The sequence below is a fragment of the Macaca mulatta genome, chromosome 1 (assembly GCF_049350105.2).
Source record: "Macaca mulatta isolate MMU2019108-1 chromosome 1, T2T-MMU8v2.0, whole genome shotgun sequence".
Classification (NCBI taxonomy): domain Eukaryota; kingdom Metazoa; phylum Chordata; class Mammalia; order Primates; family Cercopithecidae; genus Macaca; species Macaca mulatta.
In genome coordinates this window covers 34,836,252-34,980,430 of record NC_133406.1, presented here as the reverse complement: position 1 = coordinate 34,980,430, position 144,179 = coordinate 34,836,252, and the positions used below count along the sequence as shown (strand labels likewise).

At 39.1% G+C, this 144,179-nt stretch overlaps 1 long non-coding RNA gene across 1 annotated transcript; it reads left to right on the top strand.

Annotated features, from left to right (window-relative positions):
• Nucleotides 1-65,102: 65,102 nt before the first annotated feature.
• LOC144340475 (uncharacterized) lies at nt 65,103-140,077 on the top strand. Its single transcript, XR_013416634.1, has 2 exons — nt 65,103-65,281; nt 138,979-140,077. It is a non-coding gene; the product is annotated as an uncharacterized LOC144340475 (long non-coding RNA).
• The last annotated feature ends 4,102 nt before the right edge of the window (nt 140,078-144,179 follow it).

Genomic DNA, 144,179 nt, shown 5'->3' with positions numbered 1-144,179 from the left:
TAGTTTAATTAGATCCCATTTGTCAATTTTTGGTTTTGTCGCAATTCCTTTTGGTGTGTTTGTAATAAAATCTTTGCTGGGTCCTATATTGAGAATGGTACTTTGTGATTATGTTTCAGGATTTGGATAGTTTTATATTTTCCATATTAATTAAAGATTAAGTCTTTAATCCTTCTTGAGTTGATTTTTTATATGGTGTAAGGAAGGGGTCCAATTCCCAGCACCACTTATTGAATAGGAAGTCCTTTCCCCATTTCTCATTTTTGTCAGTTTTGTCAAAGATCAGATGGTTGTAGATGTGCAGCCTCATTTCTGGGCTCTCTATTCTGTTCGATTGGTCTGCGGTTCCATTTTTGTACCATACCATTCTGTTTTGGTTAGTGTAACCTTGTATAGTTTGAAGTCAGGTAATGTGATGCCTCCAACTTTATTCTTTTTGCTTAGGATTGCCTTGGCTATTCAGGTTCTTTCTTGGTTTCATATGAATTTTAAAATAGGTTTTTCTAATTCTGTAAAGAATGTCATTGGTAGTTTGATAGGAATAACATTGGATCTGTAAATTGCTTGGCAGTATGGCCATTTTAACAATATTTATTCTTCCTATCCATGAGAATGGCATGTTTTTCCATTTGTTTATGTCCTCTCTGATTTCTTGGATCTGTGTTTTTAAATTCTCATTATAGAGGTCTTTTGCCTCCTTTTAAAGCTTTATTTCTAGGCATTTTATTCTTTTTGTAGCTATTGTGAATGGCATTGCATTATTGACTTAGCTCTTAGCTTGGATGTTGCTGGTGTACAGAAATACTAGTGGTTTTTCCACATTTATTTTGTATCCTGAAACTTTGCTGGAGTTGTTTATCAGATCAAAGAGCTTTCAGGCAGAGATTATGGGGATTTCTAGGTATAGAATCATATCTTCTACCGAAAGGGATAGTTTGATTTCCTCTCTTCCCATTTGGAGGCCTTTTATTTCCTTCCCTTGCCTGATTGTTCTAGCTAGGCCTTTCAGTACTATGCTGAATAGGGGAGGTGGGAGTGGGAATCTTTATCTTGTTCTAATTTTCAAGGGGAATGCTTCCAGCTTTTGCCCATTCAATATGATGTTGGCTGTGTGTTTTTCACGGATGGCTCTTATTATTTTGAAGTATGTTCCTTCATTGCCCAGTTTTCTGAGGGTTTTGAACATGAAGAGATGCTGAATTTTATTGAAACCTTTCCTGCATCTACTGAGATTATATGTTTCTTTTTTTAGATCTGTTTATGTGGTAAATCACATTTGTTAATTTGCATGTATCAAACCTACCTTGTATCCCAGAGGTAAAACCTACTTGATCATATTGGATAAGGTTTTTGATGTCCTGCTGAATTTTGTTTGCTAGTATTTTGTTGAGGATTTTTTCCACCTATTTTCATCAAGGATATTGACCTAAAGTTTTCTTTTTGTTATTTCTCTACCAGATTTTATTATCAGGATGATTCTGGCCTCAAAGAATGAGTTAGGGAGGAGTCCCTTCTCCTCGGTTTTTTGGAATAGTTTCAGTAGGAATGGTACAAGCTCTTCCTTATGCATCTGGTAGAATTTGGCTGTCAATCCTTCTGGTCCTGGGTTTTTTCTGGTTGGTAGGCTTTTTATTGCAGATTCAATTTTGGAACTCTTTGATCTGTTCATGCATTCAATTTCTTCCTGGTACAATCTTGGGAGGTTGTTTGTTTCTAGGAATTTATCATTTTTTCGCCTAGATTGTCTAGCTTGTATACATAGAGATGTTAGATTCTGAGGGTTTTTGTATTTCTGTGGGGTCAGTGGTAACCTTCCTTTTGTCATTTCTGATGGTATTTATTTGGATATTCTCTCTCTCTCTCTTTTTTTTATTAGTCTAGCTAGCAGTCTATCAGTCATTAATTCTTGTAAAGAACCAACACCTGGATTCACTGATCTTTTTTATGGTTTGTTGTGTCTCAGTTTCCTTAAGTTCAGTTTTGATTTTGGTTATTTCTTGTCTTCTGCTAGCTTTGGGGTTGGTTTGCTCTTGTTTCTCTAGTTCCTTTAGTTATTGTGTTCTTAATTTGAGATCTTTCTAACTTTTTGATGTGGGCATTTAGTGTTATAAACTTTCTCTTAACAATGCTTTAGTTGTGTCCCAGAGATTCTGTATTGTATTTTCATTCTCATTAGTTTCATAGAATTTCTTGATTTCTGCCTTAATTTCATTATTAACCCAAAAGTCATTCAGGAGCAGGTTTTTAAATTTCCATGTAATTTTATGGTTTTTAGCAATTTTCTTAGCATTGATTTCTATTTTTGTTGTGCTGTTGTCTGAGAGTGTGATTGGTATGATTTTGTTTTTTATGAATTTGCTGAGGATTGTTTTATGCCCAATTGTGTGATTGATTTTAGAGTATGTGCCATGTGCAAATGAGAAGAAAGTATTTTGCGTGGAGAATTCTGTAGATGTCTATTAGGTCCACTTGGTCAAGTGTTAAGTTCAGGTCCTGAATAATTCTGCTAGTTTTCTTACTCGATGATCTGTCTAATATTGTCATTGGGGTGTTCAAGTCTCCCACTATTATTGTGTGGTTATGTAAATTTCATCATAGGTATCTAAGAACTTGCTTTATGAATATGGGTGCTCCTGTGTTGGGTGCATGTATGTTAAGGATAGTTAGGTCTTCTTGTTGAATTGAGCCCTTTACCATTATGTAATGTCCTTCTTTGTCTTATTTTTTTTTTTTTTTTAACTCTGTTGGTTTACAGTCTGTTTTGTCTGAAATTAGAATAGTAACCTCTGCTTTTTTTCTGTTTTCCTTTTGTTTGGTGGATTTTTCTCCACCCCTTTACTTGGAGACTGTGTGTGTCACTGCATGTAAGATGGGTCTCTGGAAGACAGCATACCCTTGGGTCTTGCTTCTTTATTCAACTTGCCAGTCTATGCCTTTTAATTGGGTTAGCCCATTTATATTCAAGGTTAGTGTTGATATGTGTGGATTTGATCTTGTCATCAAGTTTTTAGCTTTTTATTATGCAGATTTGTTTCTGTGATTGCTTTATAGTGTCACTAGTCTATGTAGTCAAGTGTGTTTTTGTAGTGGCTGGTAGTGATGTTTACTTTCCATATTTAACACTGCCTTCAAGATCTCTTTCTCTTGTAAGGTAGGTCTGATGATAACAAATTCCCTCAGCATTTGCTTGTCTGAAAAGGATCTTATTTCTCCTTTGTTTATGAAGCTTAGTTGGGCTGAATATTAAATTATTGACTGGAAATTCTTTTCTTTAAGGATGCTGAATATGAGCCCCCATCTCTTCTGGATTATAGGATCTGCTTAAAAATCTGCTGTTAGCCTAATAGGGTTCACTTTGTAGATGACCTGCCTCTTTTCTCTAGCTGCCTATAACATTTTTTTTTTTTTTTAAATCATTTTGACTTTGGGGAATCTGATGACTATTTGTCTTGAGAATGGTATTCTTATGTAGTATTTCACAGGGCTAGTATTTCACAGGGGTTCTCTGCATTTCCTTTGAATGTTGGCCTCTCTAGCGAGGTTGGGGAAATTTTCATTGACAATATTCTGAAATATATTTTCCAAGTTACTTGCTTTCTCTCCCTCTCTTTCAGGGATGCCAGTGAGTCATAGATTTGGTCTCTTCACATAATCCTATATTTCTCAGAGATTTTATTCAGTCTTCATTTATTTATTTTTGACTAATTTCAGAGACTATCTTCATACTCTGAGACTCTTTCCTCAGCTTGGCCTATTCTACTGTTAATACTTGGGATTGTATTCTGAAATTCTTTATGTGAGCTTTCCATTTCCAGATCTATCAGATTAGTTTGGTTCCTTTTTTATTTTTTATTTTTATTTTTTAGACAGAGTCTTACTCTGTCATCCAGGCTGGAGTATAGTGGCATGATCTTGGTTCACTGCAACCTCTGCCTCTTGGGTTCAAGTGCTTTTCCTGCCTCAGTCTCCCAAGTAGCTGGGATTACAGGTACATGCCATCATGTCTGGCTAATTTTTAGTATTTTTAGTGGAAATGGGGTTTTGCCATTTTGGCCAGGCTTGTCTCAAACTCCTGACCTCAAGTGATCTGCCCACCTTGGCCTCCCAAAGTACTGGGATTACAGGTGTGAGCCACCATTCCTGGCCTGGTTATTTCTTAAAATGGCCATATTTCATCTTTCATCTCCTGTATTATTTTATTATATTTCTTATAATCCTTGGATATGATTTTGATTTTCTATTGAATATCAATGATCTTTGATATGGTTTGGATTTGTGTTTCTGCCCAAATTGCATGTCAAATTGTAATCTCCAATGATGGAGACAGGGCCTGGTGGGATGTGATTGGATCATGGGGGCAGACCTCTCCCTTGCTGTTCTTGTTAGAGTGAGTGAGTTCTCATGAGATCTCTGGTTGTTTAAAAGGGTATAGCACCTCCCCCTTCACTCTCTTGTTTCTGTTCTGGCCATGAAAGATGTGCCAGCTTCTCCTTCACCTTCCACCATGATTGTTACTTTCTTGAGGTCTCCACAGAAGCAGAAGCCTGAACATTCTGCAAAATCATGAGCCAATTAAACCTGTTGTCATTATAAATTACCCAGTTTCTGGAATTTCTTTATAGCAGTGTGAGAACAGACTAATACAGCAAATTAGTACTGGGAAGTGAGGCATTGCTATAAAGATACCTGAAAATGTGGAAGCAGCTTTGGAACTGGGTAAGGGGCAGAGGTTTGAGGAGTTTGGAGGGCAGGAAGATAAGGGAAAGTTTGAAACTTGCTGGAGACTTTTGAAATTGTTCTGACCAAAATCCTGATAGTGATATGGACAATGAAGTCCAAGCTGAGGTGGTCTCATATGGAGATGAGGAACTTATTGGGAAATAAAGTAAAAGTCACGCCTTCTATGCTCTAGCAAAGAGGCTGGTGGCATTGTGCCCCTGCTCCAGGGATCTGTGGAACTTTGAACCTGAGAGAGATGATGTAGGTATCTGGTGGAAGAAATTTCTAAACAGCAAAACCTTCAAAAGTGACCTGGCTGCTTCTAACAGCTTATGCTCCTATGCATGAACAAATAGATGATCTGCAACTGGAAATTAAAAGGGAAGCAGAGCATAAAAATTTGGAAAATTTCCAGCCTGACCATGTGGTAGAAAATAAAATCTCATTTTATGGGGAGGAATGTAAAGAGGAGTGGAATGTTAATAGTCACAACAATGAGGAAAATGCCTCGAAGGCATTTCAGACACCTTCATGGCAGCCCCTCCAATCACAGGCCCAGAGGCCTAGGAGGAAAGAATAGTTTCATGGACCCAGCACAGGGCCCTGCTACCCTATGCACCTTGGGACACTGATTCTTGCATCCCAGCCATTCCAGCTCCAGCATGGCTAAAAGGGCCCCAGCTACATATCAGGACACAGCCTGTGGTATTCAGCCTGTGGGTGCACAGAGGGCAAGGACTGAGGCTTGGGAGCCTCCCTCTAGATTTCAGAGGAGGTTTTTCAAAGTAAGAAGAACATGAGATTTTGGAGAAGCTGGGGCAGAATGATATGGATTGGATTTGTGTCTCTGTCTAAATCTCATGTCAAATTGTAATCTGTAATGTTGGAGGTGGGGCCTAGTGGGATGTGATTGGATCATGGGGGCAGACTTCCCCTTTGCTGTTCATGTGATAGTGAGTGAGTTCTCACAAAATCTGGTTGTTTAAAAGTGTATAGCCCCTCCCCCTTTATTCTCTTTATCCTGCTTCAGCCATGTAACATGTGCCAGCTTCACCTTTACCTCCCACCATGATTATAAGTTTTCTGAGGCCTCCACAGAAGCAGAAGCCTGTGCAGCCTGTGGACCACGAGCCAATTAAACCTCTTTTCTTTGTAATTTACCCAGTTTCAGGTATTTCTTTATAGCAATGTGAGAACAGATTTGTACAATCTTCATTCCTATTCATATTCTGAATTATTTTTCTGTCATTTCAGCTATTTCAGCCTGGTTAAGAATCATTGCTGGGAAACTAGTGTGGTTGTTTGGAGGTAAGAAGACACTCTGGTTTTTTGAGTTGCCGGAGTTATTGTGCTGATTCTTTCTCATCTTTGTGGGCTGATGTTCCTTCAGTCTTTGAAGTTGGTGCCATTTGAATAGGCTTTCCACTCCCTCGTTTTATCCTTTTGGATGTCTTAGGGGCTTTGATTTTGGTCTAAGATGAGTGCAGTCAATTGGCTGAAGATTAGGGGGACAAATATCAGTTCAGGACTCCTATGCTGTGTGCTCTAATTCTGGGGGTCTGCCAGCTTTGTTTTCTGGACCCTTGAGGTTAGAAACCTGCTGTGCTGGAGTGGCCAAGATGTTTATAGACCTCTGGTAACAACACTATGATGGGTGGTGCCAGCCAAGGCACTTCATCAGGTGGTGGCAGCAGGATTCATGGTCATTTCCATGTTCTAGCAGCAGCAACAGCAGCAGCAGCAGCAGCACAGCACATGCTTATTGACTGAGGTGGGGCACTGACCAGTGCAAGCGTGCCATTCTCCATGCAGGCATACACTGCCTTTGGTTTTAAATGTGTTTCCTGGATTCTAGAATGTCCTGGAGCCCTCCCTGTAGATCTCCCAGTGCCTGTAAGTAACAAGACAACAGAAGCTATGGCTTAGCCATGTGGGCCTCATTAAACATAGGATATGGAACAGTGAAGATGTGCTTGAGCTTAGCAGGCAGAAGCAAGAATTCCCTTTTTATTAATGAGTTGTAGGAATTTTTTATATTAACTAGATAACAGTCTGTCAAATACCAGTTTTACAAATATTTTCTTCCACCTCATGGCTTGCCTATTTTTTTAATGTTTTCTGAATGAGCAGAAATTTTCAATTTTGATGAAGCCTAAGTTGTCATTTTCTTTCTTTTTATGGTTATTGATTACTGTGTCCAGTCTAAGAAAGCTTTTCTTACTCCCAAGTTACAATGATATTGTCTTATTAGTTTTAGTTTTCACTTTTGGGAGTAGGAGTTATTATAAATTAATGTTTATGTATTGTGTGAGGTCAGGGTCAAAGTTTTTTCATATATTCATATCTAGTGTTTCATCATTTGTTAAGTAGAGATTCCTTACCATGTTAGGATACTTTGATTTTTACCAAAAATTAAATGACCATGCAAGTGTGGGTATATTTCTGATTTATATTCTGCCCCATGATAAAATCATCAATTTACTGACTCTTATGGCAGGAACACCTTCCTTCATTACAAGAGCTTTATAATTCTGAAATCATGGTAAAAATTCTGTAACTTAATTTTTTTTTCAATATTGGCTTTGGATTTTCAGGTCTTGCATTTCCATATACATGTTAGGATGAGATTAATAGTTTCTACAAATAAGTCTGTTGGGATCACTATTGGAATTGCTTTCAAATAATTTGAGAAGAATTGTGGAGATTAGTTTGCCAATAATTGACATCTTAAAAATATTAGTTTTATAATCAATGAACATGGTATATCTTTTCTCTTACATTTAAATTTTTTCTACGATGTTTGCAATTTTCATTTTACAGGTATTATGTTAAACTTATTAAGTATTTTGTGATTTTTGATGACATTGGAAGTAGAGTTGTTTTTAATTAAATTTTATAATTTACTAAGTAAAATACAATTAATTTTGTATATTATTTTTGCATTCTACAATTTTACTAAGTGCAGTTATGAGTTATATTAAATGGTTTGCAAATGTATTAGAATTTTCTGTGTTAACAATCATATCTCTGGGCATAGTGGCTCATGCCTGTCATCCCAGTACTTCAGAAGGCCAAGGTAGGTGGATCTCTTTATGTCAGGAGTTCAAGACCAGCCTGGCCAACATGGCAAAACCTTGTCTCTATAAAAGTACAAAAATTAGCTGGGGGAGGTGGTGTGCACCTGTAATCTCAGCTACTTAGGTCTCTGAGGCAGGAGAATTGCCTGAATCTGGGAGGCAGAGGTTGCAGTGAGCTGAGATCATGCCTCTGCATTCCAGCCTGGGTGACAGAGTAACACTCTATCTCAAAACAACAACAACAGTCATGTCATTTGCAATAAGACAGCTTTACTTCTTTTTAAATTTTTGAGCCTTTTATTTATTTCTTTTTCTTCACCTGCCCTGGCCATGACCTAAGTAGAATGTTGAATAGGAATAGTGAGAGTGGGCATCCTTGCCTTGTTTGTATCTAATGGGAAGAGTGTTTAATCGTCATTAAGTATGATGACAATTTTTCATTTTTATCAAAACCATTGATCATCTTAATGAATTCTCTTCAATTCTTCATTTTATTAGATTCAAAAATACGACTTACCATTTAAAATTTGTCAAATGTTTTGGGGGGAGAATTGGAAGATATTTGCCAGAGGATACAAAGTTTCATTTAGAAAAGATGAATAAGTTCTGGAGATATGCTGTGCAGCATGGTGTCTATAATAATAATAATAATATATTGTATACTTGAAAATTCTGGCAGTAGTAAATCTTAAATATTCTTATTACACAAAACAAAGTATGTGAGATGATAAAGATATTAACTAGCTTGATTTAACCATTTCATAACGTATACACATCTCAAAACATCACATTGTACACCATAAAGATATACAATTTTTATTTATCAATTAACAGCTTTATAAAGTTGAGAAAAATAAAAACAGACAAGCCTGAAAGTGCGTGTACCCAAAAACAAATTAAAAAAACTCAAAAAAGAGAAATTTAGTCAAGTGTTTTCTGTGCATCTATTGATGTAATAAAATAGCTTTTCTCAACCATTTTGTTAATGTGTTGAATGACATTTATTTTTAAATGTTATACTTACATTGCACTCTTAGAATACATACCACTATATCATAATGCAATATCCTATTTACATACAACCGGACCCATTTTAGTTAACATTTTTGTTAAGAGTGTCTACATTTTGTTCTTGAAAGATGTTGTTCCCTCTTTCTATGTAATGTTTTATTCAGGTTTTGCTATTAGTTTTATTCTGGCCTCATAAAATTAATTGGAAAGTGATTTCTTTTTTTTCAAAGAGGTTGTGTACATTTGGTTTTATTTCCTCCTCAGATGTCTGATAGATTCATCAGTAGAACCACCTGAGCCTAGAGTTTTCTGTGTGAAGAAGTTTTTGATAATAAATTCAATTTGTTTACCAGCAGGTATATGGGTCTTCCAATTTTCTGTTTTATCTTGTGTCAGTTTAATAAGTGTATATTTTGAGAAGTTTATTTCATTTAAGCTGTAGAATTTTTTAGCATGAAGCTGCTTATAATATTACCCTCTTATATGTTTAAATGTTTGTACAACCTTTAATGAAAACCTCCTTTTTGTTCCTGATATTGGTAATTTGTGTTATCTCTCTCTCTCTCTCTCTTTTTTTTTTCCACGATGTAGTCAAGACCAGACAATTTTGCTGGTCTTTTCTAACACTAACTTTGACCTTGTCATTTTTTTCCTATTGTTAATTTTCTATTCTGTATTCTCATTTTTATTTCCTTCTATCATAAACTTATTAGCATGTGTCTTATCTTTACAGTGGTAAAGGTTAGGAATAGACCTCAATTTTTAAAGTAAGAATTAAATGATAACATGTTTTCTGGTGCACAGTAATAAATAGATGGTATTCATTGTAATTATTATGAACACTTTCCTGATACTTCCTGTGAGGGTTTCTATAAATTTCTAGTTAAAAGTAATTGATATAAAGTATTGTTATTGGTATTTATGTGGGGGAAATTTTAACCGGATAGAGATCAACAGGTTAATATTTTACAGTTTTTACTGGATAAAGTTAAAAATATTTGTAAGGCTGCATTCCCTTCAAAATGGAAAAAACAGGTACTGTTTTTACTTGGGTGAGGCAATCTTCTCCTAAAGTGTAGATCAGTTGCTTACCATCTGGTGAGGGCATTTTTGTAAACCTGTGCTGACCTCAGCATCCCAGTCCCATTTATTACATTGAGTGAGATCAGCCTAGGGTTGAAAAGAGGTAGGAGTGTATAGAACCTGGTATCTATGATGACCTTGAATAAGAGAAAAAAAAATTATAAAAATGAGAAAGTCAGGTATGGAAAGGTAGAATGAAATTATTTCTTGTTGAGATCTAGCAATATGACTTGACCATGTTAGGTACTTCATGTATTCTTTGCTATTCCTAACATTATGTGATATAGATTATTATATCCATTTTAGAGTTGAGTATATCCAAGGTTATAGTCAGCTGTACAATGAGATATGAAAGCCCATTTCTTAGCACTACATAAAGTCTGTACACAGCCCACAAAGTAGATAGCCATAGACCATTGCCAGCATTGGTATGGTGTCAAATGGTAGTGTCAACTGGAGTATGGATTAAGCAAACATGTTAACACTCATCTTCAATCCCAGGATTTAAAATATCCTCTGATGTGAAGTGGGATAAAAGCTCTTTAGAACTTCAAATAAGGTGGTTTTTTTTGTTTGTTTGTTTGCTTGTTTTGGTGGGGTAAGTTGGTAGCAGGAGGGTTGTATATAATAAAACAACTGTAGACTTTTCAGTTTGTGTTTTGTTGGAAGGTAATGAGGCCTACGGAATTGAAAACATCTCCAGAAAAGTAGACCTTGCTTTGTGCACTGGATGCATTAAGTTGAATATAAAGCTACTATTTGTATATAGGATCTCTTGACATAATTGTGAAGCTTTACTCCCATTAGGAAAACACAGGCACTGAAATTCAGGTTCTTGAATACAAGACCCAATAAAAACAACTCTTAAGCATCCTAACATGCACTTCAAAGGAGCATTTTGTCTCTGTCAATATGTAGTCTACAGTGCATTTAATTTTCTGAGGAAATCCCTGTGAGCATTTTGCTAAATGGGTAATCAATCTACCTGATCTTGCCCAGTTCAATTAAAGCACAGCTACAAGAGCACAGACAGTCCTTCCCACAGTGAAAGTGGCAAACAAGGTTAGCAAATGGAGGCTTGGGGCCCAGCTGGAACATGCCCCCTTATCCCATTGTCCTCAGGCGCATGAAGGGCAGGAAAATGGCAAAGGACAGCCAGTTGGCCACTTTCTCACATGCTGAGTCTTCTTTTGTTTTTCATTACATGCTGTTTTTTCTCGTTACAAGCTGACTCCTCCCTTGGCTTTGTCTATTTCTTTCCCTCATTCTTCTTTCTTCTCCTCTTCCTCCTCTTTCATCTCCTTTTTCTATTTCCTCTTCCTCTCTTTCTCTCTCTTTTCTTTATTTTATATGCTGCCTTTTGTTGCTTTGATGAGAGTTCTCAATAAACAAATTCAATATTTATTGGCTATGTTGCTTATAACACAGTAATAAGCATGGTAATCTAGAACCCATTACCAAAGATTTTGGAAGCCAGATATACTTCTGAGAGGGGCTTTTTCAGACTCCCTTTTTTGAGAGACAGAATGAGCCATAGCTATCATTCATTCTTTCAACAAATAATTTATTTACTATCAAGTACTGTTCCAGGTTATGAATATAGCAGTAAAAGAAAAGAAAAGAAATACATGCCTACAAAGGTTTCATACTTGGCAGGGAATGGAGAGACATATGTAATTTAAAAAGTAAATTATATAGTATATTGAAGGTGGTAAGCACTGGGGAGAAAAATAGAGGAGGGCAAGGAGGATGCGAATGCTGTAAGGTTGCAGTTTAAGAAGGGGTTTCAGGGTTGGCCTTGCTGAAGTGGTAACATTTGAGCAAAACCTAATGGAAGAGAAGATGAAGGAGTAAGTTGTATTTCTCTCTGGGAGGCTATCCAGAGGAAATAGCAAGTGCAAATGCCCCAAGGTGGGAGCACTCTTGGAGTATTTGAGAAACACAAGGAGTAGAGCATTTAGGGCTGAATTTTCCAGTAAAATTGCTATTTAACTTTCATGTGTAGTTTTTCAGGTATTTAATTATCATTTGTTGGTGTATACTAAAGACAGAGTAGTTGATTCCAAAGGGACTCCTAGAGGAATTCATACAAGATCAGAAGGTGCACAGATTGCTAGACCCAAAAGGAGAATTTAACAGGTTGTTGGAATATCATAAAAGGTTCAGGGAGGTGAAAATACCTGGCTGATATGAGCATTTTATCAAATGCATGCACATCAGCTCATTCAAAAGGCTGCTACAAGAACACATACCTCCAGTGAATAAAATGCAGGCACACCAGTAGACTTAGAATGAAGAACACATCTACTATATTTCAGCACTTATTTGTTCTCTTCCTTCTCAAGCTTTACTCTCAGCAAATGCCTCCAGCCTTACTGAGAACATCATGGCCATCTGATCTTAGCTTCCTCACCTTTGCCTCCACCCATGCTTGTCCCTAAGGCCTTTCTTTCTTCTCATAAGCTCCCTCTTTCTATCTAAGCCGCAGCCTTCTTTAGCATTCCTCCCAAACTTCTCTTCATAGAAGCTGTGAATTTTCCCATTTGATTACATCATTTTTTTCCTGCTTTCCAATGAGAGCAGGAGGGTTTTTGTTTGTTGCTTCTCTTACTCATTATTGGATACTCACAAAGCTGGTACTTCCTGGTACCAAGTAAGCATCTCATAAATATTTGTAAGTGGAATGAATGGTAGTTCTCTTTTACTTTCAGACAAAAATAATCCCCTTTACTGTGTTTCTAGAGGTAGTGAGAGATGCGTGGATGGGACGTTCTCCTTCATTTCTCCGCCTCTCTCCTAACCCCTCCTTTCCCATTTTCCTAAAGAGCAGGTCCTCCCAAAGCTCTAAACCTTAGAATTTTACATATGTCAAAGTTACCCATTTCTTCTCTTTCTCAATCAAAAGCCCCATTCCCTCAACAGAGAGCATTTCCCTGGGAAAGAAGGAGGTAAATAATCTAGTTGAAGTAATTGATTTTGATGTCCCAATAATTACATCAGAGCCCTCTTGGAGAGTATCGGAATCTTCAAAAGAGGGAGAAACCTTGTTCATCTCCATATTTTCATTTTGAAAACCTCAGAAAAAAAACTGTCAGTGAACTGTAAAAGAAATCATTTAGTTTGGGAAAATTATTACCTGTTTTTCTTTATGAGAGACAGTCCCTTGGGATTTTTTGTAAATCTGTCCTTTGTCCCTTCAAACCTTTTAAGTGCTCTGTCTCTGGGTCTCATTATGGTTATTTTCAAACACCAATTTTGAGCTGTCTCTCTTGCAGCTGAGGCATCTCTGAGTGACATTTCCTATCAGGCCTGGAAGTGCATCTGACCTAACTCTGATTGTCCCACATCAGTGCTATGAGGGTCCAGCCAGTTTCTGTGATTGTAGGGTAGAAGGCAATTCCAGCCAATGGGTTAGCTCTATTTCACTCAGCAGGCTCTTCAGCTAAAAATCGCTTATTTTAAAGGGCCACTCAAGGGGCAAAGACAATGAGGACAAAAGTGTAGTTTGGCAAATCAGCAATCCTATTGAAAACCATTTCCAGTGGTTTTGGAATCAGGGGAAGACATGCTGTGTGGCAGGGCTTGACATGCCTGAAGCAACTGTAGTGACTCTCTAAATAGTAAAAAAATTTAGAAAATAAGGCTGGGTGGGCAGGAAATGTAGACACTTTCAAGTTACTTTTACTTCTCTGGTTTTCTTGCCAGATTGATTTCTTTCATTAGGGGAAGTTACTTCCATCTACATACCATTCTAGCCTCAGGAGGTAAGAGACTGATTTAGTGGTCTTAATTTAGAAGTGTCCTGAATTTTCAGGAATTTATTCTTTAATATTTGAATGCCCATATGTGACACTTGGATTAATCGACTTGATTTGGGTGTAAGTCTTTTGTGAGTTAATGCCGAAAATTGAGTCGGAAACATAATTTTGAATTAGCAGTGCCGTCATCTTGGACATCAAGGCTAGAAGTAAGTGATTAGAAAACTCTTTTCAGCACAAGCCCCAGTTAAAGGCCCATAGTCACTTCTTGTTTCCTGTTTTCTCTGGCTTAACCTCTTTAGCTTCACATTCAGGACCCTGAACCAAAGGTTTCCTCCTCTTAATCTCTGGCCAGTGCCCTCAATAGAAGCGTTATTGCTCCTTCCCTACCCCCAGGAAGGAGGTATGGAAGAGTGCAGGAATTTTCATAGTCATAGTTACTTGGGAGCAGTACCAGCATTTAATGGGTAGAGTTTAGGCATGCTAAAAGTTCTGTAATGTGTGATAGTCCTACAAGTGAAGAATTGTCCCCCTGCTTCCAGTGCCAGAAAACATCCATTGATAAATACCATTCATCTGACTCTATCAGCTTTACAATTATCCCTCTGCCCTAGCTCACATTCTTTGTCCTCCTCCTCATTTGTATTATTGCGTACTGTCTCTTCTTTACACATCTGTCTATGTCTATCCCACCTGAGATATACACTCATATACTGTCTACCTCTCTGAATTTATCCCTAAAGACTCAGCTTTTTCTTCACATCTTTCTTAAAACCTTTCCCAACCATGCCACTCTGAGTAACCTTCTAATACCATGAACCTCCTTCCCATCTATTTTATGCATCACTCTCAGGAGAATGAATCACAGCCTTTTGTTTGTTTTTGAACTTTTTGTGTCTATTATTCTTTCCTAAGCTCGTAGAGAACAGTCTTGTGTCATATACTTCTCCATCATTTGTTTCATCTTCTATCTCTGTAACCTTCTGCTCTAGCTAAATTACTTTCTTTCCCCCAAACACATTATGACAGAGACTGCTATGTGTCCACCACAGCCTACTTCCTTGTCCTCTTAGACATTCAGTGAGGCCTCCCTTGCAATAGGTGTTAGGTCTGAGTTTTAGCCAAACGAATGTGGGCAAAAGTGAGGTATATCACTTCTAGGTCTGGTACGTAACAATTTTCTATGTATAATCCATTCTTACTCTTTGTCTTTCCCATCCACTAACTAAAGGGAGAAGATGTCAAAGACCCAAAGGAGAGCAGAGCCACAAGACAACAAGAGTTAGGTCCTTAAATGACTAGGTAGAAGGCCACTCACTCATTGGGAACTGGGAACATCTGTATTAAACTCTATATGAACAATAAATAAAGTTTAATCTTGTTTCACCACTAAGATTATTGCAATTTTGTGACCATAGCAAGCATTACTAACACACACCATATCCTTTCTCATCTATGTGCACTTATTTTCATTTGCTTTCATTGCTTGGAATGAGTTTCCTCTTCACATGTTTAAATTTTATGCTTCTTCTGATACCAGATTAATTCCTGCCTCCTCCAAGAAACTCCCTCCAGTTTCACCAATCCAGAGTGACTTCCTCTCCAAATGCTTGAAAATCACATAGACTACTTTTCCATTTGATTGGCAAATAATATAATACTGCATTGATTTTTATTTAGCTTTAATGTATATATTCTATCTTCTCTGGTAAATTTTAAGATCTGTCAAAGTAGTACCTTTGTCTTATGCTTCACAGTATTAGGAATGTTGTGGATGCTCAGGAAATAATTGTAAAATGAACAGATGGCCTTTTAAAAAATTTGCATATTATCTCTTCTTACTGGCTTAACTTGTGTTACAGTATTTTGCTCCTTCCATGGATGATTTTGGTGTCATTTCTTGTTTCTGTGTCTACTTCTCAGACATGTATCACAGAAATGCTGCTGCAAGAAAATTATATTTTCTTCATATCCATTCTCTTTCACTGTATTTACTTTTAAGTGTTTTTATTTACATGTGCTTAATATATGTTAGTTGAGTGAATGACTCCATTCTCTCCTCTGAATTTAGAAAAGAATATATGTCAATTAACCTAAACCTCCTGCTTTTGGAGATATCAAAACATTGTATTGGATTTCTTTATTTTCTTTGGTGTTATGAGAGTCATTGCATAGAGTTGGCTGACTTTTGTGAATGAGGTCAATCATTACTATATCGACTTTTTTTATCTAACAAAAGAAAAGATTCTTCAGTCTGTTACTGTTGTCTGATCATCACTTCTGCTGGTTTCATATTTGAGTTAATGTATCCTTATGCGTATGATATATTTTCCAAGTTAGTGGGGTAACCTGATGAGACTTTTCTTCCAAGAGATTTGTTTGAAGGAAAATCTACTACTGAGGCAAAGGCCTTGTCAAGAAATCAAAATTATTGACTCTGCTCTTCTTTTTTCCCTACTAAACCTTGAGACCCCATTCAGAAATCAATGGTGACCATAAAGAGGAGGTACACAGAATCAAGCTTCAGGAGACCTGACCTCTTTTCCCAACAGTTTGATCCTTAGAAATCCACCTCTTTCTGCATCATTCTATTCAGAGGAAAATGGGTCAATATATTTCTCACTTTCTTTTTCATGTCTTATTAGGATCAATGAGACAATGTTAATAACCATATAGGTAATTTCTGACTAATGGACAGATAATAGGCTCACATTTTCATAATATACTGGTGTTAAAAACCTTTGCAATCAATGTGAAACAGATGGCTTAAGTCTTTAACTAGTCCCAATTACTTGCATGTATCAGACAGATGTGGCACTAGCAACACTATCCTTTGGTTATATCCTTGAGTTTCTGTCAGCCTTGAAAGGGGCAGATGTTAGGCCAGAAATAACAAATTTCCCAGGCCAGTGCCTGGGAAATTCCTAAGTAGCAAAATGGGAAGATTCCTTCACTGAGGAAGTTAGCAAGGTGGTGAGCCAGGCCTCCAGTGGTTGGTGCTGTCAGGGAGAGCCATGAAGGAAGGACACATTTATGGCAGAAGTTAGGAGCTGTGATGGGTGTAGGAAAAATCCAGTGACTCAGAGCAAGGCAATACAAATTATGAACTAATTAGAGTTTTAATTTAAAGACTGCCAGTACTTTTCTATAAACTGTCTCTTCCACTAATTATTTAACGTGTCTATTCAGTTGAACTGCCTGCTTAATATGGGCATGGACCAGACTTCTTGTATGTCTGCCTTGTGTCTAACATGATGCTAGACACATTGGAAGTGTTTGGTACATATTTTCCAGAGGAATTATATCTGTGCTTAGTTTCTGTTTGGTTCATTCTTTTCTGTTTCAGGTTTTGCGACTGATTTTTTATAGCTGCATTTAGGTATTCATTTTCTTATTCACTCAACAATTGTGCATTAAATGCCAAAAACTGTGCTAAGAGTTAGAGATATGGACAAAGTTTATACCCTCATAGAGCTTATATTCTTCATTGATATAGAAATAGACATATCCACCATATATATGGATTGAAAGATGCAGAAATAGATATACCTATATCTATCTAATCTGTATCTGTCTATGAAATAGAAACAGAATACTAAATGAAGCATGAAGGATTTCATGCAAATTTCTACAGAGAGAGAATTCTAGGCAAAAGAATTGTCTAGTTCCTGAGGCAGACATGTGCTTGCTGTGTTGGAGGAGCAGCAAGGAGGTCCATGTGACCAAAGAGGAGTAGCAAGGGGGAGAATTATAGGAAATGAGTTCAAAGAGTTAGGCAGGGGCCAGATTATTTAGGGGTTTTACACAGTAGTAAAGACTAGAAGTTATTCCAGGTGAGATGGGAAGACATTGAATGGCTTTGAGCAAGGGGTAGACCTGATCTGATTTCCTTCTCAACAGGAACATTCTGGCTGTCGTGTGGCATATAGATGTAAGGGGGTGAGGGTGCAGAGAGTCTCTTGCTGTGGTCCAGAGAGAAATGGCAGTGGCCTGAAATAGGAAGCAGTAGTGAATATGGTCTTCTCAGATCACCCTGATTATTGACAATGTAGAAGGATGAGATTTCATTTTACAAGTTTGAGTGACTGGCCCTACAGTACTACTTTGACATTAAAGCACTGCTGATCTTGCTTTTGAAAACTGTGACTTTGTTATTCTAGGGCCTCGAGTCCTGATCAGAGCAGGCTCTAGAACCTAGGAGTACAAAAATCAGTGTAAAAAAAGTTGAAAGAGAAGCAGAAGATCTAGAAATAATAATGAGATATGGCTTCTGGTGTTACAACAACCCCTGACCATGCTGAAGGCCGTGCCCTCACTTCCTTTCATCCCATTTTTGTCTCAGTTCATTGGCTTCCGTGCCCAGCCCTTTAGTAGAAACCTGCTTTGCCCAGGCCATAGCTGACCTCTAGAGGGGCATGAGATGCCTGCATTTCAGTTATTGTCTTTCTTAACTCTCTGCACTGAGCAGCACTGGGCACCATGTCCTCTCTTGGTTTCCAGAACATCACACTCTGCTCTTTTGTCTTCCACCCTTCTGATAGTCCTTCTTCATCTCCTTTGCAAGTTCTTACTCTGTTCACTTTTTAAATATTAGTTTCCAGGGTTTTATTCTTTGCTCTCTTTTTTTTTTTTTTTTTTTTTTTTTGAGATGGAGTCTCGCTCTGTCGCCCAGGCTGGAGTGCAGTGGCCGGATCTCAGCTCACTGCACCCTCCGCCTCCCGGGTTCAGGCCATTCTCCTGCCTCAGCCTCCCGAGTAGCTGGGACTACAGGCACCCGCCGCCTCGCCCGGCTAGTTTTTTGTATTTTTTAGTAGAGACGGGGTTTCACCGTGTTAGCCAGGATGGTCTCGATCTCCTGACCTCATGATCCGCCTGTCTCGGCCTCCCAAAGTGCTGGGATTACAGGCTTGAGCCACTGCGCCCGGCCTATTCTTTTCTCTCTTATCTTCTTACTCTTTCCATTCTCCTTGGGGCTTCCATCCTGTACAGGGGCTTAAGCCATCATGGATATGCAGATGTCCCCTCTCCCAATATCTTAATCTCTAGTTTTAACCTGTGAGTTGAGCCTCAGACTGCTAGACCAGTTGCCAACTGGTCACTGCTACCTGGATGTCACATAGCCTTAAACTGAGTGGTTTCTAAACTGAATTTGCTGTCTCAACCTTCCCCAGGTTCATTCTACTTTTCTTTCTTTCTTCTGCATCCCAGTTTGTGGAGCAATCCTGCATTGATCCTTCTTTTTATCATATCTTCATCCTCTATCAATCGCTCACTCAATTCGATGATTTTACTTCCTAAGTATATTTTAACCCCTCCCTTCTACTAATTCCTATAAGCACTACTCCAATTGAGGCTTTCCTCATCTTTTACCTGGACTTCTAACTCATTTCTGTGCCTCCAGTTCATTGTCTTTACTTCCTCAGGGATCTACCTACCTAACCTATAATCTGGTCATGTCACTCTTTTGGAGTAAATTCTCCAAAAAGTCACTGACACATACAGTGTGCTCTCTGGCTCCTCAGAGACCAAGCAGGGCTGTTCACCATCTGGCCCTGGCTCACCTTCCATTGTGACACACCTGAAATCTGTCTCTGTCTTCACTATTGTTCACACTCCAGGTCATTAAATTCTGGTAATAGTTCCTTTTTTTTTTTTTTTTGAGACAGAGTCTCACTCTGTTGCGCAGGCTGGAGTGCAGTGGTGTGATCTTGGCTCACTGCACCCTCTACCTCCTGGGTTCAAGAGATTCTCCTGACTCAGTCTCCTGAGTAGCTGGGACTACAAGTGTGAGCCACTGCACCTGTCTAATTTTTGCATTTTTAGAAGAGATGGGGTTTCATCATGTTGGCTGGTAATATTTCTTATTCTCTAGTCACATCAGGTTTTAGACCTATGATCATGCCATTTCCTTGCCTGAGAAGGCCTTCTTTCTGATCTGGATTATTCTGAGTATTTAAAACTCAACTCAGTGATACATGGCCTCTGGGATGCCTTCTTTGCTATTCCCAAAATAGGTTCCATGCCCTTCCATGGTGTCTCTGGTGCCCTCATAACATCCTGCACTCATCACCATAGCATTATCAATGGTAATTATATGCTTATGTGTCTGTTTTCCCTCTCTGAGCCTTTGTGTCCTGATCTGTAAAATGGCAATAATAGTAACACTTATCTTAGAAGACCTTGGGGGGAATTAAATAAGAAAATTTATGTTATGAGTTCAGAACAGTGACTGGTACATAGAAAACACATTAATTGATAGCTACTTGGTAATGACAATATTATAATTTATTTTTTATAACATTATATAATAACATTACTGATAATTATAGTATAATAAGATTATGAATAATAGCTATTTCATACCATACTATTATTACATGGCTGAGAGCTCCTGAAGGGCAGGAGCTATTATAATAATATAACTACGATTATAATAAAAATATTAGTAATTAACATCTATAGTATAGCATAGTATAGTATAGTATAGAATATAATAGTATATGCCAGACACTGAGCAAAGCAAAGAACATCATCAGTTATCTCCCAAACACCCATGAGTTTTACAGATGAGTGAATGGGTACTTAAAGTGTAATTACTTAAACTCACAGAGACAGTAAAGGGCAGCCCTAGATCTTGGCCCTGATTCTAGTTTGACTTCACTCTAGGACCTCAGCTGCCACCCTGCAATATTGCTGAGAACCGGAAAAATGTGAGACATATAGTAGTTGGTCAAGTTTATTACCTCTCTGGTGGAAACTACTAAGTATTGCCCCAGATGGAAAATGCAAATGGCTTAGGAAGCTGGTGGTCCCAAAGGCTGCTAGGTCACCATTCATCCAGCTGAATTAACACACTATTGATGAAAAGGACTCCCCTAAACAGTGCCTCTCTAACTTTTTGACTAAATAGACAATTAGAGGGATATTGAAAACTGGACATGTCCAAAATAATCTGAGACTCTCTGCTTTCTAAAGTTAGTGATGCATGGTTTTTGTGTGTGTGTGTGTGTGTGTGTGTTTTTTTTTTTTTGAGACAGAGTCTTGTTCAGTCACCCAGGCTGGAGTGTGGTGGCGCGATCTCTGCTCACTGCAAGCTCTGCCTCCCGGGTTCATGCCATTCTCTTGCCTCAGCCTCCCGAGTAGCTGGGACTACATGATGCATAGTTTTAATCATGGGAAACACGGACAACAGCTTGAGCTGAAAATAGAGTGCACTCGGTCTCTGGCTGCAAGATAAACTCTTGGGTCAGTTATGTGAAAGGCCATAATTTTCAGATTATGTTGTTCAGCCCTTAACATTGCAACAAGTTAAACAAATATCAAAGCAGACTGAAATTACTGACCCTGAAGAGCTCATTTGCTTAAGATTAAAGACAAAGACACATAGCAAAAATGTGCTGGGGCCGAAAAAATGGGGAAAGAGAATACTTACTTATTGAGCAGTTATTACGCACTAAGTATTTTACATACACTGGTCCATTTAATACTCACCAGAATCCCATGCATTAAATAACATTATCCTGATTACTGATGAGGCAAAGGGAGGCTTGTAAGTTGCCTGCATCACAGAGCTGATGACTTTGCTTTAGTGGCCCGCCATTCTTTGCTTGCCTAGTTTGTTAAAATCCTTTAGGTCTTAGTTAGAGTCATTTCCTCAGAAAATTCTCATACCAGAGCATACTTATAATGGCATCCTGAGCTTTTAGCTCTCATCATGCTGCGGTGAAGGGTAACTCACATCATCCTGCTCAATTTGTAAACCCCATGAAGGTAGGGGCCGTATCTCTGGTTCATGTCTTTGTGACCAATAACTAGTGGCAGCACCTGGCTTGTGGTAGGTGCTCAGTAAATGTTTATTTAATTAGTACTCTTATCTTTACAAAGAAGTGTCTGAATGACGTGATCCCTAGGTTCCTGCCAATTCTGTGTTTCTAGTGGTAATGTTTAGACCAAGCAAAAGACTTCAGTAGGACTTAATGTTCCCAGTCACTGATGCTATGGGAAGGGCATGACTGCTGGTGATGTGGGTTTTGGTCTTTGTCATAAGTCCCTCTGAGGCCTTTCTACTTTCATGCAGGCCCAGGCAGGGGCCCTTTAACCTCCTATTTCCTTCCTGTAGGGCTTAGAGAATGTTTGTCACCCTTTCATCTTTAGCATGCATGCTGTTCACTTTGCCCTTGGGAATACTTCTCTCTCCAGAGCTGGATAGGAAATGGGGTATCGTCTTCCCACAGAGACATGCAGACAAGCCTATTTCATTACATAGAGTTTTGCCATGAATTGGCATAAAGACAGTTGGGGGAACTAAAATAGTAATTAGAGAGAAGTGATAAAGTTTAAAATACCCTTTATCCATTGTGAGGACAAAAATCAGTTTCCAGTTGCTGCCCATGATTCTGGAATTAGGCTTTCTGGACTTCAATCCTAACTTTTGGAACCTCAATTCATCATCCTGGAAATGGGGGGGGAGGTGGTGTCACAGTATCTATGAGGTTAAAACACATAAAATTGTCATTTTTGTAGGTCAAAAAGGGTCAAATATTGACAATTTCATATAGCTCAACTTAATACATCATACGTTTGCTGTGTAGATGAAATGAATAATGCATATAAGGCACTTATCATAATGCCTGTCCCAAAAGTACTCAATACATGCAAGCTATGATGATCCTAATGATTTTTATCTGAGACAGTGACTGACGTCTTATTGGACTTCTGCCATCAGCTCAATTTTTCTGAGTGGCACCAACCAAATGCCTAGCTTTTCCTGACCATTTTTTGAAAAGGGGCAAACAGGCAACCTTTGAAGACCACTTTTCCCACTATGTTGCCTTGAATATAATACTGGGGAAGAATGTTATGTATGGGTCCTCATGTTTCAAGTAGACGTGTTAAATCCCTCTATATGGAGAGAAGTCGGTTTCCCAAGCCTCTCTATACATGAAATGATTACCTGAGGGGCTTTTCCTCATATCACTCACTTAATATTGCTGTGGCTCTGAATGAGTCACTTAATATTTGAGTGTCAGATAATTCATTTTCATTTTCAAACTAACATGTATTGGGTATTTGCTAGGTTTTAGGCAATTACATGCTGTTTTCACAAAAATTTATCCTCCTAACAATAGTCATTCACTTTTCATTTATTCCACAGCTCTTTATTGAGCACCTGCCAGATGTCAAAGTTTACGTTAGACAATGGATAACAGGGTGACCAAGTCAGATATAGTACCTGGGAGCTTACAGTCTACTAGGAGAGAGAGGTCAAACACATAATCTATATAAAAAATGTAAAATTGCAGTTGTGGTATTATGAATGAGAATATATGGTGTATGGCAGCATGAAATACAAAGCTTTGATCAAGTTTCTGAATGTTGGGCATAGCTTCCAACTAGGCCACACTATGCTTTTGAGAAAGTTAGGTAAAAGGTGTCCTAGGATGTGCACTTCTGTGTTAGGATATAGGAATTGGTGAGTGGAGTGTGACTAGATTCTACCCATCATTTGACCCTCAGCCAGATGCTCTTGTGTAGAGTATAACCTGCACAAATGTACACAGCATCTTTCGGTCAGAGGAGGCTTCCTCAAGGAAATGATATTAGCAGTTATCATATGACAGACAGAGAAGCTAATTGTGATTATATGAAAATGTGTGCTTATATTCAGTAGAATTGAGAGAGTGTGCTCTAGAGAACTGTGTGTGCAAAGGCCCAGTGGCAGCAAGAATCAGGGCCCACTTAAAAACCATAAAATGTCTATTGAAACTAGAGGTCAGAGTAACGGAGAAGAAAGTATAAACTAAAGCTGGAGAAATAAGCAGAGATCAGAACTTGTGGGTCTTAGAAGGGATACTGATCTTCAACATGAGAGCAATGAAGAGTCACTTAACTGTTGTAAGAGGATGACTATAACAGGATTACGTTTTTGTTTGTCAAGATCACTTTGGATGTTAGAAGGGAAATGGATTGGAGAAATGTAGCAATTATGAATATGGAGACCTGTTAGGAGAATATTGTGGTTAGAAATGATGGTAGTCTGTCACAGTGTAGCATCCAAGGTATTGGAGAAAATAGTGCCTGTTCAATAAATGTTAGGAGGTAAATTGGGTAGAAGTTGCTGATGGATTGAGTGTTGGAGATGAGGTGAGAAAGTAATCAAAGATAATGCCAAAGATTTTGACTTGTGAAATGACATAGATGGTGAAGTGATTCCCTGAGATAGAGAATAGTGGAAGAGGACTATGTTGCCTAGTGGAGACACTGAATTAGGGTTTCATCTGTGGCATCTAAGTGGAGTTATCAGCTATATACCAGCAAATGAGAGGAGAGATCTCTGTCGAAGATAGAAATTTATTAGGCACCTGTGGAAATGGGAATTAAAGCCATAGGTATGGTTCAGATAATCAAAGAAGAAAATATAAATAAGAAAAGAAGGCTTAGCAATGAGCCTTTAGGAATTCCAAATTTATTGGAAAGATGGAAAGATAAACCTTCACATTTTTGAGATCCATCTTCCAGAAACTAAGACTCAGAGAAGTTGAGTAATTTGTCTAAGACACATGGCTGGCAAATGGTAAAGATGGAGTTGGTGCCTGGATATTTTATATTTCAGAGCTCTCACTCTTCCACTGTGTCACATATTGTAGCCTTTGAAAAATTAATTTTTGAAAACTTTGAAGAATATTTTCATTATATCATTTAACATTGACTAATTCCATTGAGTTTCTATTTTTTCCTGTTCTTAAAAAGGCAGCCTAAAAGATTCACATTGTTCAGGGTAATGAGAGAATGGCAAAATGAATGTTATAAGGAGGGATTAAAAACTAGAACTAGAAATTCTAACAGCCTCTGGGAGCCTGGAGTTCACTGACTTGACATAATTAGGTGTCCACTTAACACTCAGTAATTGAATGACTTTACGCTAACTTCTTTAAGATAGAGAAAACTAGTGAGGGATGCAGCAGACACCTCCAGGCTCTTTCACAAAAACCTTCATGGCAGCAATCTGCAACTCCTGCTGACTTATAACTGTGTTATCACACCTCCAGGGAGTATGCAGGCACTCCTTTCTCCTTGTCTTGGGTCAAAGAGCTGAAAACAGTCCCAGCAAGTCCTGAGAATGAGATACTGAGCTTCTGTGGGTCTGCTATATGCAGTTCCTTCTCTTTTCACTAAAGCAGATTCCCTGACAGTGAATGCCATGGGAATAAGTCCAAGAGTTCTGTGAAATAAACTGGAAATCAGAAAAAAGATGGGAAGAGTTTTCTAGGTCTACCCTGTCCTGGGATGACTGGTTGAAATTAGTTGTATCTTGTAGATTCTTTCAACTTCTCCTCTCTTCCTTATATTTAAAGGTCAGTAGAAAATTTCACTTTTAATTTAATTAGGGCAAGAAAGTGATTCAATAATTTATGTGCTGGGCCCATCTAAATAGGTTATACTCACCCACCTAGACAAGTAAACAACAAACAAGGTTTTAAAATACCTTATCTGGAAATAAAAATCATGAAAAGAACCCAAGTTAGGCAAAATTTGTGCTGTGCAGAAATTAGTTGCAGACAGAATTGACCCTTCTGGGATAGCCATTTAATATTCCTTTCTTTGCAGCAGTTCTAATTAATACTTAATCACCCTGGAACTAGCCTCTTCCTCAAGGAACTCATAGGGATCTTGAAGCTACCTCTGCTGATTGACCAACTTTCAACTGGTGATGGTGACTCTGGTTAGCTTGCCACAAAAACATTAAATTGAAGCAAGCAGAGATGAGAAGATACCTCAGTACATGAAAGTGACTAAGAACACTGTGCTGTTCATAGCTTTTAGCTTCTTGTGACCATTCAGTTTCTCCTAATATGATGGCATGGATGAGCTAGAGCAATGAAGGAAGCACTGAGCATGGAATCCAAGGACTTTGAATCCCTAAAAATAATGAGGTTTTCCAGGATATGTTAAGGAATTTAGACTATTTTCTTAGGGAAATGAGGAGTCAGAGGATAATCTTGAGCAGGAGAGTAACATGATTGTGTATAGTAGGAAAATCTCCCTGGTGTCAGTGTATAGGCTGGATTAAACAAGGGCAAGGATAGGGGTTGATCTACAATACCTCATTGGCTTTATGGTGGATGTTATGCACGCAAAGTCTTCTGCAGATAGTCTGTAGTCCTTGCCATCTTGTGATTCACAGGAAGAGGCCACTGACAATCCCCATGCTCCCTCATCAGTCCCAGGCCTGCCAGAGTGCCCACAGTGATTAGGGTCCCACCCCATTCCTAAACATGGTGGTTCTGCCTTCTCCGCATTGCATACGCTAGAACTCTGATGGAAGTTTAGGCAACTTTTTGCTTGAGGGCTGAGGAGGCATTCTGAGATAGTCCAGAGTAAGAGGGGGGAGAACTGGGACTCTGCCTCACAAAGCCATTCTCTTATACCACATAAGGGGTAGGGGAACTCTCCCTCATAGTTTAGGCATTCTTTGGAGGGAGATCCACATGAACACACCTCCTCTTTGGATCCCTCTCTATTTCCTCAATTCTCTATTGTCCTGCACCACTGTCAGGACTTTCTGCTCAAATGCAGGGTTTCCAATCTGCTCTTTCAGGAAACCCGTGAGAAAAGAGTCTGAAGCCTGTATGTCTATTTGTGTTCTGGAAACATTGGCATTCTAGATTTCAGGTGGGTTAAAAAAAGTAGATTCTTCCCTCTGCCTTGGGATTTGCTGCCTGTAAAGAGGAACAGGTTGGTTCTTTGAATGGGGTGATGGTGAAAAAGGTGGATGAAGCTTCAATTCCAGTTCTATCTCTCTGCTACTGAGGACTGAGATAAGTTTCTTTCTGAGTTACCTAAACACAAACATTTCTTGGTACAGGGAGTTGAAGAAATCAGTTTAGTCCCTGAAAAAAGGAAAGCATAATCGTTTCATTGAAATCTTGAAAAGCAAAAAGCTTGATAGTATTTTATAAGGAGCATTTGGCTCCTTTTTGAACCTTTCTTTATTCCAAAGGGTCATTATATTAGTGGAAAATGGTACCTGAGTCATATGTGATCAAAATGCCACTCCTAAGTAGATTATTTTCAATCTCTAAATTTCTCCTCTGATAGAAGAAAGCTTTTTTTCTGCCTCATTAAGATTCATTTTATTGGAATATCTTATTAAATACTTTTTCTGTATATGTATATTACTGTAATCAAATATCTCAACCTGCGTCCAACAGTGGAGTCTTCCTGTGCTGGGTCTGTGGCTTTTTACAATGTGGCTTTGTAGTACAAAAGGTAGAGCGGCCTCTGTGGCACCATTACCAGTCCTCATGAATGAAGTCATGACCAGATCTGGAACAAGCCTGATCCTCCAACATTACTCTAGATAATGTAGCTTCTCTCGTATTCTGTTTCTATTTCTCCTGTAGTTAAATAGAATAAATGTGCTCTATCTCAATAGTATCTGGAATAGCAAATCTCCCTCAGTCTGCTGCAGCAGTCTAATTTATGAGTACAAGAGATAAGGAGATAGGAAAGGAGAGAAAGATGAGGTAAGAAAAAGTTGCAGATCCCAGGATTTAAGCCAATTTGTCAATAGGAATTACATTAAAATTGAAAGACACCCAAGCCAGTTTAAAGTAATGAACCAAAAGAAAATTCACTTTAAAATACAATGATGACACTCTTCATCATGAAGAAAACGAAGTGTGTTTATTATTACCCAAACATTTTACGAGAAAGAAGTTATTTGATGAGGTTCAAGCTCCTGCCCACTGTCACTTTGAATAATACTGGGTTTAAAAAATAAAACAGGTAGTTCAGTTTTGGTCCTAAAAGAGTATAATTCTGGAGATCAGACTTATGAAGGAAACACAGAAAATAGCACAAGTGAGTCTTACTAGGCTTTTAAGCAGGGGCCAAAATGTGGAGTATAAACTATAGGGTGACAGGAGAGAACAACCGAGGTAGACGTGGCCCATCACTTTCTTTCTTAAAAAAGATCACTCATCAGTAAAAATACACCTCTTGATTCAGTTTGGGAGAAATGCTGCTGTGGATTCATTGATTCCCTCTTCTGTCAGCCACGTTTTGTTTTTGATGAGTCAACTACTGTTGCTGTTATGAGATGAAAGCCAAGACCCATTGGTAATTCTTCCTCAGTAAACTTCACCCTTGACAAGAATACTAGGTTTCTAACCCTTTTCTTTTTTAAACATGCTTCCTATATACCTTCAGCCATTTCTTTATTTTGTTTTATTTTACTTTAAGTTCTGGGATACATGTGCAGAACGTGCAGGTTTGTTACACAGGTGTATACATGTGCCATGGTGGCTTGCTCACCTATCAACTCCTCATCTAGCATGCCTTAGGTATTTGTCCTAATGCTCTCCCTCCCCTTGCCTCCAACCCCAGGACAGGCCCCAGTGTGTGATGTTCCCTTCCCTGTGTCCATGTGTTCTCATTGTTCAACTCCCACTTATGAGTGAAAACATGCAGTGTTTGGTTTTCTGTTCCTGTGTTAGTTTGCTGAGAATGATGGTTTCTAGCTTCATCCATGTCCCTGCAAAGGACATGAACTCATTCTTTTTTATGGCTGCATAGTATTCTGTGGTGTATATGTGCCACATTTTCTTTATCCAGTCTGTCATTGATGGGCATTTGGGTTGGTTCCAAGTCTGCCATTGTAAATAGTGTTGCGATAAACATATATGTGTATGTGTCTTTATAGCAGAATGATTTATAATCTTTTGGGTATATATCCAGTAATGGGATTGCTGGGTCAAATGGTATTTCTGGTTCTAGATCCTTGAGGAATCGCCACACTATCTTCCACAATGGTTGAACTAATTTACACTCCCATGAACAGTGTAAAAGCATTCCTATTTCTTCACAGCCTCGCTAGCATCTGTTGTTTCCTGACTTTTTAATAATTGCCATTCTAAATGACGTGAGATGGTATCTCATTGTGGTTTTGATTTGCATTAGTCTAATGACAAATGATGAATTTTTTATATGTATAGCCAAGACAATCCTAAGCAAAAAGAACAAAGCTGGAGGCATCATGTTACCCGACTTCAAACCATGCTACAAGGCTACGGTAACCAAAAACAGCATAGTACTGGTACCAAAACAGATATATAGACCAATGGAACAGAACAGAGACCTCAGAAATAACACAGCACATCTACAACCATGTGATCTTTGACAAACCTGACAAAAACAAACAAAACAATTAAATAGGGAATAAAAAGGATTCCCTATTTAATAAATGGTGCTGGGAAAACTGGCTAGCCATATGCAAAAAACTGAAACTGAACCTCTTCCTTATACCCTATACAAAAATTAACTCAAGATGGATTAAAGACTTAAATGTAAAACCTAAAACCATAAAAACCCTAGGAGAAAACCTAGGTAATACCTTTCAGGACATAGGTATGGGCTAAGACTTTATGACTAAAATACCAAAAGCAAGTGCAACAAAAGCCAGAATTGACAAATGGGATCTAATTCAACTAAAGAGCTTCTGCACAGCAAAAGACACTATCATCAAATTGAACAGGAAACCTACAGAAAAGGAGAAGATTTTTGCCATCTATCCATCTGATGAAGGTCTAATATCCAGAATCTACAAGGAACTTAAACAAATTTACAAGAAAAAACAACCCCATCAAAAACTAGGCAAAGGATATGAATAGACACTTCTCAAAAGAAGACATATGTGGCCAACCATCAGCCATTTCAACTTCTTGTTATTTTTTGTTCTTAAAGTATTCACTCCTGCGCTTATGATCAGCAAGATCATACTTGAAAGGGTGTGTGTGTGTGTGTGTGTGTGTGTGTGTGTGTGAGAGAGAGAGAGAGAGAGAGAAAAGAGAGCTAAAGTTCAATGCCCGTGCTTGTAAGCTCCTGAATAAAGTCCCAGGATACGTAGAATATTCTGAACAGTGTGTAATAGTGTAATGGTAATTGATAATGGTGAAACTGTAGTGTAGCTTTAAGTGGATGTCAATAGAATGAGAAGATACTATCTGCTTCCTATTTTTAATTCTCGATCAATCCTCACTCTCTTGATTGCTCCAAAGCTGTTGTCTCCTCCAGGTGATGTTTAAACCTGTCCCTCTTCTCCTTGCATGTGCCTTATGAAAAATGGCTTTGCCATCTGTAGCTGTCAGGAGGCTGTGAAGTTGGGAGTACAGCTCAATGAATATACAAATGTGCAGCTGGACCACAGCCCCTTCCAGAAGGTAGCTGGAGTATAAATCATAAGCTTGCATTACTCAGGTAACCACTGGGGGGCTGCCATGCATAAGGGGGCTTAAAGTAAGAGGACATGAGAAGGGTCTCAGTGGAAATAGGCCCTGCAATATGTGAATAGGTTGATGAAATAAGTGGAGCTGAGAGTAGCATGTTTCAAAAAAACTAATTTGTTAGGCTCTTGCAGATCATGGAACAAAACTAAGAACAACATAGGGTTTATTGAGCTTCAGTGGATTTGCTTCCTTTAGGACTGAAAAGGATATGAGGGCTCAGATGGAAAAAAGGAACAACTTATTTGAAACTAGAAGAAAGGGAATCCTTTAGTAGGTTTGCTTCCTTTTGGTCTCTCTCTCTCCCCTTCCCCCCACATTCTCCTTTCTCTCTTTCTTTCTTCCTACCCTTCCTTTCTTTCATTTATTCATACGATCTACTTCCCAGTATTTAATGCCAGGGACTATGCAAGTTGCTGCAGTCACAATTTTTGTTTCTGACTCAAACAAAATCTCTGCCTTAAGGTTTAGGAATGGTGAGGTGCGGGGTGTGTAGGTCGTGATGAAGAAACAGACTTTAATAACAAATACAAAGATACAAAATGGAATGTGATGAGTTATAATAGAAATGGGTATTAGAAGTTGTGAAATTTTAAGAGGCAGAGCATATAAGTCAGCTTGGGGATGGATTTTCAGGGGAGGTGACATTTGAACAGAATCTTCCAGTATGAGTAGGAGTTGCTTAGGAAGATCCGGATACAAGCAGGTGACAATGGATGCAAGGCTGGAGGCCTGAAAGCATGTTCGTTGGTTCTTTTTGATGGTAAAAATTTTAATCAGCCCATAATTCTTAATTATTTTTCTTGAAGCATTTTCTTATTAGAGTCAGTACAAAATCTACTTGTGGACTTGTTTCTCACACAGCTGGCTTCACCTGTAAACACATCTGGCCCACATACCCTTGTGACTCCCCTGGCTTCCCATGAAAACAAACTCAGCTGCTTTCCTTCTCTTTCTCTCCAACATAAAGTAAAACAGTTGATGAAACCTCAGGAACCCTTCACTGGATTTCAAGTCTCATTTTTTTCTGATAATAGTGTTAAAGCCCATAGTTTATTTTTTCATTGTCAAGAGCATACTCCCCGAGGATTTTTTTTTTTCTTTTCATTTTGTCGCAAGAGCTTTCAATGTGCTTGTGTATCTCATACACAGGAAAAGGGATTCCTGTTGCTGGTATTGCCTGGCAAAAGGACCTGGGTTAAGGCAGAGAGTCCCTGTATATTCTGGATGCAGTTTTCCATATTAACACCTTACATTAGTGTGGTACATTTGTTACAATTGATGAAATAATAGTGATACATTATTATTAACTAAAGGCCATCATTTATTCAGATTGCTTTAGTTTTTACCCAATGTCCTTTTTCTGTTCAAGGACAGTATCAGGATATCATAGTCTCCTTTAGCACCTCTTGGATGTGATGATTTCTTAGACTTTCCGTGTGTGTGTGTGTGTGTGTGTGTGTGCATGCACATGTGTGTGTTTAAATGACTGTAGCAGGTAGAATAATGGCCTCCCTCATATTTCCACATTATAATCCCTGGAACCTGTGACTATGTTATGTTACATAGAAACAGGGAATTGAAGTAGCAAATGAAATGAAGGTTTCTAGTCATCGACCTTAAGATGAAGTGATTATCCTGGATTATTTGGGCCCAATATAATGACAAGTGTCCTTAAATGTGTAAGAGGAAGAAGGATCTATGTCAGAGTAATGTGATATAAGAAGGACTTGACTGGCCATTGATGGTTTTAAAAATCATAGAAAACCTCCTGAAAGGAACACATCATTGCTGACATTAAAACCTTAATCTTAAACCCATTGAGACCCATTCTGAACTTCTGACCATTGGAACTGTAAGAAAATAAATTTGCTTGCTTTAAACCACTAAGTTTGTGGTAATTTGTTATAGCAACAATATAAAATTAATACAGATTTTATTGTCTACAAGTGGGGTGTTGCTGTAACAAATACCTAAAAATGGGGGAATGTGCTTGCAACTGGGCAATGGGCAGAGGCTGTAATAATTTAGATGATGATGGGAAAAGCTGAGATTGCTTTAAACAAACTGTTAGTAGAAATATGTATGTTAATGACTCTGCTAGTGAGAACTCAGAAAGAAGTGAGGAACATGGTAGAAAAAAGCATATGTAGTCTTAAAGAATACCTAAATCTTTATGAAAACACTGTTGCTAGAAATATGGGTGTTAATGTTCCTGCCAGTGAGGGCTCAGATGGAAAGGAAGAACAACTTATTTGAAACTTGAAGAAAGGGAATCCTAGTTATATAGTGGCAGAAAGCTTAGCTGAATCTTGTCTTGTAGTTATGTGAAAAGGCAAATTTGTAAATAATGAACTTAGATATTTCACTAAAGAGATTTCTAAGAAAAGTATTGAAAGTGTGTCTTGTCTCTTCCTGCTGCTAATCGTAAAATGTGAGAGGAAAATTATAGGTTGAGGGAAGAATTGCTCAGCAAGAAGGAGCCAGTGCTTGATGATTTGCGAAATTTCCAGCCTGTCAACATTTCAAATTACCCACAATTAGGTAATTCACTATATTTTGGAGAGAAAACCAAAGACATTGCTGGACAGCCTTTTGCTTGTGCCTCTAAAGATTAGTATCCAGTCACACAGAGGGCTCTTTGGAGAGGTCACGTGACACATGGATCTCCTCACTAGATACCAGAAATATAAATGAGAATATTCAGGAAAGATTTGTGAAAGATTCTCTTGTTTACTGGAGTAAATCTCCATGACATACACAGGAGACACACAAAGATTTTTAGAATTTTATACCAGTAGAAACACTGCTACCTTGACCTGAAAAGGACAGAGGGAATACAAATGAAAAAAAGCTGTTGAACCTCAAAAATTTACAGTGAAGAAACTGCTGATAAAGTCACTCAACTGTAAACACATGCCAACTTTCATGAAATTGAAATCTTGACTCATTAGGCGGATCCTGAAGTCCAGGAAGCTGAGCCAAGATCCTAGAGGGCAGAGCTGAAAATCACAAAAGGTTATTCCCAAGGCTTGAAACTAAATGGAGTTTTCCTGGATGGGTTTCAAAATTGCTTGGGAATGGTGACACCTTTTTTTTGCACGTTTCCGTTCTCATTATCTTTTGAGAGCAGATAGCTTTTCTTTTGTATTCCACGGGTTCACAGAAAAGGCACAGAAATGTGCCTCAAAATGGATTATACCTACATTCTGATGCATACCTAATTTAGATGAATTAGAACTGATTTTTAGTTTTATAATTTTTTTCTGTTTTCAATTTTATTGGTTTCTACTCTAATTTTTTTTATCATTTCTTTCCTTCTGCTTGCTTTGGCTTGAATTGCTCTCTTCTTTCTCTATTTTCCTAAGATAGAAGCTCAGGTTATTGATTTTTATATCTTTTTTCTTTTTAAGTACATATAATTAATGCCATAAATTTCCTCCAAGCACTGCTTTCTCTGCATCTCACAAAATTTTATAAGTTGTATTTTCATGTAGTTAAAAACATTTTAATTAATCTTGACTTTTTTTTTTTAACCTGTGTGCTATGTAGGAGTGTGCTGTTTAATTTCCTAATATTTGTGGATTTTCCAGATATTTTTCTGTTATGAGTTTCTAGTTTGTTTTCATTGTAATATGGGCACATACTTTGTGTGATTTCTATTAAGTTTGTTAAAGTATGTCTTATGATCCAAAATGTGCTCTATCTGGCTGAATGTTCCATTTTAGTGTGAGTAGAATGTATATTCTGCTGTTGTTAGATAAAATCGTCTAGAAAAAGCCAATTACCTGGTTGATTTATAGTGTTGTTTAATTTTACTGTAGCCTTACTGAGTACCGTCTTGTTTGATCTCTCAATTGCTTGAAGGTGAATGTGGGAAGTCTCCAACTATAGTAGTGGATTTGTCTACTTTTCTTTTATGTCAGTTTTTGGCACTCTGTTGTTAAGTGCATATACCTTTAGGATTGCTATGTCTTCTTGGGGAATGGACTCCTTTATCAGTATGGAATGATCCTTTTTATCTCTAATAATTTTGCTTGTTCTTAATACATTTCTGGTTTCACTAAATTTAAGATAATTACTTCAGCTTACTTTTACTTAATGTAATATATCTTTATTCATCCCCTTTAATCTATTTTAGTGTTTATATTTAAAGTGGGTTTATTGTAGCAATATATAGTTGGTTCTTTTAAAAAATTTCTTCTCACAATCTCTGTCTTTTAATTGGTACCTTTAGACCATTCATACTTAAAATGATTATTGACGTAGATGAATTATCATCTATTGTATTTGTAACCATTTTATTGGTTTCTTTTAAGTCTGTTTTCTCACTCTTAATTGAGCATGTAAAATGATTCTATGTTGTCTCTTAGCATATAATCATATTTATTTAAAAAAATTGGTGGTTACTCTGGACTTTGCAATATACATTTTCAATTAATCTAAGTCCACTTCCAAATAATACTTCTGCCATTTCAAATGCAATGTTGTTCTCTTACAGCAGAATATTCCCAATTCCTTATTTTCAACCATTATTGATGTTGTAGTAATTTATTTTACTTACTCATATGCTGTAACCACCTGTTTGTATCATTACTTAAGAGTTAACTTTTAGATAAAGAACAAAAATAAATAAAAACTTTTATTTTACCTTTATTTATTCTCCCCCGATCATGCTCACTGTGTTATGCAGATCTGTTTTTTTTTTTTTTTTTTTTCTTGAGACGGAGTCTCGCTCTGTTGCCCAGGCTGGAGTGCAGTGGCACAATCTCGGCTCACTGCAACCTCCGCCTCCTGGGTTCAAGCCATTCTCCTGCCTCAGCCTCCCGAGTAGCTGGGACTACAGGCACCTGCCACCATGCCCGGCTAATTTTTTTTTGTATTTTTAGCAGAGACGGGGTTTCACCGTGTTAGCCAGGATGGTCTCTATCTCCTGACCTCGTGATCCGCCTGCCTCGGCCTCCCAAAGTGCTGGGATTTCAGGCGTGAGCTACAGCGCCTGACCGTTTTTGGGTTTTTTTGTTTTTTTGGGTTTTTTTTTTAGCATTATCATTTTCCTTCTCCCTGAAGAACTTCTAAAGTTTTTTTTCAGGGCAGGTGTACTGAGAATATATTTCTTCCATTTTTGTTTGTTTAAGAAAGTTTTTATGTCTCCTTCATTTCTGAAGTATAATTTCAGTGAATACACAATTTTAAGTTGGTGTATTTTTTCTTTTAACACTTTAAATATTTCAATACACTATCTTGCTTGCTTGCATAATTTCTGATGAAAAATTGACTGTAACTTTTATCCTCGTTCATCTGTAGATAAGATACTTTCTTCTCTAACTTCTTTCAAGTTTTCTTATTGTCTGGTTTACAGAAGTCTGAATATAGTGCAATTTTTGTTTGTTTGTTATTTGTCCTGCCTAGTATCTTCTGAGATTGCCTCATCTTTTGTGTGGTGTCTTTATTTAATTTTGGAAAGTTCCCAGTGATGATTTGTCAAACATTTCTTCTGTTCTTTTTTCTCTTTATCCCCTTCTAATACTTACATTACACACATATATATCTTCTAAATTTTTCTACATTCTTTGGATGGTTTATTCTAGTTCATTCTTTTTTTCTCTCCCTTTCCTCTCCTCTTCTCCCTTCCTCCTCTCCTCTCCTCTCCACTCCTTTCTTCTTTTCTTTTCTTTGTTTCTTTCTTCTCTTTGAATGTCAGTTTGGGAGGTTTCTATTAGCCTATCTTCACCTTCACTGATTCTTTCTATGGCTGTGTATGACCTATAGATAAGCCCATTAAAGGTATTTTTAATTTATAATATATTTTCTATTTCTCACATTCCCTTTTGATTATCTTTTAGTGTTTTCATCTCTCTACTTATATTCCCCATCTGTTTGGGATACTATTTGTTTTTCCATTACAGCCTTTAACATATTAATTATATTTATTTTAAATTTCCTATCTGATAATTCTGACATCTGTGTCATAACTAGGTCTGCTTCTGATGCTTGCTTTGTCTCTTCAAGTTTTTTTTTTTTTTAAATCCTTTTTCATACCTTGCAATTTTTTGTTGAAACAGGACATGCTGTTTTGTGAGGATTTATGGGAATCTGGCTGTAATTTTTTCTGCGTTCAATGTTTGCCGTAGGCTCTAGATGCCAGAGGCTTCAAACTCCTCTAGTTTCCTTGTTATTGTCTCTCCTCTTGACTTTGGGATGCCTTAAGTACTCCTTTTCAGGCAGAGTCTGTATCTTGCAGCTCTTTCAGCTCTAATACACTGTATTTCTCAGGATCCCTGTTGGTGTGGTGGTCAGTTGAGGAAGAAAGAAAATATTCTATCATCTTGTGATTAAATCTCAGCCTTTTACTAGGCCTGTGGGTCTGGACTTCTGACCTTCATAAATGTTTTTCTGGTAGTTTAGGATAGCTTTTAAAAATACTTTACCTTAAAGTGTGACAGGAAGTAAAGTAGTAAAGTATATGCTAGAGTGAGAGTAATGCTCTTCCTCAACTTGGATTAACCTCTGGAAAAGTGTTTTTTTCCTAGAGGGTAGGTCTTTGTTATGGGGAAAGCTCTGGGTGCATTCCACAGTGATTCTTCTTTTCTTCCCATCCCAAACCCTCCCCACAAAGGGATCTTTTGTGGATCTTGACTGTGAGAATCTGGTGGGTTGCTTGGAGGTTAATCTATGAACATTTAATAAACCATTTAGACTGTGATCTTCAGATTTTCTCACTCTCATGCTAGTCCGCACTCAGCTGCCAATAATTCATCAAAATTATCATTTAAGTGTTTGTGCTGATTTATGGTTCTAGCAGCTTCTGCTCTAGGTAAATAGATCTTGAATGTTCGCTTCTGAATGAACTTACCAGTCCAGGTTTTGGAGTTAGAGTTTGCCCTGCAAACTCAGTTCTCTGCTGAGTTCAAAAAAGACAGTGATTTTTAGCATGTCTAGCTTTCTCTTGTAAGGACAAATGTACCAATTTCCCAGGTCTTTACATGCTGGGGCTGAAACTAGAAGTTGCCATTGCTAATTTTATTACTATTATTATCCCAGTTCTCAAAATAAGGTAGGTGTATTAGTTTAAGGGTGATGAGGCAGAAGCTGCTGATTTATATTTCTTGTGGTTGAATTGGTTCTTAATTTAGTGTGCCAAAAAGAAAAGAGCAGATTTTGACCATTCATTCCTCTCTAACCATAAATTTGAAGCTGATTTATCTTTAGAATGACTATACACCACACACACTTTCTCTCTCTCTCTCTCAAAAATAATTATAGTTTTGCCTTGTCTCTCTGGAAGTCAGCTATACAGCAAGCCCGTCTCTTTGAAGTGCAACTGATAACAAGAATATAAGCAAAATAATCCTCTGAACAGTTCACTTAAGTGTCACAAAATACTGGCACCAAGTTTCTTAGAATATAATTTTGATACAAGCAAACTATATGTTGTATGTCCATTATACATGATTACAAATATATATGATAATTATGAATATATATTATATACACACCCATATATATATATATATGTATGTGTGTGTGTGTCTATATATATAACTTGTGAAGCATACCAATATAATGGTCGACATTAAGTCTAGCATCTGTCAGAAGAGCTAGAATATTACCAATACTCTTGAAGCTACTTCCCATGTAAAGGTCTATTAAACAACCAGAGATAACTACTTCCCTAAATTTTGAGCATATATAGTCATATGTTCTTTGAAAAATGCTTTATTACATATGTAACCCTAAACATATAATTTTGAGGGCTTTTGTTTTTTGCTTTCTAGTTTATTTAAAATAGGGTATCATGCTATAAGCAGTCTTCTAGACTTAATTTTAAAAATTTAATTAGTTACATAGTCTTTCTGTACCCAATGTCCTCTTTTGCAAAATGAGGGTAATAATATTTACCTCACTGTGTTATTATAAGAATTAAATGAGTTAATATTTGTAAACAACTTAGAATAGTACCTGGTTGTGCAAATCATGCTTTATATATTTCGGTATATATATGTGTGTGTGTGTGTGTATTCATATAAATATATATATATATACACACATATATATGTATACACACATATATTTATGTTGATGTAGTTGGAGTTTATCATTTTCACTACTGTATAATATATTTTGCATATAGTATAAATATTAATCCATTCTCTTGTTAATTGGCATCTGGATGATACTCAGCTGTTTACTGTCATAAATAATACTGACAATTTAAAAAGTTTTATATTGCTTTTATTTGACACATAATAATTGTACATATTTATGGGGTATGGTGTGATGTTTTGATACATGCATGCAATGTGTAATGATTGAATTAGGGTAATTAGCATATCCATCACCTCAAACACATGTCATTTATTTGTGGTGAAAACATTCAAAATCCTCTCTTCAGATAATTTGAAATATATAATACATCATTGTTAACTATAGCCACTCTATTGTAAAATGGAACACCAGAACTTATTCCCCAAACTGTAGCTTTGTATTTGTTGACCAACTCCTCCCAATCCCGTGTTCCTCCTCCCCTCTCTAACTTTGGTAGACACTATTCTACTCTCTAATTCTATGAGAACAGTTTTTTTAGATTTCACATATGAGTAAGATCATGCAATATCTGTCTTTCTTTGCCTGGCTTATATCACTTAACATCATGACCTCCAGGCTCATTCATATTGCCACAAATGACAGGATTTCATTAATTTTTTAAGGCTGAAGGGTATTTTATTGTGTAAATAGACCATCTTTTAATACATTCATCCACTGCTGGACATTTAAGTTGATTCTGTATCTTGACTGTTGTAAATAAAGATGCAATAAACATGGGAGTGCAGAATATCTCTTTGAAACAGATTTCAATTCCTTTGGATATTTACCTAATAGTGTGATTGCTGGATCATTTGGTAGTTCTGTTTTTCATTTTTTGAGGAACATTCATACTAATTTCCATAATGGCTATAGTAATTTGCATCCCCCTGACAGTGTATGAGTTTGCCTTTCTCCGTATTCTCACCCGCATTTGTTATTTTTTTATCTTTTTGATAATAGCCATTCTCACTAGGGTGAGGTAATGTATTATTGTGATTTTGATTTGCATTTCCCTGATGATTAGTGAAGTTGAGCATTTAAAAAATATACCTGTTTTATGTCTTCTTCTGATAAATGTCTATTTGGAACTTTTGCCCATTTTTTAAATAAATTGTTTTCTATTGAGTTGTTTGACTTTCTTTTATATTCTGGATAGTAACCCCTTGTCAGAGACATAGTTTGCAAATATTTTATCCCATTCTTTAGGTTGTCTCTTCACTCTGTTAGTGGTTTCCTTTGTTATGCAGGAGCTTTTTAGTTTGATTTAATCCCATTTGTCTCTTCTTGCTTTTATTATCTGTGCTTTTGAGGTCTTATCTAAAAAAATCCTTGCCCAGGCCAATGTCATGAAGTATTTAACCTGTTCTAGTAGTTTTATATTTTTAAGTCTTACCTTTAAGTCTTTAATCCATTTTGAGTTAACTTTTTAAAAATAATGATACATAGGCATCCAGTTTTATTCTTGTGTATATGAATATCCAGTTTTCTCAGCACCATTAATTGAAGAGACTATCCTTTTCTAATGTATGTTCTGGGTGCCTTTTTAAAAAATCAGTTGGTTGTGATGTGTAAATTTATTTCTGGATTCCATCTTCTGTTTCACTGGTTTACGTGTCTGTTTCTATGCAGTACTGTGCTAATTTGGTTACTGTTGGTTTGTATTGTATTTTGAAGTTAAGTAGGGTGATGGCTCCAGCTTTGTTCTTTTTGCTGAAGATTGCTTTGCCTATATGGTACATTTTGTGATTCTATAAATTTTCTACTACTGTGAAAAATGTCATTGGTATTTTGATATGGATTGTATTGAATTTGTAGACTGCTTAGGGTAGTATGGACATTTTAACAGTATTCTTCTCATTCGTGAACACAGAATAACTTTATTTGGTTCCTCTTTAATTTTTATCTATTTTATAGTTTTTAGTGTAGATATTTTTACCTTTTTGATTAAATTTATTCCTACGTATTTTTTAGTAGCCATGGTAAATGAATTAATTTCTTTTTCAGACAGTTTGCTACTGGTGTACAGAAATGCTACTTATTTTTGTATGTTGACTTTGTGACCTGTGATCTTACTGAATTCATTACTACTAACAGTTTGTTTGGGTGGAATTTGTAGGGTTTTCACCCTACAGACTTTTATAATCTTTGACATAAGATTAAGTCATCTGGAAACAGGGACAATTTGACTTCCTTATTTCCAGTTTAGATGCCTCTTATTTTATTCTGTAGTCTAATTGCTCAGGCTAGGACTTCCAGTACTATGTTGAATAGAAGTGGTGAAAGTGGGTATCCTTGTCTTATTCCAGATCTTGGAGGAAAAAATTTTAACTTTCCCCCATTCAGTATTTAGCTGTGGGATTGTCATATATGCCTTTATTGTACTGAAGTATGTTTTTTCTGTGGTTAATTTGTTAAAAGTCTTTATCATGTACAGATGTTGAGTTTTATCAAATGCTTTTTCTGCATCTGTTGAAATGATATTTTTTTCTTCATTCTGTTAATGTGATGTATCATGCTTATTCATTTGCATATGTTGAACCATCCTTGCATCCCTGAGATGATTTCCATTTGATCATGATTATATTTCTGATGTGCTGTTGGATTCAGTTTGCTACAATTTTGCTGATAATTTTTGCATCTATGTTCATTAACGTTATTGGCATGTAGTTTTCTTTTTTTGTTATGTCCTTTTTTGGTTTTGGTATCTGAGTAATGCCAAACTCACCAAATAAGTTTGAAAGAATTTCCTCCACTTCAGTGTTTTGTAATAGTATGAGTAAAATTTGTATTTGTTCTTCTTTGTGTGTTTAGTAGAATTCAACAGTGAACCATTAGGTCCTGGGCTTTTCTTTGATGGAGGACATTTTAATTACTGTTCCAATATCATTACTCATTATTGGTCTGTTCAGATATTCTATATCTTTGTGATTCAATCTTAAGCAGTTGTATGTGTCCAGAAATTTATCTATTTCTTCTGAATTTTCCTATTTGTTGGTGTGTAGTTGCTCATAATAGACTCTAATGATTTTGTATTTCTGTGGTATCAGTTGTAATGTCTCCTTTTTCATCTCTGATTTTATTTATGAGTCATCTCTCTTTTAGTCTAAAGTTTGCCAATTTTGTCTTTTTAATAAACCAAGTTTTTATTTTGTTGTTCTTTTGTATTTTCTCTAATGTATTTATTTATTCTGTAATCCTTATTATTTCTTTCCTTTTACTAACTTCAAATTAGTTTGTTCCTGTTTTTTCTGTTTCTTTGAGTTGCAATGTTAGGTAGTTTGAGATTTTTATACTTTTTTGATGTTGGTGTTTGTTGCTATAAGCTTCCCTCTTAGAACTTATTTCGCTGTATGTCATAGGTTTTGGCATGTCGTATTTCCATTTTCAATGTCTTAAGAGTTAAAAACATTTCTTTAAAAAAATTTTCTTCATTAGGCCTTCAGTTGTTTAGAAGCATGTTGTTTAATTTCCATGTATCCTTACATTTTCCAAAGTTTCTTCTGTTATTGATTTCCAGTTTTATTTCACTATGGTCAGAAAGGATACCTGATATGATTTAGATTTATAAAATTTGTAAGACTGTTTTATGGCATAAAATGTCTATTTTGCAGAATGTTCTATACACCATTGAGAATAATGTATATTCTGTGGCTTTGCATGGAATGTTCTGTGAATGTCTGTTAGGTTCATTTGGCATAGAGTGTGGTTTAACTCTGATATTTCTTCGTTAATTTTCTGTCTGGGTCATCTGTTCATTGCTGAAAGTGGTGACCCCATATTACTGTATTGCAAGTTATTTCAAACAAATAACGCCTTAACTTTGATCACAAAGAAAGGAAACAAACAAAAACCCTGTAGACTTTAATTCAATTCTCTCCCTCCTATTTCAATTTTTGATGTGACTTTATATTTTGTATATTGCCTATGTCTTAACAAATTATTTTAGTTATTATTTTTAATAGTTTTGCCATTTAGTCTTTATACATCATATTTAGTTTATACACCACAATTGCAATATTAGAATACTAAATATTTTACCATCCTTTTCTTTTGGTTTGAAGAACTCCCTTTAGCATTTTTTGTAGGAAAGGCCTGGTAATCATAAGTTCCCTCAGCTTTTGTTTGGGAAAGTCTTTGTCTCTCCTTCATTACTGAAGGACAATTTGTCTGGGTATACTATTCTTAGTTGGCATTTTATTTTTTTCTTCAGCACTCTAAAAATATCCCATTCTTCCTGGTCTTCAAGATTTCTGCTGATAAGTCTGCTGCCAGGCATATCGGATTTCCATTACAGGTTATATGCTTTTTTTCCTCACTGCTTTCATAGTCCTTTGTTTTTGTCCTTTGAGAGTTTTATTATAGTATGTCTTGGAGTATTCTCATTTGTGTTGAACTTGATTGAGGACTTTTGACTTTCCTTTACCTACATATTAATGCCCTTTTCCAAGTTTAGAAACATTTGTTCGTTCTTTGAATAAGGCTTCTACCTTTTTTTTTTCTTTTTCAACTCCCTTTTTAACTCCAAACACCTGAAAATTTGCTCTTTTGATGTTTATTCATCAATTCCATATGCTGCTTTTTATTCTTTTCTTCTTTTCCCCCCTCTAACTGTGTGTTGTCAAATAGCCTATCTTTGAACTCATTGGTATTTTCTCCTGTTTGATCAGTTATGGTGCTGATTCTCCCTATTGCATTTTTCATTTTGTTCATTGTATTTTTATGCTTTAATACTTCTGTTTTTTTAAAAATTATTTCAAACTCTCTGTTAAATTTCTCTGATAAATTTCTAGATTTTTAAAATTAAAGTTTGTTGAGCTTCCTTAAAATGGCTAGTTTAAATTCATTGTCTGAGAGATTGCATGTCTCCATTACTTTAGGGTCAGTTTCTAGCATCTTATTTGTCCATTTGGTGAGGTCAAATTTCCCTGAATGTTCTGGATGATTGTGAATGTGTAACAATATCTGCACATTGAGAGACTTAAGATTTTTTTTCACTCAGTCTTCGCTGTCTGGTTTTGTGCCTGTTATTCCTCAGCGGGCCTTCCAGACATTTTAAGCAGACTGACTATTGTGTTTTTCAAGTCTGTGATCATTGCAGCTCTCTCTGCACTAGAGGGAGTTCACAAGTCCAGGTTTGCCATGAGTCTTGAGAAGTCTCTAATTTTGTCACAGCTCTTAGGCCCAACTGGATCTGGGAAAGACCCAAGGAGGGTGTTTGGGCTGTGTGGGAAGGCTGGGCAGAGACCTGAGCCTGGAAGACTGTCCTGGTAGCCCAGAGGAGATGCACATCCCAGCATGTTCCTTCATAGACAGGATAGTTTCCTGACTTTGGTAAGAAAGGTTGGAGTTGAGACTGGGCCCCTTAAGGATCTGTTGTGGGTTGGAGGTTAGCGAGCCTTTCTCATTGGCTCAGACAAGTGCCTGTCTCCTAGCAGGTTCTTGCACAGATGGGGTAATTTTTCAACTGTACCAGGAGAAGCTGGGCCAAGACTGGACCCCCTCAGGATCTGCTGTGGGATGGCAGCTGGCAAGCCCACCTCATTGGCCCAGATGGCCATGAGTCTCATAGCAGGTCCCTGCACAGAGGGAATATTTCTATTTCCCTGACTGCAGCAGGAGAGGTAGAGCTGAGATTGGATCTCTTTGAGTATGCTGTGGGATAGAGGTTCACAAGCCTCTCATGGGGGCGCAGACTTTTGTGCTGTGTAATATAAGGGAATCTCCCTCTGGGTCCTTGTGCAAGTAACTCTAAGCTGAGGCCTCAGCTGAGTATGGCTTGAGTTGAGTTACAGAATAATTTTCAGATTCACTGCTGGGACCTATGTCAATGCTGCCGAGGCACTAGTGTGTATGATCCCTTCTGGACCGCTTAGCAGATGGTTTTGGTTGCAGGCTCAAGGCCAAATGGGCCTGTAGCCCAGCCCCTTGGGGAATGGGCCATTTCCAGGCTTAAAATCAAGAACATAATTGGATTAGCCACATGAGTGCCAGTCTGCTCTCAAAATTATCTTCCTAGGTCTCAGGTGGCACTGGTGTTTCATAATCTCCTACCTGAATCCCAAGGCTCTCACAGATATACTTTTGTAGATGGATACCCAGTTCTTGCTGCTGTGGGGGGATATGAAGAGGTAACTTCCTATTCTGCCATCTTCCTGACATCCTCCCTTGAATATTTTTGTTCTTGTGTCATAATATACCTGTGTGAGAGCTTCCCTAGGGAATACGCCAAAGGTGGAATTGCCATATCAGTTTGAGCATACTCAGCTTGACAAAATAACAGCAAAGTGGTAAAATACATTTTCACTTCTATTAGTAGAACATAAGAGGTCTTATTATTTCACAACATTGCCATCAGTTGACATTATCAAATAAATAGTTTTTACAATCTAGATGGTGTACAATAGGCTTTATTAAGGAGCATTTACAAAGTTTCTAATGACAAGCATCTTTCATGTTTGTCCTTTAATTTCTAACTGTTTATGTCATTTGCCCACTTTTCTGCTTGGTTGTTGTTTCTTCATACAGGGCTTTTTGTTTTTTATATGTGAATACTATTATTTTGGCAGTTACACAAGTTGCAATAATTTTACAATTTTTCTTACTGCTTACTTTGTGATTTTTTTTGTAACAGAAGTTCTTAATTATAATAAGGTGTGTTAATATTTTTGATATGTTTAGTGCTCTTTGTGTCTTAGAAAAGTCTAAAATGCTCAAGTTACTAATATATTCTTCTTTATGCTAAAATGTTTAAAGTTTTGGGTTTCACGTTGAAGTCTTTGTAATTTATATACAATATGTGGTATGGATCAAATTTTAATTTCTATATGTAAATGTGCATTGTCCTGATATCCATAAACAATATAATCTATATCTGTTGAATCATGCATTCTTTCTACATTGATTTGCAGTGACATCTTGGTCATATATAAAATTTCCACATACGCATGGGTCTATTTCTGTGTTATCTGTCCTATTCCTTTGGTTAAATTATCAATTTCAACACTAATACTACGTAGATTTGACTTAATTTTACAGATTTTAAACACATTTTGATATTTATCTCTTATATAAGAGTGCTCTGGCTATTCTTCAACCATTGTTCTTTCACATATATTTTAGAATCAGCTTGCTAAGAACTTCAAAATGCTTTATTAGTCTTTAACTGGAATAGTACTGAATATAAAGATTAATTTGGAAAGAATTGATATCTTTATAATTTTGAGGCTCCTATCCATGGACATGGTGTGTGCGTGTGTGCGTGTCTGTGTGTACACAAACACATATGTATGTATTTACTTATTTAGGTCTTTTTTACTATCTTTCAGTAAAGCTTTAAAATGTTCTCCATAAATATCTTATAAATCCTTAATAGTTGCCTTCTTTTTGCTGCTGTATAGAATATCTTAAAAAGTGTTTTAAAAAGTAATTTTCACTGCTGTGCAGAAATCAAATTGTTTTTGTATATTAATTAGATGTTTAACAAGTTTGTTAAACTTTTAAAAATTTCTAACATTGTATCTCTAAATTATTGTGGGTTTCTTTGTAGACAACCATAACATCTATTAAAAAAAAGACAGCTTTGTTCCTTTTCCAATTCTAATATTATTTTCCTCATTTTATTGCATTAGCTAGAACATTTAGTAACATGTTGAATAAGTCAGGTATGGTTGTATCCTTTTTCTGGTTTAAAATGAAATTATTCTAACGTTTCACATTTAGGAATCATTTGTAGAGTTGGCGTGGCTGGGCTTTATCAGGTTATGAAAGTTTCTTTGTAGTTCTAGCTTGTTATTATGATTGGGTGCTGAATATTACCAAGTGCTTATTTTTGCATCTATTGGCCTAATGATGTGGTTTTACTACTTTAATATGTTAGTAAGTTGATTTGCTTTTAAATATTCTGAAGCATAACTACTGTTCCATTTCTGGTGTCACATTTTTTTATGTACTGCTGCATTAGTTTTTTCAATATTTTGCAGAAATATATTAACCACTTAATTTTCCTTAATGGTTCCTTAGTGTCAGTCTTAAGTCATATTTTTCTATGGTTTTAACCAATTCAGCTTATTTTTTCAAAGTTTTTATCATTACTTGCATCATTATGGTGCCCCCTCTTCTAGTACCTACTCTTAACCTACTCTTAATTTCCCTGAAATACAATGGAAAAGACATTGTAAATGTTGGAAATATGATAGAACATCAAATCAGCGATATCAGTTGTAAAAGACAAGTCATGATTTGTTTGAAATTGTTGAAGATCACAACATTTTTATAAATGTAAAAAGTAAAATAATAAAAAATCATAGATGACATCGTTGAGAACAAGTCGTACCACTCTGGCTTTCATAGACCTTGCTAGTGCTTTAAAGTCATTCTGTGCCGGCAGCACAGTGTGAACATTTTATCTCCATTTTATGGAAGCCCAAAGAACCTGAAGAAAGGTTAAATTGTGTTCTATTTCTTTTATTAAAAGAATTCTAAATGCCTTTAGAAAAATTTCTACCTAAGATGGTTAAAACAGAAAATTTATTAATCTTTTTTAGAAAATTCAGATTTTTTTTCCCTCTTGATGATGATACTCTTCCATAGGGATTCTAAATAACGTTTTTATTATGCATCGTTTCCAATTAGTTTTTTATCAGTTTTTGTAGTGTAACAAACCACTCTAAAATTTACTGGCTTTAAACAACAACTGCTTTACAGCTCACAATTTGAGTTAAGATCAGCTGGGGAATTTCTGCTGCTCTCACCTGGCCTCACTCCTGCATCTAGATTCCATTGGCAGTTAATGTCTCACTCACATTATCTGACAATCAGATGGCTGTTGGCTAAGGTGGGAGGCCATTTGTCTCTTGTCATCCAGCAGGTTAGCTGACCTTCTTAATGACCACAATGTGGCTACGCTCAGAACTCACACTGTAACACTTTTAGTCAAACCCAGTCACCAGGTTAGCCAGATTCAAGGGTTAGGGAGATAAACCTCTTCTTGTGGGAGAAGCAGTAAAGTACTGTGGCCAATTTTGCAACCTAGAAACCTAGCAGTGCCTTTGAGGGTATCAGAACAGAAGAATCTCCTCTGCAACTGCAGGCTCTGAATCTATCACGGGGTTTCTCATCAGGAATCCTTCAGTATGGCCTCTGCCACGACACTCCACCCTTATAAACATGGGGTCACGGTGACTCCTTGAGTTTAGCTTTGGGTATAGATCTAGGTGAGTAAGGGAGGAATTCAAACAATAGGACCTGACCTTGAAACCCAGCAAGATGCTGGCTCTTCAAAATTATCTCTTCATCTGGAAATGCTCTTTGATTTGGGACCACTTACTCCCTCTATAGGTTGTAAATGTTTTTGGTTACAGGGGACAGCTAAGAGGGTGTGCTCTCAGTTCATTTCTCTGAACAGGTGCAGCACTCCATATGGCATGGGTGAGGGGTGGTTGTGGGGGTAGTATGAGAACATAACCTCCACATTACTGGGCCCGCTTGCATTCTGCCTCTGTAGAGTGCTCCCCTTTCTTCCCCACTCTGGGTAGCACCACATGGTGGGAAATTGCAACTTGTCACTTCTTTGGGTGTGATAGCAGAGTCTTGGTTCCTTGAATAGAACAGTTTAATGTTAATTTTCAGTCAAAGAGGATCTGTGTATGTATGTGTGTATGTGTGTGTGTACATTTAAGTGAGACCAGAGCAAGTGAGACAGTGAGCAAGCGAGAGAGAGAGAGATTGATTTGTTATTTAGGATGCAGAGAGAGAGATGACCAGAGCTAGGAAAATTAATTCTATATATCCTGAGCCTGAAGAGTAAATTGAACAAAAAAACTATTATTTAAGAACAGGGAGATGTCGAGTTTCACAAATCAGTGATTGGATTTGTGGTGGGAATGTGTGTGGGGGGAGGGCAGAGTGTGGGGGTGTGTGTGTGTGTGTGTGCACGCATGTTCACATGTGTGGTGGGGGCTAATGTAACTGAGACTGGATTCAAACCAAGTCATGCTGCATCTGTGGTAGAAGAGTTATTTATATTCACCCCAAATCTTCCCAAGTCCTTTCCTCTCTCCATAAGCTCCATGCACGTGCCTTTCCTCTTTGCTCATCACTGGCTTTATTTTCCTTTCCGCTCTCCAGCTGGAATCCAGAGAGACTCTCTTTGAATTTCTTCAGGCTAGTCCACCCCTGCAAGGTAACTGTCCTCTTCTCTGGTTGTGGCCGGCAAACTCTGCCCTCAGTTTATTTCTCCCTTCTTCCTATCACCTTGGCTCTCACTTTCCTTTCTCTTTCCCATTCTACCTACATCATGATATTTTTCTTTCTTCTGTAACATGCTTCTAAATAAACAAACGACAAAGGGAAGCCAGAAGAAATAGCAAACTTCCAAGCAATATTTTTGACAGATGTTTTCCCCTTATCACAGCATTAAGAATCTAGCTATAGGCAATTCTGTTGTAGGTAATGTATAAAGCAAGTTACACAGATATGATCCTTGGTACTAGAAATTTAATTCTTCTAAGATGTGTGCTCCTTGTATCTCTCCTAAATGCAGAGTAGCTTATGGGCAGTCATTCTATATTAAACTGTACTATATGAAATTGCTGATGCTCAACTATTGTTGATATACAAAAATGACAATTTTGTGTGATTCAAACAATATTTTATGTTAGTCCACTGATAAATGTTTTAATCAGTTTTTGTGGGGTAGGGAAGGCATTCTCCTGGGTACAGATTAAACCAGAAAAAAAATTACAGTTCTTTTTTCCCATCTTGCCCTTACTATTGCAACAGCTTCCCTCCCAGATGGTCTCTTTCTGTCTGAGCCCCCTGTCATTCTTCTAATCAAGTCACTGCCCTGATTAAAGTCATTAATGACTCCACAGGATGAAAACCAGATTATTTGGCCTGGCACACAGACCTCTTCCTGTATGAGGCCCCTGTCTGCTTCTCTAGCATCTCATACTAGCACACTGCCCCATGTACCCTGGGCTTTAGCCAAAGTTTTCCAAACCATACCAAGATGTCACGTCTCCATGATTTTGTCTGTAGTTCCTTCTGCCAAGAATGTTTTTCTCCATTTACCTGCTGGAGACATTCCCACTGCCCCAAGAGGTCTTAGTTTTAGGGTTACCTACCTGTCTCTATTCTTCCTTGACACACCCCTAGGTGTATTAATTGCTCCTTTCCCTGGATTCCCATTGTATAATACTCTGACAACTGTTATACCATTTCCCCATTATATTATACACATTTGTGGGTATGCATCCTTTGATAGTTTTGAGTTCTCTGAATACTTGTCCTGTGTTTTGATCGTCTTTGTATCCCCAGCATTGCCTGGCCCATGATGAATGCCCCATTAATGTTGGTGAAATGCATTCTCTGACTGCAAAATTCATCAACCTTTTTTTTTCCTATTCAAGATGGAAAAAAAAAAAAAAAACAGAGGCAAGCAAGTTGCTAGTATTAAAGTTAATGAGCTTACAAACACTTTGTTTAAATTTGGATATAAAACATACAAGGCAGTCTTTGTTTTCCCTAAACCCTATACCTGTCCCAGCTGTGATTAGTTATTTTAGAAAAGATTGATATATCTTTAATTCAACTACACTACATATTTCTCACTTACTTTAAGCAGCAGAGAGCCTCTTTCAGGTTTAATGTTGAAACATGTAATAACTTCTATTTAAGTATTACAACCATGGATATTTTTCCAATTAATCAAATTTAGCTTGGTCTTCACTGTACCTCAAGGGAGTATAGCTGGTCAAGAGTATCCTGGAGTTTTTTGTTTGTTTGTTTGTTTTGGTGATGAAACTCCTGCTTAGGTTCTGGGAGAGTGTGATTCTTTACATTCAAATTCATAGGAAGGTATAGCCTCAAATGCCAAGCCCTAAGCTCTTTTGCTTTCATTGACTCCTCTGTCTTAGCAAATGCCTTGAGAAAGTCAAGTTTGTATTATAGTTGGAGGAGTAGCAGCAGGACAGATCTTATCCAATAAGACCCTAGATGAGCTTCCAGTGCCCCTGCAGAGAGTAGCTGAGAAGCCCTGGGACCTGGGATGCTGAAGAGGAGTGGTTTGACCAAGTGGGAGGGTACAGAATTCCTGATTCTGCAGCTTTTCCTGAGGAGGTTGGAAGATGGAGGAGGTGGGGGCAGAGGCACAGGGAGAAGGGAGCAGTTGCCACAGGCTGAGCTGCAACAGCAGCCACAGCAGTAGGACCAGGCAGGGGGAGGGAAGCACTACTGCCAGCAGTTCTGAGCTAAGGATGCCCTCTTCTCCCAACTCAGCAGCAGCTCCAAGGCAGAAAGCAGCAGAACAAGTATCCCTGAAGGGATATGTGTGATTGCTCATTCTGTGTAATTTTCCCATTCTGCCCAACAGTTTTGTTTTTGTTTTTCAAAGGTGTATAGATACTATAACATTCAGACTATGGCTCTAGGATCATTTGTGGATGTGGGAGACAGACTCTGCCCACCCTATCCAGTATTTACCCCCATTTCTCACCTTCTGTTCATCTGGAATATTTTCTGGGGAAAGAGAGTGGGGAGGAGAGTGGGATATTGAAAGTTATGCTAATATTAGGGCTTCTAAAGCTTGAAGATTTAGTCAGATTGACTGATGTGTTGGACTCGCCTGAGGGGTCTGGACATCATATAAGATTAGTCACAACCTTGATGGCTCTAATGTATATATTAAACATTCACGGAAGCAAAAACATATGTAGGGGTTTTGAATTCTAAGTCCACAAATTCAAGTGTGTCAAAATGTATATTCATCTACTTTTTCATAATCTAAATTTATTACATCATATTTTCATGGATAAGAAAATTTAATATAGAGCAATTCAGGATGCACCTGGTCAATTTACAGTGTTTCTTCTCATACCTTTCTCCTTGAAATTTCTTCTGAGTTTCCAGGAGTTAATGTAGCATCAGACCTCACGGTTGAGGTGGTGTCTGGTCTTCGGTCATTGCCCCATTTCCCCCTGGCATCTACTGAGAATTATGCATTTTTACATGGTCTGGAGAGAGTCCCACTTGGATCCTTCTACCCCCTCCTTGTGGAAACTGGAAGGCTGCTTTGGATGCACAAGTACTCTCTGGGCCACTTTCTTATATCTCTTGAGTATGTGGGAAAATTCTGTATATTTCCCTAAAGGCACTTTGAGGATAGAGAAATTCAGGGGTGCGAGCGACATCAGGACCTTCCTTTGTATGCATCCCCACTGCCTCATATGAGTGGGGATCTTGGTGCTTTCCTGGGCCCTATCTGACTCAGGGCCAAGATGATTGCTGATCTTAGATTCTCAAATAATTCTGGTATTTTTTTAACATCCCCTTTCTTAAAACTTGGCATAGGGTATAGGACAGGGCTTTATCTCAGATAACTCTTGGCCTCCACACTGTTTTCCTCCTCTCTTTGATGATCTTCCCTCAGCCCACCTGATGGAATTTTTACCTAGTTAGACAGAGTTGTCTAATGCTTCCTGTTTTCCCCAAGCCTGTGTTTGTACAGAGTAAACTTCAGTCTCAGAATCTTTTAAAACTTTTGTTTTTGATACTCAAAAGTCAAGATTTTGGAACAGAAAAACCTTTTTCTCAGACAGTTTTCTCCAGCAATCATATCAAGACACTATTGTGAGTCTCAAAAGCAATACTGTCCTTTCATATTTCTGTTGTAACAATCTTCTCTTGAGGTAAATGGATATTTCTACTGAATGAGAGAAGAAAGGACAAAAAAAAGTCATTGGAACTATAGAGGAACCATAGTTAAAATCTCAGATTGTTATCTTGCCACACTTGCATTAAGTTCTTTCTATGTGTTTATGATAGAGACCATGAAAATCATTCTTCCAGTTTTCACTTCTGAAGCGATGTAGTGAGCATTGTATGCTGTTGTAATCAGGTTCCTTACAAGAAGATTGAATCCCTGTTACAAGAGGTGGGATGTGGGGACTGCTTGTTTGGATGAGTTTCATGTTGCATTAGACTCCTTAACTTGCTCTTGAAGAAGACTCCGGGGTGTGATTCAAGAAGGACCATTCCCATTCTCCGTATCACTAGAGCTTCGCCAGGCCAGCATTTGGAACCTGACATTGGGAGTAGTTGTTTAAGACACTGCTTCTATTTTTACTTCACTATAGCCAATATATCCTTCAAATAATTGAATGCTAAAATAACTAAATTCATTAGGGAGAACTGGGAAAAGCCATCTCTTGTATATTTTTATTTGGCTTATAGGGCCAGAAAATAATAATAAGGTGATGATTGAAACGAATTACCAGGGAAGAATGTGCAGAATGAGAAGAGAATAGGAGCAAGAATAGAATGCTGGTGTTGATAATATTTAAAAGGAAGGAAGGGGCTGGCCACAGTGGCTTATGCCTGTAATCCCACCACTTTGGGAGGCTGAGGCAGGCAGATCACTTGAGGCCAGGAGTTTGAGGCCAGACTGGCCAATATGTTGAAACCTTGTCTCTACCAAAAAATACAAAAATTAGCCTGGTGTGGGGGCATGCATCTGTATTCCTAGCTACTCTGGATGCTGAGTCAAGAGAATCCCTTGAACCCGGGAGGTGGAGGTTACAGTGAGCTGAGATTGTTCCACCACACTCCAGCCTGGCTGATAGAGTGAGACTTTGTCTCAAAAACAAAAACAAAACGTAAAAGGAAGGACAGTACAGAAGGGTCTTGAGGGGAATCCAGAAATGGGAAAAAAAAATCCAGAACAGAATGTCTGCCACAAAAGTCAAAGATTACATTTCAAGGAGGAAGTGACCAACACTGTCAAATGCCCCCAAAATCACAGAGGACCAGAGTAAGTTCTAGTGTTCTCTACCATTGTTGAATGACTACAGTTAATAACATAGTATATAGTCTCAAATAGATAAAAGAGGGGGATATTGAATGTTCCCAACACAAAGGAATAATAAATGTTTGAGGTGATGGAGATGCTAATTATCATGATCTGATCACTGTACGTTATATGTATCACAACACCACTGTTGTGATATTTACCCCATAAATATATACAATTTTTATACGTTAATTAAAATTTTAAAAAAGAAGAAAGAAAAAAAAAGCAAGAGGGCTGCAGATATAACCAGTGACCTTAACAAGAGCAATGTCAAAGAATGGTGATGTAGGCAACAAGACTGTTGAGGCATGAAGGGCAGGAGAGGGGATGATGGGTGTAGGTCAGTATTTCCCAAAGTGTGTTCTTTTGTATAATTGTCCCAAGCAATATACCTTAAGAGGGGAATTTTATGGTTATATACAAAGATGGTGAGAAAGCAGCGAGTTTAAGTTCAAGTGGTTGTCTCTGGTTTTGAATGTCTTTGGTTTTAGCAGATATTCAGATGCTGGCTTTTGTGTGTGTGTGTGTGTGTGTGTGTGTGTGTGTGTGTGACATAGTTTTGCTCTTGTATCACCCAGGCTGGAGTGCAATGGCGTGATCTCCGCTCACTGCAACCTCCACCTCCTCCACCAAGGGATCTCCTGCCTCAGCATCCCCAGTAGCTGGGATTACAGGCGCCTGCCACCACACCCATCTAATTTTTGTATTTTCAATAGAGACGAGGTTTCACCATGTTGGCCAATCTGGTCTTGAACTCTTGACCTCAGGCGAGCCACCCACCTTGGCCTCCCAAAGCGCTGGGATTATAGGCATGAACCACCATGCCCGTCCGATGCTGGCTTTTTCCTTTAGCTGCTGGTGTGGTTCTGTAGGGCACACAGAGATCTCCCTTGCTGAGGAGATCTCTGTATAGTGCTGCTATAAATGGTGGCTCCTTTGGCTGGTCATTTTCCATTCTTTCTCAGTCTTGATGATGAATCTGAATTCTAATGATCCACTCCACATTAATTCTGTTTATTGGGGTCACCTCATTGTCTGAGGTTAACAGTGAACTCGTGGGTGAGGTCTCAAATTCAGTTCCTTTCCCCGGGTGCACATGTGGTCCATGCATGACATATACCTTTTCTCTGCTCTCTTGGAGGACTCTAACCTTGCTCCACAGTAAGGGCAAGTTCTAGCCAGCCTTTAGGCTTTTCCAGGAAAAATCTAACCAGGGTTAGGGCTGCATTCAAATGGGTTCTGCAATCAATCAGAATTCCAGTTTTAGTAGTTGATGGAGTGCTGGATGAAGAAACCTGAAGCAGGCTCTTAGTCAAATCCATTAAGCCTTCTGACAGGAGATGTATGTAGACATATATAGAGCTTGATCAAATTGTTAGCTAAGACATGACAGGAGATGTATATGTGTGTGTGTGTGGTATGTGTGCACTTATATAATTTTATCAAGCCATTAAATAAGACACGTGTGGTGCTGACATCTTTTGGGAAAGTTTTCTTTTCATTTGCAATTCGTCAGATAATTTATCCTACCCATCTACAAAAGATTGTGACCATTGTGATCATTTATTTTTCCAGAGTCAGAGAAGAGTCTCAGCCTAGAAGGTTTTTTTGTTGCTGATTTTTGGTTTCTTTTCTTTTCTTTCTTTTTTTTTTTTTTTTTTTTTTTTTGAGATAGGTTCTTGTTCTGTTGCCTAGGCTGGAGTGTGGTGGTGCAATCACAGCCCACCGCAGCCTCAAGCTCCTGTGCTCAAGTGATTCTCTCACCTCAGCCTCCTGAGTAGCTGGGACTACAGGTGTGCACTACCATACCTGGCTAATTAAATTTTTTTTATAGAGATGGGATCTTTCTATGTTGTCCAGACTGGTCTTGAACTCCATTGCTCAAGCAATCCTCCTGCTGTGGCCTCCCGAAGTGCTGAGATCACAGATGTGGGTCATCACACTGGCCTATTCGTGTTTATTGCATTGTTTTAGTACAAACATGCTTACTGGAATGTGCCTTTTATTGTTCACAAAGCATCAGAAAGGTGCTTAATGTTTTATCACTATACCCGAATCCCCTTTTAGCTCTTCTTTTAAAAACTCTGACATCTTCTTCCCCACACCTGTACATCAAATTTATGTGTATCACCCTCCTGTACTTTTGTTCTGTGTTTTGCCTTTCAGAGCGTTTTCTGGGTTCAAAAGTTTAAAAATTGTGGGAGAGTATTCATTTGCCTGCACCTGCAGTAGTCAGGGTGGTGTCTCCTACCAGTTCCTGTATGTCTGGTCCTTCCTCTGCCTCCCCAGGAGCCTGCCCATGCTGCAGTTGAAGCACTTCTCACCTGAACCTCAGCAATTTGCTAACGTGCTTACCCACCCCTCGCCTCCACTATAGGCTTCATGAAGGCAGCGAGGCCATCTTATTAATTTTTATATTCCCGAGTCAAGCATAATGCCTGACACATAGTAGGTGTTCATTGTATACTTGCCAAATAAATGAATTTCACTTTAGTGGCCCAGTTTCAGGGATTGGATTGGGAGCACTGCCATACCTAAGGACAGAGCAAGGGTATGGTGTGTGTGGGGGTGGGGGGTGGTAGTGATGGTGGTGTGCTTAAGAAGGGGTTGAGGAGAAATCTCAAAGGCAAAGAGGATGAAATTCCTTGACCTTCTTTATATTGAACTGAGAGGGACATGAACTTTCTCCCCACTCTGAACTCCCTTTGTGCTCGCTGCCTGTACCACTCATTTTAGTACTTAATTAGCACATTGCCTTAAATTAAAGTCGCCCAGGATCATAGAGGGGTCTAATCTGCATAGTTACCTCAGGAATTCTGTGATGCCAGAGCAGGTTACATGGGGTTCTATTTTCATGAAGTCTCCCAAGTCACTTGGGAAGAGCTGTGATGGGAACTTTGAAGAACCCTGAGAGAGGTGAGGACAGTCTGCCCTCGACTCCCTTTCAGAAGTGTCCGGAAGTCCCACATTCTAATATGAGAAAAGTGGGAGGACAGAAACCAGACCTCAGATCCCAGCATGAAGGGCAGACATGCTAGGTTTCTGGGCCATTACTTTAGGATTTCACCAACTCTATTTTGCCCAGCTCATCTCAGAGATCAATAGAGTTGCATACATTTAGCAATTGGCTCAGGCTTCAAGAGCCATTGCACTGGGCAGGAAGACCTCCTTTTCACTTGGGGCAGAAGGAGCAGGCATCCTCAGCAGAATGAATGAAGTCAGTAATTATAGAGGGGAAGAGGCAGGGGTCAGGGCCTCAGTAAAGGGAGGCTGGAGCTTGAAGATCACCACCCTTCTTTTACTACGTCATTTCAGGTGCTCTGACACACAGAGGGATGTAGATACAGTAAGGCCTTGTTTAGCATAAAGGCCACCAGTGGTGGATGCTAGTGTATTTTGAGTCAAGAGAATTCTTGATATAGGCTTGAGTCAACTCTCTCAGTCTGAACTAGACTGAAAAATTAAGGTGACAGTTCTTATTTAACCAATTCTTTTAATAAGTCTATAAACCATAAAATAGCAAGTGAAAAAATATTTTAGTGAAGTCACTATAGCCCAAATCCAAAGCCCCAGCTTTTATCTGTTGTTCTGTTGTTGCGATTGTTATCATCATCTCCCTCAGGCTTTCTCTGAACAAGTGACTCTACTCTCTGAATTTTTTAAAACCCCAATACAACTGATATATATTAAACAGCTATATCTTTTAACCAACACATATAATTAAACATACAAAACATTCGCTCACACCAGTTTGCCAAGACAGTTGCTGTGATGCAAATTATTGCCCGACGCATCGTTATTCTGCTTGTGCTGCCTGGTGCTTCTTTTTTACTCTTTCTCTTTGCTTCCCACAGCCATGGAGGGAGCAGGGCATGTGTAATTTTCAGATGATCTGCTGCTTTTGATTATCTGCATCATTGCTTTTCAACATTAGTGTGTATAATCAAGCGTTGATTTTATATTTGTCTATTGTGCATCCTCAATTAAGTTCACAAAGGGCAAAGGCGCTGTCTGATTCTGTTGGGTGCCTAGAACAGTGCTGAGCAAACTGGGTGCCCCTAAGCACTAATTGGATGCCAGACTGAATGCCAGATGGCAGCTCTTTGATTTGGCTCCTCTCAAGTCTATTTAACCACAATTCACATCCATTGGAATTTAGATTTCATTTTATAACCCAGATTCTTCTTATCTCAGTATAAAGAATGTGGTGGAACAGCTCTTAACTACAATTAACTACAATTTACATTAATATTAAAAGCCTCTAACAGTGGACAGAGACAAAGTTGAGCTACTATTTTTCCATCCCTAGCCTTGGGACAATTCAAGTGTATTGGTCAGTTTCTCTTCTCACCTGTGACTGTGATGCCTAAAGATCCCCCACCAGAGTGTCATTCCTGTATTCCCTTTATTTATTTTCCTCTCTCAATTTTTAAAAATGAAAATGCTTCTAGATAGGTAACATAGAAAGTAGTTATTAGCCCCTTGGTGTAAGTAAGCTGAAGGACCAAATTAAATTGGGATCCTAAAGATGGGAACTTAGGTAGAGATGAAATGTTTGCTGAAATATTTATATCCAAAGGACCCATTGCCATGAAGGGAGTCCAAGACAGATGAAGACCACTTAGTATGGTAGGTCCTCAGGGATGGACACAGTTCATGCTCTAACTAAAGGGTGGGCAATGTATGTGTGTTGGGGACAGAAGGGTTTAGTAGGCTCCAGTTTTAAAAATAAAAACAGGGAACAGAAATCAAATGTAGTTTTCAGTTACCATCTTGAAGGGAAGCCATAATTACAGCCTAGAGACCAATGCTGCAGAAACTTTGAAGGATTTTTTAAGATTTGTAACTTCACTGTATTTATTGTCACTGCTAGGTTTGGACTTTTTTTTTGTAGTTATTAACAGTAAACCCTTAAAACCAAAAGGGACTTTGCAGTTATCTTGGGGAAAACAAGGAAGAAGAGAACACTAGGCAGACGGACTCCCACACCACTGTCAGATTTTTGGGAGAAAAACCACATAGGCAATCAATAAAATGAAAATAAGAGTAAAGGGTGCAGAGGAGGCAGGCATAGCCTAAAAAAAGACTCAGAGTTTAACAATAGGAGGGCTCATTTGGTGGCAGGAACCAAAGCCTGTGACATTAAGCAGAAGATGGAACAAAGCCACCTCAGGGAGGAGGCCGAAAAAGACCGAAGTGAACAGCAGGGGACGTCCAGGCTAAGAAAGGATCAGAAAGGGGCGCTAGCCAGGAACGAAGGGAGGCGCCACCTCGCACACTGCACAGGCTATGGCTGACCTGCCACAAAGCTCAAAGGAGTCACCTTCCATGAGGTGCAACGGCCTCCAGGATGGAAAGAAAGCTCTTGGTTTCAATTCCCGGCATGTACTTTTCTTCTTGAAGTGAGTTTAGATCACGTTTCAGCAAACGTCCTCCTGCAGAGAAAGGTCTTCATATTAAAAATAAAGTTCACTGGAGACACACTTGATATTTCTAGTGGCATTTCTACCTGTCCAGCCCAGGGAGGATCTTAGTTTCATTGTCCATCACTGCCTCACCCCAATCCCTCATGCAATTCAAGTTGTTGGGTTTAATCTACAGAGCGTTAGCAGTGTGGAGCCTAATTGTTTCAGAGGTCATGCCTGATGCTGCACATCCCAGCTGGATGGAACTACATTTCCGGTGCTGATTTGAACTTGAGAAGAGCTGCAGTGTTTCACTGATATGGGGGTGAGAGGAGGTTTGGGGATGAGGGGTAAAAGAGAGATCTTCCAGCACCCTTTCCTGTCCCGTGTGTTCAAATCCCTGCTGTGCTGCAAACACATTGCTTGTTCTGGTGAGGTTAGAAGCCTGGTATCTCAATTTATCTGCTTTGCTATAGGATTTGAAAAGAAAAGTTCTCCTAAAGGAAAAAATGTTGTTTGGTTGCCTCTAATAAAATGTATATGGGACTGATTGGGTATGCATTTACTACATGAAATAAGGATATAGAGTGAGGTCTTTACCTCAAGTTAATCACTAGGCATCTTTCATTTATCTGTTGGTTGGCATGAGTGTTCTGTGGCAACTTTGACAAATGTAATCTCATTTTAACCTTGGTTGGGTGGGTGTTTCAGGCTTCCACACTGAAACAAAATGGCAGCCAAATCCTTTTAAATATGCCTCTGTCCACAATTTGCAATGGACTTTGGATTTTGGTGAAATGTGACATACTAGCAGAGATTGTACATACAGATGTGAGTGCCGTGAATGTCAGTCTATGAATGACACTTTTGGGTTTGAATGATGCTACAACATTCCACCTTACTTCTTCCTAGTGGTGTCTCATGAAAGTGGCTTGTAAATGGGTGCTCCTGGTGGGACCAAAGGCAGGTTTCAACACAGTATAGACCCCATGAAGGAGGCAAATGCTCACGACTCCACCCCTTAGGATGGGAACTGAAGCCTTGTAAGAACTGCCTAAAACGGTACCACACTAATTAAGGGGAGAGGCAGAGTTATAAAATAAATCCTGTCTGGTACAAAGCAGGCTATGTGTGGGAGGGAGCGGGGGAGATGGGCAGAGGGTGGAGAGACAGTCAGGCCAATTTAGCAGAGATGGAGCCATGGCACATTTGATGAAGACACTTTCAGAAGTAATTGTTACTGTCGCTTTTTAGCCCTCTGGAAAAATAACCTGAAGCACCAAGAGAAATGAATTTTCTCTCAAGTCACTAAGTAAAGAAATCCTCAAAATAATGATTTTATACTTCTCAGTGGAAGAGAGAGAGAGAAAGAGACAGAAAGAAAGTGGAAGAGAGAGACAAAGAGACAGAGGGAGAAAGAGGAAGAGAGAGAGGGAAGAAGAAAGAAGTAGTTTTGCTTTCTTCTGCTTGGAATTTTGAATAATGAGACTCACAGGCTGGAAGGGAGGGCTCCCAGATGAGTAAGTGAGTATAGGGGATGGACACAAGCAGGAACTCAGACAGGCTCGTATCTGGAGTGATCTCACTCTCATTTTCTACATGAGTGAGAGCACAGCACAGACCATCAATCACAGTCAAACCTCCTCAGAACGCCACCTTTTGCCGCGCTCCTCTCACCTCCTCTCTCCCAGCCCCCTCCTTCTCCAAAAAACAGATGTATTATGTGTGACCAGAATTTTGACCTGCTCCTTTGATGCTGTGTAATTTATGTCTTGTTGCAGTGGTGTTTTCTTTAAACTAGACCTGTGTTGTATCTCATCTGGGTATTACTGCTTCTTTCTGTCATTGGATTTTAACACACAGAATTCTTGCAGACTCACTTAGCAAACATTTACTGAGCAAGGACTATATTGCTATGTTAAAGCCTGCTTGTAAATCCTTCTTGCCAAGGTCTAAATGGCTGCTTGCTTGAAATGTCAACTCTTCTTGGAGATAGCTGCATTTTAAAATAATTTGAGGACCTAAGTTATGGATGGGAAATTACCTTACAGTTCTGGGATTAGGGGAGATGTCCAGGGGTGCTTCTTGTTGAGAAGGGCATTTGGGCGCCCTGAATTATGGCCACAGGACTGGTTGTAGACTGTTATCTCTTAGGGATAAATGGCTCAGAAGGACACAACAGACATCTTTTTGGACTCCTCATCTTGATTTTGGTCCCTAGATAGTAAGGTTCTTTGGGAATAGGAAAGCCTTAGAATATTAACAGCAAACACTTTCTCCAACCTCTTTCTTTATATGTCTCTAGGCATTTGGGATCAGAATGCTGCCCTCACTTCTGATAGTGGCAGAGGAACAAAGGTCCCCTTCCTTCAGACAGGTGACCTCTTCCCACAGCCTAGGGAAGGAGTGTGAGAATAATGGTCCTCACAGTGGCAGGAAAATCAAACTACTTGTCTAAGACTGGGGTTTGTCTTTTTAAATCATTGCTTCATTAGTGTATCATTCTCTGTCTCCCTGATTTTATATTTCAGTTTCTGGCAGGTTGATCAGAAGGCTGTAGCTAAATCTTCTACTGTCTGTGGGGCACTGGCTACCCTCAGATACACGGCTATGCATGAGGGTTCTTTGGCAACACCAGTTACTTTCTGCCCAGGTTGCTGTATCCCTGAGTCCTGCAGCCGCTGGTTACCATGTACGCCTCCCTTTGGTTTCATTCTCAGAATGTCACAGTGACCAGCTTGCAGGTGGCATCCTGCTGTAGATGCTGGCACAGATTTTCAACCAGTATGCTGCCTGTACTGATTTTTTCCATTATTTGCTGCCAATGATACTCACTTTGATCTTTCCCTCCTCCTCTTTTTCCCCATGTACTCTTTCTGAATCACTCAGGCTTAGGAACCAGAAAAAGAAGCCCTTCGTTGTAAGGCTAATCCTAGGATTTCTAGGTTTCTTTGGACTCAAATTCTGCCATGAGCAGCCTGGACCCCACAGGCCTTGTTGACGCCTTCCTCACTGTGTTCCCAAGCTCATGTCTTTTCTCCATACTTCCCATGCCAAATAGACATGATTTTTGATTCCTTCTCTTTTGTTGAATCTGCCAAATGTGAAATCCAGATGATTCCACTAATGTCAGACACCACCAACCTCTGAACAGTCCCATTATGCTTACCTTTCTTGCTGCACTGTGTCAGCAACAAGCTTATTTCATGTGAAAGTAAATGGGTTTCACAAGCGCTGGAAATAGCATTTGTTGTCTGTTAGTGAAAATATGAGTGTGGGTCACAGTTGAGAAGGATTGTTTAGATATTGGGGGTCTTGATGCTCTGTGAGGAATGAATACAACCCCTAGGTGAAATAACCCAACAAAATGAGCTCTTCCAATACCCAGGGAAGACCTTCTGGAGCCATGAGGAAAGGATGTTACTTCTGTTGCAGGGCAGTGCAACACTAATGAAAAGGTGAGAGGGAGGGATGCATATACCTGACAAAAGATTCCCTCCCAGAATTAATAGTTACGTTGACAGTTCACTCTGTGAACTGTCATTCTAGCACCCAAAGATAATGATTACAACCAGCTCTTACGGGGCACTTTTTATAACTGGTGATGTTCTAAGTATTATACATGATTTTTGTCATTTAATCCTCAGCGCCATGCTATAGAGGAATACTCGTATTATCTGTATTTTAAAAAATGAAGTCCCTTATCTAAAATTGTACAGCTGGTAAGTGTTGAAACTAAACTTTGAACCCAGACAGACTAGTTTCAGACTTTTACTTTTATCCTATATTAATTCCATTTAATGACAATACTTCTAAAATATCAGTGCCTTTCACAGTACTAGCAGACAATAGATGCTCAATGAATATGTGCTGAAAGAAAATATTTGCTAAAAAAAAAAAATCTTATCAGAGAAGGGAGTAAAGGATATGGGATATTGTCAGCAGTGACTTTGTCTTCCCAAGACTACAGTCTCAGCTAGGTAGGGCACTAGGTGCGGGCATTTTGTAGGACACCATGGAAGAGATCAAGATCTCCCCTCCTTGTCCCAAAGGTTCAAAATCTCGGAGTCAGAATACAGCTTCTCTGCTCCAGCCACCTTGAACTCTTTATTGTGACTCCTTAGCCATGCCATGTATATCATCCCTCCACACACTGGCTCTTGTCTCCATTGCCTGAAATGTGCTCTCCTCTTTTGTTCACAGGGAAAACTCTTCATCACTGTTTAAGGACCACTACTTCTCTATCATTTTATCTGACTTCTGCTTTACCTTTTTGAGTCAAAAGTAGCTGTCCTTTCACATTTCAGTTTATATCCAACTCTGCCATTTTGCATTCTTGGCTAACATTTACCACCTATTTTCCCCACTCAAAGGTGAGCTCTTTGCAGGAAGAGTCATGTATCCTCAGTGTATGTATCCACAATACCAAGCATATCCATAAGGTCAAGCATAGTTCCAGATGCATTCTGGGTACTCATTAGCACAACTGCACCAAATTGTAGTTCTTGCTTGCTACCCTTTGCTCTGTTGTTCCAAAGGCTCAGTGGGCCTGCTTGGGGAGCTCAGGGCCAGAACAATTACAAGGAATGGGCTGCCTATCCTTCTCAAGTTAACTGGCCACCAGCCACTTGCTCCAGGGGAGGGTCAACTTGATTTAAAGGTGCAAGATTGAGGAAGAGTATGTCATGAACTTGACTAAATGATTCTCTTAACCAGTGTCAGCCCATTGAACTGTCTCTTCAATTTTAACTGTTCCATCAGTCAAACAGCTTACTCAGCTTTTCAGAGGCCTATTACTTGTTCTGAAAACATTGGCAACATTTTGGCCTCCAAACTGACTTTAAGCCTGTTATAGATAATGTGTTCTCTCTGGATTAGGTGACACATCTTGGTCGTATTGGAGAAACATCAGTTATGTCCGTGCCTTGGCTGGTAACAGCCAGAATTGAGGGTGTGCCAGCTTGCACCTCATTGCTAACAGACTCCTTAATTAACCTGCTAAATCTAGTGCACAATTCACTGTTGTCTTAGAATTGAGATGCATAATATGCACACTTGTTCTTCCTCTACACTTTTTTATTTGCTCAGGTTATTAGATAGTCAAATTCTCTTGGGTTCTGCATTAAACCTTGTCAAAAGAAGCAAGAATTTGAGAAACACCCAATGGAGTTGATTTCTTTGACGAGACTTGCTATTGCTGCATTTACCCCTCGATAATTGAGTTTCTCTTCCTCCTAGTATTTAAACACATCAACTCACTTAATCTTAAGTGTCTCCTTTTCTTGTAATGTCTCCATTCTCATAAACTACTGTTTGTAAAATAAAAGGCTGAAGAAGCCCCTTTCGTTTTCCTTTTATGGAGGCCTGTGCAGTGAGAATGGAATCTCTGCCTTTTCATGCTTCTTGGGCTATGCATATGCATGCCTCCTGTTTGTCATGCCTGAAATAAATTTTCTACCTGTGTTTTTGCTTCATGCTTTGCACACAGTGCCCCAAATTGCTACTCCACGGGAAACTAAGCCAAGGACACGTTGTGTTCCATTTTCATGATGAAATGTAGATTTCCCATTGAACCTAATCAACCTTCATTTCAAAGGGTTGACAAAGCAGATACTTAAAGAATTCACTTGGTGTTAAATTTATGGTACTGAAAAAGAGTCCATTCCAAGAATATTCTCTGATTCTAAAGCTATAGAATTTTTATTTGATTGTTTATTGAATTACATTTTCATTCACTTCAAGTCCCTGCTTCTCAATTCTGTGTCCCGCATAGAGAGACAAACTTGTTGATAGTCACATTGATCTCCGTAACATTCTGTCCCAGACTGAAAACATCTAGTCTTTCAGTCATGCTTCCATCAGATAATTTTTATAGCCATTGATATATCTGAGATTTTGCATGAAAAAAATATGGTCTTTTTCTAGTCAAGAAGTAGAAATAATGTACTTTGAGTTAGTAACCAGGTGCCAGAGATGTGCTAGATTTTAACATCTGCTAAATCATTTTTTTTGCAACTCTGGGGGGTGGGTGCTGTTGTCTCTTTTTCACAAATAAAGGTGTCTGGACTTAAGCTTCTATGCTCTTCCCCCAAAACACAAATAGCAGAGGAAGCAAACTCAGGCTTGCCTTTCCCCAGAGCAATTGCTTTTTTACATTCTGTAAAATGTTTTTCCCTAAAAACATTGTTGGTGTGGGAAGGCCAACAGTATTTAGAATATCAAATGAGACAAAATTCTTCCTGCTTACCCTAGAAGTGACCCAAGAATCACTCTCAACACAGCATCTAAGTAGCCGCTATTGATTAATTAGTACTAGTATGCAGACTGAAAATTATTTGCCATTCTGTCTGCAAAGCAAGTGTGGACTTTATTACTAGACCATAAGGTTCATACCCTAACCCACTCTCTCAGCGAAGTAGCTCCAATGAAGAGGGGATGGTAATGCAGAGACCTAAGGCACAAAGACTCACAGACCTGAGGAAGCAAGGGTGGTGTCAGCAGGAGTCATGAGTGACACAAACAAACGACACACAAATAAGACATTTTGTGTGTCATTCAGCCAGTTGTGAATTCCTCTGGCAAAAAAAAAAAAAAAAAAAAAAAAAAAAAAAAAAAAAAAGTTTATTTACCTTGGAAGTATCCCATAAAGATATAGCAACCAGATTTCTCTCCCACTTGAATTCACTCTTTCACGTCACGCTATACATAATATATAATTATGTAACTTAATGATTCATACCCAATTACATGGTTGTTCTCACCCAGTTTGCACATGCTTCCTAACATCATTGTGTACTTGGCTACCCACTCAGCATCCATTTTCTTCTTTCTAGATCACATCAGCATTTGCTGCCCACTTTCTCCCTCCAGCATCTTCCGCAGCCTAGTCATACATTGTGTGCATCAGGCCTTCACCAGCATGCTAAGATTTGTCCAAGAGTCTTGATGTCCTAAACGCAAGTGACATGTAAAGCTTGGATCCCAAGGTCAAACAGCATGACTTGTGGATAACGTAAGTAGGTAAAAATATACACGCCTTTCTCCTTCACTCATATGCCATTTTAGAACACTTGATTAACTATATCTATAAAATGAGAAGTTTTTTTTTGCTCTCTAAAACTGAGCCTGCTTCTAAGCGGGGTTAATATGGACAACAGTAAAGCCCTGGTTGTTCTGAAGTCTAGTATGGATTTGGTTATGTGAAGTTGAAGGTACAGCCCTGGAACCAAGCAGAATTGCTTTGCATAATAGAGAAGAAAGTTGGCAAGGAAAGATCCAGGAGTAAATGACAGGCAAAAGGGCAGTTGTATAATTAGATGCAGAGAAACTCCAGTAGTGGCATGCCTGAGAAGTGAATTGGAGGTATAGACGTGTTTAGTGGGAATATTTAAGAGATTTTTTTGGTGTGAGATGTCACACATAAAACTCCTACTTCATCATTTGTTGATACCAGCCCCTATTTTGGCATGATTCCTTCGGTGGACTTGGAAGAGGTACTAAGCTCTCTGTATCCAGGGTAAGTGAGGCAAAAACAGAGGGAGCAAGTTTTTATGCAGGAGCTGCAGGGGTTGCAGAGGCGAGTCTCAAAGAACCTCAGAGAGACATTTTGGAGTCTGAATTGGAATTATCTGAATCAAAGTGTCTAGATTACTAGTACAGCATTTCCCAATCTAGGATTCCTTTTGTGAAACAGAACACACACAAAACTTCAGAAATTATTTTCTCAACCCTCTCAAGATTGCCAATATCTAGTATCATTCTAGGTATGTGGAAGAGAAGCAAAGTTACTATATAATATGGATGTTTTAGTGCAAGGGTCAAACTACTACTGGTGCCAAATCCAGCCTATTGTATGCTTTCGTAAGTAAAGGTTTGTTGTAACACAGATGCTCCCATGTGTTTATGTATTGCCTATGGCAGTTTTCATGTACGACCGACAATGCCTAAAACATGTTTTGTGTGGACCTTTCATTAAAAGTTTACCAACTCCTGTTTTAGGGCATTAGGTCTTTATTAAGCCTTAAATTTTTAGGAGACCCTAGTTGAGAAAGGCTGATTGGTGACATCTTAGATTAAGTAATCAACTTAGAATGGAGCCAGGAATGTGTCCTCACCTCAGATGAACACTAGCAGGAGATATTTACTGTACAGACCATTCTGGTCTTTGCCAAGACGACAGTTGAGACTTAGTCACATTTGAAAGAAAGTAGACTAAAAAGAGAAAAACGTTACAGTTGTAACTTTGCCAGAATTCCAGTCTATTTATGACATGGCCTAGGAAACTTAAACCCAGTTGGGAAACAACTCCCATGAAAGAGTCTATAATGGCCATAGATTTATCAGAACTGAAGGAGAATTCAAATATACACAGTCCCCTTTCTCAGAGAGACATGTTTCTTCTAAATTTAGATATGCAGTGGTGGCAGGCCCAAGCACCAGTTTGGGGATTTTTTTTTTTTTTTTTTTTTTTTTTTTTTTACCCATATTGCACATTCAAAACCTCTTTTTTGCCTTGGCCTATTTAGAGTCCTTGTACCTGGTGCCTGAGAACCAAATTGGATGTGGGCTCTGTTTAGAGATACAGCCTCTTTGAGCTTTGTATGCAGATACTTATCAATCTTGTGCCTCAGTGGCCCCACCATGTCTTTTCCTGTGGCATTGTTTAATCCTAAGACTTCTGTTCTTTAAGAAGGTTTGTACCCTTGCCTTGACATCCCTTTTAGCTGGGGCATTACCCTTGGAAGGCTCTAAAACAGAGGTTGCCATTGATGTTTCTGAAGTCTATGCCCCTAAGCACATCTGCCATGCAATTCTTATTTTTCCTCTGCTTTTAGATGATACAAGCCTTGAGTAACAATTTTTTCACTGTAATATTTTTCTCCAATAATGGGATATGTCTCTAATGCTTCATTTTCCTTGCTAGTTTCTCTATGCCTTTTAAGAAAAGCTCAGCTGAGATTTTGACAGTTTAACTTTCTTCTTTAGTTAGTTCCTTTCCTTCTCTACCATGACATGGTGGAAGGCTAGCAGTATTAGCTGGACTAAGCACTCTCTTTCCTCTCTCCTTTTTGATCTGTGCCCTAGACAGGGATGATACTCAAGTATTTGACAATTAGAAGGGCACAGTCACTAACAAATAGAAAGAAATGCTGACTGTAAAGAAGACATATGGCCATGCTGGTATACACTTGTGCTGAATATCAGCCCAGCCCTAGACATTGGCTTTTTAAAAATTTATGAGATATATATATATATAAAATAGTGGGAGGCTTCACAGTAAGACATGATAAGTCAGTGAGCTCTGGTCAATAAGGTAATCTGTTGTTCAAGCAAATCCACTTTGGCTTCCAAACCTGGAGTTGGTAAACCTAAGTGGTAGTATTGCAGCAGACCAACATCTAAACTGGAACAGGATTTCATCTTTTGTTATTTTCCCCAGGTCCCTGTTAGTATTTTTTCCGTATTCCTCATATTCTCTTAGAGGCCAAATTTCACAAATTTTGGCCTACTTCAATAGCTGCATCTGCACCATTGTGTGCTGGAGCTGACTTGCATTGACTCCTAGAGCTGGCTGTGCACATCTCTTCCAACTTTGTGTTCAGTAACTTTACACTGGATGCTTGAAATCAGTCATGGAGGGAGTATTCATATCTCAGAAATTGGCAAATGCTACAAATAAGGTTATTATTATTTTCCAGAGAGTGGGTTGTTAAACAATAACCAACACAATTCCACCTACAATAACTAGTCTCCTTGAAATTTACCCCCATAACGCTGCAAGTATTTTAAGTTGATCTTTACTAAAGTAGTCTAATTTTTTCTCCTGAAACCTTTTGTATAGCTATTCCAACTTTCAAGAAGTGGTCCCAGTTGCTCTTTCATAAATTACCTTCAGCTTTAAAAGGAGGGTTTTCTTGGATTCAGGCTTCCTTTAGGATTGGTTGAGCTCTTATTCCTTGCTCTGTGGGATTTCTTTGGACTAGAGCAACACTTTTGTACCTAAAACAAAACATTTCCTTTGCTTTTCTAATCTCTTCTCTTTGAGCCATTTGATGTAGAAACATCTCATTTTCCTTTTTATATTTGTCTATTGACATCCAAGATTTTATTTTCACATTCAGATGGGTATAGGCAGTTCTCTAAGAGTTCCTAAGGAATTTTTTATATTTCTTCTACAGCTTCTGATATGGTATTAAGATAATTCATATTTTTAAAGCAAAGTCCATTTCTTTTCTTAGCAAGCTTGATTCCTGGGGACTACTCCAGACAAAGACCTTTTTAGCTTTTAAATTCATAATCGTAATCACTGCAATTTTTAAAAATTACTTAACCTAAGAAGACACCCTATTTTTTTTTTTTTTTTTTTTTTGAGACAGAGTCTCAGTCTGTTGCCCAGACTGCTGGAGTGCAGTGGCACAATCTCGCGTCACTGCAGCCTCTGCCTCCCGGGTTTAAGCAATTCTCCTGCCTCAGCCTCCTGAGTAGCTGGGACTACAGGTGCATGCTGCCATGCCTGGCTAATTTTTTGTAATTTTTAGTAGAGACGGGGTTTTACCATGTTGCCCAGGCTGGCCTTGAACTCCTGAGCTCAGGCAATCCGCCTGCCTCAGCCTCCCAAAGTGCTAGAATTACAGGCATGAGACACCACGCCTAGCCACCCTATTCTTTATAAAATAAAGATTCCTATTCTTTAAAAAATGCTCATTAATAAAATCCACCATCCTTTTGTGGATGAGAAGACAAAGTCTGGGTGTTTAAAACCTGAGGTCTTGGACAAAACCTAGGTTAATTAGTAAATCTGGAGCCAACCCAGTATCATGACACCGAGGATAACCTTTGGCAACTCATGAACATGCTGCACAATCTAAGAAGTTAGCATCTCCCCACTTCTCAGGCTTTGAATGCAATTCAAAATAAATAATATAAAATGATAAAATAATATAGAAAAACTAACTTCTAGAATGTACCTCCTCTTCTTTGCAACTAATTTTCTTTCAAATGTCAGCTCTAATATCACCTCTATGAAGATTCTCTGACTCTCCAGTGTATTTGGTCTTCCCTCTGTACTTTTGTTGGTTCTGTTTTATTATACCTGTATTGCGTAATAATTCTTTCTTTCATTGTTCTATAACACTAGGAAGTAATCTTCCTTGACGAGAATATCTTTTATTCTTCTTCATAACCCCAGGACCTAGGGCAATGTCTGTTGCATTGTTGGAACTTTATAACATTTGGTTGATAATAGAATGCAGCATTTGTTCTAGGATTTGTCCAGTTTACATAAAAAAAATTAAGAGATATCATGGAAAATCAGTTATTTGATGCAGTGTCCTCCATTTGAAAGTTACTACTCCTTTAGTTTGACCTGGTAGTAGAGCAAATTAAAGGTAGTTATGCTGCCATTGAGAGGAATTGTTCCATTTTATTCTTCTTCTCCAATGAGTCCAAAATCTACTTGGAATTTTCCATTGGAGGGTGTGATAGTAGAAGGATACAGAGTAACATCTTGCTTGGGCGGTCCAATGACTTAGTCTAATTCACAAATACACCCATGTTTTTATGATCTAAGGAAATGGGTTCAGGGTTTGAAGTCAGACAATCTGGATTTCTACTGCTTGGTTGTACCAATTAACGGCTGTGTGCTCCTAAGCAGGTCATTTAATCTCAGTGAGCCTTTGCTTGCTTATTCATAAAATGGACGTAATATCTATTCCCAGGAGCTGATTTGAAGATTATATTCGATACTTTGTAAACATTTATTCTCTAGAAATCAGTATTTTTATGGGAGTGATGATTGCTAGAGTCAGCTAGAGTTAACTTGTGGGCTTGGACCCTATTAAGTAAAAGAGAAACCCAGTATAATTATGAATCAACTGCCGTTTCTCCTCTGACATTTAGAGATATTCATCTTTCTCATCACAAAAAGATTTAGCTTGGAAATAGCCCTGCTTCATGGCTCATCCTGAAGTGAGATTTTTTTTTTGTCTTTGTTGAAAGTTTGAACTGATACAATTCCACTGCTTCTCTGCCTCTAAATCAGACCACATAGGCTTCTTTTACCTTCAAGTCCCTCTCTCAAAAAAAAAAAAAAAATATATATATATATATATATATATATATATACTTCAATCTCTTTCTTGTGATTGTATAACTCAGAAATGTCTAAAGCTATAAGCTTCAAACTTGGCAGTGTACTTATCCTCACAAAGACAGAAAAATCAAGGAAAATTTGAAGGAGAAAAATTTCACTTTTTTTCTTTTAAGTTCTTTAAATTAAAAAAAAAATAACATGGAGTTGTTATTTATATGTTTTCATTCTCCTTGCTAATAACATCATATTATGGCCTAAGGAGATTTCAATATCACTAGACTATTGATATATAGGATACAGAAAATTCCTATTCTAATCAAAGATGGTGTATAAAGCTTGTTCTGGTCCCTGTAAGCAAAAAATGCTTTTCATCTTCTCTTGGAGTCTGTATCCAGGTCTAATAATGAAGTCATATTTTGGTAAATAAAGAGAAGATTTTCTTCAAGGTATTATCCCACCTCAAAATCCTCCCTAATTTTAGCACAAATTAAATTTTAATTTCAGGTCTTCCTTTACCTACAAAGCTTTATTTTTTGTGAAAAGACAAATGGTAGTTATTAACCATGAACTCTTCTGAATAAATAAAGAATCTGAAAAAGTTTTTGAAAAGATTTGGAGGAGATTGTATATATGGGCATGGTATGTAAAATTAGCAAGAAGAGGCTGGGGAAGTAAAATAAAGAGAATGAAGCAGTTACCATATAATTGACAATTTTATGTATGAAAGAAGGGACATACTTAACTGGAACTCATATACATGGAATGAGAATTCAAAGGTCACCCTATAAAGTATGGGAAAAAAGAAGCAGTAAGAGTCTTGGTCAGGAGAGGGAGTGGAGAGAACAAAGTGGGAATGTGAGATAAAGAACAGAGAGATGCCCAGAGGACTTACTTACATCTTGTTCCTTGTCCAAGAGTGACAGACATGTGTGGTGGGGCAGGCTTGGCTGGCTGAGTTTTCCTATAGAATAATTTATTGTGTCCTTTTGTAGGTTTTCAATCAGCCATCAGATTTCCATGTGCTGAACACAGAAGATACAAAAAGTCCACATAGGCAGCTAATCACCAGGTTCCTCTTTTTCTAGGTCTTCTCATCAGGAGTGATTCACAATTTTTAGTTGTGCATGCACACGCATACGAGCAAGAGAGAGAGAGATAGTGACTAAGGGCATAGGTTCTGGAGTTAAACTGTGTGATTGCAAACACTAACACTATTCCTTACTAGATGTGCAAGTTACTTAACCTCCATATGCTTCAATTGCTTCATCTGTAAAATAGAGATAATAATGGTACCTACCTCATTGGCTGTTTTGGTAACTAAAGAATTCATATATTTAAATATATAGTAATATATTCTATCAATTTTGCCCTGTTGTAACTCTGGAAAAAGATGTCATGCATAATTATACTACCTGATTGTATACAGCTTCTTAGTAGTCTATCAAATGATTGGTGACCAGCATATACATTGACTACACTTGGATCAGATTTGTTTATTGTCCAATCAGTGGTCAACCCTTTTTTATGAACAGCTGAGGGCTATTTCCTGCAGGAGAAGGCTGTGGGCAGATAGTTGTCCTTAGGTGGTTATGTGGTTTCGCTGTGTCGCCACCCAAATCTCATCTTGAATTGTAATTCCCATAATCCTCATGTGTTGTGGGAGGGACCCAGTGGGAGGTAATTGAATCATGGGGACAGCTACTCCCATGCTGCTGTTCTCATGATAGTGAGTGAGTTCTCACGAGAGCTGGTGGTTTTATAAGGGGCTTTTTCACCTTTTGCACTGTACTTCTCCTTTCTGCTATCATATGAAGAAGGAAATGTTTGTTTCCCCTTCTGCCATGATTGTAAGTTTCCTGAGGCCTCCCCAGCCCTGTGGAACTGTGAATTAATTAAACCTCTTTCCTTTATAAGTTACTCAATCTCAGGTATGTCTTTATTAGCAGTGTGAGAATGGACTAATACAGAAGGGATGGTGAATGTGTCAAGTTCCATGACTGACAAGCCCATGTTAGGAGGGATTAGTATAAAGAAGATGCCTTATCTAATTAACTAAATCCATCTATCATGCTGGTATTAAAATCTCTGACACTTCTTTCTTTCTCGTTTAACTCTGTAATTACTTCAATTACACATTTCTTCAATTATAATAATTATGTATTATTTGTATTGAAGACATTCTTAGGTGGTACAATATTGGCAACATAATCTCTAAGTTTCCTTCCTGTTTTGATATTGAATTTCAGTGTCTTTATAATAATACCTATTAGTTTTGTGGCCAGAATCTTGTCCCTCTTGTTTATTGCTATTTTTTCATCATTAGAATTGTGCTTGACTTGTGACAAGGGCTCAATAAACATTAGTTGAATGAATGAATAAAAAGGAGGCTTAGAAGGGCAAAGTAGTCAGGTGTTGGGTGATGATTGGCCATACATTTCATGGGTCTCCCTCTTATGTTAGTGTCTAATGTTCTTCTATTTTAAGATGGAAATGTACCCATTATTCATTTTTTTTTTACCGTTTTTTTTTTTTTTTTTTTTGTTACTGGACCACAGTAAAGCCTCTGGAGGTCATGCAGTGAGCACAGCCAAGCCCTGAATAGGCAGGAATAAGGGATGGAGGTGCTTACACTGGCAGTTGAACTGGCATATTGTTGTTTTTTGGAAAAAAACTATCCCCAAAGTCACTCTGCAGTTGCCATGGATACTATCTTGGGTGCTCTGAAGTGTCATTCCACAGTGAAAAGAATCATGCAGAGTTGGGCTTAAATCCCAGGTCTACTCTTTATTGCTGTATGTCCTTGAACAGGCTATTTAAACTTTCTAGAGCCTCGGTTTCCTCATTTTAAAAATGCATAGATAGCAGAGTTGGTTTGAGGGTGATAATAATAATGGTTGCCATATAGTAAACATTTCCCGTTTACTAGTCAAAGTGCTACCTGTCTAATCCTCCTCAATTATTCTGTGAAGTAGGTTTTATTACTCCTGCCTAAAAGATGAGAAAACTGAGGTGTGAAGAGGCTAGCTAACTTGTCAAAGATCATACAACTAGTAAGAGATGGAACTAAGATTTGGCTTGAATCTCATACCTTGGCCAGAGATAATTTATGGAAAAATGGCTGGCACATATCATGCATTTAGTAAATAGAACTATCTCATTCTCATCATTTCTTTCCTTGTCAGAGAGCTTTTAAGACCTTCCTTTCCACCCACCCCACTTCTTCATACATACTCACGAACTTTAGAGACCTTGTAAATGAAGTGAGACCACAGCCAACAAAACTGGCTGCTTTCTAGTCAATGTCAGGAAAGGCAAGTCTGTTTCCTTGATTTTAGGATCATTCAGGGGTTGATATGTATCTTATAGTGGCATGCTCAGATCCCAACATCTGGGTAACAATGGACAAGGGTAGGCTTCTCTGCCTAAGTAAACACAGAGAAATGGTGTGTTAGGGCCTTTTTCCTACTTACCATTGTGCATCGGCATGCCTTTTCAAGCCCCCTAAGCAAGATATGAGAGATTCTATATAAAACCAAATTTGATTCTGTCCTCTGGATCAAATAAATGATTACACCCTGGAGGGCTAAAACTATTATACAAGAAGAAAGGGAAGAAGAGGGTAAATGCTGAGTTCGGGAATAATTACTGCCAAAGGTGAAGGCGATTGACTGGGAGTATGATACCTGTGTAATTGAGGCAAAGCGAATATAAAAATCTGTGCGTGTTTCTAGAGTGTGCATTCAGAGGTCCTTGGCGACTGGTGTGTACCGCAGGTGGGTGCTTAAATGTCTGCTTCTCTTGGATCTTTGCTTTTATAATCTGCTTTTACAAGGCCTATTTAAGGAGTCCACTTTACTGCTGGCAGGGGAGTGGAGCACAATAAAGCTATATTTTAAAAATAATTCCAGTTATCTTAAATTTCTTATGGCATTCCAAGAGTATTAAATCTGCAGACAAAGGTAATGTGCAACTCTCTCCTGACCTTAAAAAGGACTTCTGGTAATGGTTGAGTTTCTCAACATAAGCTCTGATGGTGGAGTGAGTGGGAGGGAAGCCCAGCGAGCCTGACCTGGATCTGCCTGCGTAATCTCCTGGCTTGGGGGTGGTGGGATTCTATTCTTTGTTAGAAGCCGGACTTTTTTTCTGATTTTCTTTAGAAGCCTATTTCAGATTATCATTTTGGACTCTAGGGAGAATTACATCTCAGCCAACCAGTTATACTGAACAGATAAACAAGGGGCAAGGCAAGGTTATAATTGAAGAAATTCTGTCTAAGATCTTGGCTTCCTCGTCTCCCTGTCCACTTTCTAGGTTGCTGATATGGTTTGGCTCTGTGTCCCCACCCAAATCTCATTCTTGAATTGTAGTCCCAACATGTGATGTGGGAGGGACCTGGTGGGAGATAATTGAATCATGGGGTGGTTTCCTCCCTACTGTTCTCATGGTAGTGAATAAGTCTCACGAGATCTGATGGTTTGATCAGGGGTTTCTGCTTTTGCATCTTCCTCATCTCTCTTGGGCTACTGCCATCCATGTAAGACAGGACTTGCTCCTCCTTGCCTTAGCCATGATTGTGAGGCTCCCCACCCACATGGAACTGTAAGCCCAATTAAACTTCTTTCTTTTGTAAATCGCCCAGTCTTGGGTATGTCTTTATTAGCAGTGTGAAAATGGATTAATCCAGTTGCCAGTTTCATTTCCACGATGAGTTTGGGGCTCAGTCTGGATGTAATATGGTTTGCTAAAGGAAATGTGCTACTGTGTTGGAAGTTTGGAGCTCATACTGGTTTTCCCTGATTCCTTTTTCTCTTCCTCTTCCTCTCTCTCATCTTCCTCCTTTTCCTCCCTGTCCTCCTCCTCCTTCTTATCTGCTTCCCTGTCTTCCTCGTCTTCCTTTCTTTAATGTCCTTCTCAAATGGACAATAGGTTTCATACACTGTCCTTCCTCTACTGCATTTTTCACTTTACTTTGTTTTCTTTTCCTCATCTGTCAAACCGAACCCATCTCCTATAGTTTTGTTCTGAATATCTCTTCCTTCTCCCTCCACAATATTTTCCATTTCTTCAAAATAATATTACTTATTCACCACCTTTTTCAAAAGAACTCGTATCTTTAATGGTCATCAATCCCTCCACCCCCTGGGAGACAGAAGTGGGGGGTGAAAAGCTTTGTTCCTCAAGATACAGATGGACTGATAGGAGAGGGGAGAATGGAACAGGAAGACTTTCCCCAGGCCACCAGACAAATTAGCCTGGACTGAGTGCAGCCTACTTATTTCTGGATGACTCTGTTGATCCCACCCAACAGGAGACCATTTTGTCAACTGTCTGAACATTTGTATGAAGCCTCGAGTTTATTTATCTGTTGGTTTTCATTCCCATCCCCAATAAGGCTATAATTATTTGCTTTTTGAAAGCAAACACAAATATTGTTAAAAGCCTTCCATAGGTTTACTCATCCACCATGCTAAGAAACACAAAAGGAGCAGCAGGGCAGCAGAGACAACACTGGTGAGAGAATGGTCATGGCAGCACTGCAACCCAGCATTCAGGAAGGCTTTGATTCTGAGAGAAGCAGAAAGTCAGTGGTGAGAACCCAACAAAATACCTGAGCACCAGTCAGCAAAGGAAGAAGTGAGCATGGGGTGGCGGGCCTTGTGAAAGGTGTGGTGAAATGTACTGTGGGCTAGAATTGGTAAAGAGGCAGAAGCCACGCCAGTGTGGGTACAGAATCAACACAGATGGGTGAAGCAGGATGCAGTAAGAAGGCTAAGCTTAGAGGGCTGGGATGGCCTTAGAGCTGCACTACCTAGTCCCCCTTCAAAGAACTAGTTGTCTTAGCTATACAGAGGTCTAGTTGCAGACAGCCTTCAGTCCTCAGGCCACTTAAGGATTGCATCAGCTCTGAAAGTACCTGCCTAAGGTGACCTGAATCTACTGACTGGCAGAGATGGGAAGAAAAAGCCCTGGTCTCTTCAACCCAATGCAGAACCAGTTTGCTGGAGCATTAGAGCCCCAGAGCTTCCTGAGGGATTGGCTGACACTATTGTTTGGGTTTGTATTGCAACTCAGTTCCTCTCACTACCCACAGTTACTTCCCTGATGAGCATCCTCCACAGTAACCTCCATCTCAGTCTGCTTCCTGGAGAACTCAACAGTTGGTACCATGAGTAGTCCAAGAAAGCAGATGTGAAGATGGAATTTTGGAGCTAGGTGACTTACTACCCATCTGGCAATGAGGATCCCATTACCAGCATAGCACAGACAGTCCCTGGCACAAGGCAGAAGTTATTAAAACTTTCACCAGGGTTGAATGGTATACAGTGGAAGAGAATATACTAGCTGATAATGCTGTGCACAAAGTGTTTGAGAAATATGGGAGAAATTGTAACTAGGAGAACAATGGAATTGAGCAGCAATTGCTAAGCTCAATTGATGCACTAGACTGAATGTCAGGAAACCTTGGCCTATGAACCAAATTCTGCCCACTACTTGTTTTTATAAATAAAGTTTGATTGGAACAAAGCCATTTCTATTCATTTACATATTATTCATAGCTCTTTTGCACTACAAAGGCAAGTTGAAGAGTTATGATAGAGAGTTTATGGCCTTAAAGCCTAAAATGATTACTAGGGTCTTTATGAGCCTATAAGGAAAAAGTTTGCTGACCTCTGAACAAGAAGAAAGGACAGGGAAAGAGGAAAGAGAAAGATTATCAAGCAATTGCAAAACGAAGTGTGAAACCCAGAAGACTTTTTTGGCAAAGTACAAAGCGTCTCTCATCTCATGCAGTGGAGGGTAGAAAAAGCTACAGAGCTAAACCAGGACTTATTCAGTGAAGTAGCTGAGCTCCAAAAAAAGGTAAACTCTCAACCAAGGCAGGTCTGCTATGCTAAGGTGAGGACTCTGGTTAGAAAAGAAGAGAACACTGACACACAGGATAAGAGCATCTAGGCTGATGCCTCCAACAATCTTTTTTTTGTTTTTTGTTTTTTTTTTCATTTTTTTATTTTTATCTTTTAATCTTTTTTAAAAAAATTATTATTATACTTTAAGTTCTAGGGTACATGTGCATAACGTGCAGGTTTGTTACATATGTATACTTGTGCCATGTTGGTGTGCTGCCCCCATCAACTCATCATTTACATCAGGTATAACTCCCAATGCCATCCCTCCCGCTCCCCCTCCACATGATAGGCCCCAGTGTGTGATGTTCCCCTTCCTGAGTCCAAGTGATCTCATTGTTCAGTTCCCACCTATGAGTGAGAACATGTGGTGTTTGGTTTTCTGTTCTTGCGATAGTTTGCTAAGAATGATGGTTTCCAGCTGCATCCATGTCCCTACAAAGGACACAAACTCATCCTTTTTTATGGCTGCATAGTATTCCATGGTGTATATGTGCCACATTTTCTTAATCCAGTCTTTCACTGATGGACATTTGGGTTGATTCCAAGTCTTTGCTATTGTGAATAGTGCCGCAATAAACATACGTGTGCATGTGTCTTTATAGCAGCATGATTTATAATACCTCTGAACCTTTTGAGCCTATAAAAGTGCCCCCTATCCCTATTAAGAGCTAGCATACCCTCTTTATTACTTGAAAAAAATGCAGAGATCTCTCCTCTGAGAAACAACATGTGCTTCTCTCAATATCTGTGCTATCTTCTCTCCTGGTCATTAGAACTATGTGTAGCAGCCAGACGTGTGCTGGGCCTGGAAAGAAAGGAAAAAGACTTTGCCTAAGTGGAGCTGGAGGGTTTACACAGCATATACTGGCAGGAGATGGGGGAGTATGTGTGAGACTAGATTCTAAGTCACTTGATCAAGGGGACTAAAAATATGGTTGGTGTATTAGTCCATTTGCATGCTGCTGATAAAGACATACCCAAGATTGGGCAATTTACAAAAGAAAGAGGTTTAATTGGGCTTACAGTTCCACATGGCTGGGGAAGCCTCAAAATCATGGCGGAAGGCAATAAGGAGCAAGTCACATCTTACGTGGATGACAGCAGGCAAAGAGAGTGTGTGGAGGGGAGCTCCTCTTTTTAAAACCACCAGATCTTGAGAGACTCATTCACTGTTAGGAGAACAGTGCAGGAAAGACCTGCCCCCATAATTCAATCACCTCCCACTGGGTTCCTCCCATAACACATAGGAATTGTGGGAGTTACAATTCAAGATGAGGTTTGGATGGGGACATGACCAAACCATATGAGTTGGTTAAGAAAGATTTTATTGAATTAAGAGTATTCTTTTGAGTTACAGGGTTCAATACTATGGCAAGGACCCTAGAGATATGGCAAACTTGTTACAAAGATAGCTCTGGAAACATAAAAATGCAATAGCCCACACCTAGTCAGGATAAAATGTCATAGTTTTTATGGAAGAAGATGGAGGAAATTAATAAAAGAGGCAAGAAAGTAGGTATGCCAAAGTGGATATAATATCTAAAGCCCAAAAGCCCACCTGATATTGTGTTCTATGGGAAGACCCAGCAGGTATACAATTTACCAAGGCCATTAGGAAAGCTCTGATGAGAGGATCACTAACATCAAGAAGTTCAGCAATGGCTGTCGTTTATAGACCAGGGATAATGGTAGGAGAAACCATTACAGAACAAAGCTCACTGATAGCAATGGGATGATTGGATCAACTAAACAGTTGAACCCAGGTAACAGCATTTAACAGTCAGGTGGATGTAATTTTCATAAAAAGCAGCAGGGTTGGAATGGTAGCCAGGAAGATATGATCTGCAGAGAGTTATGAATTGTTAACAGACTGTGGCATCCCTCAGGGCTAAATAAGTGTGCATCTAACAAGGGTTCAACCTGTATCATTTAAAAAGATCATTTAAAAAGATCTCAAGATGGATCATCAGGAGGCTCAGGCAGTCTAAAAATCATGTTTCTTTGCCAACTTTCTTGTCCTGAGACAGTTTTTGGATTCTGAAGCCATTGATTGAAGAGGAGACTGGGCCTGTGGGAGGAAAGACTGCAACACCATGGCAAAAATACACAGTAATAATCTCTCCAGTCCTCCCACAAAGCGATATGTAGCAGTTTGCTCAGGGACATTGTAAAACAGAATACCTAAATATTTCAGGACTGTTGGACACAGTCTTAGAGTCAATATTGATACCTGGAGACATGAAATGTTTTTCTGGTTTGTTAAGATAATATTATATGGGGCTTAGGTTAAACATAAATGTGAAAAAATGCAGCTCATGGGTTCATTGGGTTTGCGATTACCCTGTGGTAATTTCCCCCGTACCCAAAAGTATAAATAAGCTAGAAATATCTGATAATTGTGGAACTTCCATATTTCGGTCCTTGGCCTGTGAGGTAAAAGCTATCTATCATAGTAGGGGGTGGTCAAATGCAAGTGCTTGAACTTCCCTACCCCTAGACAAGATATTAAATAAAAAACAATATTGTATTCCATGGGAGAATAGAAGTTAGTGCTGCCATTAAGGATCTAAAGAAATCAGGAGTGGTAGTCCCCATCATATCTTCATTTAAATCACCAGTCTGGTTCCTGTAGAGAAACCAGACTGATCCCATCACAAACTTAAACAAGTTGTAATCTGTACTGCATCTGCCATGCCAGACGGGGGATCTCTTGCCAAAAAAAGTTAACATGGCCTCAGGTACATGGAATGTGCCCATTGACTTGGCAAATGTGTGGTTCCTTATTCTGGTTAGAAAAGAGGATCAGAAACAGTTTGCTTTCCTATGGACTGGACAACAATATATACATTTATGCCCTCCACATCCCCAAATGCACTCAGGGCTAATTCTACTATCTTTTGTCATAATATAGTCTAAAGAGATTCAGGTCATGTGGACATCCCAAAGAATATCACATTGATATACTAAATCAAAGACATTATGCTAATCACGTTGGGCAAATGAGAAGTGACTAGCATGTTTGAGGTCTTGGTAGCATACAGACTCTCAAGAAGGTAGAAGATAAACTCTATGAAGATTCTAGGGGCCCACAACATCAGTAAAATCTGAAGTCCAGTGATCAGGGGCATTTCAGAACATCCTCTTCAAAATAAATGCAAATTATGCATCTCGTTCCTCCTGTCATAAAGAAGAAAGCAATAGGCCTTTCAGGCCTTGGAATCAGTATAATTCACACTTCTCATATATTACATGATACAAAAGGCTGCTAGCTTTGAATGGGACTAGAATAGAAAAGGGTTCTTCAGCATGTCCAGGATATGGAACAAGCAGCCTGCCACTGGGGTCATATAACATAGCACACCTTACAGTGTTAGAGATATAATTGGTGGGAAAAGATGCCATGTGGAGTTTATGGCACACTCCAATAGGGAATCACATGGTGTCTTGGAGTTCTGGAGCAGGGTCATGCTATCTACAGTGAAGAATTATACTCTTTGAAAAATAGCACTTGGAATGCTACTGGGCCCTAGTAGAGACAGAGTAAAGACAGATCATGGAGCATCAGGTGGTGATGCATCTAGAACTTCTCATCAGGATCTAGATTTGGTCAGGCCTACCAAATTCCATGGTTGAGCAGGCCCAAAAACAATTCGTTGTAAAATGTAGTTGTGCCTTGTACATCTGGGATCAAGTACAAAAAAGACAAGAGGGCATATGCAAGCAGGATGAACAGGTGGCCCAGATCCCATGTCATCCATCACTCTTGTACCAGCGCTTCCCTCTCAGTTCATACCAATGACCTGTGGGATTGCCTTATGACTGGCTAACGAAAGGAGAAAATTAACAGAGCTTTGTTTAAAGATGAGTTAGCTCTGTATGTGGGAGTTGGCTCTTTAAATGGATAATAGGTGCACTACATGGGCACTCAGGGGTGGACTTGAAAGATTGTGGCAAACAATCTTCCAGTAGGCAGAGCTTCAGGCTGAGCACAGTAATACACTTTGTGTTGAGGAAAATAAATGTCCCAGGGTTATAATTTACATAGACTCATGGGCAGTGGAGGATAACCCGGATGACTTATTAGGAATCTGAAGAAACAAGATTTGGAGATTGAGACCAAGAAATTATGGGGTTGAGGCATGTTGGTAAATATACAGAAGTGGAGAGAAAATGTGAAAATTTTTGTACCACATGTTAATATTCATCAGAGAATACCCATCATGAAAGAAACTCTAAATGACCAAGTAGACAAAGTAATTTGGCCAATGGATGTCAATTAGCCTCTTCCATTGGTCACCGCAGTGCTGATCCAATGGTCACATAATGAAGTTTTGCTCATGATCATACAGATGAAACCTACACATGGGCCCAAAAGATTATGCATGGGCTCCTACTTTTCAAGGCTGATCTAGCTACTGCCACTACTGCATACCCAAATTGCCCACAAAGAAGACCAATACTTAGCTTGTAACATGGCACCAACTCTTACGGAGACAAGTGGATACTTGGTGGCAAGCTAAATATATTGGTCCCATTTTATCCTGGAAAGGGGTATCATTTATCCAGAAAAGAATAGACATATGTTCTTAGAATAGACTTTCCTTTTCTTCCCCAGGCAATACCACTGTCTGAGGGCTTAGTATATGACCCTATATAACATCATGTAAGACCAGAAGACCAATTTTTCAGTAATTAGAATTTCGTATGGTATTCTATTCCTATTAGTGAGACTACCCGAGTCTATAAATTGGGTGAAAGCAAAAATGCTCCAGTTATCAATGATCTACTTGAGGAATTTGTGTTTCTGGCACCTACAGATTTAAAGATCTTTGTCCCCAAATGGAAAACACATTATAAAGCAAGCATACCATTGAAGTAAAAATTATAGTCACTGCCTGAGAATTTAGAGTTATTTGTGTCCAACTACCAATAGGCATGAAAAGGCATAATCTTGGCAGGGGAAACTGATCCTGATCCAAGAGGAAATATGATTGCTATTACCTAAGGAATCTATTTGGCATCCAGCTGATCTACTTGGGTACCTTTTGGTTCTTTGTTGCCTATTTTTAATAGTAAGTGGATGAGTGCAGAAAACTCAGCCTAATAAGGGCATTTGACCAGGAACTCAGACCACTCATGAGTTCCATTTCACACCATCAGGTGAGGTCACACCACCATATAAGATGAAAATCCATTTCACATCCATCAGGTAAGCCACTGGAGCAGAAGAACTAGGTGAGGATGAGGGAATCTACAATGGATAGTGTAACAGGAAGATGATTAGTATTAGTTGTGGCTCTGAGATCAACTCCAGTTTATCACAATAACTGGGGCCAGGACTAGAATGAGGGGACAAGGTGCAAAATTTAGGGAGACATTCAAGGTCATGCAAGTGCTGACCCTGCACCTGTATGATCCTGAGCATGAATGCTTCCTTAAGAATGAAGCATCTACAATCCATCAGAAAAACAAAACATTTATAACATATAGGAGCATAACAAAAATTTTAAGCATATATGAACCTAACAACAGAGCTCCAAAATACATGACATAACAACAGATAGGAGTGAAAGGAGAAACAGATAATTCAACAATAATAGTTTGAGACTTTAATACCTCATTTTAAATAATAAATAGAACAATTAGGCAAAAGGTTAACAAAGAAACAGAAGACATGAACAAGGCAATATTCTAAGTAGATCTGACATCTATGGAATACTTCACTTAACAACAGTATAATACGCAGTCCTCTAAATTACCCACCAAACATTCTCCAGAATATATCTTATGTTAGGCCATAAAACAAGCTTCAATAAATTAAAAAACATGGAAATTCAATAACTTATGTTCTCCAACTATAATAAAATAAAATTAGAATCAGTAACGGAAGAAATTTGGGGATATTAAAATATATAGATATATAAATTAAACGCATTCTCAAACAACCAATGAATCAAGCTAAGGAAATTAGAAAATACTTTGAGATAAATAAAGACAAGGACACAACATACTGAAACTTATGAGATACAGCTAAAACAGGAATTGGATGGAAATCTATAGTGTAAATGCGTATTTTTTTTTTTTTTAAAAAAAGATCTCAAGTCAGTAACCTAACTTCCCACCTTAAAAACTTAGAAAAGAAGAGCAGACTAAACCGAAAGCACACAGAAGAAAGGAAATGAAATTTAAAAAAAGACAAGAGTGGAAATAAATAGAGAATAGAAAAACAATAGAGAAAAATCAATAAAACAGAAAGCTGGAGAGCCAAATCAGGATCTCAATCCATTCACAACTGCCACAAAAAGAATAAAATACCTAGGAATATAGCTAACAAGGGAGGTAAAAGATCTCTGCAATGAGAATTACAAAACACTGCTCCAAAAAATCAGAGATGACACAAACAAATGGAAAATCATTCCGTGCTCATGGATAGAAAGAATCAGTATAGTTAAAATAGCCATACTCCCAAAAGCAATTTATAGATTCAAGGCTATTCCTATCAAACTACCAGTGATATTCTTCATACAAATAGAAAAAAAAACTATCTTAAAATTCATATGGAACTGAAAAACAGCCTGAATAGCCAAAACAAACCTAAGCAGAAAGAAAAAAGCAGGAAGTACTACATTACCTGACTTCAAACTATGCAACAGGTCTACAGTAACAAAAACAGCATGGTACTGGTACAAAAACAGACACATAGACCAATGGAACAGAATAGAGAACCCAGAAATAAGGCCTCCCACCTACAACAATCTGACCTTTTACAAAGCTGGCAAAAACAAGCAGTGGGGAAAGGATTTGCCACTCAATAAATGGTGCTGGGATAGCTGGGTGGCCAGATGCAGAACACTGAAACTGAAATCCTTCCTTACACTATACAAAAAAAATCAACTCAAGATGGATTAGCGACTTAAATGTAAAACATAAAACTATGAAAAGCCTGGGAGATAACCTAGGAAATATTGTTTTGGACATAGGACTTGGCAAAGATTTCATGACAAAGATGCCAAAAGCAATTGCAACACAAAAATTGACAAATGGGACATAATTAAACTAAAGAGCTTCTGCATAGCAAAAGAATATATCAACAAAGTAAACAGACAACCTACAGAATGGGAGAAAATAGTCACAAACTGTGCATCCAACAGAGGTCTAATATCCAGATCCATAAGGAATTTAAGCAAATTTACAAGAAAAAAAAATCTCATTATAAACTGGGCAGAGGACAGGAGCAGACACTTTTCAAAAGAAGACATATATGTGGTCAACAAGCATATGAAAAAATGCTCAACATCACTAATCAATAGAGAAATGCAAATCAAAACCACAGTGAGATACCATCTCACAGCAGTCAGAATGGCTATATTAAAAAGTAAAAAAAAATAACAGATGCTGGCAAAGTTGTGAAGAAAATGGAATGCTTATATAATACTGCTGGTGGGAGTATAAGTAAGTTCAGGCATTGCAGAAAGCAGTATGGCGATTCCTCAAAGAACAGAATTACTATTCAACCCAGCAATCCTATTACTGGGTATATACTCAAAGAACTATAAATTTTCCTGCCATAAAGACAGATACATGTATATGTTTATTGCGATATTATTCACAATAGCAAAGACATGGAATCAACCTAAATGTCCATCACGGGTAGACTGGATAAAGAAGATGTGGTACATATATAGCATGGAATACTATGCAGCCATAAAAAAAGAATGAGATCATGTCTTTTGCAGCAACATAGATAGAGCTATAGGCCATTATCCTAAGCAAACTGATGCAAGAACAGAAAAACATACCACATGTTGTCACTTAATGGTGAAAGCTAAACAATGAGAACACATGGATACTAGGAGAGAAACAACAGACACTGGGCCTACTTTAGGGTGGAGTGTGGAAGAAGGAAGATGATCAGGAAGAATGCCTAATGGGTACTATACTTATTACCTGGGTGATAAAATTATCTATACACCAGACCCCCATGACATGCAGTTTACCTATATAAACCTGCACGTGTACCCCTGAACCTAAAATAAAAGTTAAAAAAAGAAAGTTGATTTTTTTGAAAAGATTAACAACACTGACAAATCTTTATCTAGCATGACCAAGTGCAAAAGGGATAAGACTCGAGTTACTAAAATCAAGAATGATACACAGGACATCACTACCAACTTCACAGAACTAAAAAGGATAGCATGAACAATTGTACACCACCAAATTAAATAACCTAGATGAAATGGATAAATTCCTAGAAAGATACACCCTACTGAAACTGACTCAAGAAATAGAAAATATCAATAGACCTAAAACCGTTAAAGAGATTGAATTCGTTAAAAAAAAAAAAAAAAAAAAAGCCCACAATAAAAGCTCAGACTCACATGGCTTTACCAGTGAATTCTAACAAATGTGTAAAAGAAGAATGAATACCAAACCTTCCCAAACTCTTTCAAAAAGCAAATAGAAGAGGAGGGAACACCAATCAACTCATTCTATGGAGCTGGCATTACCCTGATACAAAAGTTATCTCAAAATCGAGGAGATACCTAAATACAAGAGCTAAAACTATAAAACTCTCAGAACAAAACATAGGTGTAAATCATTATGATCATGGATTGGACAATGGTTCCTTAAATTTAACACCAAAACAAAAGCTACAAAAGAAAAAAAGTAGATAAATTAGACTTCATCAAAATAAAAATTTTTGTGCTTCAAAGAACACCATAAAGTGAAAAGGCAACTCACAGAATGGGAGAAAATATTTGCAAATCATATATCTGATAAGAATGTAGTGCGCAGAATTTATAAAGAATGTTTGCAATTAAACAATAAAAAGACAACATGATTAAACAATGAACAAAGGATTTGAACTGAAATTTCTCCAAAGGCAAACAAATGGCCAGTAAGCACATGAAATGATGCTTAACATCAATTAGTCATTAGGGAAACACCAAATCAAAACCATGAAGAGATACCACTTTATACCCTGTAGGATGGCTATAATAATAATTACAATAAAAAGATAGGCAATAAGGAGGTTGACAGGGACATGAAAAAATCAAATCGCTTGTACATTGTTTTGGGGAATGTAAAATGGTAGTTCTTCAAAAAGTTAGAGTGACTTTACAAACCAGACATTCCACTCTTAGGTCAAAGAAAAGTTAAAAAATGTCCACACAAAAACTAAAAATGAAACACACAAAACTGAAAACCACTGGGCCATACACATTAAAAGGCTAGATTTTACAGTATGTAAATGATAAATCAGTAAATTGCCCAAAATGTAAAAGAGTGAGGCATCCACGGTGCAGAATTTAAGGAGGCATTTATTCTCATGCAAGCACCTCCTTAAATTTTGTGCCATAGTTGTTCCACATGCTTCACCCTAGTCCTGGACCAACCACCAAACTTCCCTTGTAAGTTTCTTTTTTTTTTTTTTTTTTTTGAGACGGAGTCTTGCTCTGTCGCCCAGGCTGGAGTGCAGTGGCCTGATCTCGGCTCACTACAAGCTCCGCCTCCCGGGTTCACGCCATTCTCCTGCCTCAGCCTCCCGAGTAGCTGGGACTACAGGCGCCCGCCACCTCGCCCGGCTAGTTTTTTGTATTTTTTAGTAGAGACGGGGTTTCACTGTGTTAGCCACGATGGTCTCGATCTCCCGACCTCATGATCCGCCCGTCTCGGCCTCCCAAAGTGCTGGGATTACAGGCTTGAGCCACCGCGCCCGGCCCCCTTGTAAGTTTCTCACAGGAAGAGAGTCCTACTGAAATCCTGGAGAAGCCGTGCTGCAAAGGCACATGTGAAAGCTGACCCAATTTATACAAGGCTGGGGGACTATACTGGACATCGTTATGTGCCCTTCAGCTTTCCTTTGAGGAATGACTTGATCCACTAAGTGTGGTGAGTACTGCGAGCAGATAGCCTTGATCTGTCAGCCGCTTTAGGGTTTCCCGAGCTGCACAAAGACACCTTGGTCAAGGCAGTGCTGTTTTTGAGTCAGTCTACCTCCAGCAATTGACAGAAGAAATAATCTAAAGGCTCAGCCATTTCATCCCAATGTGAGATAACTTTCAAGCATCACTTTTAGCTGCACTGCCCCCTGTAGTGTAGGCTGAGGCTGTTGTCAGACCACCAGCATAGCTCAAATTCTTCCCCTATCCAATCATGCGTGCTTCCTTCCTTTAAACTGGTGCTGTTAGGACTTTGACCTAAGAGTGAGATGTCTGGATCATAAAGTCAGTCTAAGTTTAGCTTTTGGAAGAACTGCCAAGGGCACTTCCTAATAAACATTCTGTACATTAAACTCAATCTCAAGGTTTGCTTCCCTGAGAACCTAATCTACCACAGGGTCTAGGGAAATTATAAGCAAACAAACACGTGAACAGAAAACACACGAAACCCATTAGAAGTAACTACAACCTTCTTCAGGGATGTGCTACTCACTTATAAAGGTACTGGATCCCAGAATGAAAAGATAATCCCACCTCCGTTTTTAGAAAAATCATTCATGTGAATGGCCTAAATTCCTTTTCAGAGTGAAATGGGATGTGGGGAGGGAGGCAATGAATAAGCAAATGATTATAAACACTGAGTCCAGCCACAGATGCTGGCAGTGGTGGTAGAGAATAGTGGGAGCAATGTGGTAAAGGCTGGCTGAGAAAGGGATCCATCACATTTTTCCCTCAAGGAGCTTACAGTCTTTTGATAGATGTGGAAGATAACCTATATAACCATATATCTTTGGGGCAAGGAAAATGGCTATAATCTGAAACTCTTTTTCTTAGAGTTTTTAGCTATCTTGTCCTGTTTCTTTTCTCCTTCTTCCTCCACTCCCTCCTTTACAATACAGCCCCTGGTTCTTGCTGCACATACTCTTGCCCTGAAAGTCGGGGCAGCCTCCCAGAAAGTCTGTAGGACAGGCCACTGTATCACGGACTAAGATGCAGGCTCAGTGGGAAATCTTGTGAGGAGAAGCTGTTTTTGATGAGCAGGTCATGGGCCTCAGGACATCAGTCAAGATCCTTGTCAACATATTACTGTGGTTTGACAAAGAATTTCCAACATCTCTTATTCCATGAACATTGCTTATAGAATAACTCACTAAATATGGAATCACAGAACTTAGAGTCTATTTCCATCTTACCCTGGTCAGCCATAGGGGTACATGGCATTGTTATTTGGTGGGTCTAGAGAGGTCCTTTTGCCTATGATCTCTCTTCGTGATTAGTAATGCTTTTCTTTTAGGTTGAAGGTTTTTCTTATCCATCCAAGCATAATCTTTTGAAAAATAAAATGGAAAAAATAAAAAACTATCTGAAGTATTAATACTTATGTTTATGATCCTGAAAAAGTTGCAAAATATCTGTGAGCTGGAGTTTACTTGGATATAAAATGAAATGAGAATGCCTGTGTGGCCCACCTATAGATTGTTAGAAAGATTAAAGTAATGAAGGTGAGAGTTTTAAAGCTACTATATAATTGTAAGGGATTACTATTTTCAGCTGTCTTTACTTCATTATAAATAATATCTGCTAATTTTATCTCTTTCTTTCAGGATGGGAGTTTTAAAGGGAAAAAAGGGAGGGATGATTTGGGAGAAGTTACATGATTTACTTGTCAAAGGCAGATCTGGCCATGTGTCTAACTGGGAGATACTGGGAGAAACCCAACACACAAGGAGGGTAGAAAATTGCTGGTGACAATAAATTAATCACCTTGTAGCATTCCAAGAGAAAGCTCTGGGCCACATGGTGTCCAAAAAGTGTCAAATGCAGGTAACTTCACTTATTCATTCATCTATCCATCCATTCATTCAAAAAACATTTAACCAGCTTTGCTTCATGCTCAACACTGGGAGGGCTGAATAAAATACAGTCTCACAAAGTGGCAGCAGAGACAGGCTAATAGATCAACCATTTCAGCATAATGTGGCAAAGCTGCGATAGGGGTAGCAAAACTATGAGAGGAGTACAGAGGAGGAGCATCTAGATTGGATTAGGAAGCTTGAGAAAGGTTTCTTGGAAGAGGTGATGCTTCTGCTGAATTTAGAAGGGTGAGTAAGTCTTAGATGATGTGGGGGTAGAGGGAGCATTTTCCTGGAAGAGGGAACAATATGTGCAAAGACTCGGAAGCGTAAAGTGCCTGTCATATTTTAAGGAACAAGTAGTTTCAAATGACTGCTTTGAACGTGTGTGATGGGTGGTGGGGTTAGGCGGGAGGAGAGGTGTGTGCAGGGGTGGGGATAACAGAGCAATAAGGGATGGTATAGCCAAAACTTCAGAACTTGATCCTGAAAGCTTTGTGAAATCTGAAAACAGAGTCACAGTGACACAGCCAGAATTACATTTTAGAAAGAGGGAAGAATTGATAGGAGGAGTTCACCTGGAGGCAGGAAGCTCAGTCAGAGACCAAACAATAGCAGTAAGGGCATGAACTGGCCATGAACTGGCCAGCAGGATGGGAAGCAGGGAGGAGAGCTAATAGAATCTGCAGAAGTTGAAAATATGAGGTTCTGTGACTATGAAAAGTGTGACAAGTCAGAATGACTCCCAGACACTAAAATATACAGATAATTTGGGTTTAGTAACTTGCCACTTTTACTTAACTGTTTCTTTACCTCACTGGAAGGGTACATATCTGCTACTCTCAGCTTCTGGGAGGGGAACCTAGCATCATCTGCAGCTCCATGCAGTTAAATAGAGAACCAGTCCCAACATCAGTCACGCTCAGGCCATTATTTGCTTTAAGAAATTGAGCTCGTTTAAATAAGACTTTCACAGCATGGAGGTCTCCAGTTTCTGTCTTTGCACGGCCTGGATTCCTTGCCATACTTCCCTCCCCCCAGCCTCCCAGAGCAGTCAGTGGTGACCGAAAGCAGCCTTCTCCACAGGGTCCATCCTCTCCAGCTTATATTCCCTCTCCCAGCCACACGTGCCATCCTCTGTCGGAAGTGACAGATGATATTTTGGTCTTGGGATTTCCTCTTTGGAGTCTGTCTGTCACTTCTCCAGTCTGTGATGAATGCATTCTTAAGAGCTTAAAGGCTGTTTGACTAGAGCTGAGGCATCTATTTTAGGTTGAGAATTGCTGACATCCAGGAGCATTTTTTTTTAAAAATAGAATGAGTATTAGAAAGAGATGCCTGTTCTCTTTTATGTAGCAACATTTCTATGCTACCTAGTGATCAGGGATGGCATGGTACACTTTAGAATCCATTAATTATGGCCCAGGGTTGATTACAAAAATGGCCACAATTTCTTCCTCTCCCAGTATACATGCCCTTGCAATGTGACTTTGTAGTTTCTCCCATCAAGAGGGGAAGATTCTCTTTTTCTCAGGGCATTGCAAGAATGGGATTTTTCAGAGGGAAGAAGGAAGGGATGATTTGGGAAAAGTTATGTGATTTACTGGGTATATCACTCAGGAAAGGCAGGTCTGGATATATGTTTAACTAAGGGGCAGACTGTACTGCATCAACTTCAAAGATGAGGAGAGTTGGGAAGTTGCTGGGAAAAATAAATGTAGTTGTTCTGCAACTCTCTAGAAGACGGTCCTGTGCCACAAAATATCCAAAAAGAACCAAATGCAAATAGCTTCATTTATTTATTCATTCACTCATTCAAAAATATTTAGCCAGATTTTAATTTGTGTCTCTTGGGCATTACAAGAGTTGAGGCAGGTTAATAGGTCACCATTTTGAGTATAACGTGGCAACCCTAGCTGAGATTAGCTGAGCTCACCCCAGCCCAGGCCAGAAGAACTACCTATCAGAATCATGCATTAAATAAACAGTTATATTTTTAAGCCTCTAAGTTTTGAGTGGTTGGTTGTGTAGCAAAAGATAACTGCTGCCTAATCTAAATCTAGAGGATCCTTATTTTGGTCTTTATTTACCTGGAAAGATCCTTAGGGCTCCCCTGAAGTGGGTTATACCAAATTTTAAGGTAAAAATGTTTCCTGCGATAGATTGGAAGAAGATTTCATGAAGCTAAGAAAAATGCTTGGTTTATCACTGTTTGGAATATAGAACACAATCAGGATTAGTTAATTTTGTAAGGGTGAACAAGGAAGGCCAGACCCCAATAACCTTTAGAATTTACAAACTTATGAACATAATTAAAGATATTCCTTTAATTTTTTTATTGCCCTAAGTAACAATTGATTTGGTGATTTTTCTGTTTCCTTTTTATTAAAAATTTTTAGCTCATGAAAACCTTATACTTAGCTTATTTATCATAGAAAAAAATTACCTTTCAGTTTCTCCTGGGTAATCTACAAATTCTACACATTTTACCAAAATGAGCCATGTGGTGCCTGGGACAATGTGAAACTTTCAAAGGTCCCTTTTGATAATAAAATATAAAATATGAGCATAAAACATCAACTATTATGATAAATCTACTATGAACCTAGGACCCTGCTTAAGGCTCAACATTCATTATCTCATTCAATTATTTCGTCTACTCACATGAGGTAAAAACTACCCTCATTAGTGATTTTCCTTATGAAGTAACTGAGGCTTAGAGACCCCCTCCTAAGGCCCAAGTCAGCAAGAGGCAGCTGTGGCATCTGAGGGTGCTAGACTTTGGATGCCTTCCTCCTAGCCATCACTTTGTAGTGCTGTGTTTAGCTGGGATTGAATCCACACTCTGCCATTGTTCTCCGTTATTGCTTGTGGGCCAGCCATTCAGCTTTTCTGCATTTCTGTTCCTTCTTCTATATCAAGAAGGTAACAGTATACAGAAGCAGAAACGGAGGGCTGAAAATGCCATCTTATATTAATGTATTAATAGATATGAAAGCTCTTTGAGAAAGTAAAACACTACCTTTTCCACAGCAGGAAGTTTGTTTTTGTTTCTACAAAGATTGCCAAAGCAAGAAGTTTGAGGGCGGATCCCGGCAGGTCTCCACATTCCTCTGTCTCTTCTGCCTCTCTCTACATTAGATATAAAGGATGTTCTATAAAGATGCATGTTTTAAACAATTCCTAGTCCTGGTCCGCTAGACTGAGACCCAAACACCTTCAACCCTAACAGAAAACAAACCCTTTACCTAGAAGCTCAGGAACACTGTGTGATCTGTCACTGCCCTTTGAAAGAGGTAGAAACTGGTAGCAACAAGGATGTTTTATGAGTGACAGGGAAGGCAAAATGTCTGTGAAGATAAATGGTATTTATTAGGTGAGAAGGTTTAGGAAACTCCCACATATGGCCAGTGTATACAGCAGAAGGTAGTCACTGCCTTTGTGCTTCCTGAAGAATGCAAACCTCCTTCAGGATCACACTACATGGGATAGTGTTTAGAGGAAATGTTTTTTTTTTGTTTGTTGTTGTCTGGAAATGGGATTTGTTCCTTGTGTGGTCCCAAGTAGTCCCAACCACACAGACACACAAACATGCAGACACACATACAGATACAGATACATAGGCACACACAAGCACACACACAGACCCATGCCCAGATCACAAAAGATGCGCAGTATTCTTCTATTTTAAAAAATATTTAACAAATATTACAGAAGGAAAATCAATAGATAATATAAGGCAAAATGAATTTTTAATTCCTTAACAAGGAAGAAGGGAAAATGTATAAAACGTTGACATCAGGCCCAAGGCCAGTGATGAGGGTTGCCCCGCTGGTCCCATAAATCTCGTGTAACAAGACAGAGATTACCAGTCATAAAGCATTTTGTCCTCACATGGTATCATTTCCATAAACACGGCATATAAAGAACACAATGATGAGTGCTAACTCAGGTCACTGGGGAGGAGTCAAATGTTAAAAAAGAAGATTTGGTTATCAAATTGAAGTTTTGAAGCTTGTCTCAAAAGGGTGTTACAAAACTGCTATAAAGAAATAAATACACATATATGTATGTGTATATAAATATATATATATGAATAATTACTTTTCCTCCAGTATTTCTCCATCAGCAGAAATCTAGACTGCTGAGTAAGGAGGGACATGATCCTTGCATTCACAGAGGCACTAACTGTTCTTTTGTGTGTCCTAAATGATGTCGCTGACATGCCTTTTACCCAGCCACACCCAGGTACTACTGGTGTACAGTTTAGGCTTACTGGACAATTTTAGTCCAGGTCACCAAAGCCATCTTCTGGCAAATGAGTCTTTGTAATTGAGAGAACTTCCATCAGTGTTCTATGACCATAAATAGCGGAAACCCTCTACTCTAAGGGGAAGTAAAGCTCATTTTCTAAGTCTGTTATCTGTGAGTGTTTTAACCCCTTGCTACCTCAGACAACTCCTAATATTCCAGTCTCACTATAGCCTTGTGGCTATTTAAATGTGAACCCACTCCTGGTTCTCTCTGAACTAGAAATATTGAAGCCGTGGCAACAACTTTATTAAACTCCTTCTCCTTCACCTGTAGAGGTCTATCTGCTGAGCCCCATGGGCAGCTGCAGAATCATAAACATCATGCCAATAACAAATTTCTTAAGCAACTTTTTCCTGTGGGGAGAAAGATCCCTCTTCCCTCCTTCTGAAACCAAACAAAAACCAAAACGGACTGTGCTTGCCTGCTTAACCTTTCTACCCATCTGCCTAATCTGTTCTTTTACCATAAGTTCTGTGGCAAGAACAGGCACCTGTTAGCTGGCTCAGGGTGGGCTCTCACATTCCATAAGGATCCCTTAAAATCAGTATAGCCAAGATTATAACCAAACTTCGATATTCAGGAGGTTTGGCAACAGACCTAAATCCCTCATGTAAACCAGCATTCCTCCTGCCCAACCCCATTCCCCAAATCTGCCATCACACACATAAAACAGCTGCATATCATATGGGGACACCTAGGCACCCTAGGTCTCAATACGAGTTCAAGGCAGCTGAGGTTGCACGTATTTACTAATTGATTCACTTATTAATTCAACAGAAATATATCTCTGGCACTGTGTAAGGTGCTACGAAGCTTCAAAGATAAAAATGGTAATGTCTCTGCCCCCAGTGAGCTTTAAACTTTGACTGTGACTTGGGATTAGATGACACTTAAACTTTCCATGATGGTATTTTCAGGGGCTCATTAAAAGAGGGGGCACAGATGACTGATTTAAAGGAGGACAGATAAAACTGAAGGATTAGAAAATGAGGACTATTAGGAAAAGCTAGAGGAGGCACTGTTATTTAGCACAGAAGGAAAAAGCTGAAGTGACAACTTAATAAGAGTATTTGAGTGTATAGAGGATGGACTCCATTATGGTTGTATCGTCCATGAATTTACCTAAAACCCTTTTTGAAGCGAATTGTCTTTTTTAAGTTTGCGCTAGCTCTTGGAGTAATGAGTTCCTTATGTGAACTGCCTGCTGTGTGAAATAACACATCCTTTTGTGTTTTCTGAAATTTCTTTCCTCTAAGCTTATAAGAACTCCCACTTATTCTGAGTTTCCAAGATTTAGTGAGTAGGTCCCTCTGTCACGTGCCCTCTACCTGTACACTGCATGACTTAGCAGGTTTCTTTTATATCCTTCCTCGAGTTTCTATTTTTCTGAAGATTCTTTGTTTTTCCTCATAGAGAAGACCATCAAAATTTGTTATCAGATTGGCTACACATTTTCCTGAGATTTCTCTATGTCTGGTGTGTCTTTTAGGGGGTATGTTAAACCTAACACACCTGTCAGTCAATACACTGTATTTAAATATTTCAAAACACATTATTCCCCTCCCACATATTATAATATCTCTAAAATGAAGATATGTCTTATAATCAAGTTAAGAAAGCGATGTATCAAAATTTAATTGTTTTCTTTCTTAGTGGTAAGGAAAGATAATGATGTGTCTTCACCTTCACTTTCAATCTCACAAAATACAGTATTGGTCTATTGTTGGTGTTCTTTAGGGAGCAGTAGGCACTAAGGCATAATGGTAATACTTATGAGATGCCTCAGGATTTTGCTAATGTGTGCATTTGTTCAATGTTAATCAGGTGCTTTTTTCCGCCACCAACTTCTTTGTTGTTTAAGAGACTGAGGCAGTGTCTCTGTTATTACACCAAATACCCGTCAGTGCTTAAATGATGCCAACCAACAAGACTGGCGAGGATACACTTGTAACCTGGCTTCAATTCTTAACCTGCTTCCCAGGCAAAACCTTCAGGATTGTTTTCTGTATTGGTTCTGTCTAGAAGTTTAGTAAAAGAATATCTACCCCACATCCTACCAACCAGGTTAGAGGATAAAAGCCAAGACAATGTGGGGATGGTACTCTGAACTCCTGGGAAAAAACTGTAGAAAGTAGCACCATATCGTTATTATTGTCATGTTCACCATGTCCCTTCAAATCTAACCCATTCTGGAGAATGAATTTTCAACTAAAGTACAACTCTGTAATCGGAGCTTAATTGGAGGCAGAGACTGTTCAGCAAGCTTCTCGGCATGATTCTCCTTTCTATGGCAGATTGTATTTCACTTTGCATAATGAGGCAATCTTTCTATTTACTGATTATTTCCTTATGTAACTTGAGCACCGAAAGGAAGTCACCACCAAGACCTCAAACTACTGACTAATAAACATATTTCCAACTCCTGATGTGTAGAGCACTGAGATACCTCTCTCGCTTGCAGACTGAAGTTTGTGCACAATATATGTCAGAGGTCATATTTTGCCAGGAGGCAAAGTTTACATTCCTGGCATTTTATTTAGAAAGCCAGAAGGAAAAGAATGAGGTAAAATCTCCATGGCTGGCATCTTGATGGTATGAGAGAGGATGTGAAATCCCTAGAGCTTCTCTAAGAATCACACAGCTAACATTTGCATAGTACTTTATAATTTCATGTTTATTGGCTCCTCATTAGCACCATGAAAGAAACAAATAGAACAGGTATTTTACCACTTTGTATATTAAAAAAAGCAATAATTGGGGCAGACAGCTTGCCCAAAATCACACAGTTAATAATTGAGAGAGCCAAGAATTGAATCCAAGTGTTTTTGATCCACAGCCCTAGGAAAATGATGCCTGTTTCTCTATTGATTCTGTCTACAAGTTTAGTAAAATAAAATCTACCCCACATCCTCCCAACCAGGTTTGGGGATAAAAGCTGACAATATTCCAGGCCTTACTCCCGTCCTTGTGACAGCCAGAACTAGTGTCCACCAGTATTAGGTCCCTGATGGTTCAGACAAGGGTGCCAACAATGTTGCACCAGTTCCTTAGATCATTTCATCAACCATCCAGTTTGTTTCAGCAGCATAGGCCTGGTGTAACTTCACACGCTCTAACCATAAAACTGACCTTCCAGAAATGTTGCCTTTCTCCCATTTTTGCTATAACATCTCCTTTCTTGTTTTCTGCATCGAATTTATCCTATTATATACCTTTTGTTTATTTATGTCTGTTTACTGTCCATCTACCCAGTAGAATGTAAGATGCATATGGGCATATATTGTTATACACTCAGGGCTTAGCATGGTCCCTGTCACAGAGTGGTCATCCAACAAATATTTGTTAAATGAGTGAGTGAATACAAGGTGCCTGAAATGGCCAAATTTCCCAGTCAACACCAAATTTAACAGCATGGACTTTTATAAGTGATCCAGTTTACTATGGATTTCATTTCTTTGAACAACCCTGTGTTCGAAGTAGTCATGGTGTTTGATAGTGTCAACCCACAGTCTTGAATTGTACTGCCAGGAATAGCATATCATCTGCATTTAATTATACATTTACTGTATTATAAACCGTGGTTATCTCATTACAACTGGAGGCAAATTAAAAGGAATGCCAAATAGCACACTAGGGACCACTGTGGTGATATAGTCTAGACTTCAGAATAGCAGTGGCTGTATTTATGGTCTTTCTGGGTTCAACTACTTTCATAATTCTTCGTACTAACTCAATGAACCCTCTAATTTTTCCAAACTTATGTAAGCAACCTTGGTAACCTGGTAAGAAAAAAAAAAAAACCCCTATATTCAATGTAGCATGTATCTTGTACATTCAGCAAATCTCTCCTCTGCCCATAAACTATCTCTTGTAAGGCTCAGCAAAGCTTCAGGAAAAATCTCTAATTTCTCTCAATAGCATTGAGTTCCTCTGGGCAGACATTGTGTAGTGCTGGTCGATGTGCTTGTTAAATTGACCCAGTGCTTATGTTTTAGTTAGAACTGATGACACTGACATAAGTCAATATTACTTATCACTGCCCTTGATCTGCTCCTCAGGATAGGAACTGCATGCATTTGCTTCCAACAGGTTGGATGGACGTCGGCAGTAAATAATAAATTATAAATATAGGTCACCTGCAGATCCACAGTGGCCACTGACAACTATAAGCTTGCTTCCAGGACATCTGAACCAATAATACCTCCTCCACACATCCTTCCAAACCACTTCCTTTTCGAAATATATTATTAGGCTAGTGCAAAAGTAATTGTGGTTTTTGCCATAACTTTTAAATGGCAAGAACCTCAATTATAGAATCTCACTTATCTCGCAGTAGAGAAACACAAAATCTAGACTTAACCAGGTCTGCCACCCAGGAATATAATCCTTACTTGCTGAGACACTTTGGGATATACAGACATGTTTTTGCTAAAAAGTAAAATGTCTTTGGGCTCTCAAAGTGTATGAAAATGTATTAATTTATGGATCAGCAAAATGAAACAATATGCTTGTCTTAAAACCACAGTATTTTGAGGAAATGAAGTCCAGCCTCATCTATGTAGTTTAAGAATCCAATATGTTCCCATTAGAGATGAAAAAATGGAGACCCAGAGAAATAAAAGACTTGTCTGAAGTCACGTGGTTACTTAGACACAGAAATGTTGTCTTTTCAATGTTCAAATCAATATGGTGTGTGGATGCTAGAAAAGGGGATATGACTGGGTTTGTAGACTTACACACCAGGTGTAATGTTTCTAAAGTTCCTTTCTGAGTAGCTACTCTCAGTTTTTGTGAGGCTGTGGTTCACTTAACTACAACTCTGAAGCTACCTGGAATTAAGGCAGTCTTTAGGAGCCCTTGAGGTCTTTGTTGTCATTTTAGAATGTAGTTATCTTAGTACATTGCCTTGGGTTGGTGGTAGAGGGAGTAGTGGTGGCTGAGGGGAGGGGAGAGGCAAAAGGAAAATGATAAAAGTGTGAGTCCACATTCTCTGTGGACCAGGGAGAATAAACCTTTAGTGGCAGAGGATACCTATGCTTTGTCCCAGCTGTGCCAGGCATGAAGAAGCAGCCCTTTGTTATAGACCCTGTTTTGCCTGACCCAGGAAGACGAATGAGTTAAAAGGAACTAATTGCCTGTTACATTCTAGGATAGCCTTCTATTTCAGGTTAATTGCAGAGGTTTCATCTGCTAGTCAGTGCTCTTGATTTCAAAGAGCAGTTACTATGGATGAGGGTAAAAAAATTTTGGACACATCCCAGCATAATATGGTTAAGCCTTGAGATCACTTTTGAGAATTCAATGAAAAGCACTGTTTATCGTATGATTAACCAATTACAACAAGAAATTTAAGTGTTGTATTATTCATTGTTTCACATGACAGGCCACCAGAAAGATTAAATTTCATTCTCCTATTTAAGATTTACTCTCACTCTTAGCTTCAAGAGCAGGGCAGAGCTAAGGTTCGTGTGGTGGTTGGTCTGTGAAGAAATTGAAGGGTGATGCTTCTGCACTTTGATTTGTTCCATGTAACCTGGCTCTGGTCTTGTTTCCTCAGAGGATTATGCCTCTTGTGCATTATGTTTCTAGAATGTTAGCTATTCTGTCTGATTCACATCCTAAACCACTTTACAGTGTCATGTGTCACTGAGCTGGGCTGTGTCATTGACTCTCTGAGGTCTCTTTAAATATGAGCATCTAGTGACTTTGGGCAGAATTATCATCAGTGAGGTGATAGAACTTGCCTGCAATCAATGACTGTGTAAATCTTCCTTAAAAACAACACAAAGCAAAACCCAACTAGTTCACCACCTGAAATGTAGTAACATTCCAAAATGTGATTATTCTGAGAAGACAAAAAGCATAGCCATGTCACCAATTAGTCTGTGTATATGAAAGGGCCAGAATGTACACAGTTCATACTGACTGAGAATTTTCCAGGGCTACTTTGCTGGAGATGAATGTCTAGGATGTGATGAATTGCTCCGGGAATATCCTTCTCCCTGGTGGTAGGGACTTTTGGTAGCCATGAGTTATCCTAGTAGGCTTCTAATAGAGGTGGATTTTGAAGAGAAGGAGTAGCAAAGTAGGTAAGACCTCGGGCACTGAAACAAGACTGCCTGGATATGAAATGTGGGGCCATTACCTATTAGATATATGACTTTGGACATGTTGTTTGTGAACAAATCTCTCACCCATTGTCCATAAAGCAGGAACAATAATACCACTAACCTTATAGAGATGTTGAAATAATTGGATATATTAATACATATTAAGCATTAGAATAATGCCTGGCATATAATAAGTGCTCAGAAATGTTACACTTACTATTAATGATAATTAGATTAAACTGTCTATCTAAAGTAATGTTGAAGAGGGACCAAACCATAAAAATTTATCAATTTCTTGGCCTTCATGAAAACTGCTACATAGTGCAATGGAAAAGTCATTGATTTAGGAATTACTTCTAGCTGTGCTACTTTGGGATCATTATCTTACCTCTCTAAGATCCAGCTTCTTATCTGTAAAATGAAGTAGTAATATCCACCTGATGGAGTTATTATGAGGATTAAATAACACCATACATAAGAAACATTGTGGCTGATACAGAGTAATGGTAATATATGTCACTCCTCTTTGCCTTCCCAGCCAAATTGAGTCAGCTGGGAGCTAAGGTCATGTTTTTTAATCAGATTATTTCAGAATGAGAAGGGAAATAAACTTAATTATGAATCTAATAAGTGTTTATTGAGAACCTAAGTGTGCCAGGCCCCATGCTAGGCACTTGGGATACCACAGAGAATGGACCCTGATCTCCCAGAGCATGCATTGTACTGAAAAGATCAGCCTTGGTGGATAAGACATCCTTATTTTAATATTCAGGAAGGTACAGGCTGGGCATGGTAGCTCACACCTGTAATCCCAGCACTTTGGGAGGCTGATGTGAGTGGATGACCTGAGGTCAGGAGTTCGAGACCAACATGGCGAAACCCCATCTCTACTAAAAGTACGAAAATTAGCCCAGTGTGGTGGCAGGCACCTGTAATCTCAGCTACTTGGGAGGCTGAGGCAGGGAGAATTGTTTTAACCCAGGAGGTAGAGGTTGCAGTGAGCAGAAATTTGGCCACTGCACTCCAGCGTGTGTGACTGAGCAAGACATTGTCAAAAAAAAAAAAAAAAAAGGTACAAAAGGAAACATTGGTAATTATTATTATTTTATGAAAGAGAAGATCCAAGGATATTTTTGTTTGAGAAGGAAGTTGCCTTTGGATTCTTTTCTCTCCTCGAGTTGGTCTGCCAAGCCCTGTCACACCATGGCACCTGAGTTGGTGCTTCACTCACAGAGAAAATAGAAGTCTAAGGGAACTGCATGTCACTGGTTAGGTTAATTTCACTGTCCCATCTGTCTTCATGGCTCAAGATCTTCACATGCAGTTCCATAATCCTTTGGAACTCGAGACCATATATTGGTTCTCACTAAGAGCTTACTGGCTGATTTAGCAGAAATTTGAAAAGGTGGCTACATGCAGATGTGCTTTGTGGAACTCAAAATAATGAAGTGCTTCATTGGGAGCTTGCAGTTTTACCTCATCCAAGCTACCTAAAACAAAATGAAGACTTTACAGGAAGAAAAACTGTAGTCTGTGAAAGGGAGGTGTGTGGTACAGCTGAAGAAGTATGAGCTTGGAATTGGATCAACCTAGAATCAAGAGAGAAAAGTAGTTATTTTCTGGAGTCAGAAATACCTTGATTTCATCATTTTACTAGCTACACGACTTTAAGGATGTTACTCAACCATTCTATGCCTCAGTTTTTCAATCCACAACATTTGGGTAATAACATTAACAACTTTGCATAATTGAATATAATTAAACTTCTCCAGAAAATGTTCTGGGGGAAAGGAAGGAGGTGCTATCCCAGGATCATGCTGTGTGTGACAAGTGGAGAGATTGCTATAGGCAGGGGAATGGCAAGAAAAAACCATGTCCCATATTCTTTGCTTTGTGCTGGGGAAAGAGGAGATACACGAAAGAAAGAAAAAAATATTAATTGAATATCTGAGTGCTAGACACTTTCCACACATTATTTAATGAAGTCTTCACAAAAATCCTTAAGAAATGGTAGCTTACATGACCTACAGTTTACAGATGAGGAAACAAATGGAAACTTCAAAACTTTATTGCCAATAAATGTCAGAGCTAAAAGTCAAGCTAGCTAATTCCCAAAACCCATCCTCCGCCCACTCTTCAAAAGATGAACAAGACCTTTCTTCAAAGATGAACAAAGTCTTTCTTCCAAGGAGCTCACAATCTGGCATAGTAGAAGAACACTATCATTATGTGGGATGGCATGACTTTCATAATTACAGACTCTTCTGTACAAATGGAGCTTTCTTTACTTCCTTATATCTGAATTTACCTTAATTCTTAAATCTCAAATTCCACCAATGGGAAAAATTTTAATATCACCTCTTTAAGGTTAACACAGTCACTTCTACCATTTTACCCCTCTTTTTTTTTTTTTTTAAATATATATTCAGTCAGCTTAGGATTCTTTCCTCTGGTTCCTTAACCCAGGCACTCAAAAAATATTCTGGCATTTAGACTGTGGCAGTTCTCTGATCTTGCTCACTTCTGCAGAGGGGAAATCCATACCTCTCTCCCTACTGTTCCTATCCTAATTTTCACAGTCCCATCATGGTCTAAGCCCTATCCCACCATCAGGAGACATCTCCTTCATGACACTCAAGTGAATGCCCTTTTCTCATTAAGCTTTCCACTACATTGCAGTCCTTCAGGACAATATTAGATTACCACATAAGATAGTTGATGATTGGGGACATAAGCTATCTGTCACTAAATTGTGACTCTGGGTTTTACCTGAAAAACAGAGAGCTCTCCATATGCCTACTTCGAAGAATCATTTTACTGTTCTAGCACACTTAATGAATAGCATTCAAGTTCTCTCTTACATCTTGTTCTCCCGAGCCACAGAGCCTTCAAGTCAAGGACTTTGAGTGTTTAGCACATAGCTCAGTTCCTGGTAGATGGTGAGCACTCAGTCTACTTTAAAACAATGTAACAAGCAATTCATGAACCCTGAAAAAAATACTTAAAAACCAAAGAAGGTCTTCCTGAAGATCACTAAATGACATCCAGAGTTCTTCCTTGAGGATCTTATTTGTATTTAGCCCAACCAAATGAGAAAATATAGGGGCTAAGTTAAGGAAGAAAGGTAGAAAGTCATATGGAGATTAATTGGGACAAGAAACAAGGGAACAAATACTGAGCACTCTGCGTGAAATCCAGCGTTAACTCCTCTGAGATAACTCTGTGAGGAAAGTCTTGCCAGTGCTGATCAAGTTATAATTAAACAAATGTGGCATAAAACTTTTTATTCTCTTTTAGTTCAGACAAAATGGTTTTGGACTTCTTTTTAAATGTCTTTTACTAAAACTCAAGGGAAAGCATAACGACAAACTATTTCACTTACATAAGGATATAAATTTTCCAGAAAGTAGGTGTTGAATCCAAATCTGGATGAGAACTAGCTACAAGCTGGCTTTGATGTGAATAGTTCCAAGCAACAGCACTTTGAAGAAAATTCACTAAATCCCGGAACCCAAAGTGTTAATTCTGGCTTTTTTTTTTTTTTTTTTTTCCTGGTGAATTGTGACTTTGGTAAGAAAGGATGTCAGACGGTATGAGCAACTCAGTTAGTATGAGCAACTATGCTTCAGCAGTAATCAAAGACCAGATAGAAAATCTAGGAGAAAGTTTTAAAAAGGGATAATGTTTGTTGAGTCTCTATTAAGTACCAGGCATCTTAAATCACATGATTCTTACAATTTCATAAGATGGGTGTTACTATCCCCATTTTATAGATGAGGAAAATCTCGGGATTTTCTGCATCGGATTTTCTTCTCTGAGGAGATCTCATACCTTCTTTGGTGACACAAAAATGAATTTGATGAAATGTAGTAGCTTTAGTATTTGAAATAGAAATTGTCTCTAAGATAGGAAACAAATGTGGAGATCAAAAGTAGGGCAGGGTTTGCAAATCTGTCTAACAATAAAATGAGAAGGAATTAGGTCAGTGGCAGAACTCTTGCCTTGGACTGGGAAGTTTCAGGGGAGTTCAATGCAGGTGGGGTATGGGATATGATCCACCTGTTAGGTAATGAATAAAAGGGAGTGTTTATACCTTGGATTTGGGAAGTATTCTTGGAACCACTAGTAAAAGCCAATAACTCCTATTGTTTCTCAAGGGTTGGTGGTTAAATGAGATAATCTACCATCTTCAGTGTGAACTAATTATAATGTGGTGGAGAGTGTTATTATGTGGATCAGAGGTTATAGAAAAGACTAGAGTTTGAGTTCAGATGCTCTCTTCATTCTTTGTTGTTGACACTGTAATTTGAGAGTGGTCTAGTTGTTATAAAAGTCTAAGTTCCCCAATTTTGCCTGTGGTTGCTCCTACATTTTCTCCTCTGAGAAATGAGATGGGGCTACATTTTCCTATACTCAATAAACAGACACAATACAGGAAGCCCATCCACTAGGTAATTTTTTTTTAAAGCCACAACACATCAGCCCACAACGGGCTGACCTGGTGCCTTCTACATTTAGCGATGCTAGCATGAGCTTTCCTTTAATGGCAGCAAAGCCAAGGAGAGCATACCTTGGCCGGAGGGTAGGATTTTCAATTTTCTATGAAATATCCAATTCGCATCCCACAGTTCAGTTTCTTTCTGATCCCTGGACTGGTGTGTTGATATTGGTCGGACGGGAGAAATGGTGTACTCCTCAGGTGGTGCCTGGAACCACTGGGCTGCCTTATTGAATACCAGCCAGAGCTGCCAGTCCCTGCTCTCTGTTTTTACACATCTACCACCGGCATCAGGTTTTATTAACAGGGGAGACAGGTTTCTAATGAAATATGGCCCTTAACTTCCTTTTATATTTGGTAATATCCTGAACTCTTTATCCAAATGAAGCATAAAGCACTTACAACTGTGTTTTGCCATTGCACTGACCGAGGAATATATTCATTTGCAGTAACATGGGATTCAATGGAGTGGAAAATAAGCTCTGAAAATTGCTCTTGCCACGAAATTGTATCAATAAATAGGAAAAGCCCATTTAGATTTCACTGACCAATCTCCCCCCTGTGACAGAAATTAATATGGCCAAGTGGTGTATGTGAAAGGTAAGACACCGGATGTGCCAGAGGCTGAGTAAGCCATGTGTCAAGGCCTGCGGTGTAGCTAACTTATTTTACTGTTCACAGAGCCAGCTGAGGGTGCCTTTGTGTGTATGTGGTGGGGGGAGAAGGAGTGTGAGAGGCAAAAGCCTCTGAGGGGTGAAGCAGGAGGAAAGGTGCTGAGAGCACCCATCTGTAGGTCACTTACCACACTCCCAACATTGCATCTCAGAGTCTGTGCAAACTGAAACTTTTCCCGAAAGGCATCAAGCCCACGTTATGAAAATAAAAAGCAGGCTCATATTGTGCTTCTTTGAGTCAGTGTGGCTTCTGGCTATTAATTTCAATATACTACATTCTCATAATGAAATCCTTGCAGACACATCTAAAAATAAACACATGGTTGATGTGTGGTTTATCCATGTGGAGATGAATAAAACATCAACTTCAGGTGTAAAGTAGTCAATTATGATGTTAAAAATGTGTAGAAAATACAAAGACTTGTGATTGATGATACGAGAGTAAAGTTAAACTAAGAGTCAGAACTGACAGTTTCTGCACGATTTAGGGCAAACGAGTATCTCTGAACTCAGTTGCCACATCTGTAAAATTGGCCTAGTGGTGGCTGTGCCATTTGCTTCTCAGAGTGGTTGCAATCAAATGAGGTTATGCAAGTGAAAGTAATTGTGATGATCTGTAAATGTTTAAGATGCTATTACTATTCTCTACTATCAACACTGATGCTGAAGAACAATAATTATGAAAGTAATTATATCTTTAAGAACTACTTCTTTGTGCCACTAGAGGCAGAATTATGTGGTAAAAGATGGTGAATCTGGGATTCTGGGGAGCTGGAACCCAGCACTGCATCAGCTCTTACAGCACAGTGAGCCCTTGTGCAGCTAATGTAACATCACAACTTTTCACATCTGTAATCTGAGATAGCTGTACTGGATTATCACCAAAATTCTTTTCTAGCACCAATGTTTTTTTTAATCAAAGAGGTATCATTATAATGGAAACCCAGATGGTGAGCTAGGAATGAAAGAACATATATTGTCATTTCTAATCAAGAAGATCACAATTCTCTTGTAATTTAATGTTAAAGGACAAGGTCACAGAGGAAATTTTGGAATTATTTTTAGAGAGCTATACTCTTTAGGGTAAAATTGTCTTGAATCAAAATCATCATACTTGTGCTGTTATCTCAAACCTTCAGGTTTCTCTTTTTATTTCCCTTTTGAATCTTCTGTCCAATAGCTTGCTAGAGGTGGTAGACTCCTCTCCTTTCCAGATACCCACTGAGATTCTTAAGTCTTGGCAGAGATGTAAAAACCGTGTTTTCACATGCCCAATGCCACCCTGGTAGAGGCTGGCTATATTACCTCCTCTTCTTGCCAATAGAGGTGTCTTCGGAACCTTCTCTTCTTCTTGATGTGCAGAATACCAACCAGGAGATAATCCGTGGCCTCTTTGCTTGTTGGCTAAGCCCTTTTCCAGCCTTCTAAATGCTTGTTAGGAGGCCCTGACAAGTGGTAACTCCATGTGGTGCTCAGCGTGGCAATATACCACCACCTTCTCCCTCTGTTGCTCGTGTCAGACTGTCCCTCCTACCCTACAGAGTTTCAGCTGCTTTCATTAGTCAGAGTCTAGCAGATGATTACACAGACTTACAGCAGGTGGAACATGGAAGGGAACATTGAGTTGTCCCTATAGTCTGTGTCCCATTATCAGCGTGGGTAAAGGGAGTCTGTGCTGTGTTCTTTGGCTTCAATTAGTTGCCAGTCATACTCTTGGAGAAAGGGCAACTCCTCCGTCAAACTTTGGGAAAGTTTTATCAGTGCAGAGTCAATGGTACTTAGTACAATATAGTGGCCAGATTGAGACTGCAACTTTGGTTGCCTTGATTAAAGCAGATATTATGATATCCAGTCAATATGATATGATGTCCAGTCAATACTATTTTGAATTAATGGATGAAATATACAAAAACATTCTCTTTATAAAAACCGAAACAATAAAAAGAAGTGAAAGCCCATTTACCACCATTCATCAACGCCTGTCCCTCCCCAGACGAGAACGATGTCAACCAATCCGTTTTTAAATAAGGAGAGCTGCATGTAACAGGATGATGAATGTAGAGTCATTGAGCATCTCCTTGCATGATTCTCTAGGAGACCCTCCTTCCCCCAACAATTCCCTTCTCAAAATGTGTTAGAAAGGAAGTGGAGTTATGATGTGTTGGATTAGGAAGGGGTGCTGTAGTTTTTCCTTTCTCTCTTCATGGGAAATCACGGGAGGTACTTCAGCCTAATGGAGAAGGCTCCAAGAGAAATACTTTTATATTTTGGAAATGTCTTCAAGAAAGGGAGACTGGACCTTAATTCACTAATTGGACATCTGCTTAGAGAGTAGACCTGCTGATTTTCACTTAATAGGAGAGCAAAATGAAGCAGCTACACATTGCTTGGTTTGGGGAGAATAAAGTTGTTTCCTATGTCTCAAGTGGACATGGAGGAAGGTAGCTTGAAGGCACTTGCTATTACCTGAGCAGGATGGCTGGCTTCCAGAAGAGGAGACCCTGTCAGCAAGAGACTGTGGTTTTGAGCCACTAGGAGGGTAAGGCAGAAAAGATCAAATCAGAGCCTTTCATCTGTTTCAGAAAGAACTCATCCATGTTTCCCAAAGAAAGGTGTTTGCCAAGTCAATGGCATCAAAAGCCTGACAGTGTCAGCCAAGAGAGGACCCCAAAGGCACAGAGACCCCAATCTCAGCTCTAATATAATGGAGAGAGAGAGATGGATAAGAGGGAACAGGAGGAAAAGAATCAAATGAGTAGACCAGCCTCTCTCCTTACTTCAAGTCTCTCCAGCTGGGGCAGGCTGAACTGAGTGAGGGGAAAAAGGGTTTATGATTAATTATTTAAACTGGGATAAATGGATAGGACTAAACTGGAGGTTTAACACGTGAAAGTGATCAGAAAGCTATGGGATTTGTCCTGCATACTACTAAAGGGTTGAAAAGGGAGATTCAACACAGTTAAATGCAGTGAGTGAAAAAAATCAATTCCATATTTTTAACCCAGTAAATCAAACTTTTCAATAAACTAGTTATGTACAGAAAGACACAGTGTCATTTGTTTTTAACATTAATTATGTCGTAATGTATATATCATACTGTAGCTTGCTTTTTACACTCAGTAATATGTCGCAGAGATCTTTATACGTCAATACACTTGGATTTCATTGTTATTTATGACTGCTTCATAGTTTTCCACTACTGCACTCCTAGAGTTTCTTTAGCCATTCTGGGGTGACTGGTTTTCAGCTATGGAACAGCATAGACTGAAAGAGGGTAAGGTCTGGCATAGATCTCTAAAGTGTGGCCATGACATCTGCATTGACTAAGAACTTGTCCAGGATTTCAGAATCCTTGGTGCTTTCTAAGGCTGGGCTATAAGCGTGTGAAGATGGGAGAAAATGGTGAGTCAGATTGCAGAGGGATGGAAGTATCCTTTCCTCTTTGTCCTCCCTGTTACTGTTCCCCTAAATACCCATCTCACCAAGGTGGAAGCAAAGCCAGTGATTTCAGTTCAACACTGTTTTCTCACCTAAAAACTGGAGTGCATTTATTCCTTCTCTTTTCTTTTTTTTTTCTTTTTTTTTTTTTTTTTTTGAGACGGAGTCTCACGCTGTTGCCCAGGCTGGAGTGCAGTGGCGCGATCTCGGCTCACTGCAAGCTCCGCCTCCCGGGTTCCCGCCATTCTCCTGCCTCAGCCTCCTGAGTAGCTGGGACTACAGGCGCCCGCCACTGCGCCCGGCTAATTTTTTGTATTTTTAGTAGAGACGGGGTTTCACTGTGGTCTCGATCTCCTGACCTTGTGATCCGCCCGCCTCGGCCTCCCAAAGTGCTGGGATTACAGGCTTGAGCCACCGCGCCCGGCCCCTTCTCTTTTCAAACCTTGCTTTTTTTGGCAACCAGCAATGTCAAAAAAGTACTTTGAAAATACTGAAATGGAGAAAAGATTTATTAAACTCAAAGATTTATTAAAATAAATTTCCATACCAGTTGTAGTATTTCATATACATTTGTCAGATACATGTATTTTAACCTTTAATTTATATTTTTAAAGGGATACATACTCATTGCCAGTAATTACTGAACAGATGTAAGGATATACAAATAACTATATGCAATATTAAACATATAAAATGCTGAGTACAGAGTATATTAATGATTTCACATTTTGTAGAACTCTGGTTATCATGGTAAAAGATCTATAAACATATCTTAAGATTTAGTGAGCTCTTCATCCTAATTCTAAGCATTTGGGGGTTTTATTGTCTTTTTTTTTTTTTATAGCCTCCCTTACGGCGCTTTAAAATGAGATTATTAGGCTTTCACTCAATAGAACTCTATCTAAAATATCTCTTGTTTTCCATTTTCTCCAAAGAGTAGAAGAATTTGGCATTGTCTTTTCTCCCCTTATGATTATGGGCAGCTTTCATTGGTTTTCTCAGTGTCTTTTGTATTCGGTTCTGTCCACCTTTCAAAATCTTGGTGTTAAATTTTTAGCAGTAAGTACATTGTTGCTATTATCATACACTTACTCAGGTTGGCTGATAGCATGAGGGAGTGTCCCTACTCAACGTTAGGAAAAGCAGCCACTCCAGATATGTTCTCCTGATTTATAATTCTATTTTAGGGTTTCATTTGCAGCTGTCAGTCAAATACCACAAGGTGGCCACTGGGTATTGATAAAGGCCTAATTCCTCAGGAAAACTAAGTCCCCAGATGAGCCACCTGCTGGTGACGTGTATGTGTGTGTGTACTCAGAGAAAAAATAAACATAAATCACATGGTATGTCTGACAATATTTTTATTAGAAGGATTTATAGAATCACAAAATGAGAGGAGAATCTAAGAGTCCATAGAAGCCATTCCCCTGCCTTTAGGTAGGCCAACAATTTTCTCAAGTAGATTGATTCTCTTCTTTTTTATAGCTCTTTGGAATAAGAGATTGTATTCCTCATTTTGGAAAAATCATTCTAGTATTTAATAATCCTTATATTTTTCTTTAAATGTCTCTAAGAGAATTGAAAACTGTTGTTGGCTTCTCATCTGTACAGACCCATAACTCCTGGTAATTTGCTACTTTTGAAGACATTGTCTTCTTTTGATACAAATTAGTATGTGTATGTATTTTAATCATTTTAGTGTTTTTTTTCCTACACTTTGTCCAGTGTCCAAGATCATATCTGGAATGGCTACCCCTGCTGTTTTACCATAAGCAGAGCAGGCCAAATGCTAAGAGGACCCTTAAGATTTCCTAACAATAGGTGTATGTGGAAAAGACAGATGGCTTCCTTTGTACCTGATAGATTCCCACTGACTGAACATCTGTGAGAGGAATGGAAAGTATTTACTTTGAGATTCTGTTTGTACCAGTTGAAAATCACATGTAAACTTTTGAACAGTTTCTACAGAGGTGAAGGCAGAAGGTTCTGCAAATCTGTTGCCTCCTTCAGCCAGCCAGCCACCATTTCCCTCACCGCTTGATGTTAGGCAGAGCTTGCTTTTTCGTCACATCCCTTGCAGTGATACTTGCACCTAAAGCAGCCAGGACAACAGAATATCCTGACAGGGTCTGATGATTTATATCCTGGGGTGGAGGAGATATGCCACGGTTCAGGGAGTATCTTTTCCTTTGACATTTTAGCCCCTCACCTTCATCAGTTCATCTTGGGGGGTGGGTGGGGAAAGCAATCCCAGAGTTGATATATGATGAGTGATTATGCATAGTTTGATTGATATCTCAGATTCCAGCTCTTTATACAATAAAAATAGGTATTAGAAATTCTTATATCCTCTAGTTTAGATTGTTTTCCAATATCAAGGTAACAGGGCACAGAACAAATAATGTGAATTTGCTCAAAGAGTTCAGAATAAAAAGAAACTAAAAAGTTTTACAAGAAATGTCACATACTTTACCAAAGAATTTTTAAATTGAATGTATTCCTATTGAGCCATTATTACGTGCTACCCAAGTAAGACATTACATATCATCAAGAGCCTTGTCAAGAGAGGACCCTCACAGTATGTGATATGTAATCAACAATGCTACAGGGAGATGTTCCAGATCAGGTCATGTCTGAGTGGAGTCTCGAGGGATGAGTGGGATCCACTTAGGTGACAGAGGAGAGGAAGGGCCTAGTAACTAGTAACTAGAAATTACTAGTGAGTAATTTCTCCAGGGGACTTCAAGTTGTCCAGTTTGGTAGAATTTAGAATGCAAGGATTGCCAGCCTGGATACAATAATGAATTATTGTTTTAAAAGTCATTTTGGGGTGAAGGAAGAGTTTTGAAGAAAAATGAATTGCTGGAGAGAAAGGTGGAGGCAGGGAGACCCTTTAGAAGACTGTTGAAATAATTCATGGAATAGACTGTGGTAGCCTGACCTCAGGTAGCCTGACCTGAGGTGGTAACATTGTAGATAAAGAGATAGGGATAAGTTTGAACCATATTATGGGTGAAGAATTAACAGAATTTCGTTGATTAACTGTGGTAGTTGAGGGAGAAGGAACTCCGAATTTTGTTCATTGAGGAGAAGACACTGAGTCCAGTTTTGGATTTATGAATTGTGAGACATCTATGAGTTATATAAGTGGCAAAGTCTAACACTGATCTGGAGCTTGATTTGAGAGTTATCTGTCGGTCTGTCTAATCTATCTATCTATCATCTATCTTTCTATGTAAATGAAACCATAGAGTAAAAAAAAATTGCCCAGGAAATATGCAGAGAAGCTATACACACTGCCTTTGCTCTATGCTAGAGCAAAGGTCTTCAGGCACTAAATATAGTGTTCAACATTTACAATGTCATTTTATCCTGGACAATGGTGGACAAACACTCTTACATCCCTGCTCTGTTTTCTGGACACTGTGAACTTTCACCTTCTATTATTACAATCTCATCAATATTTCATAATCCATTTTCATTTTCAGGATGTTGTGGACAAATGCCTTTTAGACAGCATAAATAGATGTCTTAATGTGGATATTAGCTATGCTCATACACCAGAGTAAAATGAAATTAAAGAAAAGCCTTCTCAGTATATGTTGATGACTCTGAGGCAGCTTCACCAAGTGACAGTTTTTTGCCTTGTTACCAGATGTGGAGGTGGATTGTTTTACTTTTAATTCTACTCCTTGACTACCAGAACTAGATTCTGAAACCTTTGTCACTGTGCTGATTTCCACAGAATAGTCTATGTCTTTATTCATCCCTGACCGCTTGTGAATTGTTGTGAATTTTATAGAAATGGGCGTGGGGGAAAGGAGGGGTTTTCAAAACTTGATTTTCTAAGGCCTGACAAAAGAGTAAATATTTTTAGATGTGCAAAAAAAAAAAAAAATACAATTCAGAGCAGTGAATCAATGCATCTTAGTGTTCTGAGTGATTTGAATGTTCTAAAAGAGGAAGCACTTGAGCAGCATCTGTGCCTGTCTCTTCGTCACGTCTCTGATTCCCTTTGAGGCACTGGGAAGTAAGATGACTCTGAGCACCAATTGCTCACAAATTTCTTCTTCTCTTCCAAAATAAATTAGTGCTAGCAGGTCTCCCAATATGCAGATGCTGCCTTGTTGAGTCAAAGAACATTCCAAGTAGAAGCATTTGCATTCTGGGGACTAGCTTCTATGCTGCTAAAATGAGACTCTGTGGAGAAGCCAGACATGCTTCCCAAATCTATTAGGATGGATTGGATGTGATTCCATGCCCATTTTTATGCTATTTCATTTGTGCTTGATTTGAGTCTCTCTGGGAGATATATGCTTATATACAAGAGATGAATTTTGCCCAGATTATCTACCTAGATGATTTTACCAGTTCTCTGCCTTTTCTAACTAGTGAAAACTGAATGCCATTCTGCCCGCATATGTGGCGGGTGAAGGAGCAGGATGGAGTTGATGATGTGAGCTGAACTTCTGTGGCTTACCCCTGGCTAGTTTGACTTTAGGGACATGGCTTCTGCACTAATAAAAAATGCTGCCAATCAGAGTGTCACATTGAAGGGTACAGTACATTGTGTCCAGAATATTCTTTATTTAGATGGCAAAAGTGTCAGAAAAAAGAAAGACCTGAGTCAAGTGGGTTGATCGAACTCAGGAGAGATGTAGCTGACTGGAAGCAGTTTGGGGAGGACAGAAGAGCAATCCCCAAGTAGAAATGTGGCTCTAGTTGAGATGAGTACTGGGGACAAACACATGAATTCAAAAGGGAGGACATGTGAATTCATTTTGGAAGGGTGCCAGAAACAGAAAGTAAAGAATTGTAAAAATGACTGCAAGTTCTGGTAAGAAGAGTCTGGTTTGATATTTTTACCTAAGCAGTTAACTGCATAGATTAAGAAATGGTTGACTCCTTGCAACTACAGTAGAATCTGATTAATCCAGAAACTAGCATTATTGGTACATAAGTACCAGGGAAGAGGACAGGCCACTTTCCAGACACTGGCATTGCCAAAGGCATTGTTGTTATATATCTGTATAAATGTTTGTGTAGTTGGAGTAACAGTGGGTAACTGCAGTGATCAGAAAGCTAGGGGCAGTCCCAGTAAACAGCCATCTTTCTTGACATGATTCCAGGTTCAAATAGCCTGGAAAATAATTTTTTACTTTAGGTTATATGCACTGCTATAGGAGAGTATGTTTCAGGTTCAGTCTCTTTCTGTCTTGGTGTCTCTCTCTCTCTCTCTCACACACACACACACGCGCACGCACGTGTGCATGCCACATGGCTTTGTTTGGAGACTATATTACTTCTCTGGATGATTCAGAATTTTGCTGGTGTAGGTCATCCAAGACCATGATGGGAGCAGAACAGGCCTGCCTCAGAAAAGACCATGACCAGCTAAATAGGAGGTAGGGGTCTGGCAGTCACTCTTGGGTCTGATAGAACGGAGGCCAGCTTAGATGGGAAGAGCAGCTACATAAACCAGGACAATTAGAGTTCGCCGTTATACTGGGTAATAGAGGCAGAAATGGTAGGAAAGCTATTATTACTCCTTTCATTCTGAACTGTATCCAGTTATGTTTGATCATAGCCCTCTGAGGCAGCTATTACTCTAAAGTTAAATTTCCTACAAGCAGAATCTGAGTCATGGATTTGAGTGCATGTGATTTACAGAGACAATGCTCTAAGGAGAAAGGGAGTGAGGGAAGTAGGGCAGGGGAAAGAGCTAACTAAGCATTTGGTCTCTGTTTGATCCCACTGGAGCTTGGGAGCATAAATTTCCTTCGGTGTAGTGATGGGCATGGCTTAACATCTTGAGTAAGAGGCTTCTGTTTGGCTAAGGGCAATTTCCCAGAGGGGATTACTATCCAACACTCTCAGCTGCTGAGAGATGGGTACTCTAACCTGGGAAAGAGGATCTGGAAGGAAGATGCTGTAGACTTTACCCTTTGTTTCACAGATAGGGTAACTGAGACTCAAAGATAAGCCTTGCTCCAGCTAGGGAACTCAAACAGTTAGTGAGCAAAGATCACAGCATGGAAGCTGATTGGTATTTGCCCTATATTATTCTGTCTATGCATGTGACCCTGGTCCACAGGTAGTGTTGGCATCCAAAACAGAAATTAAAGCCCTACCTGAATCCTGGCTCTGGCCAAGGCCAGCATAGAAGGGTGAAGATAATTTTATATAGTTGAGACACAATTATCCATGAATCTCTTGCATGTCCAGACATTTTGTGAAAGGGGGCACTGATTGCCTTTGTTCCTGACTAACTTTACCATGATGTTTATTTAGCCAACAGTCTTGGAAGATAGACATAGTGTCTTTTTCCACAGTAAGGGAAGGATGCTTACTGTTTATTAGGTAGGGTTTGGGTTCCCCAAAGTCCATTTTCCTCTCCTGCAACACAACACACTAAGTATGCAGGTGTCACCTGGCCCTCTAAGCATTGCATTATGGGAATTGGGCTTGGGGAATTGAGGCAAAAATGATGGTTCTCTGGCTGCTGCTGCTGCTGCTGCTGCTGGGATTAATAAAAGTATCCTTTATTTCTGACCGAGGAGCACAATATCTTTTACCAATATCCATGAAATTGTGACAGGCTAACTTGCTAGCATGTAAATAAGGTAAAATCTTAGACCCATCACAATTTTTGACCAATATATTACCACTTATGGTTTTAGAAAGAAGATTTAACTTTGTGATTGGTGATTTAAATTTCTACCAAAGCTGGGGGGTTTTTTTCCTACTAAAAGCTTTAGATTTTTTTCTCTCTCAAATTAAGCATTTATTTTCATGCCACACAATGGTATGTCTGAGATGGGCTTTTAAAACAATTGTTTGCTCTCACAGGGATGAAGAGCCTCTTCATTAGGTTCATCAGTTAGATTAATGTAATTGGGTAGATTACATTAATGGTTCCACTGCTTTACCCCTTTGGTCAATGGGATGTTAGCAGATGTAACTCAAGCAGAGTCTTGAAAATGCTTGCATGATTGGGCTTGCACTTGTACCTCTGCCAGCCCTATGAAGAGAGCCAACTGGGTTACCTTGCTGGTCCCAGGATGATGATGAGAGGCATGTGGAATATACACACTCCCAGCCCTGCTCAGCCTAAGTCAGTGAACCCCAGCTGGCCATAGAGAGGTGAGGGAGCCAAGCCAAGCCTAACTGAATGATTCTGTTAAGCCCAGCCTAAGTCAGTTAGTTCACAAATGGTTAAGTAAACACTTATGGTTGTTTTAAGCTATTAATTTTGGGGGTAGATTGTTACATAACAAAAGCTGTTTCATGGCCTTCAATTTTTTATTGTCGTGGATTTGAGAGAAGGATGCTCAGAGTCAGCTGCTGCAGCCCCAACTCAACATCTCAACCCTCAGAGATACAAGAACTCTGTTAACTCCAGTTTTATATGGTCAGACTGGGAGGTTGTCTCCCTCTCTCCCTCCCTCCCTCCTCTTCTTTCATTTGTTACTCTTACTTTTAGTAGATAGGTGCTGAAGAAACAAAGATAATCAGCTCTTACTTTTAGTAGATAGGTGCTGGGGATATAAAGACAGAAACTCAAAACCAATGAGGACATACATGCAAAAAAATAACATAGCAGATATAAGTGCTAATGGAAGTGTGTGCAGTCTGATTAGACTACAAAGGACAAATCTAAGCCTCTGAGGAATGGGCATGGGGAGCTTCGCTGAAGTGGTGTGGTTTCAGGAGCATTGAGTAGGCACTGCTGCAGTTCTTCCCAGCTCACTTGTTCATGCATTCAACATGGATTTTCCCAATCAGGAAACATATTATGACTTCCTACTCTATGCTCTGCACTTTGCTAGGCACAGGGGATACAAATAGTAATTAAATTCAGTTGTCCAAGGAGTTTATACTCTTAGCTTAATTCTAGTAGCTTGACATGATGTCTCCCCCCACCACATTTGTAATGCAGCTATCTCAGAGAAGAGTTATATTTTAACCTGATATCAGTATTTTAATCTTATGAATGTTTTCCTTCCTTTCCTTTCCTTCCCTTCCTTCTTCCTTTCCTTTCCTTTTTCCTTTTTCCTTTCCTTCCTTTTTATTTCTTGACAGAAAGGGTCAGACTGGGCTGTTGCATGATGCTCTATCCATGTTGGGGTAAGACAGAAGCCCAGGAACTGGATAGATTCATTGGGTCTCAGTATAACCCAGGAAGGCCTATACTGTGGACTAGAAAACGTGTTTTTAAGTCGTTTCCCTTCTGAATTCTCAGCATGCTACAAATACACTGCACTCTGTCTTAAGTTGGTCCCTATAACTGAGGAAAAGGCCCTCATTCCCAGCCTTAAGATACTATGAGTTGGTATCTCAGGGGCTCATTGCCCTGATAGCCTGTTCTTGGATAATATGTGTAACCTCAGCTCACAGGTTTCTCCTTACCATGTTCTATGCCCATTAATGATGTCATCTGAGACTGTATTAACACTAGATATTCCCAAACTTCCTATCCTTCCTCAGCCAATGGCTCATGCCAATACTTTCTGCATCTTATTTGTTAGTGTTTGGAGAAATAATCATATCATATGTACAGATCAACTGAATTCATTCAGTTGCAAGTGATGAAATTCTTTTAAACAAACAAACATTTATTGACTCAAACAACCAAATCATGAAATGATAGTGCTGACCTTTGCAGCAGCAGGAACCAGAGCTGCCATGTACATTTGCACATTTTGCTTACTGCATAGGTACCCAGCCAAGGGAGCAAGTAGGAGCTGGGATCCAGCCCTTGTGCCATTCCCCAAGCTGTGCTCTTTGGCATGAGATTGTGTACCCCATAGGTACCTTCTGCTCACGTGCAAGGTCAGGCCTGACCAAAGGCAGTGCATTTCTCTCTACTTGGTCCACTCAGAGGAAATTCTCATCTTTTACCTATCCTCAGATCATTGTTTTCCGTTCTGTTTCAGTAAGAGCCTCACTATAGAGCTTGCATGAATGAGATTCTCACAGCTTAAGTATGTTTGCAGGATACTCCTCACCAGCTAACCAAGTGTGATAATTGACTTGGCATGGTGATAGCATTGGTGTTGGTATCATTCACAGTCATTAGATGTTCCTTAATACTAGCTGGGAGCATTATTGTCATCCTGAAAAGGAATATCATAAAAATCGTGGAAATGAGGAGGTACAAGTCTAGCAACTATAAATCAGGGCCTTCTGAGGAAGAATTTGACTTTATATCAGAGGCACTTAGGAACAGAATTGATGCTGAGAAAAAAAGTAAATCACTATTGGCAAGAGTAACTTGAGAAGCTCTTCAAAAATGCAGAGGAAATAAGAAAATGTGAAAGAGGATTATGAATATAGAAGACAGAAGCTTTATCAGATAATTAGAAGTGCTTTTGAAAAGTGTCCCAAACAATTGGAAGCAGATTAAATTAGGAAAGATAATGAAAATATTTCTTGATTTTTAGAAAAGATCTCAAATAGGTAAAATTAATAAAATGCTACTTATATATAGTTAGGCACAAGGTTTGAATTATAAAGAGGGAAAAAAATCTCATGAGTGCCCCCAGCAAAAGTAAGAAAACAAGTGAAGAGCTTATCTACAGAAGAATTAATATTAGTTGGCAACAGACATTTTAATCTTTTCAGTAATAAATGCTGTAATACAATGGAGCCACAGCTGGAATTGTGGTAGCTGTGAGAGGAAGGAATGTTACCCCAAATTCAAATCATTGTCATATAGGCAAAGGACCACTAACTCTGAAGAAAGTTAATTGAACTTAGTCTCCAACTGAGTTTTAATAATGATATAATGAAGCCATTTTTAAAATACAAATCTTTGTTAAAAACTTCATATGGAACTCCTTGCATGCATAAATGTCGTATTTATAGTTTTAACTATTCTCAAGCAATCCAAAGATGTATGAAGCAGTTTTCAATTGTATTGAAGTAGAGAGGTGCAAGGTGAGTTGAGCTGCAGAGCTAGGAAGCTAATATTATTATCCCACCATCTACATGTGCATGTATAGGACTGTTTTCCTTGCCTTAGTACATATTCAACTCCCCTAGAGTGATCAAAAGTAAAATTATTTCTTTGTTAAAAAATGGCCATCATCTGAGAGAAAAATATTAGCTAAAGTAAAAAAGGCAATCAAGTAATACTCTAAGGACCTACTCAGTAAACACAACTAGAAATGTGATTATTATTTTACTCTACAAATATTTATTGAGCACTTACTATGTACTGGCCATTGTCCCAAATCTGCAAAAATGATGATGAATAAGACAGATATGATATTTGCTTTTCTAGAGCTAATAGAGAAATCAATTAAGCCAATTAAATAATTAAAAATTGTGAAGGTATGAGAATAAGGATGAGGATTTCCTTTAGAAAACATAAAAAGGACAGGTGCTTAAAAAAAGAGATTACTTTCAAATGAGTCTTGAAGGATGGGGCAATTTTCATCATGAAGGTAGTTGGGGGCCTTTTTGCTATATAAATTTAGCATTTGTGCAGTTATATGTACCAATAAGCAGTGGAATCGGATGACCTGGTTTATATTTTTGAAAGATCCCTTTGTCTGCCATAAGGAGAATGGGGCAGAGGAGGGTAAGAAGAAGAAATATCTGTGCTCCGGGCGGGAGATGGTGGCATCCATGTGGCAGTTAGAAGGATGGCGTGGAAAAGGTAGCAGCAGTGGAGAAAATGAAATTGTGTTTTAGTCTGAGCCATATCAAGTCTGGAATGTCTGCATGACATTTAGATGGAGATGTCAAGTAAGTAGTTAGGGATGTAATTCCTGAGGTCAGAGAAGTCAAAGGTACAAGTACAATTTATATTTGAGAATCAGCAGCATATAGATGACATTTAAAGCCATGGAAATTGATGATGCCATCAAGAAAAAAAGTGTGTGTGTGGAGGGAAATACCAGAATTGAATACTGTCTACAAAGCAAAACAGGGCAGACAGCAAGTCAGCACCTACATTAGGCTTGCCAGGCCATCATTCCTTGGGAAAAATTCTTGGATATAGGCATTTTAACATACGTTCAGATTCTCCATTGCTTATTAGATTTCAGATCAAGGTCCAGGATCTAACAAGCACAGATATTAGACTACAGCTCTTGGACTGTGGGACTTTTAAGCTGTCTGACCAAGGAAGCATCAGCCTTTCATCTGACACCATCAGTGCCTTGATTCAACAGCATTTGAGTGGTGGAGCTTTGCTGTAGCCCTGCTCTGCAAGCTCCATGTTTATGGCTGATAAAGCACCAGTCCTACTTCTGATGTGAACAGGGAACTGAGATCTAAGACTTGGAGTTGCAACTGTATGAGGTGGTAGTTTACTGGCAAGATTTTCTATAACAGCATTCTTGTTTGGAGAAGCATTAGATCCTCCCAAGTTCTGGTCAGGTTCCTGGGGTCTAAGCTTTCTGATTGATTAGCATTTATTGACCGAAGCCCTGGGCTATAGCCAGTTTCCATGGAGCTTTGCTGGAGTCCTACAAGAAATGAGTCTTAAACAGGTTAATTCTTTACTCCCAATCTGCCTTCTGAATCCAAAAGGTGGTGTCTATGCACTATACCTCCATGTCAGAAATATATACTATTTCAATCCTGAGAACTGTGAGAGCAGTCACTGACATCACTTTAAGAGACATGGGAAGATGGTAATAGTTGACTATCCCCAGGAGGCAGGTCATTCTCACCCAAGGAGTGAGGGGGATTCCATTCATCATAACAACCAGGAGGGGCATATTCTCCAGTTTGGAAAGTATAGCCATGTCAGCAGCATCTGCAGCTGTAGCCCAGGGGTTGACCAAATGTTAACTAAAATTTGCAGCATTATTCTCAAGCCTTCTCCAATGATTCCTGAAAAGAGGAAGACTGCATGGCTTGTTCAGTCTCCAGTCCTATGACTCATTGTTGATAGTTACACTTGTGGGGTGCTATGTGGTATAATTCACTAGAGCTTGCCAGAAGGCACCAGAAGTAGGCAAAAACGTTGGTGTTATCAGGATACAGTAAGTGGCTACCAACTTTTCACCAGCCCATTCAGTACAAAGTAGTAACTCCAGCATCGTGACAGATTAGCTGAGATGGTCACCACCTGTGAGAAACACATCGAAGGACTCAGAGTGGCCTAGGTGACAATTCTTCCGGAAGTATTCAAGTTCAATTACTATGTATCCACATTCTGCCTCTCATGATTTCAGTCATCTCCTTTCAAATAGAAAAGGGGTGTCTCCTTGTTCTGGAAGTATCCTTACTGTCGGTGCCATACTTGAGGCCAGTTATCTTGTCAGGGACCTTGGAGTCACCCTACCACCTCCATACAGTTCCAGATTCATAGTTCTGTGACACTGAATGCATGCATCTGCACTCAGAGTAAGCAAAGTGACATAGTGACACAGCAAGGTGTCTGGGCTCAGAAGTTCAATACACAGGAGACAAGGTAAAATTAATGTGGGCTCCCTCAAGTCACCTGATTGACTGGAGTACCAATCACCAATTGGGAGGAAACTATGTGTTTACAGTGGTGTCTTCCCACTCCTTAGCACAGCATGTGGGCTGGACTTTACCACTTCCTGAGGGAGTCAGGGTAGTCGTAGCAGTGCCACTAATTAGCAGAGTCGAACTAGAAACTGGGCTTTTAAGCAAGTCTGGAAAATGTTATTTTAGGCATTACATCCTTAAGTTCAGAGAAGAGCTGAGAATGGCAGCAAAGCTACAAAGTTTAATAATATCTGATACAGTCCACCCCTAGGATTCTCAGTGTCCAAATACACCCTTCTATCCATATTGAACTTCTAAACAACAGTATCAGCAGCATGGAATGATCCAAGAGCTGTGTTCATGTATTATATGAATAAAAAGTTATTCTTTGTCTCCCCTAGAAAGGGAGATACAAAATCCTATGGATACATGTGTGGAGAATGTTCATTCCTTCCTTAGCACAGTCCAAATTCTCTTTGATATTACATAATGTAAAGACTAAATTAATCATTACTATCAATACATTGTATGTAAGATAATAGGAGGAGAGAATCATAAAAGTGGCCTGAATCATTTCTGCTTACACGCTGCTGGCCAGTCATCTAGGCCAGAGCCTAGATGCAGCAGCCAGAATGACTGTAGCCAGAAGAAAAATGGAAATTATTTGGTGAACAATAGCATTGCCTCTGTAATATAAGAGAGCACAAAGTTTCAGGAAAGAGGGACTTTTGATTAACCACATGTGTCTATCTTTTATTTCCCTGACTCTAGAATAAGCCTTCAAAATGACAAAATGGGAGTTTTAAACATGTAGAAGTTGAAAAGGGCAAAGAGAATAGGAGGGTGAAAGACAGTGAGAGAAAAGCATCAACAAAATTTGAAAAATGATCAGTTGAATTAGATGAAGAAGTGGTAAATGTTTGAAAAGAGGGATGACAAAGAGAAAACCCATCTCCAAACCCCCTGAAAACTTCAGGTACTGGAAGAAAAGGGTGCATTGATTAGGAATAGTTCAAATAATAATGGGTGAGAAACAATCATAAAACCCTGGGGGCATACCATAATCTCTTGCTATTCACACTTCAGAAGACTGGTTGGTTCACTCATGCATTTGTGGGTCAGCAGGGGGCTTTTCTCAAGGCTGGGCTTGGCCTAGCTCCTTGGCAGGAGCAGCTCTTCTGCATTTGTCTCTCACCCTCCCCTGAGGCCAGGAAGGTAGCACGATCATATCCTTCTCACGGGGAAGGCAGAGGCACAAGAGGACAAGTGAAAAAGCTAAGGTTAGGCTCAGAACTGGCACATTGTCACTCATACCTCATCTACTGGCCAAAGAGAATCACATGGCCAAGTCTAATAATCATATGGCCATGACTCTTTAGTGAGAGGAATTGCAGAGTCACATGGCAAAGGACATGGGTGAAGGGAGAAGTGAAGAATTAGTTCCATTAGTACCATCTGCCTGTCTTAGCTTGGGCTCCTACAAGAAAATACCATGAACTGGGTGGCTCCTAAGCAACAGAAATTTCTCTCTCACAGCTCTGGAGGCTGGAAAGAGCAAGATCAAGGTGTTAGCAGATTCATTGTCTGGTAAGAGCCTGCTTCCTGGTTTATAGACGGTGCCTTCTCACTTTGTCCTCACATGGTGGAAGGGACAAATTAGCTCCCTGGGGTGTCTTATAAGGGCACTAATCCCATTCAGGAGGGCTCTGCCTTCATAATCCAATCGCCTCCCAAATGCCTGACCTCCAAATACCATCACGCTGGGGATTAGGCTTCTACACTTGAATTTTGGAGGGCCATAAACATTTAGCCTATAGCACTGCCACAGCAGGACTGAGAGGATGACCCGAACACGAGACAGCTGCATGGAAGTCTTGTGAGGAGCAGTTAGAACCTCAGGGTTCTCTCTCCAGTCCCATGAATAGCAGAGGGCTGGAGGGGCAGGAGAGGCAAATGTTAAAATAATAGGAAAAAGTAAAAGTCTAGTCTCCACTCCCTATTTATCATCTCCCAGAACTCCAGCAAGTCTGGAGAATACATTGGTAGTCTTTTCAGGAAAAGCTGGATGGACCCAGAGAAAAGACCAACAGACAGTGCTCTACTGGAGCTGAATTGATGGAGGGACATGGTAAATGAAGGAAATTTCTAAAACAAGCAGTTAGTAATTATATATAATTATAAAGTATATATATAGGTGTATATATAATTTTGTAAATATGTAAAATTAGGTATAATTTTTTACATATTTACCTAATTTTATATATTTACAAAACATGTAAAATTATTATATATACTATATGTAGGGATATATATTACTATATACATATGTAAAATTATATATACTATATATACACACATATAGTAATTATATACATGTATAGATTTTACATAGGTGTATATAGTAAAATTATAACATATATGATTTTACAGCAGTAATGAATTAGAGGTGAAATGGAATCAGCCCATGAAGACAATTATTTCAAAGGGTGGTGATGAGAATTGAAGTGATAAATGGAGGAATTATGTGGGTTTTATATATATATATATATATATATATATATATATTTTTTTTTTTTTTTTTGAGACAGTCTTGTTCTGTCGCTCAGGCTGCGGTGCAGTGGCATGATCTTGGCTCACTGCAACCTCTGCCTCCTGGGCTCAAGCAATTCTCCTGCCTCAGCCTCCTGAGTAACTGGGATTACAGCTGCCTGCCACCATATCTGGCTAATTTTTTGTATTTTTAGTAGGGACAGGGTTTCACCATGTTTGCCAGGCTAGTCTCGAACTCCTGACCTCAAGTGATCCGCCTGCTTTGGCCTCCCAAAGTGCTGGGATTACAGGCGTGAGCCACCGCGCCCAGCCTAATATCTTTAAAGTCTATTTTATGATGCAGGAGAGATAAGGATGAAGACTCAAAGTCTTTGAGAAGACAAAACTTTGATGTGTTCAGAATTACCTCTAGAATACAGGTAATTCTGGACACCTCAGAAACATTAGCAACATGTGTTTGTCACTTTGCAACATTGTGGAGATACACACACACACACACACAGCAGGTGGTAATATTCATGCTGTGGGATAGGTGATTTTTTTCATGTACTTTCCAAACTTTGTATAATAAAGATGCATTAATTTCAAATCTGGGGAAAATGTTATCTATCTACCCATTTATTTATTTATTTATTTATTTATTTATTTATTTATTTCATGAAATGAGTGTTTCTGTAAGGGCAGATAGACTACCAAGGAAGTGGTACTTTAAGTAAGTTGATATAATTTCAATTAGTCTGTCTTTTGGGGAATGATTTTGCCTTAGGGGATGAATGGATGGCTTAACAGAATCCTGAAAAGAAAATCATTCCATCTCTTCCCTTCCTCTGCTCCTTTCTCTGCATAGTGGCCTTTCTTCACCACATCACAGTTGTCTCAGCCTCCCTCTCACTGTTTCACATGTTTTGTCTCTCACTCCCTCAGGCTATTTTCAGTTTGCCCCCTCCCACTGCCTGATCTATTTTCATGTAAAGAACATGATTTCTGAGAGTCCTACTTCATTTTTTCTGTTCCCCCTGTGGACTGGCCTGAATACACTTTGTTAGGGAATTATGTTGCACCAACTGCAGGGAATGAATTAAATTACTAATGGATCATTCTTTCTCAGGACTCAGGGGAAAATGCAAGTAAGCTGACTGTGTTACCTCAACTCCCATGGTTCTGCTAGGTATGCTAGGACCCCAGACTCTGGCTCTCTTACTAGGTACTGGCCATTGTCCCAAATCTCTCTGGCCTCCCCATCATCTCTGGAACCAAATGGATTTGGATTGGCACCTCTGCCTCTGACCAGTCATGTGGTTTGGATAAATTCTTATGTTCCCTAAGCTTAGGTGTCCTTATTTGTAAGACGGGGTTAATAATATACATCCCACTGTATTCAAGGCTGGGAAACAGCTGCCCCAGCTACAGTAGGGTTCAGTGAATAGACATTTCCATCCTTTCTTCCTACTTAATTTTTCTACTTTTTCTGTTCCGGTTTATTTTCTTAACTAGAAAACTATAATGCTCCTGTCACAACATAAGGAATGTCCTGCCTTCATCTCTGTAGTTGTATCTAGGCAAAGCTCAGACACAAATAGAGATGGAAATAAAGGAACTTAACTCTGGGAGAATGACAGCTGAGAGAGCTTCTCTCTTAAGAAAACCTTTCTCAATTAAAACAAACAAAAATATACCAGGCTGCCTATCTTCCACATCTGTATGATCTTAAGATATTTTTTCTGACCCAGGAACTACAATAGGTTCTTTCAGACTTAACCTTTTTTAAGCCTCAGGCAGCCTTGTGAGATATCATCATCCCCAAATCACAGAGAAGAGAAGTGAAGCTCAGAGAGGTTGCTCAAGGTCAAATTGCTGGTGAATGCTGAAGACAAGATTCAAAACTACAAGAAATCTGAAGTCTTCATAAGCTCTGAGGTAGACTCATCTGCTTTAATTTTGCCGCAATTTCCTGTCCCTGTTGCAAGAAGGAACACACTAGGAAACTAACTGAACTTGAAGATACTAATTGATACAAAACACTGATATCTCTACAGTTATTAGCATTGTTCTCTTTGAAAGGATTCCTCCTTTATTTCTTTTTTGTTACCTTCCTCTTAATAATTTATAACTCAGTGGAGTGGTTTCTTGGGATTACCAAGGAATTCATCCATTCATTTGTTTATAACTTCTACACACATCAACCTACTGTGTGCTGGCAACTGTGTGAGACATTAAAGATACACAGATATTGATGAGGTCACAGTCTTGCATAGAGAGACACATATAAATGTACTATGACTGAGTCCTATGGGAGGGGAGCATGGAGGAATGCTGATGCTATGTAACTGAGAGTGGATGCATCAGGTAGGAGGCATTCAGCCACGAGTACCAGAAAACCCAGTTCGAACTGATTTAAACAATAAATGAAATTTATTATCTCACAAGACATAATGTCCAAGTCATGGTAGGCAAAAGTTACAGTATGACCAGGGCTGTGATTCCATTTCTCTGCTCCCCTCTCAGCTCTGCCTTCTTGTGTGGGCTTCATTTGACCTCAGTTCACCTAATGGATGTGGTATCATGGCCAGAAGCATCACCTTGGGCAATAGTTTTCTTGTTTGTGTCTAACAGAGAGAAAAGCTTCTGCTCAAATTGTGAAAACGTATTTTCCTTCATTCAGTACAGGTCACATACCCACTCCGGGGACAACAGCATTCACATGGGATGTAAAGGAACAGGATTATCATTATGGGCTTTGGTAAAAAAAAGACCCCTTCCCTGAAATAGACTTCACTGGAATCATGTACATGGTATAGAAAGTGAAACAAAGAAAGAAGTGAATAGATGCTGGGTAGGAAAATCAACAATGTCTATAGCAGAATTCAGAGAGGGAGTGGCATTTGAGCTGGATGTTGATGGGTGAATAAGAGCTCACCAGATAGCAAGGGTTGACAGTGCATTTCTAGGGAAGGAAACAGCTTGTGCCTTTGTGGAAGAGCCTACCACACTTGACACCTGGGCTGCCAGTTCCATGGGAGCAAAGTGGAAGGGGGAAGAGGGGCTTGGAAGAGGTGGGGGTAGTCTAGGAAGGATCACACATCCTTACAAAGTATTTGTTTTCAGTCTGCAGGCAATGGAGAAAAAATGATAGTATTTATGTGACGACAGGGAATATGAGGTTAAATTTCTTCCAGGAAGATTAGCCTCACAGACAAGAGTATAGAGAACAGAGAGGTTAGCAACAAGAAGAGACCTGCAAAGTTTCAATTAAAGATGTTAAGTTCCTGGCTAAATCAAGCTGGATGTGGATGCAGAGCTAGGGACATATAAGGAGCCTTTGTGAGATCACATTTCCTCTTGAAGTCCCTTCTCAGGGTCACTGAAACAGGAATGAATTGATTATGATAATGGAATGACAGAAGCAGCGTCGGCAAGAGTGAGGCTGGAAGTGCACATATCTAATCCCAGAGCCAGAGGGCCAGGAGTTTCAGGTGTACGGAGGGGTGGGGGAATAGGTCACAATTACCTTCCTTGCTTCCTGGGCTTTTCTGGGTCTACGGTGTTTATCATATGCACGGAGGCTTCTGAGTTAATAATGTGAGACTTGTGATCTTAAGAAGACATAAGGAGAGCCTCAGCACCCAGTCAGTGGACCATGGGGTTCCTCTCTCTGGTTTGTGGTGAGCTGTTTCTTCTCTGTACATTCACTGAGATGCTGGCAGATTCCTGATCTTGTTACCAGGGGCTGTTTCTGCAATTGCTGAGGCTGATATAATCCCTGCTCAGGATGGATTAGGGACTTGCAGCTCAGGCCAATTAGAACATTTGTCAGGCAAAACCCACTGCCAGTGAGTAACAGAGGAGAAGCCTCTCATTCACTCCTAGCCCACGGTCTAGAGATGCAGGGCTTGGGGTGTGTCTTCTTAGGTAGTCTTTTATTTTAGAATTCAAGTTCTTTTGTAAATTACTTTTCTCCATCCCACTGAATTACTAGGAGACTTCTTCAACTCTAGGTTAGAAATTTATCTTGATGGCAGGGAATCTGGGTGGACATCAGAGATAGCAGCATGGCCCTCCCCCTTCTGTGGCATAGCATCAGGAGGGGGCACTCTCTTTGCTTTCTAATTTCTCCTCTCTGATGGATCCGTTCTGCCAGCATAAAAACATGCTATAATATCTCACATAACAACAAGAACAACAACAAAGACCTCTTAGACCCCTGGTACTTTCCAACTACCGCTCCATTTCTCAGTTCCCCTGTATAGGAAAGCAACTCGAAAGAGTTGCCCAAATTGTTTCTATTTCCTTGTCCCCCATTCTCTCCTTAGTCCATGCCAATCATGTTTTCATCTCTACTGTTGTATGGGAATTGTCCTTATCAAGACATTTGTGATTTCAGTCTGGGTAAATGCAGTGTTAAGTTCTCAATCCCCATTACTTAGTCTCTTATAGCACTTGACACATTTGATCATTCTTTTTTGAAACTTTTTTTTCACTTGGCCTTCAGGTCAACATGCTTTTCTAGTCATCTGCCTATATAACTAGCTGTTTCTTGATCTCCTTGGCTATATCCTTCTTCTTTAATTAGCCCCTAAATGTTGGAGTGTCCCAGGTCTCAATCCTTGGACCTCTTTTCCTTCTCTTAGCTACTCACTCTCGATGAGCTCATCTAGGTTCATGGCTTTACACACCATTAATATGCCAAGGACTCAAAAATGTACTCTTGCAGTCCTGAGCATCATATTTATGTATCTGGCTACCTCCAGGATGCCTCTGTGTGGGTGTCTACCTGGCAACTCGTGACATTGTCATCTACTTTATAATACTATAACATAGAAAGTGTGCTCCAAAAGTGTATATTAGTTACTTTAAGCTACAGAGTTGCTTTAATCAGGAATTTGCACTACAGCTGGCTTCGTTGCAGAAAGGCCATCCTCCAGAGGCAGCTACTACAAGCACTTCAGCTATCTTTAACTCTGATCAACACCAGACATTTTGCTAATTAGCATGCTGAAGTCAAAACCGGGTTTTCATTTGTGAAATTAGTGGCTTGTTAATCAGCATAATGGATGTTAGAAATGGGCTTTTATAGGTCGAATTAGAGGTAATCAAGATATGGGAATTGGCTAAAATGTCATAGGGACATTTTCTACCCATATAAAAATAAAATATAAGAAGCTACCAAGGCCTATAGGCTGTACCTTTAGAAATAGTACCTGAAGCTAAATTCTTTTTTTTTATTTATACAATTTTAAAATGAAGTTTTATTTTTTTTGCTTTGAAAAAATGCCAAACATTTTTTAATGAGAGTAAAACTGTCAAATGTGAATGTTAAATTCAGCCAGATGTTGACCTTAACTGTGAATTTAAATCTTTTTTATTTATTTATTTATTTATATTTCACTTTAAGTTCTGGGATGCATGTGCAGAATGTGCAGGTTTGTTACACAGGTATACATGTACCATGGTGGTTTGCTGCACCTGTCAACCATCATCTACGTTTTAAGTCCCACATGCATTAGGTATTTGTCTTAATGCTCTCCCTCCTCTTGACCCCAACCCCCCGACAGCCCCCAGTGTGTGACGTTTCACTCCCTTTGTCCATGTGTTCTCATTGTTCAACTCCCACTTATGAATGAGAACATGTGGTGTTTGATTTCCTGTTCCTGTGTTAGTTTGCTAAGGAGGATGGTTTCCAGCTTCATCCATGTCCCTGCAAAGGACATGAACTCATTCTTTTTTGTGGCTGCATAGTATTCTATGGTGTATATGTGCCACATTTTCTTTATCCAATCTATCATTGATGGGCATTTGGGTTGGTTCCAAGTCTTTGCTATTGAAAATAGTGCTGCAATAAATATAAGTATGCATGTGTCTTTATAGTAGAATGATTTATAATCCTTTGGGTATATATCCAGTAATGGGATTGCTGGGCCAAATGGTGTATCTGGTTCTAGATCCTTGAGGAATTGCCACAGTGTCTTCCACAATGGTTGAACTAATTTACACTCCCACCAGCAATGTAAAAGCTTAATTCTTAAACACTTCCGTTTCCAGCCATTAGGGCAAAGGATTTCTGGGTGTCTGACCTTGCCTTGGAGTACTACCTTCTGCTGAGTGAACTCCTCAATTGATGCAGTTGTTGGAACACCAGGAAGGATAGTGAGTTGGGATTGCATCAGGCTTACAGAGCAGGCGTATAAATTGCTCTGTGTCTACTTGTTAATGACATTATGTCTGCATATGTGGTAAAATCAGATATGAGACTTGCTTTCATTATAACTTGGTAATGAGGTTGTAAGGCAGTAACTGATTCACCAATTTCAGCTTTTACGTGGCTATAGCTGTCTACCACAATCAGCCTAAGAATTGTGCATTATGAAAGTGGCTTGTGTCCGTTTTCAATACACTTCTAACATAACATGGCCAAAACAGAACTCTTTATTCACCCCTACCTCTAACATGCTCTCCCCCAGGCTTCCTCTTCACAATAGATGGCACCCGTTTGCTCAGGCCTAAATGTAAAACCTTGCCTGAAACTTGCCTACACCTGTAGCCTATCCAGCAGGTTGCCTAGATCCTACCTTCAAAATATATCTTTTCCTTGTGCACTTTTCTCCATGTCTACAGGTCATCTGTCATCTCTACCACAATGGCCTCCTAACGGGGATTACTATTTCTAGTGGCCTCTAGTCAATTCCTACAGAGCTTCCAGAGACGGTCTGTCAAATGTCAATGAGATTAGGTTGTCCTCCTGCTGCAACCCCTACAAAGTTTTCTATCACATTCATAACACAATTCTAGCATCTTGCCATGTTTTCTAAAACCCCTTGTGATTGAGCCCTGACCACTTCTCCAACCTCAACTTTTCCTGGTAATCTTCAATCTTCTGTCTACTCTTTCAGCTTCTCAAACTTATTCCCACCCCAGTGCCTTCCCACCTGCTGAGTCTTCATCAGAAACGCCCTTTCCTTGCATCTGTGTTCACATGTACCTCTTCAGAAAGGGCTTCCTTACCAACCAGCCAGTCTAAAATGGCCTCACTATGGTCATTCTCTATCCTCTGGCCTGCTTACTTTTCTTCTTAACGTATATCTTAGGGAAGAATATTATTTATATCTGCATTTGCTAAATATATTGTGGTCTGTTTCCTTCATGAGAACAAAAACTCCATGAAGACAGAGACATTACACCGTGTTAACAGTTATATCTTCAGTGAGAACAGTAGTGCTGGGCATCTAGAAAATAAATAGTCCTTAAATAGAAGTGAACTGAATGAATGTTTCCAATATTCCAACATATTTCTCTGTTTCTTTCATGCTATAATTTTCAAACACACTGCAATTGGAAGGACAATTGGGGAGTGAGCTGTCTCTTTGTGAGCTGTGCCCCTGTTCACCAATTCATTCTTGTAACTTATTCTTCTTGCATCCCTTCTATCAACAGTCCCTGTAGTAAGTGCTGAGGATGCAACTGTGAGCAAGCCAGACAAATTATCTGCCCTCATGGAATTTACAGTCCAGAGGGAGTCACAAACAGCAAACAAGAAAGTTTGTAATGAGAGTTATGTAGAAAATAATAGAAGACCAAGATAGAGAATGGCAGGGGACATTATTTTATAGAAGGTGGTTAGAGACAGCATCTCAGAAGAGATGATCTTATGCTGAGACCTGAAGGATGAGAGTGAGCAGGGTGTATGGTACAGTGCCTGGCAAGTGCAAAGGCCCTGAGGTAGAAAAGGTGGCTGACTCCTAGGGCTAAAAGACCTTACATGGCTAGAGAGCTGTGAGTGAAGGTGGGATCTGTGTCCAGGGACTGGGCATCCAGGGTTTACCCAAGGTGGGTTATATATATTCAATTATAAAACAATTATATATATAACATATATGATATATATGTTATAACTCATATATATATTTTCAATTATAAAACTGAAATTTTTGGGTTATAGTAAAATTCTTATATTTTAAAAATTGCTCTGTAGGCTAGGTGGAAATGGATCAGGTTTCAGGCCAGAGCGAAAGCAGGGACGTTAACTAGAAGGCAGTTGAGATGCTTGAGCTAGAAATGGCAGAGGTTTGGACTGAGACAGTGGCAATTGAAAGGGAAAGACATCACTAGATGAGGGCTCTGTTTTGCAGGTAGAACAAGCAGGAGCTGGGAGAGAATGCAGCAGGGGTATCCAGGGCTAGATACATGAAAGCCCATCAATAAACATAGGACTATATTGTATCCTTAGGAAAAAAGGAGAAATAAGAATGTTTCCCAGATTTCTAGCTTTCATAACAGGAAGGAAGGACATTGTTGCTTTCTGAGATGGGAAAGACTGAGAGAGAAATAGCATTCATAGGAGTATTTACTTCTGATTTGAATATTTTAATTGTGAGATGGCTTCCACACATCGCGTTAAGTAAATATTTGAATATGCCACACCAAAGAGAGGAGAGTTCTGGGCTAGATCTAGCAGTTTAGGATCCTTTCAAATACAGAGGATGTTTAGAGCTGTGGGAATAGATAACATCATCCAGGAAAGACTGGAGAAGTGAAGATATTCCAGAACGAGGCCCTGGGGAAATCTAACAGTCGTGGTCAGTTAGAAGAGGAGAGGCTTAGAAGGAAATAAGAAGAGTGAAATAAGAAGAAATCCAGGATAGTGAGGTATCCTGGAGACAAAAGAAGAAAACATTTCTCGTAGGAAGTTTGTCAGTTAAGCTGACTGCTGGTGAAACACTAAGAGAGAAGAGGAGGGAAGAGTGTAGATTGCATTTGGCAACACAGAGGTTGTTAACTTTGACAACAGTAGTTTCCGTTGAGTAATGGCAACGGAAGTCAGGCGTTAGTTGAAGAGTAAATTGGAGATGCAGAGAGTAGAGGAAGATTGCTTTTAGGAAGTTTGACTGTGAAGAGGAGCAGAAAAATATTGCAATAACTAGAGAAGTATGTGGGGTCAAGGGAGAACGTACCACTTTTTTTTTATCTGATAGGAGACTAATGGGACTGTTTCAGTAGAGAAGGAGAGATTGTGTGGAAGAGAGGGGAGAGGTTTCCTTTAAAAGTCAACAGAGAATGAGATCCAAAGTAGAAGCAAAAAAAAAAAAAAAAAAAAAGGCTTTTGGTAGGAGGAGAGTTTTTATTTAATGGAAGTTAGGATGTAAAGAGTGCTTGCTTTTCTTATTTCATTGCTGAGGCCAACGGCTGAGAATAATAGATGGGAGTAGCTCTGCTTTCTGAAGCGAGGCAGTGCACCATTTAGGCAAGACCTGGAGAGAGACATTTTGCCCCCTTCACCCATCAACTAATTCCAGTTTTGTCTACTTAGCCCATCAGGTAACTTCAGGCAATATAAGACATAAGAAATACATAAGAAAGGCAAGGCGCAGTGGCTCACGCCTGTAATCCCAACACTTTGGGAGGCCAAGGCTGGCAGATCACACGGTCAGGAGTTCAAGACCAGCCTGACCAACATGGTGAAACCCCGTCTCTACTAAAAGTACAAAAATTAGCCAGATATGGTAGTGTGCGCCTATAATCCCTCTACTCAGGAGGCTGAGGCAGGTGAACTGCTTGCACCCAGGAGGCGGGGGTTGCAGTGAGCCAAGATTTTGCCACTGCACTCCAGCCTAGGCGACCAAGTGAGACTCCATCTCAAAAAAAAAATAGAAAAATATGTAAGAGTTTATGAGAGAGCTGGTAGTGAGTGAGAGGCTTGGGAGATGGTCAGTTTGCTGTTCCTCCTGACATGAGAGAGCAGGGGGGCTTTCCTCCCTCTCCAAGCCAATCAGGAGGGCTTATCTGTATCTCTGGAGTCTGGTGCACTCAGAAACTGTTGCCTCCCTGACTATACCTAAAAATGTCTATGGATGAAAGGCTGTGGGGAGTCATCAGTGGCAGCAGGGCAAACATTCATTGGGAATGGCCTGCACTTCTAAAGCCACCAGGACCAAATGTTTTATTTGGTTTTGTTTTCCTGTGGGTCATAAACCTGACAAAAGGTAGTGAGTCTTGAGATTTCTTGAAAGGCATCTTCCCAATAGGATGTTCTAGAGAGATGAGGTACCACCAGAGTGAGAGTCTGTGTTGATGGGCTGGAACCCAGGGGATGTCAGTAGAACCATAAGAGACCCACTGGAGAGGACACTTCCCACATAAGGGAACTGCTGATGGGAAGCTCCCAGCGGGGAGACATGTGAGGGACCCACAAAGGAACCAATCAGAGAAGAAGCTAAATTTGAGCTGTGACACACAGAGGGCCCCAGTGCTGTGATACCAACACACCAGCAAAGAAAGATGGTGGCCTTTTCTCTGAATACTCTTCTCCGGAGATCAGCCCAAGAGGAAACCAGGAACAGGATTTAGACGGCAAGAAAGAGATAGAGAAGGAGAAGAAACGCAGAAGCAGGCAAAAAAATAAACCAATCTCATCCTCCTTCCTCATTGCAGGCTCTTGTACCTGAGTGAAAGTCCAGCAACTCTGTGGAGCAAAGCCATGGGGGCAGTTACATTGGATGGGAGGTTGAAGTTTTGACATCAAACTGGGTTTGACTTTTTAAATACTTTAAAAACCATAAATATATATATATATGTATATATATTTTTTTTATTTTTTATTAAGAACAGAGATTGACAGGAGAAGTAATGATATACATGAGAGCCATCCTGGGGTGGGGAAGAACAATTCCACAGAGGGAGTGTAAATGGGCGAGAAGGAATCAAGTTGCTTTCTGCCTGCCCCTTGCTGATTCCAGCTTTTTCAATAAACTGGTTATGGTTTAAATTTGTTTCTATCTTAAAACTTTGTGATGTTTACATTGTTGCAGTCCAAATAAAACTTACATATGACAGTTTACAAGCACTGCTGTGATTCCTGGTCTATCATGTTGTAGACCAGGTTTATACATTTAAAGGCATCCACATGCCTAGCAGGTAGCAAAAATGGATGAGGCAGGTGAGGAGCAATAGATAACAATGAGGACTGGAGAATGCCTGGCCTTTAATGTTTTAACAACCCTCTTTGGGTCAAACAACACAAATATGCAAACTACAAATGACTTTTGTGTTAGATATACAAAAGTATCTTCCCCTACCCAGGCCTTTGTAAGCCTACATTGCATTAAGTGTGGCTGTGGGAGGGAACAGGGAACAAGGCAATATGACATGCCTCTGCCTCACACACACATACTGTGATGATGCCGCTTACTAGAAAAGTGCAGAAATATTCTGAGATTTCCCAAATCTATAATTTATGATTCTTGTCAGCATTCTAGTTACACACAGGAAAGCATCAACCTGTCATCTGAACGTTGACAGGAGAATAGATGAGAGAAACAGAGAGTGTGCTTCACAAAAACTCCTCTTCCCATCACAGGCCAGATCCTAGTAATGAACACCAACGCCAACCATTGCTTTACCAAGGAAGCCACTTTTTAAAAGGCTTCAGTTCAATTCATTCAGTTTTTACTGAGTGTCTAGGACATACGAGAAAATTTTAGGAGGTCAGCTTTGACCAGAAGAAACTGTACATTCTTGTATACAATCTTGTCATTTAGAATTCTGCCTGAGTAGCAATATACTAGCCTGAAGCAAAATATCCTGTCAGCAAATAAGAGATCCCTCAACCTAAAACAAAACATATGAGGGAAATAGAGAAACAGAATTTCAGAATGTGAATAATCATATGCTAGAGAAAAGGAGAAGTAATTGTATTTCATTAAATGTTTGCTTTCTAAATGATTCTCTAAAAAGGAACCGAGATTCATTTCTTTACATTATATTTCAAAATGCCCCAGATTCTTACATTGGAAGAGTCCTCAAAGGCTATCCACACAACATTCTCACATGGGAGAGTTGCTCTTTAAGGTAGGACCCCCTTCCGGATGGTTCATCCCACGTAAGCTTGTTCACTCATGATGATCAGAACCAGGTTCTGGCACTGTGAGCTGTCCCAAACCAGATGCAACTAGCTGATGGAATCTAGAAAGATCTATGGTGCTGGACAAAGTTTAAGGGCCTGGTCATACAAGATGCATGGATCTGTATCTGAGAATTGGTCTATAATCAGGAAGTAACCGTGGTGGTAATGATGGGTGAAAGGACAAGGGAGGCGGAGGTAGCATTGGACAAGGACCTAACTAAATCTTGGAAGTAGTCTGCTCAGGCCAGGGCAGGACATTGATAGACAACCAGAGTGGTTCTAGTTGAGAGAGATGACTGCAAGAATCAGTAAAATCCCTGAAGACCCGAGAACAAGGCAAGGACTCAGAATTAGGGAAAAGGGTCTCTAAGAACACAGTAATGTCTGTAACAAGAGTGTCCAGAAGACAAGCCTTGAGCAACTGATAGACATCTCTGTGTCCCTTCTTCTGAGTCAGTGCTGGCCTGGGTGGCATTTGCCCGCTGGTGTACATTGTTTTATCATCTAGATACATTGTTTTTATCATCTAGAAGAGAGATATGAAACATAATGTGCCCTGTTCCCTTGACAGGGGACTGTGAGATTCCATCCATGATAGGCTAAATCTAAATTTTGCAGAATTTTCCTTAAATCGAATGGCTTCCTCTTCTTTAATTATTTTCTTCTTTTGATTTTCATTATGCCACCTTCTCCTGGTTTTTATCTTATATGATTGGCCTTCTCTTTTACTGGCTCTGCTTCCTCTAACTGGTCTCTAAATGTTAAACACTTGTAAGGCTCAGTTTTGAGGTCTCTCTTCTGTTTCCTTCCATTCCTACTCGCATGGCTCATGTCCCATCTATGTGTTGATGATTTCCAGTTTTTGTTGCTCTAACCAGGACCTCCTCCCCGAGCTCCAGACTCATGCATCTAACTTCCTACATGATACATCCACGTGTGAATCAAATTGGAATTTCAATATAATATATCCAAAACATAACTGTTAACCCTCTCTGTTGTCTACAACCTGTTCCTCCCACTCTTTCTCTATCTTATCAAATGGCAGCACCATCCAATGGAACATTTAAGCCAAAAACCTAAGAGTCCTCCTTCATTCCCCCGTTTCCTCATGGCCCCATCAACATCCAATTCTTCAGCAAATCCTGTGATTTTTATATATTAAATGTTTCTGGAACCAATCCATTTCTCTCTACCACATTACCACTCTACTGCAATCTACTGTCCTCTGTCCTCTCGAATACTGTTCTGTGTAAACTCCCACATACTCTGTTCTGTACTCAATAGCCAGTGTGATCTTTTGAAAGTATAATTTAGATAATTTGCTGCCTGAACAAGTCCTGCCCGTGCAAAATGTACATAGTAATCTCCCATCACAATCAAAATCCAGAAAGCCTTTTCTGAGCTTCCTCTGCCTACCCATCCAATTTCATCTTGGTACTACGTTCCCATTCACCTTCCCTCAGCCACACCCTGCTCTCTTGCTACAATAGCTCAGCCTCAATCCTGACCGAAGGCCTTTTCACTTGAGTTTACCTGGCCCAGAAAGCTCTTTCTAAAATTGGCTGGCTCTTGTCATTCTGATCTCAAAATGTCTCCTCCTTAGAAGGACTTCCCCAGCACCCAGCCTAGAGAGCTCTGCCCCCGCCCTCACATTCCCCCTTTGGTCTTACTCTGTTTCTGAATACTACATTCCTATCCCCACAGTACTTGTCAGTGTATAAAGTCATTTATCTTGTTGATTATCTGTCTCCTCATCACTAGAATATGAACTCCAGGAGAACAGGGACCTTATCTATCTTGTTCCTTGTTAGACTCCTATATTAGAAAGGAGGATACTACATCTGGGTGTTCAATGATCATTTATTGAGTAAAAGTGAACTCTACCTGCATATAACTTCCACTCATTGATCAGCTGGAGGTATGTTCAATAAGTCTATTATTTCTTTAATGTGACGACCCTTTCAATATTTGAAGGAAGCGTTTATTATGTATGCCAATATATCTCTGTGTATGTGTATGATGTCTTTCTCCTGACTAAATATCTGCAAGTATTTAAATTAATCCTCATATGAAAGAATTTCCAGATACTTCACTATCCAGGTCACCTGGCCCTGGATAAACTCCAAAAGAAGACTCTCCAAAGTTAGTTCCAATGGTGTCCAAAAATAAACTGAATGACACCAAATATAGGTAGTGGAAAAAATGCTTTCAGGCTGAGATTAACAGCCAACTTCTGTTCTGGTCTGAAGTATTTTTCTGTAATGCAGAATTTAAGCCATAGAAAATATTAAAAGATTTTATTTTCTCTTTTAGAGCAAATAGTTCTCTCCCACAGCCCCCAAGCAATCAATCTTAGACATGTATTATTTACTTTCTTGCTTACTCCTTCCTGAGCTCTGATCTAAGAAAGGCAGACTAGAAGAAGACAGGGTCTCTGCTGGTATTTTCAGCCCTTGGCTCTTCTCTGAAGTTCAGATGTGAACCTCCTGTTTCCTAGTCAACACCTTCCCGGTTGTTTCACAAACACCTCTTATTTCAGCACCTATCCCAAATTAGATTTTCCTCTCCCTCCCCCAGCCTTCTCTTCTCTGTTCTTTCCAATGCCTGTAAATGATACCGCCATCAATCCAGTCATCCAGGCTCCAAACCTCAGAGCCATTTTAGACCTTTCCTTTCTTGATATTTGGATCCAATCAGTTTTCAACTCTGCCAATTTTACCGTTTCCTTCACCTCTATTTTCACAGCACTAACTCGGGCCTTTATAACCTCTTATTTGTAGCCTCCTGAACTGGGCACCTGTTTTCCCATCCCTGCCTTGCTTCGTTTAAGTCTTTTCTACATTGCAGTCATGGACACTTTCAGTACAACTCCATTACGATGGAGCGCAAACACCTGGCATGCTACCTGAAGCCTCCTTTTGCCTGACCTACCTCCCTCTGGTAATCCTTCTTGAGTCGCACTTAATTCTAAGAAAACAAAGTCAAGAATTCTCCCTAAACACCACATACGCTTGTCTTCTATGCCTTTTCTTTTCCCCTCTACCTGGACTTCCCTTCTCAACTTTCTTCACCTTTCTAATACCCTCAAGGATTAGAGGAACAGCTGCTTCTCTGGGGAGCCTTTCTGACCCACTACTTGGGCCATAAACCCCTCTTTTCTGCCAAGACAGGGCCCAGCATGATTTCTTATCTAAAGCACCCAACAGGAGCTATTGAAATTATTTGTTTTTTATATCCTCACAAGGCTGCAAGCTCCTTAAAGTCAAAACAATTCTTATTTATCTTTGTACCTCCCCTGTAAGACCTAGCTAAGTGGGGAGCACATAGTAGGTATTTCATAAATATTAACTGATCCGAAATATCATTTAAGAGGCTGAAACTTAAGTCTAGATAAGGAACTCTTAGGCCTAAAATAATACCAGAATGTCCCTACATTACAAAATACGAGTGTTTCTAGTTCTTCATCATTCGGTTCCTGATATTTCACATCTTGTGTTCAGAAACACTTCTAATAAAGTTTCTCATGCTCCAGCAGCAGAATTCGGGGGACTTAGGGTGGTTAGTGGTGCAATTATATGCTATCTCTTACCTTTTTATCTTTGGCCAAATCTATTTTAAATAGTATGGATGGCAAGACATATGTCCAAGGCCAAGATGATGAAGTTTCCTGTGATTTAAAAGCAGCGCATAGTTATTAGACAATGGAGACTCCATTGTGCTATTGTTATTTATGTACATCTCTTAGTCCCTACTACAGTGCTTCCATCTGGAAGGCAAGGCTTGGGGCTTATTTAGCCTTGAAACTATTACACTGTCCATCGCAATGTCCCAAACAGAGGATGATCTCCATCAATGTGTATTGAATTGAGTTGAGGCTGCCAAGTGGAAAGGAGCTTCATTGAGACACCAATTTGTTTGTGACAGTCATGGAAAAATATGTAGCAACCATTTCTTTCTCTTTGCAGTGAACTTGCTTGTCAAATGCCTCTTTAAAAAGCGAGTGAAGATAATTGCAAATCAGCTGGAAGTGCTGCCAAGATATGACCTCCAGGAAGGCCCAGAAGACAAGTGATATTGTGTGGACTGCTACAGCGCAATGTCTAACTGATTCAAAATGAAGAATCAATTTGAAATTAAGATGAGGAAAGGCATCCAGCACTTATATTATAGCAAAAAACATTGTCACCAGGCCCTGGGAAAGATGAGACCACCTCCCTTCCCTTCTCAGGCTCCTTTTCCCTGTCAGACTGTAGCTCTTAAAGGCTGTCATCCTCCAAGGGTATTCCCTAAGTACAGCATAGCATCTCTGTTACCCTTTGAATTCAACAATATTGATCTCCTCCAACATTTTCATTCCTTTAGTCAAAAGTCAGCTGTCAAACGCGAGGCACAAGTGCAACTTTAAGGAATTCATGGCCAATATTTGTCATGTCATTTCATGGATTGTCTGCAGGCACATAAAACATACAATGAGGATACTGATCCAAGATACATGGCACACAATTAAATTGTGAAAAAACATGACTCTGAGTCCAGAAGTTCTTATTTTTTCGCAGTCTTCAGAGTATCGTATAGGCCCCTTGAAAAATAAATTTGCAGAGTGTGAATGTTAATTTACTTTCAACTTCAGAAAACAGATTTTCCACATTTATAAAAGAGAATAGTGACTATTCTAGACAATAGAGCCCAGCAAGAATACTCAAACTAGTATAACCCTATTTCTCTACACCACAAGGACATCTTGTAGGCATGTTCCTCTGAAGGACTTGAGAATTACGCTTTTTTTCCTCCTTTTCTCTCTAAAAGCAAAAAGCACCATAATCTTGCTGTAGTATAATCAAAACAGAGCCCGATGTGAAACCAGAGCCTTGAGTTTTCATCCTTCGTTTGTTACTTAAAAGTTGACATAAGAAAAATTATTTAACTTCTCTCAACCTCAGTTTCTTATCTATAAAATGGGATTATAAAATGTATCTCACAAAGTAGTTATGAGGATTAAAGGAAATGGAAAACATGCTTATTTAGTTTTGAATCCTGGTTTGGTCTAACTATCAATAAAACTCATTAAGATGGAATGTTCAGGTATCCTCAGCATTTTGTTGTTGTTTCCAATTACTGATGATTAAAACATGGAGTAAAATATCTGTCGCATTTCTGAAAAACTGTGAGCCCATCACAAATCATCTAAAGCTCTGCTTTCACACAGGTGAGTCAGAGTTCAAGCCAACAAGCCAAGGAGAGACCTATGCTGCTGCAGCTTTCTTGCTTCTCAGAACCAGCAGCAGCAGCAGCAGCAGCAGCAGCACCTAACACCTAGCAAGCAGGCACTCTACGCCAGGTGCCAAGCTGTGCACCTTATATTCATCCTCTCCCCTCATCCTCAGCACGACCTCAAGAAGCTTGAGCTCCTCCACACAGAACCATGGCCCCCAGTGGAGGCCGCACATATGGCCCAGGCAGACCACAGGCAGCCTGCTCTCAAGAAGGCGGCTTGTTATTCTAAGGCTGAACCCTGAAGGATGTGAATTAATGAGCAATCTGTGTCCCTAGCCACCTTGCTTCATTTTTATAGTATAGTCTCTTGATCTATTGCAATATCAGAAGAGGCCTCTCAAACATCCGTGTTTCTGCTATGTTGCCTCTTCCACAATTGCCAGGGTGATCTTCTGAACCCAGGCCACCCATGGAGCTGGGAAGGTCTCTGGAACCCTGGGCCTTTGGTCTCTCCATCCTCTGAGTGCCTACGGCCCTTGGCAAACAGCACTGTTGCTATCATGCCTTCTCTATCAGGAGAATGAGAGGTTCTGGAAGGCAAGAACTACCCCTCGTTGATCATTGTATCTAGTGGAGTGCATGGGATGATGGCAGGGGCTCCTTCCACATACGTTCTATTAGGACAATGATTCTCAACCCTGGCTGTACACCTACAATTACCTAGGAAGTTTTTAAAAATACATATCCAAGCCCATGCCCAATCATCTGTTGCATTCTCCTACCCAAGTCTCCTACCCAATCATAGTCAATGGAATCAGACTCTCTAGGCATGAGGATGGAGTCCCAGGTAACCCTAACATATTAACAGGCCTGAGATCCACAGTATTTTTGTGTATGTCTGGCTCTTCTCCATCCCCTTGGCTCCTCTGACCCATTTAAGAAGTAAAACTGGCCTGCAGCCAGCCCCTTCCCCTCCTCTACCTCACGGGGGCCCTGCTGGCCTGCAGCGAGCCTGCCTGCTCTTCTTCTAACCAGGCCTCCAGATAAGTAGTCTGTGCTCTGCCCTCATGAGTAAGCCCTGCAATCCTCTGTCAGCTCTGTGTCAGGGCAGGTGGGCCTGTTTGATTCCAGAGCTCACTCTTAGGAAACCCATTATTATTGTAGCCTAAGCCTCATTCACCAGTATTTGTTTTCAGTAATAAACTTGACATTTATATCTCCATTTGCTTAACGTCCCCCTACCTCATCAATGGATTTAGAATTTAGGAAGGGGAGAGATTTATTATCAACGTCAAACTCAACAGCATCCTCTTTTTTTTTTTTTTTTTGGCCTGACATGCATAGGCTATAATAGGTGCTCAATAAATATTTGTTGACTGAATCAATTTCCTATGCACTTCTAGTAATATCCATTCTCTAAATTTCGGTCTCACTTTTTCTCTGTCTCTTTCTTGCACAAGCTACAGATGGTATAAATGCTGCAGTCCTTGGGAAGACTGAAAAAGCAGTCAGACAGATGTGTTGTTCATAGCTCCCTAGTCAGGCATAACTAAACATTTACATTTATTACCAATTAGAGGGGAAACAGACTGTAGTTTTATGCACTGTATGTGGCTGGATATATTTCTTTTTGGGATCTCACTAAAAATTTTTAAATGTACCATTGGATCTCACTCTTTTACCAGCTCAAACCTCATTGAAAACACCATTTAAATAGAGGTCTACCAATGACAGCACAAATCTGTTGCATTCTCCTACCCAAGCACAAAATATCATGGAGGTGGAAAGGCAATGCTGCAGAGAGGCAACTGACCCAGTATGATTGAGCTGAACCTCCTTTACTAAGACTTTGTGGCCATGCAGAACTGATGAAGTTGTGGTAGACTATGTTGAAACTATGCTGTAAAGTTGTTGATGGCACACAGTGTGCAACAGTGCTTGTGGACACATACAGCTTTGCTGTGTGTGCAGCCCTTTTTCCATTTAGGACAAAATAGTGTAAGTGGACATAGTACTCGACAGGACTGTGAAACCATTGGTTCCACAGGGTTTCAGACCCAATGCTAAAGAATTCACTGTGTTTAGCTGAGTTCCATCTAACCTGGTATCCATCTTACATCTAAAACACTGACCCAACCCCATGAAAAAATCGAAGGAAAACACTGGCTAAGGTATAGGTAACTTGAGCTCTGGTTTCAGCTCTTACTAACACAGCTTCTTCACCTGCAAAACCAGATGATTGCTTTGAGGAACTTTGCTGAGGAAATCATGATATTTAATTACAGATTTATATACTGTATAAAAATTTCATCCCATGTTTAGTAACAACAAGAGCAATTTCAAAACAACCTAAAGGTCAACAATAGGGTAGAGACCGGAAGATACATTGTAGAGAAACCAGATGAATCACATAACTGTTAAAAACCACTTTGCACCCTCTCTAATGGATGTAATGAATGGCTATGATGAAACACAAGCAAACAAATGGAAATTAATAAATTCCGGTGAGGATGTGGAGAAGTTGGAACCCTCATGCATTGCTGGTAGGGATGTAGAATGATAGAGCAGCTGTGGAAACACTTTGGTGTTTCCTCAAAAAGCTAAAAATAGAATTACCATATGATTCTGCATATTTCACTCTAGGTGTATACCCAAACGAAATGAAAATAGACACTCAAACAAGAACACGTATACATATGTTCAACACTATTCGCAACAGTCAGAAGAAACAACCCAAATGTCCGTTAATGGATGAATGAATAAATAGCGGTATATACATACAATGGAATATTTTTCTGCCATAAAAAAGAGTGAGGTACTGATACATGCTACAAGGTGGATGAATCGCAAAATCATTATTCCAAGTGAAAAGTCAGACACAAAAGGTTCACATGTTGTATGGTTTCATGTACGTAAAATATCCAGAATAGGTAAATCCAGAGACCGGATGCAAATTGGTTGTTTCCAAGTGCTACCAGAAAGAAGAATGAGGAAAAACTGCTTAATGGGTATGGGATTTTACCTTGGAGTGATAGGAATGTTTTGAAATCAGATGGAGATGATGGTTGCACAACATTGTGAATGTAGTAAATGCCACTAAACTCTTCACTTTCAAATGGTTAATTTTATGTTATGTAAATTTCGCCTTACATTATTTTTTTAAATCATGGTTTTTAAAGAATATTTACTAACAAGGGAAAATTCACACCATGTACCTATTATTAAAAACTGGACTTACAATATGATCTCAATTTTGAAAGATTTAAAATGTACATGTGAGTTTGTGCATATATACATACATACACATACACACACACACACGTATATATACTCATCCTCCTCCCCTCAAAGAATACTGAAAAGAAATTCAGAACTTTGATATTTGAATTATAGGTTGTTTCATTTTCTTATTCCTTATAATGAACATATGTTAATTTTATAATTTGAGGAAAAAATCAATGTTATTGAATAAGAATTGGGTTATAAGAACATCGCTAAAGTTTTCTCCAGCTCTGCAGTTCTAGTAGTCTCAACATGTTGCATTTTCCAGAATACCTATTAGATGCTGGGCAAGAGGGATAAGCTTTTAGAGTGGACACCTAGGAAATGATGATTTAAGGCAGGCAGGCAATATTGGAGCACAGAGACATTTAGAATACAAACATTTGTATAGGCAGTCTGTATGCATAACTTTTGCCCTCATCACACTGGCCGTAAGTGATGCCATTAGAAGAACATACATATCCATTATTCAGCTCATGGCTCATTCCCTAATGGCTCCTTTAAGATTAATGTTTTCAGGGTAACAGGCATGGCTTTCATATTCAATCTTTTCATAATGCATTCATTTCAAAATAAAATACATACACCTGTCCTGCACAACTACCCAAGCTGAATTCTTTCTAGATAAATTAAATTGTTTGGTTTTTTATTTACTTTCTTTTTCTTAAAA